Raw genomic sequence first — 131,191 nt, forward strand, 5'->3', positions numbered from 1 at the left:
ATCAATTCCTCCAAGGTGGCTCGCGCCAAAGGGCTATTAATTTTTTACGCGGTATAACAATTATACTGATCCAGAGGACTCCTGGAGTTATCGCTTCTCAGCTATTTTAGCTGTAATCAAGTGTAGTACCTGTTCCTCTCAGGGTGAAATCTGAGACGGAAACGATTCGTTTCCCTTTATATTTTCATTCGGATTTTTGAACACAGAGCACGGTAATGAAGCTTGCTTCTACTGCTCCGGGTTGTCCTGGTTTTTGCATTACCGCCAGGTTCGGCCCACATTCCACTTTGGTGGATATTAGTATACTAATAAATTATTCAATACAACTGTATAAACAGAGTATCTCGTAATAAATTCCGCGAGACTAACCGCGATTTGTGTTCATATAGTTGATGTTCGAACTACTCGTGTTTAAGTAATGATCCGATCCTACCAAAACGTAACCAATAAAAATCATGTCCAACTACTAGTAGTAATAGAGAATTATATTTTGCCTAAATAGAGTCGCCAATCTCTGCAAAAAAAAAAGAATTAAAATATGGAAAAGTATTAGCATAGAGAAAACCAAGTTACACAAACACCTGCATCTCCGAACAATGAAATAATCAAATTTATCTGGGTAAGGGGAATATAAACTTACCTATTATTATATGTTATATGCTTCCAAGCCAACTCAGTTACACACACAACATAAACATGTGAGATTCAAGCCGCAACATAGACATTTGAATTTTTACGCATCGAAAGGCGGAAACAACTTACGCTCCTTGTGGCCAAGGGTTCTAATTTTCAGCAGGGAAATTGTTGCAATATTCTTTATTTTATGCCCCTGTAAAGCTTTTTAAACCCACGCTGAAATAGAGCCTAAGATGAAAAGAATATGGGCACAATACCAAATAAGATGTATGTGTATTTTGTTCATACAAGGAATCCGGAATACGTTTGCTGTTGTGCCTATAGTGTGATCAATTCCTCCAAGGTGGCTCGCGCCAAAGGGCTATTAATTTTTTACGCGGTACATAACAAATATACTGATCCAGAGGAATCCTGGAATTATCGCTTCTCGGCTATTTTAGCTGTGATCAAGTGTAGTGCCTGTTCTTCTCAGGGTGAAATCTGAGACGAAAACGATTCGTTTTCTCTATATTTCATTCGGATTTTTGAACACAGAGCACGGTAATGAAGTTTGCTTCTACTGCTCCGGGTTGTACTGGTCTTGCATTATCGCCAGGTTCGGCCCACATTCCACTTTGGTGGATATTAGTATACTAATAAATTATTCCAATACAACTGTATAAACAGAGTATCTGGTAATAAATTCCGCGAGACTAACCGCGATTTGTGTTCATATAGTTGATGTTCATATAGTTGAACTACTCGTGTTTAAGTAATGATCCGATCCTACCAAAACGCAACCAATAAAATCATGTCCAACTACTAGTAGTAATAGAGAATTATATTTTGCTTTAATAGAGTCGCCAATCTCTGCCAAAAAAAGAATTAAAATATGGAAAAGTATTAGCATAGAGAAAACCAAGGTACACAAACACCTGCATCTCCGAACAATAAAATAATCAAATATATCTGGGTAAGGGGAATATAAACTTACCTATTATTATATGTTATATGCATCCGTTAACGTCTCTAGACAAGCCAACTCAGTTACACACACAACATAAAACATGTGAGATTCAATCCGCAATATAAAATGCGAGATTCAAGCCGCAACATAGACATTTGAATTTTTTCGCATCGAAAGGCGGAAACAACTTACGCCCCGTGTGGCCAAGGGTTCTAATTTTCAGCAGGGAAATCGTTGCAATGTTCTTTATTTTTTGCCCCTGTAAAGCTTTTTAAACCCACGCAGAAATAGAGCCTAAGATGAAAAGAATATGGGCACAATACCAAATAAGATGTATGTGTATTTTGTTCCATACAAGGAATCCGGAATACGTTTGCTGTTGTGCCTATAGTGTGATCAATTCCTCCAAGGTGGCTCGCGCCAAAGGGCTATTAATTTTTTACGCGGTATATAACAAATATACTGATCCAGAGGAATCCTGGAATTATCGCTTCTCGGCTATTTTAGCTGTGATCAAGTGTAGTGCCTGTTCTTCTCAGGGTGAAATCTGAGACGAAAACGATTCGTTTTCTCTATATTTCATTCGGATTTTTGAACACAGAGCACGGTAATGAAGCTTGCTTCTACTGCTCCGGGTTGTACTGGTCTTGCATTATCGCCAGGTTCGGCCCACATTCCACTTTGGTGGATATTAGTATACTAATAAATTATTCCAATACAACTGTATAAACAGAGTATCTGGTAATAAATTCCGCGAGACTAACCGCGATTTGTGTTCATATAGTTGAACTACTCGTGTTTAAGTAATGATCCGATCCTACCAAAACGCAACCAATAAAAATCATGTCCAACTACTAGTAGTAATAGAGAATTATATTTTGCCTTAATAGAGTCGCCAATCTCTGCCAAAAAAAGAATTAAAATATGGAAAAGTATTAGCATAGAGAAAACCAAGGTACACAAACACCTGCATCTCCGAACAATAAAATAATCAAATATATCTGGGTAAGGGGAATATAAACTTACCTATTATTATATGTTATATGCATCCGTTAACGTCTCTAGACAAGCCAACTCAGTTACACACACAACATAAAACATGTGAGATTCAATCCGCAATATAAAATGCGAGATTCAAGCCGCAACATAGACATTTGAATTTTTTCGCATCGAAAGGCGGAAACAACTTACGCCCCGTGTGGCCAAGGGTTCTAATTTTCAGCAGGGAAATCGTTGCAATGTTCTTTATTTTTTGCCCCTGTAAAGCTTTTTAAACCCACGCCGAAATAGAGCCTAAGATGAAAAGAATATGGACACAATACCAACTAAGATGTATGTGTATTTTGTTCCATACACGGAATCCGGAATACGTTTGCTGTTGTGCCTATAGTGTGATCAATTCCTCCAAGGTGGCTCGCGCCAAAGGGCTATTAATTTTTTACGCGGTATAACAATTATACTGATCCAGAGGACTCCTGGAGTTATCGCTTCTCGGCTATTTTAGCTGTGATCAAGTGTAGTACCTGTTCTTCTCAGGGTGAAATCTGAGACGGAAACGATTCGTTTCCTCTATATTTCATTCGGATTTTTGAACACAGAGCACGGTAATGAAGCTTGCTTCTACTGCTCCGGGTTGTCCTGGTCTTGCATTATCGCCAGGTTCGGCCCACATTCCACTTTGGTGGATATTAGTATACTAATAAATTATTCCAATACAACTGTATAAACAGAGTATCTGGTATCTCGTAATAAATTCCGCGAGACTAACCGCGATTTGTGTTCATATAGTTGATGTTCGAACTACTCGTGTTTAAGTAATGATCCGATCCTACCAAAACGCAACCAATAAAAATCATGTCCAACTACTAGTAGTAATAGAGAATTATATTTTGCCTTAATAGAGTCGCCAATCTCTGCCAAAAAAAGAATTAAAATATGGAAAAGTATTAGCATAGAGAAAACCAAGGTACACAAACACCTGCATCTCCGAACAATGAAATAATCAAATATATCTGGGTAAGGGGAATATAAACTTACCTATTATTATATGTTATATGCATCCGTTAACGTCTAACTAGACAAGCCAACTCAGTTACACACACAACATAAACATGTGAGATTCAATGCAATATAAAATGCGAGATTCAAGCCGCAACATAGACATTTGAATTTTTTCGCATCGAAAGGCGGAAACAACTTACGCCCCGTGTGGCCAAGGGTTCTAATTTTCAGCAGGGAAATTGTTGCAATATTCTTTATTTTTTGCCCCTGTAAAGCTTTTTAAACCCACGCCGAAATAGAGCCTAAGATGAAAAGAATATGGGCACAATACCAACTAAGATGTATGTGTATTTTGTTCCATACAAGGAATCCGGAATACGTTTGCTGTTGTGCCTATAGTGTGATCAATTCCTCCAAGGTGGCTCGCGCCAAAGGGCTATTAATTTTTTACGCGGTATAACAATTATACTGATCCAGAGGACTCCTGGAGTTATCGCTTCTCGGCTATTTTAGCTGTGATCAAGTGTAGTACCTGTTCTTCTCAGGGTGAAATCTGAGACGAAAACGATTCGTTTCCTATATTTCATTCGGATTTTTGAACACAGAGCACGGTAATGAAGCTTGCTTCTACTGCTCCGGGTTGTCCTGGTTTGCATTATCGCCAGGTTCGGCCCACATTCCACTTTGGTGGATATTAGTATACTAATAAATTATTCCAATACAACTGTATAAACAGAGTATCTGGTAATAAATTCCGCGAGACTAACCGCGATTTGTGTTCATATAGTTGATGTTCGAACTACTCGTGTTTAAGTAATGATCCGATCCTACCAAAACGCAACCAATAAAAATCATGTCCAACTACTAGTAGTAATAGAGAATTATATTTTGCCTTAATAGAGTCGCCAATCTCTGCCAAAAAAAAGAATTAAAATATGGAAAAGTATTAGCATAGAGAAAACCAAGGTACACAAACACCTGCATCTCCGAACAATAAAATAATCAAATATATCTGGGTAAGGGGAATATAAACTTACCTATTATTATATGTTATATGCTTCCCAAGCCAACTCAGTTACACACACAACATAAACATGTGAGATTCAAGCCGCAACATAGACATTTGAATTTTTTCGCATCGAAAGGCGGAAACAACTTACGCCCGTGTGGCCAAGGGTTCTAATTTTCAGCAGGGAAATTGTTGCAATGTTCTTTATTTTTTGCCCCTGTAAAGCTTTTTAAACCCACGCAGAAATAGAGCCTAAGATGAAAAGAATATGGGCACAATACCAAATAAGATGTATGTGTATTTTGTTCCATACAAGGAATCCGGAATACGTTTGCTGTTGTGCCTATAGTGTGATCAATTCCTCCAAGGTGGCTCGCGCCAAAGGGCTATTAATTTTTTACGCGGTATATAACAAATATACTGATCCAGAGGAATCCTGGAATTATCGCTTCTCGGCTATTTTAGCTGTGATCAAGTGTAGTGCCTGTTCTTCTCAGGGTGAAATCTGAGACGAAAACGATTCGTTTCTCTATATTTCATTCGGATTTTTGAACACAGAGCACGGTAATGAAGCTTGCTTCTACTGCTCCGGGTTGTACTGGTCTTGCATTATCGCCAGGTTCGGCCCACATTCCACTTTGGTGGATATTAGTATACTAATAAATTATTCCAATACAACTGTATAAACAGAGTATCTGGTAATAAATTCCGCGAGACTAACCGCGATTTGTGTTCATATAGTTGATGTTCATATAGAACTACTCGTGTTTAAGTAATGATCCGATCCTACCAAAACGCAACCAATAAAAATCATGTCCAACTACTAGTAGTAATAGAGAATTATATTTTGCCTTAATAGAGTCGCCAATCTCTGCCAAAAAAAGAATTAAAATATGGAAAAGTATTAGCATAGAGAAAACCAAGGTACACAAACACCTGCATCTCCGAACAATAAAATAATCAAATATATCTGGGTAAGGGGAATATAAACTTACCTATTATTATATGTTATATGCATCCGTTAACGTCTAACTAGACAAGCCAACTCAGTTACACACACAACATAAAACATGTGAGATTCAATCCGCAATATAAAATGCGAGATTCAAGCCGCAACATAGACATTTGAATTTTTTCGCATCGAAAGGCGGAAACAACTTACGCCCCGTGTGGCCAAGGGTTCTAATTTTCAGCAGGGAAATCGTTGCAATGTTCTTTATTTTTTGCCCCTGTAAAGCTTTTTAAACCCACGCCGAAATAGAGCCTAAGATGAAAAGAATATGGACACAATACCAACTAAGATGTATGTGTATTTTGTTCCATACACGGAATCCGGAATACGTTTGCTGTTGTGCCTATAGTGTGATCAATTCCTCCAAGGTGGCTCGCGCCAAAGGGCTATTAATTTTTTACGCGGTATAACAATTATACTGATCCAGAGGACTCCTGGAGTTATCGCTTCTCGGCTATTTTAGCTGTGATCAAGTGTAGTACCTGTTCTTCTCAGGGTGTAATCTGAGACGGAAACGATTCGTTTCCTCTATATTTCATTCGGATTTTTGAACACAGAGCACGGTAATGAAGCTTGCTTCTACTGCTCCGGGTTGTCCTGGTCTTGCATTATCGCCAGGTTCGGCCCACATTCCACTTTGGTGGATATTAGTATACTAATAAATTATTCCAATACAACTGTATAAACAGAGTATCTCGTAATAAATTCCGCGAGACTAACCGCGATTTGTGTTCATATAGTTGATGTTCGAACTACTCGTGTTTAAGTAATGATCCGATCCTACCAAAACGCAACCAATAAAAATCATGTCCAACTACTAGTAGTAATAGAGAATTATATTTTGCCTTAATAGAGTCGCCAATCTCTGCCAAAAAAAAGAATTAAAATATGGAAAAGTATTAGCATAGAGAAAACCAAGGTACACAAACACCTGCATCTCCGAACAATGAAATAATCAAATATATCTGAGAAGGGGAATATAAACTTACCTATTATTATATGTTATATGCATCCGTTAACGTCTAACTAGACAAGCCAACTCAGTTACACACACAACATAAACATGCGAGATTCAAGCCGCAACATGACATTTGAATTTTTTCGCATCGAAAGGCGGAAACAACTTACGCCCCGTGTGGCCAAGGGTTCTAATTTTCAGCAGGGAAATTGTTGCAATATTCTTTATTTTTTGCCCCTGTAAAGCTTTTAAACCCACGCCGAAATAGAGCCTAAGATGAAAAGAATATGGGCACAATACCAACTAAGATGTATGTGTATTTTGTTCCATACAAGGAATCCGGAATACGTTTGCTATTGTGCCTATAGTGTGATCAATTCCTCCAAGGTGGCTCGCGCCAAAGGGCTATTAATTTTTTACGCGGTATAACAATTATACTGATCCAGAGGACTCCTGGAATTATCGCTTCTCGGCTATTTTAGCTGTGATCAAGTGTAGTACCTGTTCTTCTCAGGGTGAAATCTGAGACGGAAACGATTCGTTTCCTCTATATTTCATTCGGATTTTTGAACACAGAGCACGGTAATGAAGCTTGCTTCTACTGCTCCGGGTTGTCCTGGTTTTGCATTATCGCCAGGTTCGGCCCACATTCCACTTTGGTGGATATTAGTATACTAATAAATTATTCCAATACAACTGTATAAACAGAGTATCTGGTAATAAATTCCGCGAGACTAACCGCGATTTGTGTTCATATAGTTGATGTTCATATAGTTGAACTACTCGTGTTTAAGTAATGATCCGATCCTACCAAAACGTAACCAATAAAAATCATGTCCAACTACTAGTAGTAATAGAGAATTATATTTTGCCTAATAGAGTCGCCAATCTCTGCCAAAAAAAGAATTAAAATATGGAAAAGTATTAGCATAGAGAAAACCAAGTACACAAACACCTGCATCTCCGAACAATAAAATAATCAAATATATCTGGGTAAGGGGAATATAAACTTACCTATTATTATATGTTATATGCATCCGTTAACGTCTCTAGACAAGCCAACTCAGTTACACACACAACATAAAACATGTGAGATTCAATCCGCAATATAAAATGCGACATTTGAATTTTTTCGCATCGAAAGGCGGAAACAACTTACGCCCCGTGTGGCCAAGGGTTCTAATTTTCAGCAGGGAAATCGTTGCAATGTTCTTTATTTTTTGCCCCTGTAAAGCTTTTTAAACCCACGCGAAATAGAGCCTAAGATGAAAAGAATATGGGCACAATACCAAATAAGATGTATGTGTATTTTGTTCCATACAAGGAATCCGGAATACGTTTGCTGTTGTGCCTATAGTGTGATCAATTCCTCCAAGGTGGCTCGCGCCAAAGGGCTATTAATTTTTTACGCGGTATATAACAAATATACTGATCCAGAGGAATCCTGGAATTATCGCTTCTCGGCTATTTTAGCTGTGATCAAGTGTAGTGCCTGTTCTTCTCAGGGTGAAATCTGAGACGAAAACGATTCGTTTTCTCTATATTTCATTCGGATTTTTGAACACAGAGCACGGTAATGAAGCTTGCTTCTACTGCTCCGGGTTGTACTGGTCTTGCATTATCGCCAGGTTCGGCCCACATTCCACTTTGGTGGATATTAGTATACTAATAAATTATTCCAATACAACTGTATAAACAGAGTATCTGGTAATAAATTCCGCGAGACTAACCGCGATTTGTGTTCATATAGTTGATGTTCACTACTCGTGTTTAAGTAATGATCCGATCCTACCAAAACGCAACCAATAAAAATCATGTCCAACTACTAGTAGTAATAGAGAATTATATTTTGCCTTAATAGAGTCGCCAATCTCTGCCAAAAAAAGAATTAAAATATGGAAAAGTATTAGCATAGAGAAAACCAAGGTACACAAACACCTGCATCTCCGAACAATAAAATAATCAAATATATCTGGGTAAGGGGAATATAAACTTACCTATTATTATATGTTATATGCATCCGTTAACGTCTAACTAGACAAGCCAACTCAGTTACACACACAACATAAAACATGTGAGATTCAATCCGCAATATAAAATGCGAGATTCAAGCCGCAACATAGACATTTGAATTTTTTCGCATCGAAAGGCGGAAACAACTTACGCCCCGTGTGGCCAAGGGTTCTAATTTTCAGCAGGGAAATCGTTGCAATGTTCTTTATTTTTTGCCCCTGTAAAGCTTTTTAAACCCACGCCGAAATAGAGCCTAAGATGAAAAGAATATGGGCACAATACCAAATAAGATGTATGTGTATTTTGTTCCATACAAGGAATCCGGAATACGTTTGCTGTTGTGCCTATAGTGTGATCAATTCCTCCAAGGTGGCTCGCGCCAAAGGGCTATTAATTTTTTACGCGGTATAACAAATATACTGATCCAGAGGAATCCTGGAATTATCGCTTCTCGGCTATTTTAGCTGTGATCAAGTGTAGTACCTGTTCTTCTCAGGGTGAAATCTGAGACGAAACGATTCGTTTCTCTATATTTCATTCGGATTTTTGAACACAGAGCACGGTAATGAAGCTTGCTTCTACTGCTCCGGGTTGTCTGGTCTTGCATTATCGCCAGGTTCGGCCCACATTCCACTTTGGTGGATATTAGTATACTAATAAATTATTCCAATACAACTGTATAAACAGAGTATCTGGTAATAAATTCCGCGAGACTAACCGCGATTTGTGTTCATATAGTTGAACTACTCGTGTTTAAGTAATGATCCGATCCTACCAAAACGCAACCAATAAAAATCATGTCCAACTACTAGTAGTAATAGAGAATTATATTTTGCCTTAATAGAGTCGCCAATCTCTGCCAAAAAAAGAATTAAAATATGGAAAAGTATTAGCATAGAGAAAACCAAGGTACACAAACACCTGCATCTCCGAACAATGAAATAATCAAATATATCTGGGTAAGGGGAATATAAACTTACCTATTATTATATGTTATATGCATCCGTTAACGTCTAACTAGACAAGCCAACTCAGTTACACACACAACATAAAACATGTGAGATTCAATCCGCAATATAAAATGCGAGATTCAAGCCGCAACATAGACATTTGAATTTTTTCGCATCGAAAGGCGGAAACAACTTACGCCCCGTGTGGCCAAGGGTTCTAATTTTCAGCAGGGAAATCGTTGCAATATTCTTTATTTTTTGCCCCTGTAAAGCTTTTTAAACCCACGCCGAAATAGAGCCTAAGATGAAAAGAATATGGGCACAATACCAACTAAGATGTATGTGTATTTTGTTCCATACAAGGAATCCGGAATACGTTTGCTGTTGTGCCTATAGTGTGATCAATTCCTCCAAGGTGGCTCGCGCCAAAGGGCTATTAATTTTTTACGCGGTATAACAATTATACTGATCCAGAGGACTCCTGGAGTTATCGCTTCTCGGCTATTTTAGCTGTGATCAAGTGTAGTACCTGTTCTTCTCAGGGTGTAATCTGAGACGGAAACGATTCGTTTCCTCTATATTTCATTCGGATTTTTGAACACAGAGCACGGTAATGAAGCTTGCTTCTACTGCTCCGGGTTGTCCTGGTCTTGCATTATCGCCAGGTTCGGCCCACATTCCACTTTGGTGGATATTAGTATACTAATAAATTATTCCAATACAACTGTATAAACAGAGTATCTCGTAATAAATTCCGCGAGACTAACCGCGATTTGTGTTCATATAGTTGATGTTCGAACTACTCGTGTTTAAGTAATGATCCGATCCTACCAAAACGCAACCAATAAAAATCATGTCCAACTACTAGTAGTAATAGAGAATTATATTTTGCCTTAATAGAGTCGCCAATCTCTGCCAAAAAAAAGAATTAAAATATGGAAAAGTATTAGCATAGAGAAAACCAAGGTACACAAACACCTGCATCTCCGAACAATGAAATAATCAAATATATCTGGGTAAGGGGAATATAAACTTACCTATTATTATATGTTATATGCATCCGTTAACGTCTAACTAGACAAGCCAACTCAGTTACACACACAACATAAACATGTGAGATTCAAGCCGCAACATGGACATTTGAATTTTTTCGCATCGAAAGGCGGAAACAACTTACGCCCCGTGTGGCCAAGGGTTCTAATTTTCAGCAGGGAAATTGTTGCAATATTCTTTATTTTTTGCCCCTGTAAAGCTTTTAAACCCACGCCGAAATAGAGCCTAAGATGAAAAGAATATGGGCACAATACCAACTAAGATGTATGTGTATTTTGTTCCATACAAGGAATCCGGAATACGTTTGCTATTGTGCCTATAGTGTGATCAATTCCTCCAAGGTGGCTCGCGCCAAAGGGCTATTAATTTTTTACGCGGTATAACAATTATACTGATCCAGAGGACTCCTGGAGTTATCGCTTCTCGGCTATTTTAGCTGTGATCAAGTGTAGTACCTGTTCTTCTCAGGGTGAAATCTGAGACGGAAACGATTCGTTTCCTCTATATTTCATTCGGATTTTTGAACACAGAGCACGGTAATGAAGCTTGCTTCTACTGCTCCGGGTTGTCCTGGTTTGCATTATCGCCAGGTTCGGCCCACATTCCACTTTGGTGGATATTAGTATACTAATAAATTATTCCAATACAACTGTATAAACAGAGTATCTGGTAATAAATTCCGCGAGACTAACCGCGATTTGTGTTCATATAGTTGATGTTCATATAGTTGAACTACTCGTGTTTAAGTAATGATCCGATCCTACCAAAACGTAACCAATAAAAATCATGTCCAACTACTAGTAGTAATAGAGAATTATATTTTGCCTTAATAGAGTCGCCAATCTCTGCCAAAAAAAGAATTAAAATATGGAAAAGTATTAGCATAGAGAAAACCAAGGTACACAAACACCTGCATCTCCGAACAATGAAATAATCAAATATATCTGGGTAAGGGGAATATAAACTTACCTATTATTATATGTTATATGCATTCCCAGCCAACTCAGTTACACACACAACATAAAACATGTGAGATTCAAGCCGCAACATAGACATTTGAATTTTTTCGCATCGAAAGGCGGAAACAACTTACGCCCCGTGTGGCCAAGGGTTCTAATTTTCAGCAGGGAAATCGTTGCAATGTTCTTTATTTTTTGCCCCTGTAAAGCTTTTTAAACCCACGCTGAAATAGAGCCTAAGATGAAAAGAATATGGGCACAATACCAAATAAGATGTATGTGTATTTTGTTCCATACAAGGAATCCGGAATACGTTTGCTGTTGTGCCTATAGTGTGATCAATTCCTCCAAGGTGGCTCGCGCCAAAGGGCTATTAATTTTTTACGCGGTATATAACAAATATACTGATCCAGAGGAATCCTGGAATTATCGCTTCTCGGCTATTTTAGCTGTGATCAAGTGTAGTGCCTGTTCTTCTCAGGGTGAAATCTGAGACGAAAACGATTCGTTTTCTCTATATTTCATTCGGATTTTTGAACACAGAGCACGGTAATGAAGCTTGCTTCTACTGCTCCGGGTTGTACTGGTCTTGCATTATCGCCAGGTTCGGCCCACATTCCACTTTGGTGGATATTAGTATACTAATAAATTATTCCAATACAACTGTATAAACAGAGTATCTGGTAATAAATTCCGCGAGACTAACCGCGATTTGTGTTCATATAGTTGATGTTCATATAGTTGAACTACTCGTGTTTAAGTAATGATCCGATCCTACCAAAACGCAACCAATAAAAATCATGTCCAACTACTAGTAGTAATAGAGAATTATATTTTGCCTTAATAGAGTCGCCAATCTCTGCCAAAAAAAGAATTAAAATATGGAAAAGTATTAGCATAGAGAAAACCAAGGTACACAAACACCTGCATCTCCGAACAATAAAATAATCAAATATATCTGGGTAAGGGGAATATAAACTTACCTATTATTATATGTTATATGCATCCGTTAACGTCTAACTAGACAAGCCAACTCAGTTACACACACAACATAAAACATGTGAGATTCAATCCGCAATATAAAATGCGAGATTCAAGCCGCAACATAGACATTTGAATTTTTTCGCATCGAAAGGCGGAAACAACTTACGCCCCGTGTGGCCAAGGGTTCTAATTTTCAGCAGGGAAATCGTTGCAATGTTCTTTATTTTTTGCCCCTGTAAAGCTTTTTAAACCCACGCCGAAATAGAGCCTAAGATGAAAAGAATATGGGCACAATACCAAATAAGATGTATGTGTATTTTGTTCCATACAAGGAATCCGGAATACGTTTGCTGTTGTGCCTATAGTGTGATCAATTCCTCCAAGGTGGCTCGCGCCAAAGGGCTATTAATTTTTTACGCGGTATATAACAATATACTGATCCAGAGGAATCCTGGAATTATCGCTTCTCGGCTATTTTAGCTGTGATCAAGTGTAGTGCCTGTTCTTCTCAGGGTGAAATCTGAGACGAAACGATTCGTTTCTCTATATTTCATTCGGATTTTTGAACACAGAGCACGGTAATGAAGCTTGCTTCTACTGCTCCGGGTTGTCTGGTCTTGCATTATCGCCAGGTTCGGCCCACATTCCACTTTGGTGGATATTAGTATACTAATAAATTATTCCAATACAACTGTATAAACAGAGTATCTGGTAATAAATTCCGCGAGACTAACCGCGATTTGTGTTCATATAGTTGAACTACTCGTGTTTAAGTAATGATCCGATCCTACCAAAACGCAACCAATAAAAATCATGTCCAACTACTAGTAGTAATAGAGAATTATATTTTGCCTTAATAGAGTCGCCAATCTCTGCCAAAAAAAGAATTAAAATATGGAAAAGTATTAGCATAGAGAAAACCAAGGTACACAAACACCTGCATCTCCGAACAATAAATAATCAAATATATCTGGGTAAGGGGAATATAAACTTACCTATTATTATATGTTATATGCATCCGTTAACGTCTAACTAGACAAGCCAACTCAGTTACACACACAACATAAACATGTGAGATTCAAAATGCAATATAAAATGCGAGATTCAAGCCGCAACATAGACATTTGAATTTTTTCGCATCGAAAGGCGGAAACAACTTACGCCCCGTGTGGCCAAGGGTTCTAATTTTCAGCAGGGAAATCGTTGCAATATTCTTTATTTTTTGCCCCTGTAAAGCTTTTTAAACCCACGCCGAAATAGAGCCTAAGATGAAAAGAATATGGGCACAATACCAACTAAGATGTATGTGTATTTTGTTCCATACAAGGAATCCGGAATACGTTTGCTGTTGTGCCTATAGTGTGATCAATTCCTCCAAGGTGGCTCGCGCCAAAGGGCTATTAATTTTTTACGCGGTATAACAATTATACTGATCCAGAGGACTCCTGGAGTTATCGCTTCTCGGCTATTTTAGCTGTGATCAAGTGTAGTACCTGTTCTTCTCAGGGTGAAATCTGAGACGGAAACGATTCGTTTCCTCTATATTTCATTCGGATTTTTGAACACAGAGCACGGTAATGAAGCTTGCTTCTACTGCTCCGGGTTGTCCTGGTTTTGCATTATCGCCAGGTTCGGCCCACATTCCACTTTGGTGGATATTAGTATACTAATAAATTATTCCAATACAACTGTATAAACAGAGTATCTCGTAATAAATTCCGCGAGACTAACCGCGATTTGTGTTCATATAGTTGATGTTCGAACTACTCGTGTTTAAGTAATGATCCGATCCTACCAAAACGCAACCAATAAAAATCATGTCCAACTACTAGTAGTAATAGAGAATTATATTTTGCCTTAATAGAGTCGCCAATCTCTGCCAAAAAAAGAATTAAAATATGGAAAAGTATTAGCATAGAGAAAACCAAGGTACACAAACACCTGCATCTCCGAACAATGAAATAATCAAATTATCTGGGTAAGGGGAATATAAACTTACCTATTATTATATGTTATATGCATTCCTAACAAGCCAACTCAGTTACACACACAACATAAACATGTGAGATTCAAGCCGCGAGATTCAAGCCGCAACATTTTGAATTTTTTCGCATCGAAAGGCGGAAACAACTTACGCCCTGTGGCCAAGGGTTCTAATTTTCAGCAGGGAAATTGTTGCAATATTCTTTATTTTTTGCCCCTGTAAAGCTTTTTAAACCCACGCCGAAATAGAGCCTAAGATGAAAAGAATATGGGCACAATACCAAATAAGATGTATGTGTATTTTGTTCCATACAAGGAATCCGGAATACGTTTGCTGTTGTGCCTATAGTGTGATCAATTCCTCCAAGGTGGCTCGCGCCAAAGGGCTATTAATTTTTTACGCGGTATAACAATATACTGATCCAGAGGAATCCTGGAATTATCGCTTCTCGGCTATTTTAGCTGTGATCAAGTGTAGTGCCTGTTCTTCTCAGGGTGAAATCTGAGACGAAAACGATTCGTTTCTCTATATTTCATTCGGATTTTTGAACACAGAGCACGGTAATGAAGCTTGCTTCTACTGCTCCGGGTTGTACTGGTCTTGCATTATCGCCAGGTTCGGCCCACATTCCACTTTGGTGGATATTAGTATACTAATAAATTATTCCAATACAACTGTATAAACAGAGTATCTGGTAATAAATTCCGCGAGACTAACCGCGATTTGTGTTCATATAGTTGATGTTCGAACTACTCGTGTTTAAGTAATGATCCGATCCTACCAAAACGCAACCAATAAAAATCATGTCCAACTACTAGTAGTAATAGAGAATTATATTTTGCCTTAATAGAGTCGCCAATCTCTGCCAAAAAAAGAATTAAAATATGGAAAAGTATTAGCATAGAGAAAACCAAGGTACACAAACACCTGCATCTCCGAACAATAAAATAATCAAATATATCTGGGTAAGGGGAATATAAACTTACCTATTATTATATGTTATATGCATCCGTTAACGTCTCTAGACAAGCCAACTCAGTTACACACACAACATAAAACATGTGAGATTCAATCCGCAATATAAAATGCGAGATTCAAGCCGCAACATAGACATTTGAATTTTTTCGCATCGAAAGGCGGAAACAACTTACGCCCCGTGTGGCCAAGGGTTCTAATTTTCAGCAGGGAAATCGTTGCAATGTTCTTTATTTTTTGCCCCTGTAAAGCTTTTTAAACCCACGCAGAAATAGAGCCTAAGATGAAAAGAATATGGGCACAATACCAAATAAGATGTATGTGTATTTTGTTCCATACAAGGAATCCGGAATACGTTTGCTGTTGTGCCTATAGTGTGATCAATTCCTCCAAGGTGGCTCGCGCCAAAGGGCTATTAATTTTTTACGCGGTATATAACAAATATACTGATCCAGAGGAATCCTGGAATTATCGCTTCTCGGCTATTTTAGCTGTGATCAAGTGTAGTGCCTGTTCTTCTCAGGGTGAAATCTGAGACGAAAACGATTCGTTTTCTCTATATTTCATTCGGATTTTTGAACACAGAGCACGGTAATGAAGCTTGCTTCTACTGCTCCGGGTTGTACTGGTCTTGCATTATCGCCAGGTTCGGCCCACATTCCACTTTGGTGGATATTAGTATACTAATAAATTATTCCAATACAACTGTATAAACAGAGTATCTGGTAATAAATTCCGCGAGACTAACCGCGATTTGTGTTCATATAGTTGAACTACTCGTGTTTAAGTAATGATCCGATCCTACCAAAACGCAACCAATAAAAATCATGTCCAACTACTAGTAGTAATAGAGAATTATATTTTGCCTTAATAGAGTCGCCAATCTCTGCCAAAAAAAGAATTAAAATATGGAAAAGTATTAGCATAGAGAAAACCAAGGTACACAAACACCTGCATCTCCGAACAATAAAATAATCAAATATATCTGGGTAAGGGGAATATAAACTTACCTATTATTATATGTTATATGCATCCGTTAACGTCTAACTAGACAAGCCAACTCAGTTACACACACAACATAAAACATGTGAGATTCAATCCGCAATATAAAATGCGAGATTCAAGCCGCAACATAGACATTTGAATTTTTTCGCATCGAAAGGCGGAAACAACTTACGCCCCGTGTGGCCAAGGGTTCTAATTTTCAGCAGGGAAATCGTTGCAATGTTCTTTATTTTTTGCCCCTGTAAAGCTTTTTAAACCCACGCCGAAATAGAGCCTAAGATGAAAAGAATATGGACACAATACCAACTAAGATGTATGTGTATTTTGTTCCATACACGGAATCCGGAATACGTTTGCTGTTGTGCCTATAGTGTGATCAATTCCTCCAAGGTGGCTCGCGCCAAAGGGCTATTAATTTTTTACGCGGTATAACAATTATACTGATCCAGAGGACTCCTGGAGTTATCGCTTCTCGGCTATTTTAGCTGTGATCAAGTGTAGTACCTGTTCTTCTCAGGGTGTAATCTGAGACGGAAACGATTCGTTTCCTCTATATTTCATTCGGATTTTTGAACACAGAGCACGGTAATGAAGCTTGCTTCTACTGCTCCGGGTTGTCCTGGTCTTGCATTATCGCCAGGTTCGGCCCACATTCCACTTTGGTGGATATTAGTATACTAATAAATTTTCCAATACAACTGTATAAACAGAGTATCTCGTAATAAATTCCGCGAGACTAACCGCGATTTGTGTTCATATAGTTGATGTTCGAACTACTCGTGTTTAAGTAATGATCCAATCCTACCAAAACGCAACCAATAAAAATCATGTCCAACTACTAGTAGTAATAGAGAATTATATTTTGCCTTAATAGAGTCGCCAATCTCTGCCAAAAAAAAGAATTAAAATATGGAAAAGTATTAGCATAGAGAAAACCAAGGTACACAAACACCTGCATCTCCGAACAATGAAATAATCAAATATATCTGAGAAGGGGAATATAAACTTACCTATTATTATATGTTATATGCATCCGTTAACGTCTAACTAGACAAGCCAACTCAGTTACACACACAACATAAACATGTGAGATTCAAAATGCAATATAAACATGCGAGATTCAAGCCGCAACATGGACATTTGAATTTTTTCGCATCGAAAGGCGGAAACAACTTACGCCCCGTGTGGCCAAGGGTTCTAATTTTCAGCAGGGAAATTGTTGCAATATTCTTTATTTTTTGCCCCTGTAAAGCCTTTTAAACCCACGCCGAAATAGAGCCTAAGATGAAAAGAATATGGGCACAATACCAACTAAGATGTATGTGTATTTTGTTCCATACAAGGAATCCGGAATACGTTTGCTATTGTGCCTATAGTGTGATCAATTCCTCCAAGGTGGCTCGCGCCAAAGGGCTATTAATTTTTTACGCGGTATAACAATTATACTGATCCAGAGGACTCCTGGAGTTATCGCTTCTCAGCTATTTTAGCTGTAATCAAGTGTAGTACCTGTTCTCTCAGGGTGAAATCTGAGACGGAAACGATTCGTTTCCCTTTATATTTCATTCGGATTTTTGAACACAGAGCACGGTAATGAAGCTTGCTTCTACTGCTCCGGGTTGTCCTGGTTTTGCATTACCGCCAGGTTCGGCCCACATTCCACTTTGGTGGATATTAGTATACTAATAAATTATTCCAATACAACTGTATAAACAGAGTATCTCGTAATAAATTCCGCGAGACTAACCGCGATTTGTGTTCATATAGTTGATGTTCGAACTACTCGTGTTTAAGTAATGATCCGATCCTACCAAAACGTAACCAATAAAAATCATGTCCAACTACTAGTAGTAATAGAGAATTATATTTTGCCTAAATAGAGTCGCCAATCTCTGCAAAAAAAAGAATTAAAATATGGAAAAGTATTAGCATAGAGAAAACCAAGTTACACAAACACCTGCATCTCCGAACAATGAAATAATCAAATTTATCTGGGTAAGGGGAATATAAACTTACCTATTATTATATGTTATATGCTTCCCAAGCCAACTCAGTTACACACACAACATAAACATGTGAGATTCAAGCCGCAACATAGACATTTGAATTTTTTCGCATCGAAAGGCGGAAACAACTTACGCTCCTTGTGGCCAAGGGTTCTAATTTTCAGCAGGGAAATTGTTGCAATATTCTTTATTTTATGCCCCTGTAAAGCTTTTTAAACCCACGCTGAAATAGAGCCTAAGATGAAAAGAATATGGGCACAATACCAAATAAGATGTATGTGTATTTTGTTCCATACAAGGAATCCGGAATACGTTTGCTGTTGTGCCTATAGTGTGATCAATTCCTCCAAGGTGGCTCGCGCCAAAGGGCTATTAATTTTTTACGCGGTACATAACAAATATACTGATCCAGAGGAATCCTGGAATTATCGCTTCTCGGCTATTTTAGCTGTGATCAAGTGTAGTGCCTGTTCTTCTCAGGGTGAAATCTGAGACGAAAACGATTCGTTTTCTCTATATTTCATTCGGATTTTTGAACACAGAGCACGGTAATGAAGTTGCTTCTACTGCTCCGGGTTGTACTGGTCTTGCATTATCGCCAGGTTCGGCCCACATTCCACTTTGGTGGATATTAGTATACTAATAAATTATTCCAATACAACTGTATAAACAGAGTATCTGGTAATAAATTCCGCGAGACTAACCGCGATTTGTGTTCATATAGTTGATGTTCATATAGTTGAACTACTCGTGTTTAAGTAATGATCCGATCCTACCAAAACGCAACCAATAAAAATCATGTCCAACTACTAGTAGTAATAGAGAATTATATTTTGCCTTAATAGAGTCGCCAATCTCTGCCAAAAAAAGAATTAAAATATGGAAAAGTATTAGCATAGAGAAAACCAAGGTACACAAACACCTGCATCTCCGAACAATAAAATAATCAAATATATCTGGGTAAGGGGAATATAAACTTACCTATTATTATATGTTATATGCATCCGTTAACGTCTCTAGACAAGCCAACTCAGTTACACACACAACATAAAACATGTGAGATTCAATCCGCAATATAAAATGCGAGATTCAAGCCGCAACATAGACATTTGAATTTTTTCGCATCGAAAGGCGGAAACAACTTACGCCCCGTGTGGCCAAGGGTTCTAATTTTCAGCAGGGAAATCGTTGCAATGTTCTTTATTTTTTGCCCCTGTAAAGCTTTTTAAACCCACGCAGAAATAGAGCCTAAGATGAAAAGAATATGGGCACAATACCAAATAAGATGTATGTGTATTTTGTTCCATACAAGGAATCCGGAATACGTTTGCTGTTGTGCCTATAGTGTGATCAATTCCTCCAAGGTGGCTCGCGCCAAAGGGCTATTAATTTTTTACGCGGTATATAACAAATATACTGATCCAGAGGAATCCTGGAATTATCGCTTCTCGGCTATTTTAGCTGTGATCAAGTGTAGTGCCTGTTCTTCTCAGGGTGAAATCTGAGACGAAAACGATTCGTTTTCTCTATATTTCATTCGGATTTTTGAACACAGAGCACGGTAATGAAGCTTGCTTCTACTGCTCCGGGTTGTACTGGTCTTGCATTATCGCCAGGTTCGGCCCACATTCCACTTTGGTGGATATTAGTATACTAATAAATTATTCCAATACAACTGTATAAACAGAGTATCTGGTAATAAATTCCGCGAGACTAACCGCGATTTGTGTTCATATAGTTGAACTACTCGTGTTTAAGTAATGATCCGATCCTACCAAAACGCAACCAATAAAAATCATGTCCAACTACTAGTAGTAATAGAGAATTATATTTTGCCTTAATAGAGTCGCCAATCTCTGCCAAAAAAAGAATTAAAATATGGAAAAGTATTAGCATAGAGAAAACCAAGGTACACAAACACCTGCATCTCCGAACAATAAAATAATCAAATATATCTGGGTAAGGGGAATATAAACTTACCTATTATTATATGTTATATGCATCCGTTAACGTCTAACTAGACAAGCCAACTCAGTTACACACACAACATAAAACATGTGAGATTCAATCCGCAATATAAAATGCGAGATTCAAGCCGCAACATAGACATTTGAATTTTTTCGCATCGAAAGGCGGAAACAACTTACGCCCCGTGTGGCCAAGGGTTCTAATTTTCAGCAGGGAAATCGTTGCAATGTTCTTTATTTTTTGCCCCTGTAAAGCTTTTTAAACCCACGCCGAAATAGAGCCTAAGATGAAAAGAATATGGACACAATACCAACTAAGATGTATGTGTATTTTGTTCCATACACGGAATCCGGAATACGTTTGCTGTTGTGCCTATAGTGTGATCAATTCCTCCAAGGTGGCTCGCGCCAAAGGGCTATTAATTTTTTACGCGGTATAACAATTATACTGATCCAGAGGACTCCTGGAGTTATCGCTTCTCGGCTATTTTAGCTGTGATCAAGTGTAGTACCTGTTCTTCTCAGGGTGTAATCTGAGACGGAAACGATTCGTTTCCTCTATATTTCATTCGGATTTTTGAACACAGAGCACGGTAATGAAGCTTGCTTCTACTGCTCCGGGTTGTCCTGGTCTTGCATTATCGCCAGGTTCGGCCCACATTCCACTTTGGTGGATATTAGTATACTAATAAATTATTCCAATACAACTGTATAAACAGAGTATCTCGTAATAAATTCCGCGAGACTAACCGCGATTTGTGTTCATATAGTTGATGTTCGAACTACTCGTGTTTAAGTAATGATCCAATCCTACCAAAACGCAACCAATAAAAATCATGTCCAACTACTAGTAGTAATAGAGAATTATATTTTGCCTTAATAGAGTCGCCAATCTCTGCCAAAAAAAAGAATTAAAATATGGAAAAGTATTAGCATAGAGAAAACCAAGGTACACAAACACCTGCATCTCCGAACAATGAAATAATCAAATATATCTGAGAAGGGGAATATAAACTTACCTATTATTATATGTTATATGCATCCGTTAACGTCTAACTAGACAAGCCAACTCAGTTACACACACAACATAAACATGTGAGATTCAAAATGCAATATAAACATGCGAGATTCAAGCCGCAACATGGACATTTGAATTTTTTCGCATCGAAAGGCGGAAACAACTTACGCCCCGTGTGGCCAAGGGTTCTAATTTTCAGCAGGGAAATTGTTGCAATATTCTTTATTTTTTGCCCCTGTAAAGCCTTTTAAACCCACGCCGAAATAGAGCCTAAGATGAAAAGAATATGGGCACAATACCAACTAAGATGTATGTGTATTTTGTTCCATACAAGGAATCCGGAATACGTTTGCTATTGTGCCTATAGTGTGATCAATTCCTCCAAGGTGGCTCGCGCCAAAGGGCTATTAATTTTTTACGCGGTATAACAATTATACTGATCCAGAGGACTCCTGGAGTTATCGCTTCTCAGCTATTTTAGCTGTAATCAAGTGTAGTACCTGTTCTCTCAGGGTGAAATCTGAGACGGAAACGATTCGTTTCCCTTTATATTTCATTCGGATTTTTGAACACAGAGCACGGTAATGAAGCTTGCTTCTACTGCTCCGGGTTGTCCTGGTTTTGCATTACCGCCAGGTTCGGCCCACATTCCACTTTGGTGGATATTAGTATACTAATAAATTATTCCAATACAACTGTATAAACAGAGTATCTCGTAATAAATTCCGCGAGACTAACCGCGATTTGTGTTCATATAGTTGATGTTCGAACTACTCGTGTTTAAGTAATGATCCGATCCTACCAAAACGTAACCAATAAAAATCATGTCCAACTACTAGTAGTAATAGAGAATTATATTTTGCCTAAATAGAGTCGCCAATTTCTGCAAAAAAAGAATTAAAATATGGAAAAGTATTAGCATAGAGAAAACCAAGTTACACAAACACCTGCATCTCCGAACAATGAAATAATCAAATTTATCTGGGTAAGGGGAATATAAACTTACCTATTATTATATGTTATATGCTTCCCAAGCCAACTCAGTTACACACACAACATAAACATGTGAGATTCAAGCCGCAACATAGACATTTGAATTTTTTCGCATCGAAAGGCGGAAACAACTTACGCCCTTGTGGCCAAGGGTTCTAATTTTCAGCAGGGAAATTGTTGCAATATTCTTTATTTTATGCCCCTGTAAAGCTTTTTAAACCCACGCTGAAATAGAGCCTAAGATGAAAAGAATATGGGCACAATACCAAATAAGATGTATGTGTATTTTGTTCCATACAAGGAATCCGGAATACGTTTGCTGTTGTGCCTATAGTGTGATCAATTCCTCCAAGGTGGCTCGCGCCAAAGGGCTATTAATTTTTTACGCGGTACATAACAAATATACTGATCCAGAGGAATCCTGGAATTATCGCTTCTCGGCTATTTTAGCTGTGATCAAGTGTAGTGCCTGTTCTTCTCAGGGTGAAATCTGAGACGAAAACGATTCGTTTTCTCTATATTTCATTCGGATTTTTGAACACAGAGCACGGTAATGAAGCTTGCTTCTACTGCTCCGGGTTGTACTGGTCTTGCATTATCGCCAGGTTCGGCCCACATTCCACTTTGGTGGATATTAGTATACTAATAAATTATTCCAATACAACTGTATAAACAGAGTATCTGGTAATAAATTCCGCGAGACTAACCGCGATTTGTGTTCATATAGTTGATGTTCATATAGTTGAACTACTCGTGTTTAAGTAATGATCCGATCCTACCAAAACGCAACCAATAAAAATCATGTCCAACTACTAGTAGTAATAGAGAATTATATTTTGCCTTAATAGAGTCGCCAATCTCTGCCAAAAAAAGAATTAAAATATGGAAAAGTATTAGCATAGAGAAAACCAAGGTACACAAACACCTGCATCTCCGAACAATAAAATAATCAAATATATCTGGGTAAGGGGAATATAAACTTACCTATTATTATATGTTATATGCATCCGTTAACGTCTCTAGACAAGCCAACTCAGTTACACACACAACATAAAACATGTGAGATTCAATCCGCAATATAAAATGCGAGATTCAAGCCGCAACATAGACATTTGAATTTTTTCGCATCGAAAGGCGGAAACAACTTACGCCCCGTGTGGCCAAGGGTTCTAATTTTCAGCAGGGAAATCGTTGCAATGTTCTTTATTTTTTGCCCCTGTAAAGCTTTTTAAACCCACGCAGAAATAGAGCCTAAGATGAAAAGAATATGGGCACAATACCAAATAAGATGTATGTGTATTTTGTTCCATACAAGGAATCCGGAATACGTTTGCTGTTGTGCCTATAGTGTGATCAATTCCTCCAAGGTGGCTCGCGCCAAAGGGCTATTAATTTTTTACGCGGTATATAACAAATATACTGATCCAGAGGAATCCTGGAATTATCGCTTCTCGGCTATTTTAGCTGTGATCAAGTGTAGTGCCTGTTCTTCTCAGGGTGAAATCTGAGACGAAAACGATTCGTTTTCTCTATATTTCATTCGGATTTTTGAACACAGAGCACGGTAATGAAGCTTGCTTCTACTGCTCCGGGTTGTACTGGTCTTGCATTATCGCCAGGTTCGGCCCACATTCCACTTTGGTGGATATTAGTATACTAATAAATTATTCCAATACAACTGTATAAACAGAGTATCTGGTAATAAATTCCGCGAGACTAACCGCGATTTGTGTTCATATAGTTGAACTACTCGTGTTTAAGTAATGATCCGATCCTACCAAAACGCAACCAATAAAAATCATGTCCAACTACTAGTAGTAATAGAGAATTATATTTTGCCTTAATAGAGTCGCCAATCTCTGCCAAAAAAAGAATTAAAATATGGAAAAGTATTAGCATAGAGAAAACCAAGGTACACAAACACCTGCATCTCCGAACAATAAAATAATCAAATATATCTGGGTAAGGGGAATATAAACTTACCTATTATTATATGTTATATGCATCCGTTAACGTCTAACTAGACAAGCCAACTCAGTTACACACACAACATAAAACATGTGAGATTCAATCCGCAATATAAAATGCGAGATTCAAGCCGCAACATAGACATTTGAATTTTTTCGCATCGAAAGGCGGAAACAACTTACGCCCCGTGTGGCCAAGGGTTCTAATTTTCAGCAGGGAAATCGTTGCAATGTTCTTTATTTTTTGCCCCTGTAAAGCTTTTTAAACCCACGCCGAAATAGAGCCTAAGATGAAAAGAATATGGACACAATACCAACTAAGATGTATGTGTATTTTGTTCCATACACGGAATCCGGAATACGTTTGCTGTTGTGCCTATAGTGTGATCAATTCCTCCAAGGTGGCTCGCGCCAAAGGGCTATTAATTTTTTACGCGGTATAACAATTATACTGATCCAGAGGACTCCTGGAGTTATCGCTTCTCGGCTATTTTAGCTGTGATCAAGTGTAGTACCTGTTCTTCTCAGGGTGTAATCTGAGACGGAAACGATTCGTTTCCTCTATATTTCATTCGGATTTTTGAACACAGAGCACGGTAATGAAGCTTGCTTCTACTGCTCCGGGTTGTCCTGGTCTTGCATTATCGCCAGGTTCGGCCCACATTCCACTTTGGTGGATATTAGTATACTAATAAATTTTCCAATACAACTGTATAAACAGAGTATCTCGTAATAAATTCCGCGAGACTAACCGCGATTTGTGTTCATATAGTTGATGTTCGAACTACTCGTGTTTAAGTAATGATCCAATCCTACCAAAACGCAACCAATAAAAATCATGTCCAACTACTAGTAGTAATAGAGAATTATATTTTGCCTTAATAGAGTCGCCAATCTCTGCCAAAAAAAAGAATTAAAATATGGAAAAGTATTAGCATAGAGAAAACCAAGGTACACAAACACCTGCATCTCCGAACAATGAAATAATCAAATATATCTGAGAAGGGGAATATAAACTTACCTATTATTATATGTTATATGCATCCGTTAACGTCTAACTAGACAAGCCAACTCAGTTACACACACAACATAAACATGTGAGATTCAAAATGCAATATAAACATGCGAGATTCAAGCCGCAACATGGACATTTGAATTTTTTCGCATCGAAAGGCGGAAACAACTTACGCCCCGTGTGGCCAAGGGTTCTAATTTTCAGCAGGGAAATTGTTGCAATATTCTTTATTTTTTGCCCCTGTAAAGCCTTTTAAACCCACGCCGAAATAGAGCCTAAGATGAAAAGAATATGGGCACAATACCAACTAAGATGTATGTGTATTTTGTTCCATACAAGGAATCCGGAATACGTTTGCTATTGTGCCTATAGTGTGATCAATTCCTCCAAGGTGGCTCGCGCCAAAGGGCTATTAATTTTTTACGCGGTATAACAATTATACTGATCCAGAGGACTCCTGGAGTTATCGCTTCTCAGCTATTTTAGCTGTAATCAAGTGTAGTACCTGTTCTCTCAGGGTGAAATCTGAGACGGAAACGATTCGTTTCCCTTTATATTTCATTCGGATTTTTGAACACAGAGCACGGTAATGAAGCTTGCTTCTACTGCTCCGGGTTGTCCTGGTTTTGCATTACCGCCAGGTTCGGCCCACATTCCACTTTGGTGGATATTAGTATACTAATAAATTATTCCAATACAACTGTATAAACAGAGTATCTCGTAATAAATTCCGCGAGACTAACCGCGATTTGTGTTCATATAGTTGATGTTCGAACTACTCGTGTTTAAGTAATGATCCGATCCTACCAAAACGTAACCAATAAAAATCATGTCCAACTACTAGTAGTAATAGAGAATTATATTTTGCCTAAATAGAGTCGCCAATCTCTGCAAAAAAAAGAATTAAAATATGGAAAAGTATTAGCATAGAGAAAACCAAGTTACACAAACACCTGCATCTCCGAACAATGAAATAATCAAATTTATCTGGGTAAGGGGAATATAAACTTACCTATTATTATATGTTATATGCTTCCCAAGCCAACTCAGTTACACACACAACATAAACATGTGAGATTCAAGCCGCAACATAGACATTTGAATTTTTTCGCATCGAAAGGCGGAAACAACTTACGCCCTTGTGGCCAAGGGTTCTAATTTTCAGCAGGGAAATTGTTGCAATATTCTTTATTTTTTGCCCCTGTAAAGCTTTTTAAACCCACGCTGAAATAGAGCCTAAGATGAAAAGAATATGGGCACAATACCAAATAAGATGTATGTGTATTTTGTTCCATACAAGGAATCCGGAATACGTTTGCTGTTGTGCCTATAGTGTGATCAATTCCTCCAAGGTGGCTCGCGCCAAAGGGCTATTAATTTTTTACGCGGTATAACAAATATACTGATCCAGAGGAATCCTGGAATTATCGCTTCTCGGCTATTTTAGCTGTGATCAAGTGTAGTGCCTGTTCTTCTCAGGGTGAAATCTGAGACGAAAACGATTCGTTTTCTCTATATTTCATTCGGATTTTTGAACACAGAGCACGGTAATGAAGCTTGCTTCTACTGCTCCGGGTTGTACTGGTCTTGCATTATCGCCAGGTTCGGCCCACATTCCACTTTGGTGGATATTAGTATACTAATAAATTATTCCAATACAACTGTATAAACAGAGTATCTGGTAATAAATTCCGCGAGACTAACCGCGATTTGTGTTCATATAGTTGATGTTCATATAGTTGAACTACTCGTGTTTAAGTAATGATCCGATCCTACCAAAACGCAACCAATAAAAATCATGTCCAACTACTAGTAGTAATAGAGAATTATATTTTGCCAATAGAGTCGCCAATCTCTGCCAAAAAAAGAATTAAAATATGGAAAAGTATTAGCATAGAGAAAACCAAGGTACACAAACACCTGCATCTCCGAACAATAAAATAATCAAATATATCTGGGTAAGGGGAATATAAACTTACCTATTATTATATGTTATATGCATCCGTTAACGTCTCTAGACAAGCCAACTCAGTTACACACACAACATAAAACATGTGAGATTCAATCCGCAATATAAAATGCGAGATTCAAGCCGCAACATAGACATTTGAATTTTTTCGCATCGAAAGGCGGAAACAACTTACGCCCCGTGTGGCCAAGGGTTCTAATTTTCAGCAGGGAAATCGTTGCAATGTTCTTTATTTTTTGCCCCTGTAAAGCTTTTTAAACCCACGCCGAAATAGAGCCTAAGATGAAAAGAATATGGGCACAATACCAAATAAGATGTATGTGTATTTTGTTCCATACAAGGAATCCGGAATACGTTTGCTGTTGTGCCTATAGTGTGATCAATTCCTCCAAGGTGGCTCGCGCCAAAGGGCTATTAATTTTTTACGCGGTATATAACAAATATACTGATCCAGAGGAATCCTGGAATTATCGCTTCTCGGCTATTTTAGCTGTGATCAAGTGTAGTGCCTGTTCTTCTCAGGGTGAAATCTGAGACGAAACGATTCGTTTCTCTATATTTCATTCGGATTTTTGAACACAGAGCACGGTAATGAAGCTTGCTTCTACTGCTCCGGGTTGTACTGGTCTTGCATTATCGCCAGGTTCGGCCCACATTCCACTTTGGTGGATATTAGTATACTAATAAATTATTCCAATACAACTGTATAAACAGAGTATCTGGTAATAAATTCCGCGAGACTAACCGCGATTTGTGTTCATATAGTTGAACTACTCGTGTTTAAGTAATGATCCGATCCTACCAAAACGCAACCAATAAAAATCATGTCCAACTACTAGTAGTAATAGAGAATTATATTTTGCCTTAATAGAGTCGCCAATCTCTGCCAAAAAAAGAATTAAAATATGGAAAAGTATTAGCATAGAGAAAACCAAGGTACACAAACACCTGCATCTCCGAACAATAAAATAATCAAATATATCTGGGTAAGGGGAATATAAACTTACCTATTATTATATGTTATATGCATCCGTTAACGTCTAACTAGACAAGCCAACTCAGTTACACACACAACATAAAACATGTGAGATTCAATCCGCAATATAAAATGCGAGATTCAAGCCGCAACATAGACATTTGAATTTTTTCGCATCGAAAGGCGGAAACAACTTACGCCCCGTGTGGCCAAGGGTTCTAATTTTCAGCAGGGAAATCGTTGCAATGTTCTTTATTTTTTGCCCCTGTAAAGCTTTTTAAACCCACGCCGAAATAGAGCCTAAGATGAAAAGAATATGGACACAATACCAACTAAGATGTATGTGTATTTTGTTCCATACACGGAATCCGGAATACGTTTGCTGTTGTGCCTATAGTGTGATCAATTCCTCCAAGGTGGCTCGCGCCAAAGGGCTATTAATTTTTTACGCGGTATAACAATTATACTGATCCAGAGGACTCCTGGAGTTATCGCTTCTCGGCTATTTTAGCTGTGATCAAGTGTAGTACCTGTTCTTCTCAGGGTGTAATCTGAGACGGAAACGATTCGTTTCCTCTATATTTCATTCGGATTTTTGAACACAGAGCACGGTAATGAAGCTTGCTTCTACTGCTCCGGGTTGTCCTGGTCTTGCATTATCGCCAGGTTCGGCCCACATTCCACTTTGGTGGATATTAGTATACTAATAAATTATTCCAATACAACTGTATAAACAGAGTATCTCGTAATAAATTCCGCGAGACTAACCGCGATTTGTGTTCATATAGTTGATGTTCGAACTACTCGTGTTTAAGTAATGATCCAATCCTACCAAAACGCAACCAATAAAAATCATGTCCAACTACTAGTAGTAATAGAGAATTATATTTTGCCTTAATAGAGTCGCCAATCTCTGCCAAAAAAAAGAATTAAAATATGGAAAAGTATTAGCATAGAGAAAACCAAGGTACACAAACACCTGCATCTCCGAACAATGAAATAATCAAATATATCTGAGAAGGGGAATATAAACTTACCTATTATTATATGTTATATGCATCCGTTAACGTCTAACTAGACAAGCCAACTCAGTTACACACACAACATAAACATGTGAGATTCAAAATGCAATATAAACATGCGAGATTCAAGCCGCAACATGGACATTTGAATTTTTTCGCATCGAAAGGCGGAAACAACTTACGCCCCGTGTGGCCAAGGGTTCTAATTTTCAGCAGGGAAATTGTTGCAATATTCTTTATTTTTTGCCCCTGTAAAGCCTTTTAAACCCACGCCGAAATAGAGCCTAAGATGAAAAGAATATGGGCACAATACCAACTAAGATGTATGTGTATTTTGTTCCATACAAGGAATCCGGAATACGTTTGCTATTGTGCCTATAGTGTGATCAATTCCTCCAAGGTGGCTCGCGCCAAAGGGCTATTAATTTTTTACGCGGTATAACAATTATACTGATCCAGAGGACTCCTGGAGTTATCGCTTCTCAGCTATTTTAGCTGTGATCAAGTGTAGTACCTGTTCTTCTCAGGGTGAAATCTGAGACGGAAACGATTCGTTTCCCTTTATATTTCATTCGGATTTTTGAACACAGAGCACGGTAATGAAGCTTGCTTCTACTGCTCCGGGTTGTCCTGGTTTTGCATTACCGCCAGGTTCGGCCCACATTCCACTTTGGTGGATATTAGTATACTAATAAATTATTCCAATACAACTGTATAAACAGAGTATCTCGTAATAAATTCCGCGAGACTAACCGCGATTTGTGTTCATATAGTTGATGTTCGAACTACTCGTGTTTAAGTAATGATCCGATCCTACCAAAACGTAACCAATAAAAATCATGTCCAACTACTAGTAGTAATAGAGAATTATATTTTGCCTAAATAGAGTCGCCAATCTCTGCAAAAAAAAGAATTAAAATATGGAAAAGTATTAGCATAGAGAAAACCAAGTTACACAAACACCTGCATCTCCGAACAATGAAATAATCAAATTTATCTGGGTAAGGGGAATATAAACTTACCTATTATTATATGTTATATGCTTCCCAAGCCAACTCAGTTACACACACAACATAAACATGTGAGATTCAAGCCGCAACATAGACATTTGAATTTTTTCGCATCGAAAGGCGGAAACAACTTACGCCCCTTGTGGCCAAGGGTTCTAATTTTCAGCAGGGAAATTGTTGCAATATTCTTTATTTTTTGCCCCTGTAAAGCTTTTTAAACCCACGCTGAAATAGAGCCTAAGATGAAAAGAATATGGGCACAATACCAAATAAGATGTATGTGTATTTTGTTCCATACAAGGAATCCGGAATACGTTTGCTGTTGTGCCTATAGTGTGATCAATTCCTCCAAGGTGGCTCGCGCCAAAGGGCTATTAATTTTTTACGCGCTATAACAATTATACTGATCCAGAGGACTCTTGGAGTTATCGCTTCTCGGCTATTTTAGCTGTGATCAAGTGTAGTACCTGTTCTTCTCAGGGTGAAATCTGAGACGGAAACGATTCGTTTCCTCTATATTTCATTCGGATTTTTGAACACAGAGCACGGTAATGAAGCTTGCTTCTACTGCTCCGGGTTGTCCTGGTTTTGCATTACCGCCAGGTTCGGCCCACATTCCACTTTGGTGGATATTAGTATACTAATAAATTATTCCAATACAACTGTATAAACAGAGTATCTGGTAATAAATTCCGCGAGACTAACCGCGATTTGTGTTCATATAGTTGATGTTCATATTGTTGAACTACTCGTGTTTAAGTAATGATCCGATCCTACCAAAACGCAACCAATAAAAATCATGTCCAACTACTAGTAGTAATAGAGAATTATATTTTGCCTTAATAGAGTCGCCAATCTCTGCCAAAAAAAAGAATTAAAATATGGAAAAATATTAGCATAGAGAAAACCAAGGTACACAAACACCTGCATCTCCGAACAATAAAATAATCAAATATATCTGGGTAAGGGGAATATAAACTTACCTATTATTATATGTTATATGCATCCGTTAACGTCTAACTAGACAAGCCAACTCAGTTACACACACAACATAAAACATGTGAGATTCAATCCGCAATATAAAATGCGAGATTCAAGCCGCAACATGGACATTTGAATTTTTTCGCATCGAAAGGCGGATACAACAATTACGCCCCGTGTGGCCAAGGGTTCTAATTGTCAGCAGGGAAATCGTTGCAATGTTCTTTATTTTTTGCCCCTGTAAAGCTTTTTAAACCCACGCCGAAATAGAGCCTAAGATGAAAAGAATATGGACACAATACCAACTAAGATGTATGTGTATTTTGTTCCATACACGGAATCCGGAATACGTTTGCTGTTGTGCCTATAGTGTGATCAATTCCCCAAGGTGGCTCGCGCCAAAGGGCTATTAATTTTTTACGCGGTATAACAATTATACTGATCCAGAGGACTCCTGGAGTTATCGCTTCTCGGCTATTTTAGCTGTGATCAAGTGTAGTACCTGTTCTTCTCAGGGTGTAATCTGAGACGGAAACGATTCGTTTCCTCTATATTTCATTCGGATTTTTGAACACAGAGCACGGTAATGAAGCTTGCTTCTACTGCTCCGGGTTGTCCTGGTCTTGCATTATCGCCAGGTTCGGCCCACATTCCACTTTGGTGGATATTAGTATACTAATAAATTATTCTAATACAACTGTATAAACAGAGTATCTCGTAATAAATTCCGCGAGACTAACCGCGATTTGTGTTCATATAGTTGATGTTCGAACTACTCGTGTTTAAGTAATGATCCAATCCTACCAAAACGCAACCAATAAAAATCATGTCCAACTACTAGTAGTAATAGAGAATTATATTTTGCCTTAATAGAGTCGCCAATCTCTGCCAAAAAAAAGAATTAAAATATGGAAAAATATTAGCATAGAGAAAACCAAGGTACACAAACATCTGCATCTCCGAACAATGAAATAATCAAATATATCTGAGAAGGGGAATATAAACTTACCTATTATTATATGTTATATGCATCCGTTAACGTCTAACTAGACAAGCCAACTCAGTTACACACACAACATAAACATGTGAGATTCAAAATGCAATATAAACATGCGAGATTCAAGCCGCAACATGGACATTTGAATTTTTTCGCATCGAAAGGCGGAAACAACTTACGCCCCGTGTGGCCAAGGGTTCTAATTTTCAGCAGGGAAATTGTTGCAATATTCTTTATTTTTTGCCCCTGTAAAGCCTTTTAAACCCACGCCGAAATAGAGCCTAAGATGAAAAGAATATGGGCACAATACCAACTAAGATGTATGTGTATTTTGTTCCATACAAAGAATCCGGAATACGTTTGCTATTGTGCCTATAGTGTGATCAATTCCTCCAAGGTGGCTCGTGCCAAAGGGCTATTAATTTTTTTACGCGGTATAACAATTATACTGATCCAGAGGACTCCTGGAGTTATCGCTTCTCAGCTATTTTAGTTGTAATCAAGTGTAGTACCTGTTCCTCTCAGGGTGAAATCTGAGACGGAAACGATTCGTTTCCTCTATATTTCATTCGGATTTTTGAACACAGAGCACGGTAATGAAGCTTGCTTCTACTGCTCCGGGTTGTCCTGGTTTTGCATTACCGCCAGGTTCGGCCCACATTCCACTTTGGTGGATATTAGTATACTAATAAATTATTCCAATACAACTGTATAAACAGAGCATCTGGTAATAAATTCCGCGAGACTAACCGCGATTTGTGTTCATATAGTTGATGTTCATATAGTTGTACTACTCGTGTTTAAGTAATGATCCGATCCTACCAAAACGTAACCAATAAAAATCATGTTCAACTACTAGTAGTAATAGAGAATTATATTTTGCCTAAATAGAGTCGCCAATCTCTGCAAAAAAACGAATTAAAGTATGGAAAAGTATTAGCATTGAGAAAACCAAGGTACACAAACACCTGTGTGGCTGCGGCTGAAAGTTTTATTCAGCTGTGTTTAAAACAGATCCTCCACTCTCAAGAATTACGCGCTTCGTTCTGGCTTCAACTTATATTTTCCAAAGCATAATAGCGGTAACTAGAAAAATGAAATAAACCAGTATAAATAACGAGTAACAGATTAGCGAACACCAGAAATATACACACAAGATTACCTGCAATGAATTGGAGTGGCTAAAATAGGGATCTGCCTGCCGTCCCGTCACTCATAAAAAGGTCAAACTAAACGGTTACAGGAGTAAACAAAACGGGAGAAAAAAGGAGACGTAACATAGAGTGAGTATAACAAACATAAACGAGAACAGCGCCACCATTTTATACCGTGCAGCTCACAGAAATAAAAAAGAGTAGAACGCGCATCTCCAATGTCGGCAAAGGAGAGAGCACGATACACTCTCTCTCTTTTACGGGTCGTTCCCGTTTACTATTGTAGTCAATGGATTCGATGTCGTTTTCAGTAGTTTTTCTTTGTTTTTGTCTTGATTTAAAGTTATAGGGTAAAACAACTATTTTCTAGCATATATATATTTTAACAAACCGTTTGTTTGAAGGTTTTTAATTAAAATTATTAAATAATTACATTTCCTAAAAAGTGGTAAACTGTAAGCGTTAATCCACCAAATAACTAAACTGGCCTAATAAACTTGAATAGTTGGTGTAGTTTTTGAAATAAACAGCTAAAACCGCCTAAAACTACCATGCGCGTATCTTTTACAATGGAGACCAAGCGAAATGGGGACGGAGTTGGCGGTCACGTGAATAGAAAAAGAATATATCACGGTTTTGGAAAGTTGCGCGTTCTACTCTTTTTTTATTTCTGTGCGTGCAGCTACATGGCTTCCCAAAATGCTTAACTTTACATACAATTGAAAAGATTACGCATTTTCTAACTCATACGAACGTACTCAAAAAACACAACTAAAGTGGCTCCTCGTCGGGGAATTACCACAATTTAAACGAAGTGAATAAATAGCTCAAAATACTTAATTTAGGTGGAGGTATTTACTCCTTCTGATATAAGCAAAATAAGTTTTTGAATGGGCCGAACAACGACTGATGCCGACTTCATTCTTTTTCCATCTTTGTCCAGCAAATCATTGCTGACGAGAACTCGAACCGACCGAACCAGGTTATCACTTCCTGGGAACGTGTCTAGTACCCTTCCCATCTTCCACTTGTTACGAGTAACATTTTCTTCCACGACCAGTACGATATCCCCTTCCATCAAGTTCGTAGATTTAGTTGGCCACTTCATTCTTGTCTGCAGGGTAAGGATGTATTCCTTCCTCCATCTCTTCCAGAACTCGTTCGCCAAATGTTGAACTCGTCTCCATCGCGCTTTCACGTACATGTCTGCTTTCTGAAAGATGCCTGGAGGTGGCATGAGTACCTGGTTTTTAAATGTCAATAAATGGTTCGGGGTTAATGGTTCGGGTGCTCCTTCTTCGTTCAATAGGTCTGTTGTCAACGGTCTACAGTTCACGATGTTTTCTACCTCGACCATTATCGTTCGCAATCCTTCGTCATCGAGTTGCGTAGAATTATGTTGTAGTACGCTTTGTAGAGCATTTCGCACCGTGCGGATTTGACGCTCCCATATACCACCCATGTTGCTAGCGTGTGGTGGATTGAACTGAAAATGAAAATAGTCACAATTTTTTTTAATTAAAAACTTTGAGATTGCTTCTTGATCCATATCGTTTAAACAGCTCCTCAACTCGTTGCAAGCTCCAACTAGATTTGTGCCGCAATCCGAGCAAAGTTGAAGAATTGGACCACGCCGACAGAGGAATCTGCGCAAAGCATTTAAAAATGAGCTCGTATCTAAGGAAATTGCGGTCTCAATGTGGATAGCTCGGGAACATAAACACGTAAATAAAACACCATAACGTTTCAGTGTAGAACGTCTCTCCTTGATGAGGAATGGACCAAAGTAATCTACAGCGCTGTAAACAAAGGGTGCTGTCGGTGTCATTCGGTCCGAGGGAAGATCGCCCATTTTCTGCGTGGCTGGTGTCCTGCGAATTTTTCTACAAATAACACATTTAGTGATGTAGTGAGATACACATGAAGAACTTCCGATAATCCACCATCCTTTTTGCCTGATATGATTTTGAGTCATCCCGCGGCCCATGTGGTTAATGTCTTCATGATAATGTCGTATTATCAACGATGTTACGTGCGATTTTTGAGGAAGAATTTTAGGATGCTTCATTTCATACTTCAGAGACGAACGCCGAAGTCTACCACCAATTCGAAGAATCCCGTCTTCGTCCAAAAACGGATCCAACCTATATAATGAACTCGTTTTTCTTACATACCTTGAACGTGGGAAGGGCTCAGTCATATCGTCTTTTCTTCCCACTTTTGAAATAGATGCAATCTCGGCAGAAAAATGTTCTCGCTGCAAATTCCGAATGATTAAATTTTCTGCCCTTTTTAACAAGTCCACGTTGACGTTTGGGATGGGTTGAGTTTTCCGCAAAATTTCAATGTACACCATACAGTTAGCAACCGCTCTTTTTGTTCGAAACCAATCTGAAAAATACTCCAATCTAATTAGTTCAAAGTTATTTGCTCCAATTTTCGTTCGATTGAATAAAAGGAGGTTGCTTTCCGCATTTCTGACTGGAGATGGAGTTCTAGTTCAATGTTAGTACGGTATTTAACCTCGTTGCTGTAAACTATTTCTTTCTGCCATAAGAATGAGGGTCCGCTCATCCACATCGAATCTGAAGTTAGTTGAGAAGGACGCATTCCTCTGCTAGCTAGATCACTAGGGTTCTCTCTCCCGTTCACATAAAACCAGGATTTTGGGTGGGTCACGTCCCGAATCTGCTGAACTCTGTTAGCTACAAAGATGTTAAACCGCTTTGCGTCATTGTTAATATAGCCCAATACAATTTTACTGTCTACCCAGAAAATGTCGGAGTAGTTACTGTAGTGCAGATTGCGTTTTAGGTAAGCACTGACCCTTGCTGAAACGACAGCTGCAGTCAATTCCAGACGAGGAATTGTCATCTGTTTTAGAGGTGCTACTCGTGATTTCCCCATTATAAAAGAGCAATGTACTTTACCGCAGTCGTCTATCAAACGTAAATACGAGCACTGCCCGTATCCGTCAAAACTCGCGTCTGAAAAATGGTGTACCTCTATTGTTTTCACTGTTCCGAAATCTTTTGGGTGAAAGCATCGCTTGATCTCTAGCTGTTCCACTTGAGCGATCTCGTTCATCCCAATCCGCTTTGTCAATTCCTGTAATATCTTTTTCCCTTCTAAAACAACTGGAGAAAGAAAAGAAAGTGGATCGTATATTGAACAAACAGTGGAAAGAATGTTTCTTCTTGTAGGGGGCTTATCGTTTAGCTCGATTTTAAACCTAAACGCATCGTTTTCTATACACCAAGAAACACCGAGTGCTCTCTCTAACGGCAAATGATCTTGAGTGACGTCTAAGTTAATAAACGAGGCACAGCGCTCATCAGAAGACACACTTTTTAAAACTTTTCGATTATTGCTGATGATTTTGTGGAGCTGCAAACCAGCTTTCTCACAAATACCTTTAGCTTGGTGTATGACATCAATTGCTTCCTCAGGAGTTGCTACAGATAAGAGACCGTCATCTACATAAAAATTATCGCGAATAAAGTTCGCCGCTTTACTTCCAAATTCTTCTTCCCCATCATCGGCTGCTCGTTTAAGTCCAAAATTGGCGATCCCTGGCGAGCTTACAGCACCAAACAAATGTACCTTAATTCGATATTCCACTATAGGTTTTTGCATATCGCCATCTTTCCACCACAAGAATCTCAGAAGATCTCGATCTATTCGTTTCACGTAGAACTGGTGGAACATGGATTTTATATCCGCCATCATGGCCACATTCTCTTTTCTGAAACGAATAATAACGCCCATTAGGTTGTTAAGCAAGTCTGGACCCTGTAACAAGTTACTATTTAGTGATGTTCCTTGATATTCGGCTGAACAATCAAACACAACTCTTATCTTTCCGGGTTTCTTTGGGTGATATATTCCTGTATGTGGTACATAGTTCACCATTGCAATAGGCTCCGAACCAATATCGTCGGTCGCCTCCTCAGCACACTCCAGAATTACATCTTTCATGAAAATTTTGTAATCGTTGTAGTACGAAGAACAGCGTTGAAACCTGCGCTTAAGTTGCGACAGTCGTTTAATGGCAAGGCCTTTATTGTTAGGCAATCGAACCTCTCTAGATTTTAATGGCAATGGCATTTCATAATGTCCATCTGAACGCTGTTCTATGTTCCTCGTAATTATATCGATGAACTTTCGATCGTCGATTGACATCGTTTCAAGCGAATTATCTTCTAAAAAATCTCTTTCCAGGCTTTGTCTAATTGTATTGGGATTAAGAATTTCCTTAGTGTTCACTTTCCTTACAATTTGTGTCCGATTTACGCTTTGGTGCATAAAGCATCTGTGGACCACCGCTTTATTTTCTTGGATCACGTGATCTTTACAAACCGTTCCGACGATACCCCACCCTAGAATTGATCGTTGAGCATATGGCTCGTCTTCTCCGCCAGAAACTACGTCCCGAGGTTTTATAGCGCTTGGTATGTTGCTACCAATTAAAAGCCCGATTTCAATCCCCGGTTGGAAAGGAATCAGCTCACCTGCAATTTTTCGCAAATGTTCCCATTGTAGAGCTGTTTCACGGCGTGGTATCTGGCTTGGGTTGGCGGGTATCTCTGGTCTCGTAAAAACTGAAGGAATTGCGATGCTGATTGATCGATCGTAGCTCATCACTTCCAAGTCTCGTACACGACAAATGATTATGGGTGCGTTTCCTTTATACATGGTGGACAGACTCAGATGGGTTTTTGTCCCCAACGCTCCCAGTTGCATCTGCAGGTTCTCAGATATAAATGATTTATTAGATTGGTCGTCTAGGATGTACAATATGTTAGGATACAATATGTTAGAACTTCTTTTTGGGACGCGTTACCGTTTTGTACCCACACAGGAACAATCATCGCATTATCGCAACATGGCTCATTTCCTATCATTTCACAAACTTGCGAACAAAGGTTACTGACTGATGACCCTGGGTTTCGATATATATGAAGTGCGGTAAGATGTTTCTTTCCACATTGTCTGCACTCCACTCTTTGCGGGCAAAACCGGGCAATATGATCATCACTTATACCGCAACTATAACAGAGTCGTTCATGACGTAGGAACTCTATTTTGTTTGCTCGCGTCAACTTATCAAACTCCCTACAGTCATCTATGTGGTGTTTGGATTTACAGTATCGACATAGAAATTGGTGTTTAAAAGATATTTTAAGGCGTCGTTGATCGTTTTGCATGTCATTGGTACGCACCTGAAAACATTTTGCGTTGCTCGTTTTGTCGTATGACCTGGGTCGGTTGGGCTTTTCGTGTCCGCATGCAATATCTTGCAGTTCAATATCTTGCAGTTCGGGTATATTTTCACGCTCAGCTTGTTCATGAATAAAGGACACAAGGTATTCAAAAGGGGGATAATCATCGTACTTAGACTCAGTTTTATACTGAATAAAGGACACAAGGTATTCAAAAGGGGGATAATCATCGTACTTAGACTCAGTTTTATACTGTCGAAGGTATTCTCGCCATTGTCTAATCATTTGAGAAGGCAGCCGAGCAAGAACTTTGTTACTTTCTTGCGGGAAATCGAGTATTTTAAGTATATCTTCTTGCGGGAAATCGAGTATTTCTATTTAAGTATATCTTCTGTTTGGCGGCAACGACTTGCGTTAGGAAATCGGAATATTTACGAATGCCAACGGGATCGTTTGCCCTGATTGTGGGCCACCGACTGAGTTTATCAGTAAAAGCTTTACTAACGATACTATCGTTTCCATACCTCTGTTTCAAACGCTGCTTGGCTTCTTCATATGCGTCTTCTGTTTGCAAGAGCAGAAATCCTTCCACCAAACACTTCGGTTCTCCGGATAGATGTTGACCCAACAGGTTTAGCTTTTCGGCAATGCAACTTGATTTTGACTCCACGAGTGCATTGAACGCCGTCTCCCACGCTGGGTACTTTAACGCATCACCGGAAAATACATCGATTTTAACTTTTGGAAGTCTGTGACTCTGTTGGATAGAATGATTGTTATTTGAAGTTGAGGGCATCGACTTAATATAATTAGGTACGGAAGGGGTAAATAATTGTCTAATATTACTACCAACTGCCGCCTTGGAGGCAGGTATAAATGATGCGGCATCAACACGAAAGCTTGGTCGGGGACTGGCAAATGTACTTCTTTCCTTTGGTTGGGTCGCGTTCGCAAAATACCGATCCAACTTTTCCGTTGGTTGGTTGCTCAACAGCAACGCTTTTCGTGGCCTCATTATAATCGACGTCGGTCACGCCGTAAGGATTTTCGCTCAGGGCGGCGTTTAAACAAGCGTCTGCACGTGCGCTGTGTGTGGCAATCGACTTGTTGAGTTCGAGAACCCTTCGAGCGTGCTCGTTTTCTAGGTCAGAAACTCTAAGATTCTGAGATTCTTTGATATAATTAAGCTCTTCTCGTAGGGCTGCAATCTCTTCCTGATGCTTGTATCGTTCCTTCTTCAATTTGGAATCTAAACCAACAGATGATAATTTAGAGACACTTGAACGATTTGACGACAACTCTTGTGTAATTTGCTTGATGGCGTCTCTAGCATTTTCCGACAATTTAGAGACGGTTTCATTTACTTTGACTTTAGTACTCTGTATTCGTTCGTGCTGGTCTTTAAAACGTGCGTCCGCAAGTAGAGCTACAGTTAGGCTTTCAAATTTGCGTCTTTCGTCAAACAAGCACGACATTCTTCTTCGTATACAATGCTTGTCGTTTGTCATAACAAGAAGCTCTTCCACCTCTGAACACAATGCAACTAAAAGTTGTTCAGAGTTCGCTAAATCATACCTTAGCGATTTAACTTCATCTGCTTCGCAGCGAACATCTTTTCGACGCTGCGTGATGTGTTGTTCGTCAATAAGAAATGTTTCATCATGATCTTTAGGGCGGGTAGCGGAAACATCGACGAGTTTACTTGCTTCACTCATGTTCACAATATCGGAACGGCAGTTATTGAAGTTAGATGCAGTTACTGTGGCTGCGGCTGAAAGTTTTATTCAGCTGTGTTTAAAACAGATCCTCCACTCTCAAGAATTACGCGCTTCGTTCTGGCTTCAACTTATATTTTCCAAAGCATAATAGCGGTAACTAGAAAAATGAAATAAACCAGTATAAATAACGAGTAACAGATTAGCGAACACCAGAAATATACACACAAGATTACCTGCAATGAATTGGAGTGGCTAAAATAGGGATCTGCCTGCCGTCCCGTCACTCATAAAAAGGTCAAACTAAACGGTTACACGAGTGAACAAAACGGGAGAAAAAAGGAGACGTAACATAGAGTGAGTATAACAAACATAAACGAGAACAGCGCCACCATTTTATACCGTGCAGCTACAACCTGCATCTCCGAACAATGAAATAATCAAATTTATCTGGGTAAGGGGAATATAAACTTACCCATTATTATATGTTATATGCATCCGTTAACGTCTAACTAGACAAGCCAACTCAGTTAGACACACAACATAAACATACGAGATTCAAGCCCCAACATAGACATTTAAATTTTCGTAAGTAATTTTTCGCTTCGAAAGGCGAAAGCAACTTACGCGCCGTGTGGCCAAGGGTTCTAATTTTCAGCAGGAAAATTGTTGCAATATTCTTTATTTTTTTGCCCCTGTAAAGCTTTTTAAACCCACGCCGAAATAGAGCCTAAGATGAAAAGAACATGGGCACAATACCAAATAAGATGTATGTGTATTTTGTTCCATACAAGGAATCCGGAATACGTTTGCTGTTGTGCCTATATTGTGATCAGCTCCTCCAAGGTGGCTCGCGCCAAAAGGCTATTAATTTTTTACGCGGTATAACAAATATACTGATCCAGAGGACTCCTGGAGTTATCGCTTCTCGGCTATTTTAGCTGTGATCAAATGTAGTACCAGGTTCTTCTCAGTGTGAAATCTGAGACGGAAACGATTTGTTTTCTCTATATTTCATTCGGATTTTTGAACACAGAGCACGGTAATGAAGCTTGCTTCTACTGCTCCGGGTTGTCCTGGTTTTGCATTATCGCCAGGTTTGGCCCACATTCAACTTTGGTGGATATTAGTATACTAATGAATTATTCCAATACAACTGTATAACCAGAGTATCTGGTAATAAATTCCGCGAGACTAACCGCGATTTGAGTTCATACAGTTGTACTACTCGTGTTTAGTAAATTAAAGTAATGATCCGATCCTACCAAAACGTAACCAATAAAAATCATGTCCAACTACTAGTAGTAATAGCGAATTATATTTTGCCTAAATAGAGTCGCCAATCTCTGCAAAAAAAAACGAATTAAAGTATGGAAAAGTATTAGCATAGAGAAAACCAAGGTACACAAACACCTGCATCTCCGAACAATGAAATAATCAAATTTATCTGGGTAAGGGGAATATAAACTTACCTATTATTATATGTTATATGCATCCCAAGCCAACTCAGTTACACACACAACATAAACATACGAGATTCAAGCCCCAACATAGACATTTGAATTTTTGTAAGAAATTTTTCGCTTCGAAAGGCGGAAGCAACTTACGCCCCGTGTGGCCAAGGGTTCTCATTTTCAGCAGGGAAATTGTTGCAATATTCTTTATTTTTTGCCCAGGTAAAGCTTTTTAAACCCACGCCAAAATAGAGCCTAAGATGAAAAGAATATGGGCACAATACCAACTAAGATGTATGTGTATTTTGTTCCATACAAGGAATCCGGAATACGTTTGCTGTTGTGTCTATAGCGTGATCAATTCCTCCAAGGTGGCTCGCGCCAAAGGGCTATTAATTTTTTACGCGGTATAACAATTATACTGATCCAGAGGACTCCTGGAGTTATCGCTTCTCGGCTATTTTAGCTGTGATCAAGTGTAGTACCTGTTCTTCTCAGGGTGAAATCTGAGACGGAAACGATTCGTTTCCTCTATATTTCATTCGGATTTTTGAACACAGAGCACGGTAATGAAGCTTGCTTCTACTGCTTCGGGTTGTCCTGGTTTTGCATTACCGCCAGGTTCGGCCCACATTCCACTTTGGTGGATATTAGTATACTAATAAATTATTCCAATACAACTGTATAAACACAGTATCTGGTAATAAATTCCGCGAGACTAACCGCGATTTGTGTTCATATAGTTGATGTTCATATAGTTGTATTACTCGTGTTTAAGTAATGATCCGATCCTACCAAAACGTAACCAAAAAAAATCATGTCCAACTACTAGTAGTAATAGAGAATTATATTTTGCCTAAATAGAGTCGCCAATCCCTGCAAAAAAAAAGAATTAAAATATGGAAAAGTATTAGCATAGAGAAAACCAAGGTACACAAACACCTGCATCTCCGAACAATGAAATAATCAAATATATCTGGGTAAGCGGAATATAAACTTACCTATTATTATATGTTATATGCATCCGTTAACGTCTAACTAGACAAGCCAACTCAGTTACACACACAACATAAACATACGAGATTCAAGCCCCAACATAGACATTTAAATTTTTGTAAGTAATTTTTCGCTTCGAAAGGCGAAAGCAACTTACGCCCCGTGTGGCAACGGGTTCTAATTTCCAGCAAGAAAACTGTTGCAATATTCTTTATTTTTTTGCCCCTGTAAAACTTTTTAAACCCACGCCGAAATAGAGCCTAAGATGAAAAGAACATGGGCACAATACCAAATAAGATGTATGTGTATTTTGTTCCATACAAGGAATCCGGAATACGTTTGCTGTTGTGCCTATATTGTGATCAGCTCCTCCAAGGTGGCTCGCGCCAAAGGGCTATTAATTTTTTAAGCGGTATAACAAATATACTGATCCAGAGGACTCCTGGAGCTATCGCTTCTCGGCTATTTTAGCTGTGATCAAATGTAGTACCTGTTCTTCTCAGTGTGAAATCTGAGACGGAAACGATTTGTTTTCTCTATATTTCATTCGGATTTTTGAACACAAAGCACGGTAATGAAGCTTGCTTCTACTGCTCCGGGTTGTCCTGGTTTTGCATTATCGCCAGGTTCGGCCCACATTCCACTTTGGTGGATATTAGTATACTAATGAATTATTCCAATACAACTGTATAAACAGAGTATCTGGTAATAAATTCCGCGAGACTAACCGCGATTTGTGTTCATATAGTTGATGTTCACATACTATGTACTACTCGTGTTTAAGTAATGATCCGATCCTACCAAAACGTAACCAATAAAAATCATGTCCAACTACTAGTAGTAATAGAGAATTATATTTTGCCTAAATAGAGTCGCCAATCTCTGCAAAAAAAAAGAATTAAAATATGGAAAAGTATTAGCATAGAGAAAACCAAGTTACACAAACACCTGCATCTCCGAACAATGAAATAATCAAATTTATCTGGGTAAGGGGAATATAAACTTACCTATTATTATATGTTATATGCATCCCAAGCCAACTCAGTTACACACATAACATAAACATGTGAGATTCAAGCCGCAACATAGACATTTAAATTTTTCGCATCGAAAGGCGTTTTTTCGCATGGAAAGGCGGAAACAACTTACGCCCCTTGTGGCCAAGGGTTCTAATTTTCAGCAGGGAAATTGTTGCAATATTCTTTATTTTATGCCCCTGTAAAGCTTTTTAAACCCACGCCGAAATAGAGCCTAAGATGAAAAGAATATGGGCACAATACCAAATAAGATGTATATGTGTATTTTGTTCCATACAAGGAATCCGGAATACGTTTGCTGTTGTGCCTATAGTGTGATCAATTCCTCCAAGGTGGCTCGCGCCAAAGGGCTTAATTTTTTACGCGGTATATAACAAATATACTGATCCAGAGGAATCCTGGAATTATCGCTTCTCGGCTATTTTAGCTGTGATCAAGTGTAGTACCTGTTCTTCTCAGGGTGAAATCTGAGACGAAAACGATTCGTTTTCTCTATATTTCATTCGGATTTTTGAACACAGAGCACGGTAATGAAGCTTGCTTCTACTGCTCCGGGTTGTACTGGTCTTGCATTATCGCCAGGTTCGGCCCACATTCCACTTTGGTGGATATTAGTATACTAATAAATTATTCCAATACAACTGTATAAACAGAGTATCTGGTAATAAATTCCGCGAGACTAACCGCGATTTGTGTTCATATAGTTGATGTTCATATAGTTGAACTACTCGTGTTTAAGTAATGATCCAATCCTACCAAAACGCAACCAATAAAAATCATGTCCAACTACTAGTAGTAATAGAGAATTATATTTTGCCTTAATAGAGTCGCCAATCTCTGCCAAAAAAGAATTAAAATATGAAAAAGTATTAGCATAGAGAAAACCAAGGTACACAAACACCTGCATCTCCGAACAATAAAATAATCAAATATATCTGGGTAAGGGGAATATAAACTTACCTATTATTATATGTTATATGCATCCGTTAACGTCTAACTAGACAAGCCAACTCAGTTACACACACAACATAAAACATGTGAGATTCAATCCGCAATATAAAATGCGAGATTCAAGCCGCAACATAGACATTTGAATTTTTTCGCATCGAAATGCGGATACAACTTACGCCCCGTGTGGCCAAGGGTTCTAATTTTCAGCAGGGAAATCGTTGCAATGTTCTTTATTTTTTGCCCCTGTAAAGCTTTTTAAACCCACGCCGAAATAGAGCCTAAGATGAAAAGAATATGGACACAATACCAACTAAGATGTATGTGTATTTTGTTCCATACACGGAATCCGGAATACGTTTGCTGTTGTGCCTATAGTGTGATCAATTCCTCCAAGGTGGCTCGCGCCAAAGGGCTATTAATTTTTTACGCGGTATAACAATTATACTGATCCAGAGGACTCCTGGAGTTATCGCTTCTCGGCTATTTTAGCTGTGATCAAGTGTAGTACCTGTTCTTCTCAGGGTGTAATCTGAGACGGAAACGATTCGTTTCCTCTATATTTCATTCGGATTTTTGAACACAGAGCACGGTAATGAAGCTTGCTTCTACTGCTCCGGGTTGTCCTGGTTTTGCCTTATCGCCAGGTTCGGCCCAAATTCCACTTTGGTAGATATTAGTATACTAATGAATTATTCCAATACAACTGTATAAACAGAGTATTTGGTAATAAATTCCGCAAGACTAACCGCGATTTGATGTCCATATAGTTGTACTACTCGTGTTTAGTAAATTAAATTAATGATCCGATCCTACCAAAACGTAACCAATAAAAATCATGTCCAACTACTAGTAGCAATAGCGAATTATATTTTGCCTTAATAGTCGCCAATCTCTGCAAAAAAAAGAATTAAAATATGGAAAAGTATTAGCATAGAGAAAACCAAGGTACACAAATACCTGCATCTCCGAACAATGAAATAATCAAATTTATCTGGGTAAGGGGAATATAAACTTACCTATTATTATATGTTATATGCATCCCAAGCCAACTCAGTTACACACACAACATAAACATGTGAGATTCAAGCCGCAACATAGACATTTGAATTTTTTCGCATCGAAAGGCGGAAACAACTTACGCCCCTTGTGGCTAAAGGTTCTAATTTTCAGAAGGGAAATTGTTGCAATATTTTTTATTTTATGCCCCTGTAAAGCTTTTTAAACCCACGCCAAAATAGAGCCTAAGATGAAAAGAATATGGGCACAATACCAAATAAGATGTATGTGTATTTTGTTCCATACAAGGAATCCGGAATACGTTTGCTGTTGTGCCTATAGTGTGATCAATTCCTCCAAGGTGGCTCGCGCCAAAGGGCTATTAATTTTTTACGCGGTATATAACAAATATACTGATCCAGAGGAATCCTGGAATTATCGCTTCTCGGCTATTTTAGCTGTGATCAAGTGTAGTACCTGTTCTTCTCAGGGTGAAATCTGAGACGAAAACGATTCGTTTTCTCTATATTTCATTCGGATTTTTGAACACAGAGCACGGTAATGAAGCTTGCTTCTACTGCTCCGGTTTGTCCTGGTTTTGCATTATCGCCAGGTTCGGCCCACATTCCACTTTGGTGGATATTAGTATACTAATGAATTATTCAATTACATTTGTATAAACAGAGTATTTGGTAATAAATTCCGCAAGACTAACCGCGATTTGATGTCCATATAGTTGTACTACTCGTGTTTAGTAAATTAAAGTAATGATCTGATACTACCAAAACGTAACCAATAAAAATCATGTCCAACTACTAGCAGTAATAGAGAAATATATTTTGCCAAAATAGAGTCGCCAATCTCTCCAAAATAAAACGAATTAAAATATGGAAAAGTATTAGTATAGAGAAAACCAAGGTACAAACACCTGCATCCTCGAACAATGAAATAATCAAATATATCTGGGTAAGGGGAATGTAAACTTACCTATTATTATATGTTATATGCATCCGTTAACGTCTAACTAGACAAGCCAACTCAGTTACACACACAACATAAACATACGAGATTCAACCCCCAACATAGACATTTGAATTTTTGTAAGAAATTTTTCGCTTCGAAAGGCGGAAACAACTTACGCCCCTTGTGGCCAAGGGTTCTAATTTTCAGCAGGGAAATTGTTGCAATATTCTTTATTTTTTGCCCCTGTAAAGCCTTTTAAACTCACGCCGAAATAGAGCCTAAGTTGAAAAGAATATGGGCACAATACCAACTAAGATGTATGTGTATTTTGTTCCATACAAGGAATCCGGAATACGTTTGCTGTTGTGCCTATAGTGTGATCAATTCCTCCAAGGTGGCTCGCGCCAAAGGGCTATTAATTTTTTACGCGCTATAACAATTATACTGATCCAGAGGACTCTTGGAGTTATCGCTTCTCGGCTATTTTAGCTGTGATCAAGTGTAGTACCTGTTCTTCTCAGGGTGAAATCTGAGACGGAAACGATTCGTTTCCTCTATATTTCATTCGGATTTTTGAACACAGAGCACGGTAATGAAGCTTGCTTCTACTGCTCCGGGTTGTCCTGGTTTTGCATTACCGCCAGGTTCGGCCCACATTCCACTTTGGTGGATATTAGTATACTAATAAATTATTCCAATACAACTGTATAAACAGAGTATCTGGTAATAAATTCCGCGAGACTAACCGCGATTTGTGTTCATATAGTTGATGTTCATATAGTTGTACTACTCGTGTTTAAGTAATGATCCGATCCTACCAAAACGTAACCAATAAAAATCATGTCCAACTACTAGTAGTAATAGAGAATTATATTTTGCCTAAATAGAGTCGCCAATCTCTGCAAAAACAAAGAATTAAAATATGGAAAAGTATTAGCATAAAGAAAACCAAGGTACACAAACACCTGCATCTCCGAACAATGAAATAATCAAATTTATCTGGGTAAGGGGAATATAAACTTACCTATTATTATATGTTATATGCATCCCAAGCCAACTCAGTTACACACACAACATAAACATGTGAGATTCAAGTCGCAACATAGACATTTGAATTTTTTCGCATCGAAAGGCGGAAACAACTTACGCCCCTTGTGGCCAAGGCTTTTAATTTTCAGCAGGGAAATTGTTGCAATATTCTTTATTTTTTGCCCCTGTAAAGCTTTTTAAACCCACGCCGAAATAGAGCCTAAGATGAAAAGAATATGGGCACAATACCAAATAAGATGTATGTGTATTTTGTTCCATACAAGGAATCCGGAATACGTTTGCTGTTGTGCCTATAGTGTGATCAATTCCTCCAAGGTGGCTCGCGCCAAAGGGCTATTAATTTTTTACGCGGTATATAACAAATATACTGATCCAGAGGAATCCTGGAATTATCGCTTCTCGGCTATTTTAGCTGTGATCAAGTGTAGTACCTGTTCTTCTCAGGGTGAAATCTGAGACGAAAACGATTCGTTTTCTCTATATTTCATTCGGATTTTTGAACACAGAGCACGGTAATGAAGCTTGCTTCTACTGCTCCGGGTTGTCCTGGTCTTGCATTATCGCCAGGTTCGGCCCACATTCCACTTTGGTGGATATTAGTATACTAATAAATTATTCCAATACAACTGTATAAACAGAGTATCTGATAATAAATTCCGCGAGACTAACCGCGATTTGTGTTCATATAGTTGATGTTCATATAGTTGAACTACTCGTGTTTAAGTAATGATCCGATCCTACCAAAACGCAACCAATAAAAATCATGTCCAACTACTAGTAGTAATAGAGAATTATATTTTGCCTTAATAGAGTCGCCAATCTCTGCCAAAAAAAAGAATAAAAATATGGAAAAGTATTAGCATAGAGAAAACCAAGGTACAAACACCTGCATCCTCGAACAATGAAATAATCAAATATTTCTGGGTAAGGGGAATGTAAACTTACCTATTATTATATGTTATATGCATCCGTTAACGTCTAACTAGACAAGCCAACTCAGTTACACACACAACATAAACATACGAGATTCAACCCCCAACATAGACATTTGAATTTTTGGAAGAAATTTTTCGCTTCGAAAGGCGGACGTGTGGCCAAGGGTTCTAATTTTCAGCAAGGAAATTGTTGCAATATTCTTTATTTTTTGCCCCTGTAAAGCCTTTTAAACCCACGCCGAAATAGAGCCTAAGATGAAAAGAATATGGGCACAATACCAACTAAGATGTATGTGTATTTTGTTCCATACAAGGAATCCGGAATACGTTTGCTGTTGTGCCTATAGTGTGATCAATTCCTCCAAGGTGGCTCGCGCCAAAGGGCTATTAATTTTTTACGCGCTATAACAATTATACTGATCCAGAGGACTCTTGGAGTTATCGCTTCTCGGCTATTTTAGCTGTGATCAAGTGTAGTACCTGTTCTTCTCAGGGTGAAATCTGAGACGAAAACGATTCGTTTCCTCTATATTTCATTCGGATTTTTGAACACAGAGCACGGTAATGAAGCTTGCTTCTACTGCTCCGGGTTGTCCTGGTTTTGCATTACCGCCAGGTTCGGCCCACATTCCACTTTGGTGGATATTAGTATACTAATAAATTATTCCAATACAACTGTATAAACAGAGTATCTGGTAATAAATTCCGCGAGACTAACCGCGATTTGTGTTGATATAGTTGATGTTCATATAGTTGTACTACTCGTGTTTAAGTAATAATCCGATCCTACCAAAACGTAACCAATAAAAATCATGTCCAACTACTAGTAGTAATAGAGAATTATATTTTGCCTTAATAGAGTCGCCAATCTCTGCAAAAAAAAAGAATTAAAATATGGAAAAGTATTAGCATAGAAAAAACCAAGGTACACAAACACCTGCATCTCCGAACAATGAAATAATCAAATTTATCTGGGTAAGGGGAATATAAACTTACCTATTATTATATGTTATATGCATCCCAAGCCAACTCAGTTACACACACAACATAAACATGTGAGATTCAAGCCGCAACATAGACATTTGAATTTTTTCGCATCGAAAGGCGGAAACAACTTACGCCCCTTGTGGCCAAGGGTTCTAATTTTTAGCAGGGAAATTGTTGCAATATTCTTTATTTTATGCCCCTGTAAAGCTTTTTAAACCCACGCCGAAATAGAGCCTAAGATGAAAAGAATATGGGCACAATACCAAATAAGATGTATGTGTATTTTGTTCCATACAAGGAATCCGGAATACGTTTGCTGTTGTGCCTATAGTGTGATCAATTCCTCCAAGGTGGCTCGCGCCAAAGGGCTATTAATTTTTTACGCGGTATATAACAAATATACTGATCCACAGGAATCCTGGAATTATCGGTTCTCGGCTATTTTAGCTGTGATCAAGTGTAGTACCTGTTCTTCTCAGGGTGAAATCTGAGACGGAAACGATTCGTTTCCTCTATATTTCATTCGGATTTTTGAACACAGAGCACGGTAATGAAGCTTGCTTCTACTGCTCCGGGTTGTCCTGGTTTTGCATTACCGCCAGGTTCGGCCCACATTCCACTTTGGTGGATATTAGTATACTAATAAACTATTCCAATACAACTGTATAAACAGAGTATCTGGTAATAAATTCCGCGAGACTAACCGCGATTTGTGTTCATATAGTTGATATTCATATAGTTGTACTACTCGTGTTTAAGTAATGATCCGATCCTACCAAAACGTAACCAATAAAAATCATGTTCAACTACTAGTAGTAATAGAGAATTATATTTTGCCTAAATAGAGTCGCCATCTCTGCAAAAAAAAGAATTAAAATATGGAAAAGTATTAGCATAGAGAAAACCAAGGTACACAAACACCTGCATCTCCGAACAATGAAATAATCAAATTTATCTGGGTAAGGGGAATATAAACTTACCTATTACTATATGTTATATGCATCCCAAGCCAACTCAGTTACACACACAACATAAACATGTGAGATTCAAGCCGCAACATGGACATTTGAATTTTTTCGCATCGAAAGGCGGAAACAACTTACGCCCCTTGTGGCCAAGGGTTCTAATTTTCAGCAGGGAAATTGTTGCAATATTCTTTATTTTATGCCCCTGTAAAGCTTTTTAAACCCACGCCGAAATAGAGCCTAAGATGAAAAGAATATGGGCACAATACCAAATAAGATGTATGTGTATTTTGTTCCATACAAGGAATCCGGAATACGTTTGCTGTTGTGCCTATAGTGTGATCAATTCCTCCAAGGTGGCTCGCGCCAAAGGGCTATTAATTTTTTACGCGGTATATAACAAATATACTGATCCAGAGGAATCCTGGAATTATCGCTTCTCGGCTATTTTAGCTGTGATCAAGTGTAGTACCTGTTCTTCTCAGGGTGAAATCTGAGACGAAAACGATTCGTTTTCTCTATATTTCATTCGGATTTTTGAACACAGAGCACGGTAATGAAGCTTGCTTCTACTGCTTCGGGTTGTCCTGGTCTTGCATTATCGCCAGGTTCGGCCCACATTCCACTTTGGTGGATATTAGTATACTAATAAACTATTCCAATACAACTGTATAAACAGAGTATCTGGTAATAAATTCCGCGAGACTAACCGCGATTTGTGTTCATATAGTTGATGTTCATATAGTTGAACTACTCGTGTTTAAGTAATGATCCGATCCTACCAAAACGCAACCAATAAAAATCATGTCCAACTACTAGTAGTAATAGAGAATTATATTTTGCCTTAATAGAGTCGCCAATCTCTGCCAAAAAAAAGAATTAAAATATGGAAAAGTATTAGCATAGAGAAAACCAAGGTACACAAACACCTGCATCTCCGAACAATAAAATAATCAAATATATCTGGGTAAGGGGAATATAAACTTACCTATTATTATATGTTATATGCATCCGTTAACGTCTAACTAGACAAGCCAACTCAGTTACACACACAACATAAAACATGTGAGATTCAATCCGCAATATAAAATGCCAGATTCAAGCCGCAACATAGACATTTGAATTTTTGTCGCATCGAAAGGCAGATACAACTTACGCCCCGTGTGGCCAAGGGTTCTAATTTTCAGCAGGGAAATTGTTGCAATGTTTTTTATTTTTTGCCCCTGTAAAGCTTTTTAAACCCACGCCGAAATAGAGCCTAAGATGAAAAGAATATGGGCACAATACCAACTAAGATGTATGTGTATTTTGTTCCATACAAGGAATCCGGAATACGTTTGCTGTTGTGCCTATAGTGTGATCAATTCCTCCAAGGTGGCTCGCGCCAAAGGGCTAATAATTTTTTACGCGGTATAACAATTATACTGATCCAGAGGACTCTTGGAGTTATCGCTTCTCGGCTATTTTAGCTGTGATCAAGTGTAGTACCTGTTCTTCTAAGGGTGAAATCTGAGACGGAAACGATTCGTTTCCTCTATATTTCATTCGGATTTTTGAACACAGATCACGGTAATGAAGCTTGCTTCTACTTCTCCGGGCTGTCCTGGTTTTGCATTACCGCCAGGTTCGGCCCACATTCCACTTTGGTGGATATTTGTATACTAATAAATTATTCCAATACAACTGTATAAATAGAGTATCTGGTAATAAATTCCGCGAGACTAACCGCGATTTGTGTTCATATAGTTGATGTTCATATAGTCGTACTACTCGTGTTTAAGTAATGATCCGATCCTACCAAAACGTAACCAATAAAAATCATGTCCAACTACTAGTAATAATAGAGAATTATATTTTGCCTAAATAGAGTCGCCAATCTCTGCAAAAAAAAAGAATTAAAATATGGAAAAGTATTAGCATAGAGAAAACCAAGGTACACAAACACCTACATCTCCGAACAATAAAATAATCAAATATATCTGGGTAAGGGGAATATAAACTTACCTATTATTATATGTTATATGCATCCGTTAACGTCTGACTAGACAAGCCAACTCAGTTACACACACAACATAAACATGTGAGATTCAAGCCGCAATATAAACATGCGAGATTCAAGCAGCAACATAGATATTTGAATTTTTTCGCATCGAAAGGCGGAAACAACTTAGGCCCCGTGTGGCCAAGGGTTCTAATCTTCAGCAGGGAAATTGTTGCAATATTCTTTATTTTTTGCCCCTGTACAGCTTTTTAAACCCACGCCGATATAGAGCCTAAGATGAAAAGAATATGGGCACAATACCAAATAAGATGTATGTGTATTTTGTTCCATACAAGGAATCCGGAATACGTTTGCTGTTGTGCCTATAGTGTGATCAGCTCCTCCAAGGTGGCTCGCGCCAAAGGGCTATTAATTTTTTACGCGGTATATAACAAATATACTGATCCAGAGGACTCCTGGAATTATCGCTTCAAGGCTATTTTAGCTGTGATCAAGTGGGTTGTCCTGGATTTGCATTATCGCCAGGTTCGGCCCTCATTCCACTTTGGTGGATTTTAGTATACTAATGAATTATTCCAATACAACTGTATAAACAGAGCGATTTGTGTTCATATAGTTGATGTTCATATAGTTGTACTACTCGTGTTTAGTAAATTAAAGTAATGATCCGATCCTACCAAAACGTAACCAATAAAAATCATGTCCAACTACTAGTAGTAATAGAGAATTATATTTTGCCTAAATGAAGTCGCCAATCTCTGCAAAAAAAAACGAATTAAAGTATAGAAAAGTATTAGCATAGAAAACCAAAGTACACAAACACCTGCATCTCCGAACAATAAAATAATCAAATATATCTGGGTAAGGGGAATATAAACTTACCTATTATTATATGTTATATGCATCTGTTAACGTCTTACTAGACAAGCCAACTCAGTTACACACACAACATAAACATACGAGATTCAAGCCCCAACATAGACATTTCAACATAAACATACGAGATTCAAGCCCCAACATAGACATTTGAATTTTTGTAAGAAATTTTTCGCTTCGAAAGGCGGAAGCAACTTACGCCCCGTGTGGCCAAGGGTTCTAATTTTCAGCAGGGAATTTGTTGCAATATTCTTTATTTTTTGCCCCTGTAAAGCTTTTTAAACCCACGCCGAAATAGAGCCTAAGATGAAAAGAATATGGGCACAATACCAACTAAGGTGTATGTGTATTTTGTTCCATACAAGGAATCCGGAATACGTTTGCTGTTGTGCCTATAGTGTGATCAATTCCTCCAAGGTGGCTCGCGCCAAAGGGCTATTAATTTTTTACGCGGTATAACAAATATACTGATCCAGAGGACTCCTGGAGTTGTCGCTTCTCGGCTATTTTAGCTGTGATCAAGTGTAGTAGCTGTTCTTCTCAGGGTGAAATCTGAGACGAAGCGATTCGTTTCCTATATATTTCCTTCGGATTTTTGAACACAGAGCACGGTCGGTAATGAAGCTTGCTTCTACTGCTCCGGGTTTTCCTGGTTTTGCATTATCGCTAGGTTCGGCCCACATTCCACTGTGGTGGATATTAGTATACTAATGAAGTATTCCAGTACAATTGTATAAACAGAGTATCTGGTAATAAATTCCGCGAGACTAACCGTGATTTGATGTTCATATAGTTGTACTACTCGTGTTTAGTAAATTAAAGTAATGATCCGATGCTACTAAAACGTAACCAATAAAAATCATGTCCAACAAATGGTAGTAATAGAAAAATTATATTTAGCCTAAATAGCGTCGCTAATCTCTGCAAAAAAAACGAATTAAAATATGGAAAACTTTTTGCATAGAAAAAAACAAGGAACACAAACACCTGCATCTCCGAACAGTAAAGTAATCAAATATATCTGGGAAAAGGGAATATAAGCATACATTTTATTATATTTTATATGCATCCGTCTACGTCTAACTAGTAGAGGTCGACCGATATATCGGTTCACCGATATTATCGGCCGATATTTACGTTTTACCGATAATCGGTATCGGTAAAAAAGCACCGATATTTCACCGATATATAAATTGTGCGAGCGATGTGCGTATGCGAATATAACGAAGAGAAGAGAGAGGGGAAAAAGGCTAGAAAAAAAAGAAAAAGGCGCCGTGACGTTGAAGCGTAAGCGCGCGAAACAAACCACGCGAAATAGATTACCGCATATCGTTGGTATAATAAAACTTGCAAGATGAGTGGCATTGCGAAAGTTTCCTCTAGCAAAGTTTGGGATTATTTTAATGTTTCGGAAGGTTCAGTTAAGTGCCAACTGTGTAAGAACTTGGTCAGTCAAGGTTCCACTTTTTCTGCTCAGAAAAATACAAGTAACCTATGGTCACATTTGCGTAGTAAGCACAGAGAAGTGTATGAACAAGCGCACTGCCATAAAATAGGCAAAAGTTCAAAGGTCGTGCAGCCTACACTGTTTCAGTCGTTTGACAATAGTAGAAAGTGGTCTAATACAGATGGTCGGTCCAGAAATTTGGATAAGCTGATAATTGAGATGATAGCTACAGATATACAGCCATTTTCAGTCACAAATGACATAGGATTCAAACGTCTTCTGGCGACTGCAGAGCCAAGGTACAATCTTAAAGATGAAAAGTATTACAGAACAGAAATGTTGCCTAAAGTTCACCTGAAAGTTGTTGATAAAAGTAAAAATATGCTCAAAGAAGAAAATGCAGGAGAGAGTTTGTCATTTACTACAGATTGTTGGTCAGGTTCAACTGAATCTCTTATGAGTTTAACAGCTCATTTTATTGACAATCAATGGAAGAGAAAGCAACTAGTTTTGTCAGTAAAGTCAATGTCGGAGTCTCACACAGGAGATTACATAGGTAAAGTGTTCTTGGACATTCTTAGCCAGTGGGAAATTGACAGAAGTCGTGTGTTGCTTGTTTTACGTGACAGTGGTGCTAATGTTGTCAAAGGCATGAGGGTAGCAGATGTTTCAGATTTCAGCTGCTGTGCACATACCATGCAATTAATAATAAAAGAGGGTATAGAATCTCAAAGAGTCGTAATTGATATTGTGGCAAAGCTAAACGCTGTGCCACACACTTCAATCATTCAACACTTGCAAAGAAACGGCTACATGCAATTCAAAACCAAGTTGGTTTGCCGGTTCATTCAATTATACAGGCAATCCCAACAAGATGGAATTCAACTCTACATATGTTGCGTAGGATGTTGGAACAGAAGCATGCTCTCAGCATATATGCAAGTGAGTATGGTCATTTTAGTTTACCAAATACATATGAGTGGGAACTTGTCGCCAAATTAGTTGCTTTATTGACACCCTTTGAGACGATAACGTTGGAGATTAGTCATTCTGAAGCTTCCGCATCATGCATACTACCCAGTATTGCAGTACTTAAAGCTCTTCTACAAAGTGATAATGAAGCAACATTTGGGATTGGTACTATAAAAGGAACCATGTGTGAAAGCCTGTTAAGAAGATATTGTAATGTTGAAAATGTTAAACCAGTGGTGATTGCTTGCCTCCTGGATCCCCGATTCAAAGACAAACCATTTTCATCAGAGATTGTCTTAGGTAGAGCTAAGGATTGGTTAATTAATGAAGTTAAGGAACAAGACCAAGGAGAAGAACCAGTGGCAGCAAAGAAGCAAAAAAACAATCCAGTGATAGTGAGAATGACCTATTGTCCAATTTGTACAAAAATGTCTTAGGTCAAGGATCTACTGATAACAATGAGTGTGAATCAACAGAAGTTCAAACAGAAATTAATAAATATCTTTCAGAACCACTTATTGATCGGTCTACCGGACATCCACTGGATTGGTGGAAAAATAATGAAACTCGTTTTGTCATTCTAGCCAAACTAGCTAAAAAATATTTAAATCCACCGCCTTCTTCTGTGCCAAGTGAACGAGTTTTTAGCACAATTGGAAATATATATGAAGATAAAAGAAGCCGCCTCACTGGCGAACACGCAGAACAACTTTGTTTCCTGTACTATAACTTGCGTTTGCTCGAATACAATTATTAAATCAGATTTAGATTGATTATTTTCATTTGTTTCGCTAGTGTAAAAATATCGGTAAAATATAGGTATCGGTGGAAAAAATTGATATCGGTCGGTCTCTACTAACTAGACAAGCCAAGTCCTTTACACACGTAACATAAAAATGCGAGATTCAAGCCGCAACATAGACACTTGAATTTTTGTAAGAAATTTTTCGCTTCGAAAGGCGGAAGCCCTCGTGGCCAGGGGTTGAAATTGTTGCAACATTCTTTTTTTTGCCCCTGTAAAGCGTTTTAAACCCACGCCGAAATAAGGCCTAAGATGAAAAGTATATGGGCACAATACCAAATAAGATGTATGTGTATTTTCTTCCATACAAGGTATCCGGATTACGTTTGCTATTGTGCCTATCCCGCGGGATATTCGTTTTGTGGGCCCAAGTGACGAACCATTTGCAATGCTTGGTGTAGTCAGAATCCCACTCACAGTTGCCGGGTTCAGAACGAATGTTGACGCTTTTGCTTCCGCCAACATGTCCATGAAATGATCCTTGGGATTTCATAGAAAATAACCAGTGTAAATTATGTTGCAGTTCAAACTTGATGTCTGTCGGAGAATCGACCGTTCCTCTCCTGAACAAAGCCTTTATTCCTGAACGGCAGGAAGTATACGTGACCGAATCTATAAATTTACCTGCAATGACTGAAACCATCATTATTGGAGCGTTGGAACATCATCACAAAGACGACGACTGGCCTGGTTTCCATGTCTTGATAGAACGAAACGATAACTTCGGTGCGAGGTACGGTTTAATTACCGCTAATTGTGTGGCAACAGTGAAATCCGGGATTGTGCCCGTAAGAATGGCTAACTTTGCCGACGATAACATTGATATTCCCAGTGGTGTTCGAATTGGTGTTCGTACCATTATCAGCTTTTGGTAAAACTGATTGTTATATGTCCGAAACGTGTGTTGTTGTCAACGTTCCTGATGCCAGTACCTCCCGTTCGACTCACCGACCAAAACACGACATCTGTTCGGTTAACAATTCACCCAACGAAAATCATAAATTTAAGGCCATAAGAGATGGTGTTAAATTAAGTAGCACATTGTCTCAACGCCAGAAAGATCGAGTATTAGATCTCTTAAGACGACATGGACGTACATTTTCTACATCATCCACTGATTTGGGTCAGACGGACCTAAAGAAACATTACATAGACATCGGCGATGCCAGTCCAGTACGCCTGCCTTCTCGACGTATATCACACCGAGCGCGCCAACAGATCGAAAAGATAATCTCCGAGATGAAAGAACAAAATCTGATTCGACAGTCTACGTCGCCATGGTCCAGTCCAATCGTACTGGTAAAGATGAAGTCGGGAGAAATGCGATTTTGATTACAGACGCCTGAACGAAGTGTCCAAAAAGAATAGTTATCCAATTCCAAGAGTGGATGACAGTCTGAATGAAATGTCTGGCTCAGTATACTTTTTGACCCTAGACTTGAAAGTCCGGGTATTGGCAGATAGCCATGGACAAGCACTCACGAGAGAAGACTGCATTTTCGAGTCACGTCGGGCTATATCAATTCAATGTCATGCCAATGGGGCTTTCGAATTCCGCCGCCACGTTCCAGAATTTAATGCGAATTGTCTTGAACGGTATAGAATGGAATTGGGCATTGGCTTACTTGGACGACATTTTCGTGTACGGACGAACATTTGAAGAACACTTACACCGCCTGGACGAAGTGCTTGGCCGCATCGAAAAAGCCGGTCTGAAGCCATCGAAGTGTGACCTTTTCGGAGAAAGCGTCGGGTTCCTCGGACATATCGTGTCAAAGGATGGTATCTGCTGTGACCCAGCAAAAGTCGCGACGGTGAAAGCGTGAGTTGTCCCCAAGAACACCAAGCAGGTACGAAATTCGTGGGCCTTACTGTCACGTGTATCGGTAGGTCACGATACGCCGTGGTTTAGTTTGGGATTCTGACTTGGAAGTCCTCTTAACAAACAACACACTAGTACCTTGATCAGATGGCACACAACGTTTTATTCTTTACACACACAACCTTATTCAAATAGAATGCATTAGAACATAGAATAACACAACAGCTGACACGATCGTAATAACCTGTAAAGGACTAGTAGGCCTACAACGGCTCATTTTAGCTTATATGGCTTTGCAAGTATCACATTTATTTATACGTACAGCAGACAAAAAGAAAGAATGCTGCACGCTGGGTGTTAGACGCCTTGACCGCGTGCTATCAGGCGGACAATGGGGTCGTTAATCGTGGGCGTAAGTTTGGACGCGAAAACAATACACAAGACGATAAAAATAGGGCGAGATAATGCAGTACAACAAAAGGGTCTACCAAGCGCGCACGGGATATATCGTGATTACGATCCAGACGAATCTGTTACAACTAAAGTGTTTGTGACAACCCCCTTTTTAAGAGTTGTTTTGTTTTTACAAAAAACAAGCGTATTAAAATTAAACAAACACTTCACAAGAAATCAACGTAACATGTATCGTTTATAAGCCTTGCATCCGCCTGAGTTTTGGCTCATACATTAACATACCTCCTACAGCTTCTAATATTATGTAGTTGTGATCCATACTTAATTCCTCTGGTAGGAAGATATCCGTTGTTGTATTTTCACCACTTGGGTTTATGGCAGCATCAACAAATCCAGTCCCTGTAACATTTAGGATTTTAAGACTGTGATGTTTTACTTTTTGTGAATATACACAACTACCTGAAGTCGAAGGAATGTCCTCAACTTCATTTAATTGAATTGAGTCAATGCCTCCACTTGTACTTGCCTAAAACATAATAACATATTAAACTCCTTATAGCAATGCCAAGCAAACAAAATACAACAACATTTATTTACATAATAACTTAAAGTTAGACTTACTACTTGTCTTGGTCGAGTCGACAACAAATTATGCATTTGTTCAAAATACGTCCAGGACAAAACACCGGATGACCCTTCACCTGATTTCGATAACTTCCTGCTGTATTCATTGTATGTTTTCCTGAGTTTCTTCCATTTGTTTTTCAATTGTAATCTTAACCAATTAAATATTAATGTAATATTTGTGTAGTTTTGCGTTATAGTTAATTATATATTTCTAACATATTTCGTTAAATAATAAACAGACATTACATTATCTAGTTATGGCACTGAAGCAAAACCTTACTTTGTAAATGTGTAACCATTCAATTCCATTTGCTTGTGCACGTTATCAAACAAAACCGTTTTTCTCATCTTTTTAGAATCCATTTTGCTTATCAAACCACACTGATCAACACTTGAAATCAAACATTTTGTGCTGTCCACTGTCCATTTTGCTCGATTTGTTAGACTCATTATTTTAGTAAATATTTATTTGTCAATAATCTTAATCCCTATATTTATACCCAAAAATATATATATATAAATTATGATTTTAAGAACCTACATGCTGCTTCTGCTTAAAATCAGTACAAAACGTTTGTGTCAACTACCTTTCTTAAAATTTATCTAATAAAAAATAATTATTTTAAACTGAAACTTCGTTTTTGGTTGAAAACCATATATATTAAACTAGTTTATAACTAAACATTGTCTAAAACCTCACTGCAAATAGTAAAACAAGCATCCACAACCTCAAAGCTAAATATGAACTGACGCGCGCGCTGTGAAATGCCTCTTTTTTACGAGACTTTTCTCGTCTGGACCACCTCGCGACTTGGTCCGAATTTGCCGTCTTTTTTGAAAGTGACTCAGCAAATATTTGCCGCTTTTTCCGAAAAAAAAGCGGTATGCCTTCTTTTTTTGGCCATGTGAACGGGCTAATTAATACCTTTCTAACGGTGCCTAAAAATTAATTCTACCTCCAATATTTACGAAGTAATGACCAAAAATGGGATTTTTATTCTCTGTGGTTGCGAATATTTTTTTAAATATAGGTCAAATTTAAAAAGGGTTGCATTTATATTATACGACTCATTAATACCATTCTAACGGTGCTTCAAAATTATTCTACCTTTAATACTTTCCGAGTTATGACCAAAAATGTGATATGCAAAAAAGAGTTAAATTTGCTCCGAATTAAAGCCGTGTTTTACAACCAAACCAATGGGGGGTTGGTGGCTGATGTGCATTGTTTGTTTCAAGGTATATTACATAATCCTAAATCATATTATTAGCAAGGTTCCGCTCGTTAATGTGAAATGGTTGCAAGCGCTACACGTAATATGTAAACACGTTATACCATAATCACGTGATTCTTCTTTTCTGTGTTGGTGGTATTACCAAAGTTAGTATAGACCATTTAGGCAACGGATTGTAAAACAACGAGTCTTGTTATCCATTGTCTTGCGTCTATGACGTCATAGTCGCCACCATTACGGAGCCCACAGCATAGCATTTTATCATTGCTGGGTGCTGTTTTTCGTTTAAATAGTGCGATTTTTTTAAAAACCAAGCACCTCTGCGCGTAAAAATGGCTTTCTACTAATGTTATATGTCATCACAATAATAAACCTCACAAAAATAATCAACTTTTATTGAACACTCAATCGATTAAAGAGTAAAAAACAGAAAATATCAAGTTTACTAACCAAAAACATAAAAGAACATGTTTAAAATATAAAAATACAAACAAAAACGCATAACATTACCATAAACTGGTGTATCTAGCTGCAGTTTTGCATGCAAATTGCGATGATTTTACTTTTTGGCTCACAAATTTAACACGTATAGCCGGTAACGAAACTTAAGGTATCTTTGTAAAATTTGCCTAATATCGAAGTGACATTGAGGAAAACAATACTGAGTTACTATTTTTGGTCCTCTGCTTGAATTAGCTACCTTTTTTGCGTTACGGGTCTTTATGAAATCGGAAAACGCGAACATCTTATCTGCTAGTATTTAAGCAGTTTGGAGCTGCATGTCCACTCATGTTGGATTATAAATGTAGGAAAGAATGGCTCTGTAGATTCGTAAGTAGGATCATATACTAATATGTAAACTAAGCTGATTGCTGCTAATCTTAATCCACAACGTAAAGTACCCTGTTAAACCACACTGTACGCCGAAAACCAGTCAAAATACTACTTTACTCCACATTAATTCCTAGATTTTATATTATATAACAAGATTTATATTATAAATTATATTTTAAATGTTAAAACAACCGCTATACGTGTTTTCTAGCTTTGTATCGCTTACAAGAACCAAATAAACACACGCCGACCATGCATTTGTATAGACGATTCACGCTCTGTGGGCTCCGTAATGGCGGACACGAGCGCCGTTTCCTAACTTGGTCTATACTAACTTTGGGTATTACCAGTATTTAGGCCAAATTTAGCCAATTACCCAACACCCATACTTATACGTTTAAATTAATGTCCTCCTAGTGCTTACCAGTATTGCGGCGAAGGTCTTGTGGAATAAAATATACATTAGAGGGGAAGACGGGACATCTTTAACATTCAATATCCCAATATCCTAATCGTGTTTTAAACAATTGACAATGGTATGTGGAAATCGTAAGGATACGGTTTTATGATTCTTTGAATGTTCTTTGTTTACGGGACGAGAACATATAAGTTTAATGAGGCGAGAAAATATAATAAAAATGTGTCCCATCTTTCCCCATCCCACTATATATTAATTTATCCTCTCGTAACAAAGCAACGGCAGTACTCGCTTACGAGTTAACATGCAACTTAGTGGATGATTGTCTTTTTCTGTATAGCTGACTATTTAGACAACCTTGTAGTCACTAATGGGCTGGAGCTCCCGCTAAGTGTCTTGCAAGAGAATTAACGAATTATGAACAATTTTGGGTTCATGTTGAATAAAATAATTGGGTACAATCCCCTAAAAATATAACAAAAATATAGTACACGGCGGTTAGAAGAGACAGTTTAAAACCCATGTTAATTTTGATTAATAAGTGAATTAATTATTAGGAATAGAAAAAAAAGAATACACGTAAAAAGTACGAAATAATATACTGTATGCTTTGAAACGTAACAAATTATCCTCTGCAAGTGCAAGTCACTGAATTTCGAATACATTTTCCAACTATTATCGTGTTATTATAATAGGATGGGGGAAGATGGGACACCTTGTCAGACGAGATTTTTTTTAATTTTCTTTTTACGGACCCCCATTTAATGATAATCAAAAAAAGTAATGTTACAGAACTACTCGACAGTATTATCACGACTTCATAAAACGCGCGTTTTGTAGTTTGCGAGTGTGAACGATTAAATTAATTTCAGAGATTCATAAAAAAGCTTGAATATTTCGTACAATTTGATTTAGTCTCATTAAACTAGTTTTAGTTTTGTGTGAAAAATGAAATATAAACATGAGGAAATTAGGCAGGGGTCAACATGACTTTAATTTGGGATAAAAACAATCAAACAATTTTGTTTTAAAGTTATATACAGTGGTGTGGGGGAAGATGGGACACCTTTTACTCGATTTTCTCGACCCATTTAGTAGTAAACAATGAACATTCAAATAATTATGAAACTGTATCCTCACGATTCCAATAGACCGTTGTTAATTGTTTAAAACACTATCAGGATATTTGGATATTATGTGCTAAAGATGTCCCATCTTCCCCCACCCTACTATATATAAAGTTTACATGGCAAAGCAACTAGCACAGCCGGTTAATTTCGGTAGGATAACTACAAGGTGTAGAATACTGGTAATACAAAAATATTTCAATTTGGTGTCCCATCTTTCCCCACATTGTAGTTTTTAGGATTTTATTGCCAAACTTTGAAAGGTTTGCTTTTATTTCAATATTGTTTATATCTCATGGGTGATTCAAACATAATATACTGATATAATAACAACATAATTTATGGAAAAAATCGAAATTTAGTCATTTTCACAAATAATTCATGAGAAGTGGCTTGTGCGAAGAATAGTGTAGCAATACCCAATTTGTAGCAAAAACGTAAACTTTATCAACTCGAAACAATGATACACGACACAATAGAAGATGTTATGTTACACCTGTTATATATTTCTTCGAAGTGTCTTCAATTAATAAAGTCATGATAGTACAAATCCATGGCATCACCCAAACGTTGTCATACATTTTGAGTTAGGAAATGTTGGTTGGGCAATATGTGACTAAGCGTCCCATCGTACCCCACCGTAACATGCGCATTATGCATGTATTGTGGCGGAGAAGAATAAATTTTCATAAACCTGAAATTTCGGCGATATTGTACATAAATGTCGTCAAACGCATAGTTATATTATTTTTGAATTCCTTGTTATTGAGACGAATCATTTAACATGAACCTTTACCAATTTCGACCTATAGTAGGATGGGGAAAGATGGGACACCTTTTCATTCTATTTTCTCGTCAGACTTGGTAGTAAACAAAGAACATTCGAAAAATTATAAAACCGCATCCTCACGACTCCTATTAGTCGTTGTTAATTGTTTAAAACACGATCAGGATATTTGGATATTACGAGCTAAAGGTGACCCGTCTTCCCCCACAGTACTATATATTTAAAAAAATATCCGCAACCACGCGGAATAGAAATCACATTTTTGGTCATAACTTCGTAAAAATTGGAAGTAGAATCAATTTTTAGGCACCGTTAGAAAGGTATTAATGAGACGTATAATATAAATGCAACCCTTTTTAATTTTGACCTATATTTAAAAAAATATCCGCAACCACGCGGAATAGAAATCACATTTTTGGTCATAACTTCGTAAAAATTGGAAGTAGAATTAATTTTTAGGCACCGTTAGAAAGGTATTAATTAGACGTATAATATAAATGCAACCCTTTTTAATTTTGACCTATATTTAAAAAAATATCTGCAACCACGCGGAATAGAAATCACATTTTTGGTCATAACTTCGTAAATATTGGAAGTAGAATTAATTTTGAGGCACCGTTAAAAAGGTATTAATGAGATGTATAATATAAATGCAACCCTTTTTAATTTTGACCTATATTTAAAAAATATACGCAACCACGCGGAATAGAAATCACATTTTTGGTCATAACTTCGTAAATATTGGAGGTAAAATTAATTTTTAGGCACCGTTAGAATGGTATTAATGAGACGAGTAATATAAGCGCAACCCTTTTTGATTTTGACCTATATTTAAGAAAATATCCGCAACCATGCGCAACCCGCACATTTTAAAGGGACCTATTACGTTCGACCAAACGAAGACGCAATTATTACTGCGCACAAACTTCGTTTACGTTCGTCAAAATATGTCAATACCAATGCGTCTAACTCAATAAGTTTTTTTTTACTTTATAGTAAAGTGGCTTAATAAAAAACAATGGGGTACTTGGGGTAAGAAAGGACAAACCTTTTAGCCCGCTAAAAAAAATACAATTTATTGCAAACAACTTTTCTGGGTAAAAACAATATTTATGTGGCATATTTTTTATAGTAACTTTAATTCTAAATGATAATTCTTTTTCTGTAAAACACAAATTACTAAATTAAACAAAAAATTGAAAACTTTTTATAGGGCTTGTTAAACTTTTTTTGTGAGAAGGGCTTTCGTGATAAACTTATTATTAATGCATTTGTTTGCTACATATTTAAGTAACTTGCTGTTTGTAAGTTTAAATTTAAATTTTTAAGAATATTTGATATACACCTCTTTTTCTTGTTTTTTTTACCCCGATATTGCCTTATAAAACAGGGGTGAAAAAAGCAACTGTTTTTTTTTTTTGTTTTTTTTTTTTCTACTACAACCAATATTAAGTTTGTGGTAAAACTGATTTTAAAGGTATAGTATTTCAAATAAATTATTGATTTAATTAATTCTAAAAGTAATCAAGTTTTAAAAACAGTTATTTACAGTTTTGCCTACATTTTCTGATGATGTAATTTATGTTTTAGGTTAAGACTGTTTTAGTTGCAGGTCATTTTTATATTATGTTGCTAAATTTAGTTTAGACTGTACTTAAGATTTAAAAACTTAAGTTAATTTAAGTGTAGTACTTCAGTTACTTGTTGAGCTTTATATAGGTTATACAAAAAACAAACAATGGGCTACTTGGGGTAAAAAAGGACAACCCCCCTAGCCCGCTAAAAATTATTTCATCGCAAACAGCTTTTGTGGGTAAAAAGGAAATTTATTGGGCTTATTTTTTATTCTAACTGTCATTCTGGGTGGTAATTACTTTTTTTAGTAAAGCACAAATTATTAAATCAAACAAAAAATTGACAAAAAAAACTTTTAATGGGGTTTGCTAATCTTTTTTTGTGAGAAGGCCTTTCGTGATAAATTTATTATGAATGCAGGTATTTGTAATAAAAAACAACTGTGTTTTTTTTCTGTTTTTGTTTTTTCTACACCAACCAATACTAATTTTGTGATAAAATTAATTTTAAAGTTATGTATGTAAATTAAATTATTTTAATTTAATTAATGATTTAATTGATTTTAAAGGTAAATAAGTAACAAAATCAGACATTTTACAGCTTTGCCCACATTTTCTGATGATGTAATTTATGTTTTAAATTAAGGCTGTTTAATTAGGTCATTTTTATGATTATTGCTGAATTTACTTTAGATAAAGTTAAGATGTCATTTAGATTTTCAAAAGCCTTTATAATTTTGTTAAAACCATAAAATTATAATTTAAGTAAATCAAGTGTAATGCTCTGGTTACTTCTTGTGGTTTATATAGGTTATTAAATTTATGGGCTTTGTTTTTAGTCTAATAAATGTTATTTGTGGGTAAATTTATGTTAAAAGGAAGTAGTGAAGTCAAAATGGTAACCTATAAAAGAAAAAAAAAGCTTTAGAAAAAGAATGTTAAATGTGTGTAGGAGATATTTTGCTTTTGTGGAAAAAAAAGTAAAGTTGAGGTTTCTGAGAAAATAGAGACTACATAATGCATAGGTTGTATGACCAATATATTTGTATTATTACCCTGTACTTCCAATATTTTTTTCTCAGGGTAGGCCTGCATACCCTGCACCATATAATTCGACGCCAGTGGCTTAATGTATGCGTAAATCAAACCAAAAGTTTTTATTCACCACTTCCATTCGCCTGCGGTAGCAACAATAATCTATGTTTTGAATCTAATCTACAATAATCTACTTGCCTGGCTATCGGGCACACTTTGGTTACGATGCAGGCGCCTAAACCACTAAGCCACGACGCCAGCAACATACAAGATACTACTTTACTGATATTGTGAAATATGTATTAGCATAAATACAACAAAATAAATAAGTTGAATTAAACACATCGATATAGGTAGTTATGTACAGTCATGGAAAGCACCCATACGGCCATACCTGTAACGTAACAACCTAATTGAGGCATTCGGTCAGCACACATAACGTTTATCAATAACATCATAATATATAGGACATTACCTGAATCAAAATTTAGAAGCAATCATCTTAACAGATTGTATATTGCTCATGCCTATTGGCTATTGCATGAAACCACTTCCGAGCTGTGGTATTGCATTTGCCATTTACATTTACCATCTGATTTTACTCAATACAAGGACAAGTCCACTTACCTACCATTAGGATGAGAATATTGCATTCAAAACATAACTCGTGTTCTAGATTGGAAATATTGCATACAAAACATTAAACCCTTATATAAACAAGAAATATGCTCAAGGCCTACCTTAAACTTTAAAATAACACTAAACAATTAAACAACACGAAACAAGAAATATGCTCAAGGCCTACCATAAACTTTAAAATAACACTAAACAATTAAATAACACGAAATAACAAATATGCTCCAGGCCTACCTCCAACTTTGAAATAACACGAAACAACAAATATGCTCCAGGCCTGCCTCAAACTTTTAAATAACATTAAACAATTAAATAACACGAAACAACAAATATGCTCCAGGCCTACCTCAAACTTTTAAGTAACACGAAACAACAAATATGCTCCAGGCCTACCTCCAACTTTAAAATAACACTAAACAACAAATATGCTCCAGGCCTACCTCCAACTTTAAAATAACACTAAACAACAAATATGCTCCAGGCCTACCTTCAACTTTTAAATAACATTAAACAATTAAATAACACGAAACAACAAATATGCTCCAGGCCTACCTCCAACTTTAAAATAACATTAAACAATTAAATAACACGAAACAACAAATATGCTCCAGGCCTACCTCAAACTTTTAAATAACACGAAACAACAAATATGCTCCAGGCCTACCTCCAACTTTAAAATAACACTAAACAACAAATATGCTCCAGGCCTACCTCCAACTTTAAAATAACACTAAACAACAAATATGCTCCAGGCCTACCTTCAACTTTTAAATAACTTTAAAAAATAACACTAAACAACAAATATGCTCCAGACCTACTTCCAACTTTGAAATAACACTAAACAACTTAATATGCTCCAGGCATACCTCCAACTTTAAAATAACACTAAACAACAAATATGCTCCAGGCCTACCTCCAACTTTAAAATAACACTAAACAATTAAATCACATGAAACAACAAATATGCTTCAGGCCTACTTCCAACTTTGAAATAACACTAAACAATTTAATAACACGAAACAAGAAATATGCTCCAGGCCTACCTCAAACTTTTAAATAACATTAAACAATTAAATAACACGAAACAACAAATATGCTCCAGGCCTACCTCAAACTTTGAAATTACACATAAGTTATGTTATGTGACATAACAGTTAAATAACATTGCGCATTAACATCGACGACCTCATAGAAATATCTAACTACGTCATACTAAGGGGATTTTCGGAAAGCTTGCAGCCTGAGCGTTAAAGCATTAACCGACCAACAGAAGAAAACATAAAAATCAGAGTCCGTATATAAACATGAGTTATTTCATGTCGCTCATAGAAATCGTATAGCGCACAGCAAATGGGGCTAAATTGATCATAGACATAATATAAAACTGCAGTAGACCGAAACGAGGTATTTCAGCGCCACGAGGTATTTCAGCGCCACGAGGTATTCTAGGAACGGAAATCGCGAACATGCTTGGTGCGTTGAAGGCAAAGTCAGAACTATCGGTAATGTGATAAAATGAGGTTTGCGGCTTCGGATTTATTATACGCATTTCATAGAATAGCAGAATGTCGATATAAAGTGTGTGGTGTCGTTTGATTTTTTTATTATTGAGGTATATTAATCTACAATTTTAGCGTTACCGTTACCTTTTTTACATATGGTTAGTTATAACAATGAATTACTTAGTTACTATTGCAGCGAACATGTTTTAACAGTGTGTGTTTTATAATTTATATTGGTGCGAGTAAAGAATCCTTTACCTTCGTTATCTGCTAACTATATACCAACTTGTAACACTTTCGACCTGCTTATTCTCTAACGTATAGCAGAGGATTATTCACTAGTGCCTATTTCTTTCATATCCTTCTGCAGAAACTTTTTGTTCAGTCAGTTACACTTTTGTTAAGAATAATATTTAATAATACACTGGCAATAACAAAGTTAACTTAAATATATAAAATAAAAAGCAACAAAGTTAACTTAAATATATAAAATAAAAGCAACAAAGTAAATTTAAAAAAAACAAACAACAAATTCAACTTATATAATATTAGCCCGGGCAGCGCTTTTCCCTGCAAATTGTTTTGTCTTAATATTTTGTGTAAATTGTTTTGCGTGATTGTGTAATCTTAACCTGAAAAATCTTTGAATGGCCTTAAAACATAGTTGATGGCAAGAGGGCAATTGAAATAAATTTAGGTTAATGCTATTTAAAAGTTTAGACATATTGCAGTCTAAGTTTTCAGCACATTTACGGAAAACAACACTCGGCATGCTTAAACAATTTAAATGCTTCCTGTGAAGGACTACACAAATAGTTGGTGGTTTTCTTTAATGTTAAATCTCCTGGAGTGTATGATTTGTACATCAACAACAAAGATGCTGGTGTTGAGGATGTGAATGCACTTTTGCACACTGTACAACTTAATTTTGTAAGCTCTTTCCAAAGTACCCACCCACCAACATATGCTAGGCCATTGATCTCACATATGTCGTTTTCCAGATGAGCAGCTTCAGACAGAACTTCTAACGGCATATCTGATGCAGGGATAAGTGACCTATTGGAGATATTATTTTTCACAAATTCCAATAAATTTGGAGTATCATCAGTGGCATAGGAAGATGATTTTGGAACTTCCATATATTGGGGTATGGTGATGAGGCGTAGCGTGCATCTAAATTGCACTGGTTTTGGGTGCATGTTGCCATATCCTCGGCATTGGGAAAAAACATTTTCCAATGCATCCTGTGTCAGTTTCCCAGACATTAGGAAAGCGTGGTTACCCTGTGACAAGAACATTGATATTTGATATAATATGAAAGTTTCCCGATGGACAATATTGTTACCTGGACAACATGATCTTGGTGACGAGACAGGACACTAATGGTGGAAAGAGAAATTGCAGCTTGTACAGGCTTCCAGTCTAACTTACCAATTTTCATTTGTTGAAAAATGCTGAGTGCCTATTTAAGTTGTATATTTGTTTATTGATGGATAATCTCAACTAATTGGTATAACAGCTGTAACAACCTCTTGTATTTCCCAGATTGTTTGTTCTGAATTCCTACATAAACCATTTTTTGGATGGCGAACATTTAACTGGTCAAACCACCGATTGCACAATTCAGAAAAAAAAGCTGTCGTCAAAGCATCATCATCGAGCACTCCTTTGTTGTGCAATACTCGCAGAGCAGATGAGGTGGAGTGACTTAGAAGCTACATATAATATGGAATAACACAAAGTAACACATGCATTTGACATTGTAACTAACCTGAGCAGCAAGTCCAACATTCATTTTTTGAAAGTTGCTTGGAAATAAATGTCTCCATGATAACTTGTGTGCAAGTTTCAGCTCCGAATTTTTTTGAAATTTAACTAGTCTCACAATTGGAGAAATCGAAACCTTAATTTAATTTTCAAATAACATTCTGCCATTTTATTTTTAAACAATTTTTTTAAGTGTCATAAGTACCTTGCTTGTTGGTAAACCGTACTTATTCATTACCCACTCGGGTAAATAAGTATCTTGGTTTAACAGTGCTGTCCTCATATTTTTTAGAAGATGGGGCACATCTGCCAAAAAGTAGAGCATCTCATCTTTGATGCATGGATGTGGGATGCAAGTGGATATCTTGGATCTAAAATCAAACGCGTTCTAAAGATCCCTGACAAGTAAGTCTATAATTTTACCTCTGTGTTGTCACACCGGCTGCTTTCCACATGCCACGGTTTGACCCTGCCATGTCGCTTACCACGGCCCGAACATTTAAACCTCTGCTGTAAGCCAAAGTTAGTATAGACCAAGTTAGGAAACGGATTGTAAAACAACGAGTCTTGTTACCCATTGTCTCGCGTCTATGACGTCATAGTCGCCACCATTACGGAGCCCATGGCATAGCATTTTATCATTGCTGGGTGCTGTTTTTCGTTTAAATATTGCGATTTTTTCAAAACCAAGCACTTCTGCGCGTAAAAATGGTTTTCTACTAATGTTATATCTTATCACAATAATAAACCTCACAAAAATAATCAACTTTTATTGAACACTCAATCGATTAAAAAGTAAAAAAACAGAAAATATCAGGTTTACTAACCAAAAACATAAAAGAACATGTTTAAAATATAAAAATACAAACAAAAATAACATTACCATAAATACAAACGCATAACATTACCATAAACTGGTGTATAGCTGCAGTTTTGCATGTAAATTGCCCAGACTGCAGAGTATGGCAGGTGCATGCGCGATTTTTTTACAGACTTTCGGTTATGCACGCCACAATTTGTCCTACGCACGCCAATTAATTAAACAAAGAAAAAAATACGTATTAAATTAAGTAAGATTTCCTAACGAGGCTTGAAAATGTACATGCTTTGCACGAAGATTTTTAATGATAGCACGCGCGAACGCGAAAAATAACCGTCTTGCACGCGCGAGATCTGGTCAGGAACTGCCATACTTTGCAGACTGGTAAATTGCCGTGATTTTACTTTTTGGCTCACAAACTTAACACGTAGGCTATACCCGGCAACGAAACTTAAGGGATCTGTGTAAAATTTGCCTAATATCGAAGTGACATTGAGGAAAACAATACTAAGTTACTATTTTTGGTCCTCTGCTTGAATTAGTAAGCTACCTTTTTTGCGTTACGGGTCTTTATAAAATCGGAAAACGCGAACCCCTTATCTGCTAGTACTTAAGCAGTTTGGAGCTGCATGTCCACTCATGTTGGATTATAAATGTAGTAAAGAATGGCTCTGTAGATTCGTAGGTATGATCATATACTTTTATGTAAACTAAGCTGATTGATGCTAGTCTTAATCGCCAACGTAAAGTATCCTGTTAAACCACACTGTACGCCGAAAACCAGTCAAAATATTAATTTACTCCACATTAATTCCTAGATTTAATATTATATAACAAGATTTATATTAGTAATTATATTTTGAATGTTAAAACAACCGCTATACGTGTTTTCTAGCTTTGTATCGCTTAAAAGAACTAAATAAACACACGCCGACCATGCATTTGTATAAGCGATTCACGCTCTGTGGGCTCCGTAATGGCGGACACGAGCGCCGTTTCCTAACTTGGTCTATACTAACTTTGCTGTAAGCCAGGAGTGTGCAACCTGCGGCCCGCGGGCCAAATGCGGCCCGTAAAGAAAAATTGTGCGGCCCGCGACGCAATATCAATTTTGAATGCTGTGCGGCCCGCGAAACGAGTAATAATTTAATTGAATTAAGGATGTGCGGACCAATATCTTTTGTGTTGCAAAACCAACCGTCTCTACCAACTTTGCCAAAACCTACACCTGAGTCTAATGTATTGTATATGACGTAACAATTCTCCAACGGTTAGCCTCCTATGACATAACCCCGAATTACTAGCTTGTACAAAATGAACAACACACTTCACAAAGCTGTCGATTGCTGAGTAGTGAGCATTCTAAATATCGTCGTGTAGAATAAAACTAAGTCTATAACAGTCCTAACCAACGCATTGCAGTCTAATACTGTTTTATTGTAAACTTGTTTTCAGTTTACTTATTACTTGCAATGGCTAATTATGTAGCTAACGTGCAGAAAACTAAAAAGAGGAAGGTTGAGGAAGAAAAGCGAATGTTTCAGACAAAATGGACTTTTGAGTACTTCTTTATTGAAAATACAGATAAAAGGCCTTTGTGTCTGATTTGCAAACAAACTGTTAATGTTACTAAAGAGTACAACGTTAAACGACACTACGAGTCAAAGCATTCTGAGGGTGTTTATGGTAGGCTAGATGGACAGAACAGAAAGCTGAAAGTGAGGCAACTACAGGAAGAATTAAAGGCCCAGCGGTCGATGTTTCAAAAAATCCACAGTGATAGCGAAAAAGCAGTCCGATGTAGTTACCTAATCGCACAGAGAATAGCTCAAACTATGAAACCTTATTCTGACGGAAACTTTGTGAAGCAGTGTCTTATTGATGTCGCAGAAGAAATGTGCCCTAAAATGAGGATTGAGTTTGAGAAAATAAGTCTGTCACGGTGGACGATAGCGAGGCGCATCGATGATCTTGCTTGTGACATTAGTGACACTCTCAGGGATAAGGTGAAGAGTTTTGTTTCATGGAGTTTTGCGATCGATGAAAGTACGGACCAGAGGGACACAGCACAGTTGGCCATATTTGTAAAAGGAGTGGACAAAGAGCTAAACGAAACTGAAGAACTTCTGGCACTACAGCCAATGAAGGGTACGACAACTGGTGCTGATATCTTCACCAAAGTAGTTGATGCCTTTAACAATTTTGGACTAGACTTGTCCACCTTATGTGGAATCGCAACTGATGGTGCTCGATCTATGTCTGGAACTGGCATTGGATTTGTAGGTCTCATGAAGTCTGCATTGAGAGAGAAAAAAATCAATGACGATATAGCAATTTTTCATTGCATTATTCACCAGCAAAACCTGTGCGCAAAATCCTTAAAATTCAAACACGTTTTAAGTCCGGTTATTAAGGCAGTAAATTTCATTCGAGCACGAGGGCTCAACCATCGCCAGTTTCAACAGTTTCTGGGTGATCTCAATACTACACATCGAGATCTAGTGTACTTTTCCGAGGTACGTTGGTTAAGCAAGGGCTGCATGTTGCGGCGATTTTACGAACTGCGGACAGAAGTCGTAAACTTTTTGAAACTAAAAGGGCACCCAATAGCGGAAATGGAGGACGAAAATTGGTTATGTGACCTAGCTTTCTTGGTTGATATAACTACTCATCTGAATGAACTTAATACAAGACTGCAGCGAAAAAGCCAGTATGCTAATGAAATGTATGGTCACATAAAAGGTTTTATGAACAAATTACGACTTTGGAAAGCTCACATACAAACAGGAAATCTTTTCCACTTTTCAACTCTGAAGGAGTGTGGAATGCATCATGAGAAGAAAATTGAATTTGCAGACCAACTTGAAAAATTGTTAAATGATTTTTTGGCTCGTTTTAAGGACTTTAAATCTCATGAACATTTGTTTGATATTTTTTCTTCGCCATTTAGTGCAGACGTTGACAAAGCACCAGTTGATATCCAACTTGAACTTTTGGATCTCCAAGAGAACACTGATTTAAAAGCTAAGTATTTGGAAATGAGTCTTGGCGACTTTTATCGAAAACATCTCAACCAAAATAACTATCCACATTTGAAAATATACATGGCTTCAAAAATGGCTCTTTTCGGCTCAACATACTTGTGTGAACAATTTTTTTCTAAAATGGGCGTTATGAAATCCCCCTATCGATCGGTTCTGACAGACGAACACTTGGAAAACGGTCTTCGAATTGCGAGTACTTCGATTAAAGCAAATTTGGAAAAAGTCATCGGGAAAAGAAGCCAGCTGCAAATTTCTCACTAAAATGTTTTAAATTCTATGTGACAATAAATTTGAATACCAGTTTTCTTTAGGAATTTATGCGTCATAATATTTTGTTACAAGGAGATATACCTATTAAACAGTCAACAAGAAAAATAAACTATTTTTTTGTCCGTGCGACTACTAGATAGCCAATGTTACATAAACGTGTGGCCCGCGGTTTCACCCAGTTACTTATATCTGGCCCTTCTGTATCAAAGGTTGCACACCCCTGCTGTAAGCTATCTCCACTATTTGTTTTGCTACCCTCCACAACACAAGACCTGACACTGCATCTCCCGTCAAATAGTAAGCTTGCAAAATATAATAAAGTTACACATCAAACAAACTTATTTTCTGAATAATTAGTTACCTACTACTTGCTTCCATTTAGTGTTCAAGCCCTTCAACATAAAACACAAACCATGAGATGCAATTTGCACGTTGTCTTGGTCATTAGAAGTCTTGGTCATTAGAAGTGCTAAAGCCATTTTTACAGTCTCTAAAGACCACTTTGTCTGCAAATTTCCTTTTCTGACAAGATGGCTTAATTGATCTGGCTTTAAAAACTCAGAAACCTTTTCTTTCAACATTCTGTTCTGCTTAAATATAGAAAATATGATTCTGATTGTAGTACAGCCTATTGAAACTGTAGTGATTATACCTCTTCTTCCAAAACTTTAATTTTTTCTAATAGACATCCACAGTTTAAACATTCGGTTCTGTCCTCGATGGTAATTTCTCTGCCTACCTCCATCGTCTCTTCACTTCCTCCACACTTGTAGTAAGTGTGATCATGTTGAAAATGATTCTTAACTGAACATTATTTAGATTTGTGTTAATTGGTTTAAAAATAAAAGATCATCCTAAACTTACCAAGTTGTGTTGGTTTACTGGTTAACACCCTTTTTTTGTGGAGTTCCCTTCTTACGCAATGTAACATTGGACACAAAGTTTTAAAAATGGTTGGCATCGCATTTTTGATTAAAACTTTGCGTCCTTGTCGACCGCGAACAACAAACTGGGTGCTTTCAAAGTGTTCCTGTATGTTAAAGTTTAGTCGTAAACGTAACGTAGTTGTGGTGCAACCATAATTACCTGGCATAATTTGCTATTCACCGTGGGCTTGAAACTTTCTTTTCCGCAGTTTCTTACCCATTTTTTATTAAAAAAACGATTTTGCGGAAATCGAAAAAGTCTGCAGCTTTTTTCTGTGTTGGTGCAGTGTGGAGCACAGCAATTCGGCATATTTAAATTTAATATTATATACCGGGATGGACTATAACGAAAATTCTATATATTTGTTTTGTGTTGAAGTTAAAAACTTTAAAACTGTGATTAATTAGTTTAAAATATTTTTAAAATTCCCGTTGCTAGGGTAAACAATCGGCGAAATTTAGCCCCATTTGGTTGCCCTGTAAGATTTCTATGGTGATAAAATAACTCATGTTTATATCACAGAAATAAAAAAGAGTAGAACGCGCAACTGCTCAAAACCGTGATATATTCTTTTTTCTATTCACGTGACCGCCAACTCCGTCCCCATTTCCCTTCGTCTCCATTGTAAAAGATAGGCGCATAGTATTTTTGGAAGGTTTTAGCTGTTTATTTTAAAAACTACACCAACTATTCAAGTTTGTTAGACTGGTTTAGTTATTTGGTACGTTAACGCTTACAGTTTACCACTTGTTTAGAAAATTTAATTATTTAAAAAAATTAATTAAAAATTTCAAACAAACGTTTTTTTAGAAATATATATATATTTATTAGAAAATAGTTTTTTTACACAATAACTTTAAATTAAGTCAAAAAACGAAGAAAAACTACACAAAACGTCATCGACTCCATTGACTACAATAGTAAACGGGAACGACCCGCGAAAGAGAGACAGTGTATCGTGCTCTCTCCTTTGCCGACATTGGAGATGTGCCTTCTATTCTTTTTTATTTCTGTGGTTTATATACGGACTCTGATAAAAATAATAGAAAAATACCATGAACAACTATCAAAACCAAGGTATTACTACTCTAACATCTACGAAGCAGAAACTTCCCTTTTTAATGCTAGCCATACCGAGCCACCAACAATCAGAAGAGATCTTCCACAAGTCTGGAATCAATCTTTGACACAAGTACAACACCCTCCAAAAGAAGGAAAATTACTGAAAAACACGAAACCAGACAAACCCCTTAATCCCACCCTCACCCGCTTCCCTGTTTTAATATATTTAATCTAAACCTTTAATGTAATAATGGCTCTAAGCGGAAACACCAATAAGAAAACACCTATCATTACTATCGGTACAATAAATGTTAATAGCATTAAAAAAAGCTATGAGGTCAAAAATTATACCAACGAAAATAATGTTAGTATACTATGCCTACAAGAGGTAAGATGCATGGACTACACTATCTGCCAAAACATAGAAGCATCCTGCAATGTGACCCTTTTTGTGAACACAATTACAGAAAAAAAAGTTCAAAATTTTTATTGTGGAACTGCAATCCTAGTTAAAAAAATAAATTATCCATCAGTATAAAATTTACCATGAAATAATTATACCAAATAGGATTCAGAAAATTAAAATAAAAACATGGATATCTCAATATATACAACATTTATTTGCAATCCGGTAGCTACAACGAAACGACCAGCATCCGACAATTAGAAATCCTAGAACAAAAAAATTGAAAATAACCCGCTAACTAAAAACTTACTACATACCTAGACACATCAGGTTATCAAATATATGGGAAACATCAACGGGAAATATGGTTGAAAATAGAAAAAGAAAAACATTTATATGATATACAAAACTACACAAAGATAAAATTGTCTATACTCGGACCACCTGCAGCTCAGCTACACGCATCGATAGGATATATGTAAACAAAAACCTACTCCCTCGTACCATCGACTCTAGCCACATTCGAAACAGCTTCTCCGATCACAATCTCTGCCCAATAATAAAAATAAGTATAGAATTAAACAGATAATGGGGACATTCATATTACAAAATCAACGACGCTACCCTAAAACATCCAGACCTACAATGTATAATTCACACTAGCTGGATAAATTGGAGACTACAAAAACTATCCACAGCCAAACAAGAGATCACAGATCTAATGAATGAACACGTTTTAAACTAATTAGCATAAGATAATAGAGTCGGGAAAGATGGGACACCTTTAACACATAATATCCAAATAGCCTGATCGTGTTTTAAACAATTAAAACGGTCTGTGGAAGTCGTGAAGATACGGTTTTATAATTCATTAAATGTTCTTTGTTTACTACCAAATGAAAAGAGAAAACAAAATGAAAAGGTGTCCCATCTACCCCCACCCTGCTATATTAGTTAATCCTTTTACTACAACGGTCGACTGGGCTCGATCAAAAACAAATCTGAAGTAACCAACAAAACGGGTTCTAGTCGCCATTGGTGACTGTAGAGCAGTAGGCGGAATGTATTTATACATGTATTATAACCAATGAAACTTATGGCGTATGAGGATTGAGTGATTGGTAAAGAATATGTGTAAATACGCTTTGTACAACTCCTGTACCAAGTGTTTATTGTAAACTCACACTAGTTAACGTTGTGGTCGCTTAAAAACGTTTGTTTTCATGAATTTTGACAAACCGTAATCACGCAGTAATCAGGTAATGTTAGAAGTTAATATTAATCATATGATGTTGAATTAAAAATAATGTTTCAATTACGATTATGATAATACGGTATAAGAGTAGTGCATTTAATGCGTCCCCACTTAAATGCTAAAAGTTTGATTCAGTCGTGAATCGTTGTGCAGATATAACACGCTTGCCGTCGTTTCCCGCCAAACTCCAGACAGTGTTTCCGCTATGTAAAGTGCATGAGGAAAGTAATCGTTAATTAATCGCTCATCGTGCGGTTTTAAATCTGAAAATTCAGCCTAAAAATTATGAATATATATTACGATTTGATTTCAATCAAGAGATTAAAGAAAAAATGCTAGAATTAAGAATTAGGATAAGTGCGGAAAATAATCACCCTATCAGCAACAACAACAACAACAAAGCCAAGAACAACTGTTCGACGAAAAAGGATCTATATGACCACTAACGTGTTCAAAAATGTTGGAATGGTGGGAAAAAGCAAAATTAATGAAAAAAAAGAATGCATGGAATTTTCCAAATATATAAGTCGCATAGAACGGAATCGATACATATACTCAGTTCAAAAACTAAGCGATATCAAAGATAGTGATGAAAATTATAAGAATAATAAAGAATATATAAACCTACAAAATAACGTCAATATATATGAAAATAAAATCAACCAAGGAGCGCTAATCCGAGCCAAAGTAATAAGCTTCGACAATGAAGAACAACCGACCAAAAATTTCTTCGAGTTTGAAAAAGCAGCACAATCAAGATGTAGCATATACACCATTCAAAACGATCAAGGGGTGATAACCGACAACAAAACAGAAATAATCGACATTATACACGCCTATTATACAAATTTGTGGGAAAAAGATAATAAAACTCAAGCGCAGCAAAACTACTTAGACGAAATAGAAACGATAACCTGGGATCAAGAAGAAACTAACTATTTAAACCAACCAATAACAGATGAGAAATAAAAGTGGACATCACCTCTCTTAACAAAGATTCCTCCCCCGGCAGTGATAGACTAACACCTCAACTATATAAATTAATGGATAATGATTTTCCCAATGATCTAGCTGAATTATTTCACAACATTTATCTAAAAAAGTCTATGCCATTGACAATGAGAACCGCAATAACAAAATTAATTTAAAAAAAGGAAATAAGCAGGAACTCAAAACGTGGCGCACAATATCCCTACTAAACAACGATTATAAAATACTTGGCAAGATTATAAACAATCGAATCAAGCCAATCTTAAACAAATTCATTAGCAATAGCCAGCACTGTGGAATACAAAACAAAGATATACATAGAGCAATCTATAACATACAAAGCGCAGACTCTGCTCGCAAGTTAGGAAAAATGATAGCGATTGACTTTGAAAAAGCGTTTGATAGAGTAGATTACCCTTTCTTACTCAAAATGCTTAAAAAACTCAATTTTCCTTACTACATTACACAATGGATAAAAATTATATATACAAATCTAATCAGCAAAATTGAAATCACAGAACCTTTACAGATGATATTCATATAAAAAGAGTTATCCGACAAGGATGTCCCTTAAGCATGACCCTTTATATAATCGGCATGGAAGCACTTACTAGAAAAATAAATCGAAATAACAAGATAATCGGCTATAAACTCAGAAACATAGAACTTAAATGCGTCCAATACGTTGACGATTTAACATTTTTAACGGAAAGGGCATCTTCTCTTAATGAAATCAAAAAAGAACTTGTTCAGTATGAAATAGCTTGGAGTCATAAGATAAACATGAACAAAACGCAAATCACACGCAATAACTCCGAAACGAAAGAATGTCTGGCAACAACAAACTGGCAAAACAACCTTCAACAGACAATAAACATTTTGGAAATCCATTTTAGCCTCGAAGTGGATACAACTGCACAAAATTGGGTAAAGGCAGTTAATACAATTAGACATGTAAACAAACCAAGAAACTTAACTTTGAATGGAAAAACTCTTTTAATAAACACACTAAACGTTCCCCAATTATTACATACTGGCAAACATATCTCATTACCCTTAAAATATGAAAACATACTATACAACTAATGTTTCAATTCGTTTGGTCCCCATCAAAAATATAAAACGAGCAAACCTACAGCTACCAAAATCAAAAGGAGGAAAAAAATCATTAGCGCTCAACTAAGCAGATTCTATGAAATATCTAGATTGAAAAAAAAAAGTTTTTACTTGACCTTCTTCCATACCGACGATTCGTCTAATCCATATATCCGGCAGCTATTTTCTTTGTATTTGCCCTATAATGTATCTCATGTTCTATTGTCAAGATGATTCGTATTATTCTCGCATCTATTTTGCTTTCGCCCCTTATTTGTGCGTGTGTTTTGGCGCATGCTGCACTGATGAGGTCGCGATTCTGACTGGATTTAATCCATAAGATCACACTCTGAGCAGCGAAAGAAAAAAAAAATGACAGGCAGTGGGTCCAAGGTGAGGCCAAGCCATTGCACATCGTCTTAGCTGACCCTTGCGATTACCCCAAATGTGGGTAACTCGGTCGTATAATTTCAGCTAGTGGGGACTGCGTTCGCGTTATCCCTGCCCTATTATAAAATCCTTGTACAGTGGCTAAGCAGTGAAGATACTCGGCAAATACATGAAACCAACGCTGACGAAAATTAAAAAATATTGAAAGATGCTTGGGAAAAATTTATGTTTCAAACACACGCAATGTATAAACATGACATGGCGTGTTGGTAAAGTCCCTTTATAATTAAGAATATCTCGGTTGAACCACTAACCACTTCTCTTTGACCAACTCATACTTACCTGCCGAGGGCCTTCACTGCGATCAGGCAGGCAGTGGATCTAAGGTGAGGCCAAGCCATTGCACATCGTCTTAGCTGACCCTTGCGATTACCCCAAATGTGGGTAACTCGGTCGTATATTTTCTGCTAGTGGGGACTGCGTTCGCGCTATCCCTGCCCTATTATAAAATCCTTGTATAGTGGATAAGCAGTGGAGATTCTCGGCAAAAACATGAAACCGACGCTGACGAGAATTAAATGACAATAAAAAAAAATATTGAAAGTTGGTTGGGAAAAATTTATGTTTCAAACACACGCAATGTAATAATAAATATGACAAGGCGTGTTGGTAAAGTCCCCTTATAATAAAGAATATCTCGCTTCAACCACTTCTCTTTGACCTACTCATACTTACCTGACGAGGGCCTTAACTGCGATCAGGCAGGCAGTGGGTCCAAGGTGAGGCTAGGCCATTGCACATCGGCTTAGCTGACCCTTGCGATTACCCCAAATGTGGGTAACTCGGTCGTATAATTTCTGCTAGTGGGGACCGCGTTCGCGCTATTCCTGTCCTTGGTTCTACCTTGCCAAGGAGGTCAACAAGAATCCGGAGACCACCAATGAGACTACAAGATTATGTACAAAGTATACTTGAAGAGAAAAGTGGTCCGCCATTATAGTATAGTTACTATATTAGTAATATTGCATTGTAAACGCAGTCTCTATGTTGAGACCCTTAACCCTTTTCGTCATAGCGATTAACGTTTCGTTAACCACGTTTTATTCTTTCCGTTTTACGTACTACCGTTGTGTTGCTTTACAATAAACCGTTCTTATGTTTATCTCGCCTATTTGGTATTCGGTTAACAATCGAGGTTTCACGACTAGCCAGCAGGCATGGTACTGGCGCAATGCAAAGGCAATGGAAAAAACCGGAAGATTGGCAAAATATAGCAAGAAATATAATATAACAAATAATATTAAATGATTTAGATGAGCAGGATACCTTGCAATCAATGCAAACAGATGATTGCAATATGCAGCCGGATAAATTTTAAGAGCAGATATCGGAAGGTCACAAACTAAAGCCGGGTGCACACTGCGAAACGATAACGATAGGGAAATCCCCAAACCTTAACCGACTGCTCCCTGATTCGTTGAAACGACGTTTACGATTGTTAACGATGGACATACACATTGCTTCCGACGGCCAGTTTGCGGTTACGTATTGTGTTCAAGACCAATGACATCTAATGATCTAACAACTGTTTTGAACTAACTATTTCATACATGTTCAACCCTAAGTCAAAGCAGACACTTCTACTTGCAAATAATCACAACATAACATTTAGTTTTACGTTTTATTTTTGTGTAAAAACACAGAATTGAAGAAGATGTGAAGGTATAAAATAATAGTACTGAAACTGAAAACATGTGTATGTATAAAATAAAAGTACTGCAACTAAAACATGTATGTATAAAATAAAAGTAACCATACAAAAAAAACTTAGGTAGAAGTATAAAATAGGTACTAACACTAAAAAATAATGAACTATAAAAGTCAAACAATTAAAAAACTAAATAACAGTGCTAAAGTATATCAGCATACTGGCGGTGAAAAAGCACCAAGTGGTAATGATGAAGAAGTGAACAATTAAAGTGCATAGAATGTTAACAGTTACAACGACTCAGTTGTAACTGGTGTAATGTCGGAATAGAGTATATTTGTAATTTGCAGTATGTAAACTGCAACAATATTTGGTGGTTTGCTCCTCAACTCTGATGCCACGAATGCTGCAAAGTGGTCAAATTTGTCGAGTGTAGATGGGGTACTTAAATTTTCCAATCTATTGCTTGACTTTTGAAGTACGTTGAGCATTTGACTCTACGATACAAAAAAGGTTTGTTATTAACAGAGTTAAAAATAAGTTCTCATTTAAGTACCTGAATTGTACCTGAATTTCAAAACTACTATCAGTTGATTTTTTTTTGTCGTTTCTTAGAAGGCTCTGTTTCAGTGGACATAACTGTTTGTGGGCTATCTGCTGGCTCTGAGTCAAGTAAAAAGGTCATATCATCTTCCAGTTCAACAGCAGGGCTTTCACACTGAGTAATGTTTGTTGCTGAGCTGTGAGCTTCTTCATTAATTCGAAAATTATCTTTGGTTCTGCAAATGGAGTTGCAAATTCAGTTGACAGCCAAATGATAGAAATTCTGAAAATACCTTCTGTGTTTTATGTAGCTGTCTAAAAAGTGTAGTTGCTTAAAATAGGGCCATGTTTCCGGTGCTTGAGAAGCTGATCCACTTGGTACTTCTGTACTTTTCTTATGTTTTCGAGCATATGTACTTCTAATATTATTCCATCTCATTAGGCAAAACTGAACTGCAATTAATTATGGAGACAATTAATACATGCAAAGACTGGTTTAAACAAAACCTTTATACCTGTGCAATTCATTTTTTCAGCAACTTCTTTCCATGCACTTTCAGTTTTGTGTTTGTTCTTTTCGTCTGGATAATATTGGTTGTACAGTAATGGCAAGCCAGAAATTATATCAATTAATTTTCGATTTAAATTTTCATCATCCATATTTTCTAATTACTGTACAGTCTGAAAACAAAGTTGAATTAAAGAAAAAAAAGAACAACTGAAAGCATCCAAAGATTTTAATGAATGATTAAAGACACTTCAATTATGTTGACCAATTGTCCATTGCCATGGCACAGCACCAGATGTATTAAAATATTTACATAATTCATCCCTAATGAATCTTGCATCATTGCCATAATAATTGGAGCCAATATCCCTAATTCTATGAAAATTTATAGAGTTTGGAACGGTTTGCCTCCAAGAACCTTCGACACAATCACCAGAATTTAGACCCACATCTCCATAGTTGTGTTTTGCAACTGTTGAACATTTCAAACATATTGAATAGTTGCACAACTTACCAGATTTCCAAAAAATGCTTCTAAAATGTCCTGACTAAATGAATGCAGACAAACATAATCAAGACATTTACCCTGTTTACATGATCGGATTGGGACGTCACACGCATTTCAAATCCGATCAGCTAAAACGTTGTATTTACATGGCGCGTTTCAATCGGATTGAAACTGAAATGGGGACCGAAGCGTTTGTAGTCGCCAGTTTTAATAAACTTTATTACCGCAATAAGTTATCAGTATAGCTTGAATTATAACAAACAGAAGCCTTAATAAAGTGCATTTATACATTATTTTAATCTACTTAACTGGTTCATCTAAAATTCCAAATACCGTTATTTATGTGCTGCAAACACTTCAGATGGGTTGTTGCTATTAATTCAGACATTGCTGATCTTCTGATACACATACTAAAACATATTGTGTTTCTGCTAGCTGAGTTCCACAAAAGTGTGCTAAGTTTTGTCCTATGCTTTTAACAAGTATGACATGTGTCAAATGAATGGTTTTATTTGTTTAATTTATTGGTAGTAGGTACTGCAACAATAAATTAATTTATTGGTAGTAGGTACTGTGCAACAATAAATTAATAACAAAAGCAAAATATACAAAAACAGTAAATCCACATGTTAATCTGCACAAAACAGAAGTTTCAGACATAAAAGTTTGGGTATCATACCACATACTTCATACAGACAACCAAATACACTTTGACAAAGAAGTCAGAATGACTTATACGATTTTCGAAGGAAGTTGCAATAAAACTGGCATTTTTAAATGAAGCAGCAAGTGTTTGTGTCATAATCGATCATAATAAAATATAAACATATTAGCTATCAGTAAAACTTCCATTCTTCTATTTCACAAGATATTTTTCTCGTGGTGTTGGTGGTTCCTGAAATATAAGTGTAAATTATACTGGCATTTTTAAATGAAGCAGCAAGTGTTTGTGTCATAATCGATCATAATAAAATATAAACATATTAGCTATCAGTAAAACTTCATTCTTCTATTTCACAAGATATTTTTCTCGTGGTGTTGGTGGTTCCTGAAATATAAGTGTAAATTTCAGTTTTAATGAAGGCACTAAAAGTCCTCCCATGTTTACTAATTTTGCGCATTTGCATTCTTTAATCTCCCATCACTTTGATCACTCCACCATTTTGAATTCATTGCACACCTTTTGTTGTTCTTGTTGCTGCCAAATATGTTGAACAATACTCCCAAGATAATAATTCATAATAAAAAATATAGTTGACTGTAAACTACTACAATTGTACCTGATGATTGTGTTATTTGACTGGTGCATGTACAAGCAATTGCCCTTGCAAATAATGCTGGTCAACATGCTATGTTATGGTGGTCTATGCCCTCTATAAGAATAAGGTATTAAAATTTGCAGTACCAGTGAAGAATGATCCCCACAATTTTGTGGTACCATAATCAGGTATCGTTACAGATTAGGCAATACGCATGTGGTTGAAAAATTTTTCAGTAGCACAAATTTTGCTTGTAGACTATAAAAAGCTGTTTTTTACCTATTTCAAAGAGCGAAATCTGCATTTGTCGGGTAAAATTTAATTAATTTGTCATGTTAATTCATGGGAATTTGTTGCCAGATGTACACATATTCCCTGCAAAAACACTACGTTAACTGTATAACAGGTCCTAAACATCAACATTTCCGACTGTTTAATCCAACTGGATCGCTAAATCCGACCCGTAAACCACTAGTCTGAGCGGATTGAGGATCGGTCAGCTTCAATCCGACTCGCCTTTTTCTTTTCGCCGAAAACGAGAGTAGCGGATCGACCAGTCGGATTCGAATCCGACTTAAACCGTCATGTAAACAAGGTAATTAATTGTAACAGCCTGCGAGATAATTCGATAAAATTGTTTGTGGTAAACAACAACCCCTCCAGAGTTGGTCGGGTCAATAATCGTTTGTCTCCTCCTGGGTGGTTCACTTCAACATCATTCTGAAATGGTTGTAAAGTTTTCTAAATTAGATAAAAAGAATACTTTGGAAATACGTAACAAATAAATAGAACAAGTAAGCAACCTTCGATTTTGGCAACTTTTTTATGAAACCACTCCAACCTTGTGTCTAAACAGTTGCGAATGGGGGAACTTGTACTGCAATTAATTATTTCAGACCATCTGCAAAACATTATATTGAGTTATTCATGATCTACAATGCACAAGGCATAACGAGATAATTCGATAAAATTGTTTGTGGTAAACAACAACCCCTCCAGAGTTGGTCGGGTCAATAATCGTTTGTCTCCTCCTGGGTGGTTCACTTCAACATCATTCTGAAATGGTTGTAAAGTTTTCTAAATTAGATAAAAAGAATACTTTGGAAATACGTAACAAATAAATAGAACAAGTAAGCAACCTTCGATTTTGGCAACTTTTTTATGAAACCACTCCAACCTTGTGTCTAAACAGTTGCGAATGGGGGAACTTGTACTGCAATTAATTATTTCAGACCATCTGCAAAACATTATATTGAGTTATTCATGATCTACAATGCACAAGGCATAATAACTAATTTCACTTACTTTCACAGTTAGTCCTGAAGAATTTAGGATTGGTGACATTGCATCCACTTCATATAATTTAACAATGTCTGTCCACAGTACTGCAACTTATCAGTTTAAAAAACCTGCGATTAAGCGACAGTCCATCTGCAACTACAGCATGAATCTGCAGACCTCTCTTTTCACATTCAGAGAGCAGTGAAAACATCAAAACAAAGTCAGATGTTCCTTTTGCTGCTGGAATAACACTTAAACACGCCAACTCAAAACATCCTTAGCTATAAGTTAACTTTCATCTGCACAAATAATTAATACACAAATTTTCAAGTTAGGATAAGTGATACTCGTTGGTTACTTTACTGTATGGTGTAAGTTTAATGTGATCCACAGTTAGTCCTGAAGAATTTAGGATTGGTGACATTGCATCCACTTCATATAATTTAACAATGTCTGTCCACAGTACTGCAACTTATCAGTTTAAAAAACCTGCGATTAAGCGACAGTCCATCTGCAACTACAGCATGAATCTGCAGACCTCTCTTTTCACATTCAGAGAGCAGCTCCCCAAAAATTAATGCCATTTGGTAGGCTGCAGCAGATTTTGTGGGATACCATCAAGGTGGAAGGAAATTTCCCGTTTAACTGTTCTCACATAGAAAACTGAAAAAATATTGAAATGTTTAGTTTTGTATAAAGGGCTTGATTTGTGATTACAAAGCTAACCTAAAATGTGAGTTGCAAAGATTTGGATTTGTAGACTGTTCAACAGTTTCAAGCTCAGCAAACTAGAATAACTTCCCATCACGAATAACTACATTCTCGCGAACTTTAAACATAATAAATAAAAGGTTAAAACCACTGTTTATATTTTAAACAACTGAGTTACTAACTCACTTTTCATTTCATCTAATGTAATGAAACCATGACGCCCTCTATAACAGGCCCGGTTTTGCAGTGCTTGTACGAATTGTAGACAGTTAATGAGTTATTTAACGAAATATAGCATTAGATAGTGTTTGCTCGTGGTTTTAGCAGTTAATACGGTATGAATGTTTAATTTATTATTCAGTTTACGCGTATTATTTGTATAAAGTAGACAGTTGCTTATTTATAGTTGTGTTTAAGCAACGAATGGCCGCCGGTGCAAGATTTTCCAATCGCACCCATGAGGTTAATCTTAATGCAATCATAAGGTTATTTCTGGTCAGTGTTTTTGTACTGGGGAGCTTTCATATGATGCTGTTGGAGATAAAAAATAATCAAATGCCCCAGCAAGTGTCTCACCAGAATACACAAGCTTACCAACTAAATAAGCAGTGCATTTGAATTCCTGTGAGAAGCATCTACGGCTTGCCACAACATTAACATAATAAACTGCCTGTTTTGCCATCTGTCCAGCCAAAGAAGAAATTACAATTATAAAGGCAAGATAAAAACATTCATGATAAAAATCCTTTTAAATTTTGATGGCAAATAAAGGTACACTGGATATATCTTCCTGGACTGGATGATGACAAAATTACAAATGAAATTATGGGAGGAAGGAAGGAATATTTGTTAAAGCGGTTGGAAACAAACTTTTGTGTACACACAATATGTTGTTCCTGGGAATGGACTGCAGCCATCTTGACCTCTATTGGTTACATGTGGTAAACAGAAATTTGGTGTTTTATCATCTGCATCTTAGTTCATATCCACTTGTACAACCTGTCACATAACCAGCCATACACATGATTTCTCACTATATCTTGCAGTCAAGCATTTTGTTATACATGTAACCTGTTTTTTTAAACTGACATTACCTTTACTAGCATATACAAACTACAAAAGGAATAGCATTTATTTTTAATTTGCCTCATCTTTTTATTGTACAAATGTAAATGTGTAACCAAAAATAAACTCAAATGACAATTTCTGAATTTATGTGACTTGGTGCAACTCAGAAGGGAAAAGTTATCTTTAACTTTGTTTAGCCTTTTGCTTCGACTGTGTCAATCTGTCCTGCTGCTCTACCTAATACATCATTTCTCAAGTTTTTTTTGATAAAGCAGGACAGAGGCCCCTCCTTGAGATCAATATTAGGATTATATGTAGAGCACGACCGATTATCGGTTAGCCGATATATTAGGTATCGGCCGCATTTTAGGTGATTTACCGATTATCGGCAAGAGCATAAAATGGCCGATATTATCGGTGCAAAGTAACCCTATGAAATGCGTACGTCCGCATTAATACAGAGCGTTAACTCAATCGTAAACGTAATTCAACTCGTTCGTAACAATGTAACGTATTAAACTAGGTCAAAGCGTCTGATCACGCGTCCACCGCATGTCATGTTTATCAGGCGCGTGTAACGTCGAGGTTACTTTAGGTCACTTACGCGTCTCTTTGAGCGAGATACACAAACGGTCACTTACGCGTCTCTTTAAGCGTAATACACAAACAAACTGCATTGGCGCGATACAACTATGTTTGTTTGATGGAATACAGCGTTTAGTTAAAACCAAAATATAATATAAATCAGTGGTTCCCAACTCGTTTTTTAGGCGACCCATTTTTAAAAAAAAATCCGTTTGGTAAAATCTTGCGACCCAAGCAAATTGTCGTAACATTTTAAATGCCATAAAAGAATACTTGCAAACAATCAGCACTACAAAAGCAGCATTTTTTCCGAAAATAATATGTTTATTAAATTATTTATATAACTTTTATTTATATAAGCAATAAAACTGGGATTTGTTTTAAACGAACGAAAAAATCGAGATACAACACAAAAGTCAATGTATTTTAAAAGGGAATCTCAGTGGATAAACAGGTTAAATAAAGATAACCAACGGGTTAAAGGGCATCCATGTCACATGAGACTGCATACAGTTTACAATATTAAATTATTTATATAAAACTTGCGAGCTGAGCTCGCTTGCTGTCAGTAAGTTTTTGAAATCGAGGTGTTATTTTGCTCAGGCATAGCCGCATGTCGGCTTCAACTTCCAACCGGTTTCGATGTTTAGTTTTCAATGCACACATAGCGCTAAATCCTGTCTCACAAAGCCAAGTTGTTGCAAATGGGATCAGCTTTTGAATCACTAATTTTGAAACTGCGGGATACACTTTGTACATTGAAGCCCAAAAGTGGATATTTGCAGAATCTTTGGGGTATTTTTCTTTAAAGGAAGCAAAAGAAATGCGATTTGCTGCTTCTGTCGTTATGTCTATAAACTGTTCTGCAACATGGATTGGAAGTTGAGGTATGTCTTTTTTAGCAAATGGATCAATTATCCAATCATTTTGGCTATTAGGTGTTAGAGATTCACCATAGTAGTGCACAAACCTTGTGACAAGCTGTTCCAGGTGTCCAATTATGGTTTGCTTAATATCCACTTCCTTGCCACAAACATATTGCGTTAACTGAGGAAACATATCGTACTCATCTCTGGTGACATAACTTTTCCAGAGTATGAGTTTTTTGTGGTAAGCAGACACTTTGGCGGCGTGATCTATCACCGTAAAACCATTGCCTTGCATAGATAAATTTAGAGAATTCAGAGAGTCAAATATATCGGCAAGGTAAGCAACTTTTGCGTTGAAATCTTCTTGCAAAAACTTCTCGGCTAATCCCACACAGTTATGTTGCCTCAGAAAGATAGCAATCTCCTCCTGCAAATCACAAACTCGCTTCAGCACACGCCCTCGTGACAACCATCGCACTTCCGTGTGAAGCAGCAATGCTTGATGATCAGAATCCATGTCGCTGCACAAAGACGAAAACAAACGCCGATTTAGTGGCCTTGCTTTGATGAAGTTTACACACTTCACAACATCATTCAACACTTCGTGCAGCTCTTGAGACAGCTTTTTTGAAGCAAGGGCCTCTCTGTGAAGAAAGCAATGAGTCCATACAGCAGTTGGGGCTATGTCTTTAATTCGTTTTACCACACCAGACTTGATGCCAGTACAAGCAGCTGCACCATCGGTGCAAATCCCCGCACATGTATCCCAAGGAATGGAATACTTCGTAAAGAAATCAGCCAACAATTGAAAAATATCTTCACCCTTGGTGTGTAGTTTCAGTGGTTTGCAAAACAGCAAATCTTCTGATACAACCTCATTGTTGATAAAGCGAATAAAGACGGAAAGTTGAGGCAAACCTTCAATATCAGTGGATTCGTCCAATTGAATGGAATAAAAGGGAGACTCTTTCACTTGGATAAGAATCTGCTCGAGAACATCATCAGCCATGTCTACTATGCGTCTTTTCACTGTGTTGTTTGACAAAGAGATTGCACTTAACTTTTCACTTTCTTTCTTACCAATCATTATTTTTACGACTTCCTTCATGACTGGCATTAACAAATCCTCACCAATTGTGTGAGGTTTTTTCTGCTTAGCAATTTGATAGGACGCAACATACGAAGAGTAAACAGCTAATTTATTTTGTGCTGTAAATGCTGTCATATTATTTCTTTGTCCTTGAATCGATTTCAACTTGCTCTCAAAAAATTCAACAGGTTTATTCACACAGTTTGGATGATTTTTCTTTAAGTGACGTTCCAATTTGTTCTTTTTCATTGATTCTGACGAGAGAACTTTCAGACATACCACACATTTTGGTTTTCCGTCTAGATTTGTGAAACCAAGTTTCAAAAACGCTTCGTTGTAAGATCGTTTTGCCATTTTTCGTAAGCTTGTACTAATTAACAAAAATAAAGTTCACTGTACAAATAACAATCAGAGTCCGTATATAAACAATAACTGTTTATATAATAACAATGCAGGAGGATCCCAGGAAAAAAAACGTTATGATTCACCGGTTTGTAAAACGAAATGAATTAAAGCTTACTGGCGGCTGCCGATCGCGCCAAAAGCACAGAAAAAAAGAGAAACTTCAAACCACGAGGCTGGTAACGTAAATAATTGCAAGAGCAGATGCGGGGTGGGCCGATCGTACAAACAGAAATAACAATAATAATAATAATAATGATATAATATATAATAAATTAAAAAGCCAAAAAGATAAAAAAACACGTGGTTTCTAATTTCACTGATTAATTTAGATTTTGGAAAAAAACAAGCGACCCAAAAAAATAATCAGGCGACCCAACTTTGGGTCGCGCCCCACGTGTTGGGAACCACTGATATAAATAACTTATTAATTAAAATATGAACATCCATGCAGTTTTACTGCGCATGTTGTGCCAGGTAAAGACGTAGGTTGCTAGCCTGTGTCGTCATAAACTAACTTGTTTGCAATATGACTTTTGGTCAAGTCAGTGTAGCTTGCCTCATTTTTACTTTAAGAGTTCACTGTTTGCATTGAATAAAGTTTTAAAACGGTAATGCAGGTCTTCTCGACATAAGAGTAAGGTCTGGGAATATTTTAGTGTGGAAAAAGGGGCTGTCAACTGCTTATTGTGTAAACTAAATTTAAGTCAGGGATCAACAGACACAAAAAAAGAAAAATACAACAAATCCTTGGTCGCATTTGAAGTAAATCAACAAAAAGAATATCAAGAGTCGCAAAAACAAATATTAATAGAACATAAAGGTCAGCCAACATTGGAAGAATCTTTCAATCAAGTTAGGAGGTGGAGTAACATAGATCCAAGATCAAAAGAATTAGACAGAATCATTTTGAAAATGATGGCTACAGACAACAGGCCCTTTGCCTTAGTGACTGCACCTGGCTTCCAGAGACTAATGGCAAAAGCTGAACCAAGGTATCAGCTCAAAAGCGAAAAATATTATAGAACCGATATGCTTGATCAAGTTTATTGTTTGGTTGAAAAAAAGATAAGAGAATTGCTATGTGTGGAAAACGCTGAATGAATGAATGAATGAAATTTATTTCGTCTCTTCGGTCACGATAGCGAAGAACAAGAGAGTTGACAAAAGCGAAAAGACAGGTAGTAACGGTAAAACAACAGTTGTTAAAACACGCTTATTGATAAAAAAAGAAAGAAATATTGTTTTGGATAAAAGGCGTGACCGTTACACCCTGCGGACGATACAATGTGAAAATTAAATAAATAACATTTAATTAAACATATTAAAGTTCTAATTTGAAGAAAGTGTGCGTAAGGACACAACCCGTACAATGGGGGGAGTCGGCCTTAAAGAACATTGATCCAAAGATTGGAGCATGATGAAAAAACAAAACCCCCAAAAAGAAATTCCACCAGAGTTTACAATAAACAGTTTCGAGTGCACACTTATGTAGGATTTAGAATCAAGTGCATTACATTAATACACATCACAGTATAAATAAACATTAGAATAGAAAAAAAACAATCATAAACATTAGAATAGAAAAAAAAAACAAAAAAAACAATCATAAACATTAGAATAGAAAAAAAAACAAAAAAAAACAATCATAATAACAAATAAATAAGAAACAAAATGGAAAAGGGGCAGCAAGTATAATTTCGGATTTGTTGCAAATTGTTTGAATTTGTCCATTGTTGTTGTGGATCAATCCTTGTGATGCCTGGAGCTCGGGTTCATGAAGGGTTCCTTCGATTTTGGTTTACACCTGCAATTTAAAGTATTTGTGGGCAGTAAATCTGTTTATGGTTTGCTTTGGGATTGAAAAGTTGGGAAGAATAAGATGAAAAAGTAAGGAAAAAATATATAAACAAATATTAAAAAGAAGAGACAATCAACAGAATTGAATAAATAGAGAAAAAAAAAAAAAAAAATGAGCAAGACTGAGTGTGACATGCATATGTGTGTTATATAACAATAATGATGTGAGCTACAAAAATAGTAGCTTGAGATGGACAGAGTTATATTAGGGCCGGCACAAGGATAATTTGGAAATTAAGAGTTATATTAGGGCCGGCACAAGGATAATTTGGAAATTAAACAAACAAAACACAAGTGTGCCAACGGCTTGCCAAGTAATAGTACTCATGTCGGTGTGAACACTGAAATAATGTGCAACAAATTCTGGTGATAGTGAATGTACATGCTGCAATAGAGTAAAAGTCGGAACATGCAAATGATACAAAAGTAAAAAATTGGGAGTTATGGTGTTTCACAGTGGTCAATTTAAAATAAATCAAAGTATAAAGTGCAACAATGGAAAAATAGTGCTGTGTGACATTGTAGTTATTTATAAAGGAAAACTTTAAAGCACAATGATATGTAGTTTGACATAGAAAAGAGAGCGAGAGGGTTTTGGGTTAAAGGGAAAGAATGAAAGTGTGTGTTAGGCCGGAAAGGTTAATATGGGGTAATATAGTGAATGTATTAGTAAGTATTTAAGTTAGTGTTTGTAGGGTGTTTTTCAAACATATGGTGTTTGACCGCACAGACAAATTTTTTTAAGGTGGCCATTTTACGGATTTCTATTGGTAAAGAAGACCAGAGTTTAGGACCAATATATCTAATGGATTGTTGGGAGGTAGTCTTGGCACAATAGGGGATGGAGAATTTGGCTTGACTTCTAGTTATTCGTGTAATGTGTGATGGTTTATGGGCGATGGAATGAAGCAGAGCTGTAGGTAGTTTGTAACTGTTACATTTGTACATTAGAGTGAGAATTTCCAGTTTATACATTTCCTGAATTGTAAGAAGGCCATGTTGTCTCATGATTTTAGTTGTGTTAGCCCGTTTATGTAGATTAAAGATCATTCGAATAAATTTGTTGCAGAGAATTTGTAGTTTAGCAATTAATTGATTGTTTCCATTACACCAAGTAGATATACAATATTTTATATGACTTAACATCATTGAATGGTAAAGTGTTAATAGGGATGGTTGGTTTATTAATCGTGTAATGTGTGATTGGTTTATGGGCGATGGAATGAAGCAGAGCTGTGTAGGTAGTTTGTAACTGTTACATTTGTACATTAGAGTGAGAATTTCCAGTTTATACATTTCCTGAATTGTAAGAAGGCCATGTTGTCTCATGATTTTAGTTGTGTTAGCCCGTTTATGTAGATTAAAGATCATTCGAATAAATTTGTTACAGAGAATTTGTAGTTTAGCAATTAATTGATTGTTTCCATTACACAATCGTGTAATGTGTGATTGGTTTATGGGCGATGGAATGAAGCAGAGCTGTGTAGGTAGTTTGTAACTGTTACATTTGTACATTAGAGTGAGAATTTCCAGTTTATACATTTCCTGAATTGTAAGAAGGCCATGTTGTCTCATGATTTTAGTTGTGTTAGCCCGTTTATGTAGATTAAAGATCATTCGAATAAATTTGTTACAGAGAATTTGTAGTTTAGCAATTAATTGATTGTTTCCATTACACCAAGTAGATATACAATATTTTATATGACTTAACATCATTGAATGGTAAAGTGTTAATAGGGATGGTTGGTTTATTAATGGTTTAATCTTTCGTACTATAGCCAAATTTGTTCGTAGTTTTTTAATTAAGGTTTGTGATGTGATGTTTCCATGAAAAATTTTCACTAATTGTAACGCCAAGAAATCGAAAAGAAGTTACCTGCTCAATTTTGTGATGGTTTAATTTGATTTCTATGGGAGTTTGTGATTTTTCTTTCGCAGAGTTTGAAAAGAACATAAATTTAGTTTTATCAGTATTCAAAATTAGTTTATTAGAACATAGCCAATAATTTTGTGATGGTTTATTTTGATTTCTATGGGAGTTTGTGATTTTTCTTTCGCAGAGTTTGAAAAGAACATAAATTTAGTTTTATCAGTATTCAAAATTAGTTTATTAGAACATAGCCAATTTAAGGTGTTTTTTAGGTCATTATTAGCATGTTGACGAATTTCTGTCTTTGTTTTACCTGATATAAAAATACTAGTGTCATCAGCAAACATTATGCATTTGCTGTGATTTAAGCAGTTTGGGAAATCATTTATATAAATCAGGAATAATAAAGGGCCGAGTATTGATCCTTGTGGGACTCCGAGATTTATAGTTTTTTGGTTGGAGGACAAATGTCTGTTAAATTCTACTAATTGTTTCCGGTCTGAAAGGTAACTACGGATCCATTTTAATGCAGTCCCTCTGATACCATAATGAGACATCTTTTGTAACAGTATTTCATGGTCTATAGTGTCGAATGCTTTTGACAGGTCCAAGAATAATCCTAGGACTGAATTTTTATTTTCTAGTTCACTAGTTATGGTATTTATTAACATGGAGTTTGCATGATCAGTGGAATGACCTCTTCTGAAGCCGAATTGACAATCATGGAGTATTTTAGATCGAACTAGGTAAGAACAAATTCGTACATACATTAGTTTTTCTAACACTTTGGAGAATACCGGTAGTAGGCTTATGGGCCTATAGTTGTTTATATCCTCGGCTTTACCTTTTTTTATATATTGGAATTATTTTGGAGATTTTAAAGGCTTTAAGAAAAGTTCCGGATTGTAATGATGAATTAAAAACATGCGATAGTGCTATCAAGATGTTATCAGGAGTAGATTTAATGACTTTGCCTGGAATGCCATCCATGCCACTGTAGCGGTTGAGGGTGCTCCGAGCACAAATATTTAATATATATAATTATCTAAATTTAACTTAATGCATAAAGATTGAATTTTGCGTTGTGTAACTTTAACAGCTGGCCAGCTGGCATAATGTGTATGCGCCTGGATTGTTTCCTGTAACCCATGTATAACAATGCTTCTTTATATACAATGCTGGGAGACTTTGCCCTGTGACAGTGCTGAGAGACTTTGCCTTGCTGTATAATGTGTATAAGGTTTTCTCGTGTTTAACGCTTCCTCTCGCCTTGGGAGTTCTCGCCTTTGAGTTATCTCCTTTATAAGCCCTGCCCTGTACTGTACAGCTAGGCAGTGTGAGCCTGGACCAGCCAGTTGGAGGCCGGAGAGTATCGTGACGTCGTTGTTGTTTTGTCGTTGTAACCCGAACTGTTTTGTTGAATAAACTGAGTTTTGAACCTGGACATGTTATGGAGTCGGACTGTGGGCTAACGTCTTATCACTTGACTCCCACAAATGGTGAACTCGCTGGACACGGCCTTCTCGATACAAGTCTGCAACGAATGGTCAACTGAAGTACCGCACCCACAACAATTGGTTGAGCCCGCTGGACAGGCCCTCCGAAGAAAAATCAACGGTGAATTACTGTGTTTTATGTTTTATAATGTGAAGTTGGGTCAGACCACGACCCCAACAAGCTTAACAATTAAAATGGGTTAACCCCAACGAGCAATTGCAGGTTGCATTGCTATCTATCCTCTAGTCATATGTGAGTTGACACACTCACGGGCACCACTAATCTACGTGATGAACCTTACGCCTACTATATTACCTACATGTGAGCTGACACACTCACGGGCACCACTAATCTACGTGATGGACCCTTACGCCTACTATATTACCTACATGTGAGTTGACACACTCACGGGCACCACTAACCTACGTGATGACCCTTACGCCTACTATATTACCTACATTGTGAGTTGACACAGTACTCACGGGCACCACTAATCTATGTGACCCATCCATATCTCATTTTCTCTCCTTCATCGTAAGCTGCGTAGCCAGCACGTCGCTATCAATATTGCAGTTTTATCGGCAATATAATGTATTGTCCCAAGAATTTTAATGGAAGTTACCGTGTTAGCGTACCCAATACCGTTTTATTCGTATACGTTATTCAATCTCTATTGCAGTAGTACTTTCCCCAATTTGTTTTTAAGAATAAGCTGCCGCTGGAGCACCGATCGCCTGCATACCCCACCTTACATGATTCATCATCACAAAGGCACGCGCAAGTACAATCAATCTCCTCATCGAGCCTAGCCTACATACTACAAAACAAAAGGTGCCGATCTGCAACCTACAAACTGTCGTGAAAAGTATCCTGCTGAAACAGGGAAGTAGCGACTGTCGTGAAAAAATCCTGCTGAAGCGCAGTGAAGTAGCGACGAACAATTTCAAGATGAGGTACAATGATAACTATGCGCGCGTATGGCCTGCGTATGAAAACATTTTTCGGTGGGGCCAGCCTATATGTAGCGGTTGAGGGTGCTCCGAGCACAAATATTTAATATATATAATTATCTGAATTTAACTTAATGCATAAAGATTGAATTTTGCGTTGTGTAACTTTAACAGCTGGCCAGCTGGCATAATGTGTATGCGCCTGGATTGTTTCCTGTAACCCATGTATAACAATGCTTCTTTATATACAATGCTGGGAGACTTTGCCCTGTGACAGTGCTGAGAGACTTTGCCTTGCTGTATAATGTGTATAATGTTTTCTCGTGTATAACGCTTCCTCTCGCCTTGGGAGTTCTCGCCTTTGAGTTATCTCCTTTATAAGCCCTGCCCTGTACTGTACAGCTAGGCAGTGTGAGCCTGGACCAGCCAGTTGGAGGCCGGAGAGTATCGTGACGTCGTTGTTGTTTTGTCGTTGTAACCCGAACTGTTTTGTTGAATAAACTGAGTTTTGAACCTGGACATGTTATGGAGTCGGACTGTGGGCTAACGTCTTATCACTTGACGCCCACACCACTACTAGACTTTGGTTTTATTTCATGAATTAAATTTTTAATTTCAGTTGGTGTTGTTGGAAAGATGAACATAGAGGTTGGTGAGCGGGAATGAAGGAATTCTGTATGGTGACTGTCTGATTTTGGAATACTTTTGACTAATTCTGAGGCTATGGTTGAAAAATGTTCATTGAACCTATCTGAGATTTCAACTGGATCACTTGTTTGTTTACCATCTATCATAAATGCTTTTGTAAACTGGGTTTTAATATTTCCAAGCAAATTGTTGATAGTTTTCCAGGTTGCTTTCATGTTTTTTCTGTTTGTATTAAATAGTTTTCTGTAATATTCTTTTTTACTGTTTACTACTGCATGATGATACTTGTTTCTGGCTAGTTTATATTCCGACTTACTTTGTGCTGTTTGTCTTAATATATATTTTTTGTATAACTTTTGTTTAGTTTTATTTAGTTTTGATATATTTTCATTGAACCATTTCATTTGATTGTTTATTTTTATGCTCTTCACAGGAAAAGATTCATTAAACTCATTTAAATACTGATTTTGAAACTGAGAGTAAGCAATGTCTGGATCTGATTCATCTAATATAATACTAATATCCAGATTTAATAGGTTTTGGTTAAAACTTGCAATGTTACATGGGCTAAAACTCCTTGAAGTAAGTTTGGTCTGATTTATGTGAATTCTCGTGTTTATTGCTTGAATAACTGGCAGGTGATCTAATATTGAGTCTGTTATAATTGCTGCTTTAATGTGTGAACTGTTAACTGTAGTCCAGATGTGATCTATTGCTGTTGCACTTGTGTTTGTGATTCTAGTTGGTCTATTTATAATTGACTGATAGCAGTGATCATGCATTATCTCAATAAAATCAGATGTGTGTTGGTTGTTTTCATTAAGCAAATCATAATTAAAGTCTCCCATAACAATACATTTAGAATTTCTAGTTTCTAATTTGTCCAGTGTTGAACAAAGGTGGTTTTGAAATTCAAGATTAGATTTAAGATCTAATCCAGGTGACCTGTAGACTACTCCACAAAAAAGGGAACTTGTCTGTGACGGGTTGTTGATAGGACCAGGGTTATATTAGTTAGGGTAACAAATAGGGATTCAAAAACTTTTTCCTCCATAATTGTACAGCATTGTTTAACTTGAAAATTTATTCTCGAATTTATGTACATCCCAACTCCACCACCTCTTACTCTTAGTTCGACTGTTTGATATGAAAGTGTAACCATTTAAGTTGCTATAGGGACCTGATTGGTTTCCTACTATCCAAGTTTCAGTCACTGCTATGATATCTGGTTTAAAATTTAATGAAGCGATTAGTGCTTCTAGTTTTAGAAAGTTGTTTGGGTTGGCCAATGATCTCATGTTACTTAATGTGGTAAGTTTGTTTTTCGTTTGTTGACGTGTACAATTTTGTGCTGTGGTGTAGATGTCCGAAGAATTTATACCATACAGCTCTTCCTCATTCTCATCATATGGAGAATCATTATTTGTGAGGGTGTTGTTAAGTTTAACTGGATCAAGTGGGGTAATAGTTGGTGTGAGTGTAAAAAGTTCAAGAAGATCAGAATCGGATAGCAGGGAGAAGAGAAAGTCTGGGGTGATTGTACAGTATTGACAGGACCAGGCATCATTTACTTTGTTAGGGTATGTTTTTAGGTTAGATAGTGAAATATGGGTTGGGATTTTTTTGGGGCATTTTGCATGGAATCTATTGGAACAATTGCAACATTCAATAAAATTTTGATTTATCCGGATTAACTTGCTGCAACAGGAACAAAAAAACCTTTGTCATGCATGCATTGAGTCAAGTAAGTTATTAAAACTGGCCAAGTGTCTATTAGAGTGACAGAAGCTGCCATGCCGTGGATGGTGTAATATTAATACATATATAGAAGAAAAAGAAAGTGAACACGACATACTTCAAACATTAAGTGGTTTAAGTGGAAGCTTTAGGAGAAATTAGCTTAGCAATATCATTAATATTATGTATGACTTGCCGTTTGTTGTTGAGGGTCACGTAGATGGTTCCATTTGAGGTCCAGACATTCCGGAATCCAAAAGAAGCTTTGGCCTTCTCGACGATCTGTAGTCTTCGCGATGTTAGGGACTCCGTCATCGACATTCCGGTTCCTTTCAGGTTTCTTTTCTGTCCGTAGACGTCGTTTCTGACCATCCTGCGGACAAATTTAATAATAATAGGTACCCTGTCCTTCTTTGTTGGCAGGACATGGGCAATATCAATGTCTGCCGGGGTTACTGGATATGGTAGGTGTAGTTTATTTAAAATATTTAGAACATAATGTAAAAAACTATTTCTATCCCCAGGTACTCTCCTGCTCCCATGAACGATGAGGCAATTCCGGCGTCCATATTGTTCTAGATCGTCCAGCCGGTCGTCTGTCCTCTTCACAAGAGCTGTTAGGTCTTTCAATGATGTTTCTAGACCGTTAAGCATCTTGCGCATCTCTTTGAGTTCTGGTGACCCTGTAATAACAGCACCAGCAGGAGAAGCAGCATCATTGTTTTTAGAATTAGCATTACCACCTTCATACATATCTTGCTTGTTCTTGAGCTGCAAGAACATCTCTTCAAAGGAGGCCATCTTCTCCATGATCGCTTCCATAATTTCTTGGCAGTTCAGTGAATATTTATTGGCACAGTTTTAAAACAGTTTAACCTACTCTTGCATATATATTCACCTTATTCAAATAGAATGCTGGACACTTTCTACGCTGGACACTTTCTGTCATTTACAAGTGACTGCTAGACTGGTTCGACAGAAAGTTTAATGAGCCTTACAGTGCACTTCATTGATACATAATGGAACCGCCGCCAAGCCATTTTAAATGCTAAGGCAATGATGGGTTCACACACTGGTCAGTATGTTAGCGAAACCTTTAAGACAATGTTACAGCACTGGCAGATTAATGAAAATAGAGTGTTTTTAGTGCTAGGCGATTCGTAAAAGTGGCCATGACTAGAATTATACCATACTTCGGGTATAATAGGCAATGTTTTTGGTTATCAATATGACACACATGACATAAACATGACATAAATATGACACATATGACATAAATTCGACACACATGACATAAATATGACATAAATATGACACACATGACATAAATATGACATACATGACATAAATATGACACACACGACATAAATATGACACACATGACATAAATACGACACACATGACATAAATACGACACACATGACATAAATCTGACACACATGACATAAATACGACACACATGACATAAATACGACACACATGACATAAATATGTGTCGTCATAAACATGACATAAATACGACACACATGACATAAATATGACACACGTGACATAAATATGACACACGTGACATAAATACGACACACATGACATAAATACGACACACATGACATAAATATGACATAAATATGACACACATGACATAAATATGACACAAGCAACTACAGGTCTACTTTCTTACTTTTTTTATTGCTTGGTCATCATTGTCTGGAGAGGTTTCTTCACTGGCACGGAAACTTTTTTTTATCAGCAAAGGCATCAACCCAATTTTCATTTTACAAATTCTGTGAACCCTTTCAAATTCAGCCCTAAATTTTACCGGTCTACGAATTTTCTTGGTAAAGTTCAAGTATATACTCGTCATTAATAATGTTTCAAATGCATTTTGATTCGGCTTTGCTTGTTTGTTATACAAAGTAAAAGGTTCTCATTTAAATCTAATGTGTCAATCATATACCACTACAGCTTCTGAAAAGTAAAGAATTGATAATCATATATTCACATCATTCAACTTCTAAACGTGTAGAATTTAAAACCTAATTTTACGGCGCTGCTTTTAATGGCATATTGAATTCTGCTTTAATATACTCGAAACATTAAAACTTTGTATAAATGTGTTAAATCTACGGCCCAACAATTCAAACACGATTCTGTAGAAATGTATCAAATCTATGGTTACGGTGTAACTGCCACGACTTTCATCCAAAACATTATTTCTTTTTAGGCGTGTTTTAACAACTGTTTTTCTGTACCGTTACTACCCAACTTTTCGTTTTTGTAAACTCCGCGTTCCTCGTTATCGTGACCAAAAAGACAAAGTAATTTTCACTCATTCATTCTTTCATGTGAGTTTTGAATTAAATATAAGGCCCAGTAAATTCTTCTTTGTTCAACAAGTTCTAAGTAAAGTTCCTTTTTATCCGGAAAGCCGAGAAGTTAAAATGGGTTTAACAGCAACAACAAGATTTATTTAGTGTTTTAAAAATATAATTTTATTTTTATTAATCGGCAACAAAATTAGTGTTTTGGTTTTCAAAATGCAAGTGCTTTCATATGGAAATTACTGAATCAGTCAGTTATCTTAGAAATTGTGTGCTTAATTTAGCTTTTCATGTGATTGCTTTTTATTTAAAAATTGTGCGGTTTATTCTAAAAATTGAATATTGTTAGGAATTAAATAAAGTGTCGAAGGGATTCGACATTTATTGCACAAACATTTCTTGTGCCATGTAGTGAAACATCATTAAGGTATTAGACGAAATGTTGGTACAATATGAATCTGCTTATAATATACTGAATGCTTGTTTATTTATTTTATTTTAAAACGAAGATTCCAACCACGCCCAGGAGGCTGCTTCGCTTGTGGTCGTTGAGGTTTTTTTTACCAGGACCTCTCGCCAGTAGCCCTATTTATACCTGGACCTTGATCTTCTGTTTCAAGATGATCAAGGCACGCTAGGAAGCGATCGACGCCACCCAACGGTTTTCGATGAGCGTAGCGATTGCAAAGTTGCCGCAAACACGCACAACACACACAACCAGAACTGCAACCTGGACTGACCGTCTTATAAACTGAACTTACACCTCCCAACACACCATCGTTATACGTGGCTTACCGCGTTAAGAGGCGTACTGTGAGAAATTGGACACAAGACACAAGAAATTGAGACACGGCACGCACTTCTGACCTGACATTGGCTGATCCAATGATTTAAAATATAAAAATATAAAAGGGGTGAGCTGTAGCACCTAATCATTTTCACCGCAGCTGTTTATGTATGTTTGTATGTGTAGTAGAATGAAGTGTAGAACTGTAAATTCTGAGTCACCATGACTGGACAAGCAGGACTTAGTTTTTCAGTAAGTTTTTAAAAGAGCCCCCACAGTTAGATAGGCTCCCCAAAACAGAGCCCCCACAGTTAGATAGGCTCCCCAAAACAGAGCCCCCACAGTTAGATAGGCTCCCCAAAACAGAGCCCCCACAGTTAGATAGGCTCCCCAAAACAGAGCCCCCACAGTTAGATAGGCTCCCCAAAACAGAGCCCCCACAGTTAGATAGGCTCCCCAAAACAGAGCCCCACAGTTAGATAGGCTCCCCAAAACAGAGCCCCACAGTTAGATAGGCTCCCCAAAACAGAGCCCCCACAGTTAGATAGGCTCCCCAAAACAGAGTCCCCACAGTTAGATAGGCTCCCCAAAACAGAGCCCCCACAGTTAGATAGGCTCCCCAAAACAGAGCCCCCACAGTTAGATAGGCTCCCCAAAACAGAGCCCCCACAGTTAGATAGGCTCCCCAAAACAGAGCCCCCACAGTTAGATAGGCTCCCCAAAACAGAGCCCCCACAGTTAGATAGGCTCCCCAAAACAGAGCCCCCACAGTTAGATAGGCTGTCAAAAACCTAACAATCACACAGATTGACGGCCTCCTAGGTGCGTGGTGAAACAGCTAGAAAATAAAACACATGGTTGTAACATAAATACCTAAACATATAGATTGGAAACTGAAGACCACGTGACAAACAACTTTCGGTGTTTACAGATTAATTTATGCAATATTTAATCAGATATTGATTGCATATCATTTGCAATAATGTTTTCCACATTTTGTGCAAATTTTATCAACTAATATATCATATATTTAAATATATCTCCAAATAACCGGTTTAGACAGGTCACGCTTGACTGAATCCGTGCTCGGGCAAATATCTGTAGTATATTTTCCTGTGTTTATAAGAATTGCTGCTACGCATTTTATAACCCAGAAAACTTAATAGCATATAGACAAGATAGTGCAACCACGAATACAGCAGTGCGACATTTTTATAATACTGTATTTGTGCGTCTGTATTTGCAACAAACTGTCGAAATCTGCATAAGACTGCTATTCAAAGCTATTATGAAATCGGAATTAGCACGGATTCACTGAAGCGTGACCTGTCTAAACATTTTCGTTTCGTATCTATATGTTTAGGTATCTATGGTTGTAACGAAAAAAGTAAAGGGCAGCAGAAGCCCTGGCTTTAGAGGTCCTTTATTCCACTGCAGTACAAAAACGAGATATACCTATTTACATGCAGAGCTAATTGACGACCATAAAAACAAAAATTGTTGTAACATATACATAAAAATGAGGTTTAGCAATTTCCTTCCATGTCTGCAAAAATAACTTACTATATGTTTGGGAATCCATCTGAAAGTAAAATTAGTACAACAATTGCAATTTAGTTAAACACTGTAGATATAAATTATATATACTTACACTTCCTTCCGGAATAACTCTTACTATAAAAGTTAAGACAGTTTTAATGTTTAAATTGGTCTTAAGTTATAACATTGCCTTTGCAAAAACTTAAATCGGCTTTTGTCGATATATCTATAAATTAAACTACAAATATATAAAGAATTGTTAAACTTTTACTTTGTTGTTCTACAACGGTAAAAATGATTAACAACAGTCTGCAATTACAAAGTAACGCAATTTGGAAACCAAAGATTTACGGTTTGCAATGTGGATGTTTAGTTTGCTAATTCGGCCACATGAAACGCTAACAGTCTCGGTCATCGTCCTTGATACTACCTGACGCTCAATTAAATCGTTACACGGTAAATATATACTTTTTTTTAAACGACTACCCAAAGCAAAAAAACAAAAGGCTTTGGAAAATTCAGTTTTTGAACTCAAAACTTAGTTAAATGAAAGAGGAGCTCGCACGACTGGATAAAAGCAGGCGCCTTATTAAAAAGTTGGGATGGATTTTCTTACTATATAAGACTGTCATTTTAACGTCAGAGATTTTGGGCCATGTAGTTAAGCTTTAATTTCCTTTCAGATTAGAAGATTACGATCGCAACAACAATTTTCAAAACGTAGTAATACCACAACTATCACAAACAATGCATTTTACTGGCAAACAGAACAATTTCGGAGCATAGAACTTCAAGACAGAGACATAATACCCACCAATAACCTGGAATTTTGTAAAGGCTTTTACTTCATCTATCGCGGTGCAATTGACCATCACAGCATGGCCTACTCAATACACGGCCTACAAAGACACCTAAACTGCTAAAAAATAAGAGGCTTATTTATGGGGGCCCAACCTGGTCAAAATACAACAAGAAAAAAGGCATTTTATGCATTAAGTTGTATTATTTTTATATCACAAGTTGTATTATTTTTAGATCTTAATCTCACAAAAAAATAATTTTACCCTACAACTTGAATTATTTTTACACTACAACTTGAATTAATTTTATGTTACGAATTGAATTAATTTATCGTTACGACTTGAATTAATTTTATGTTACAACTTGAATTAATTTTACGCTACAACTTGAATTATTTTTACGCTACAACTTGAATTATTTTTACGTTACGAATTGAATTAATTTATCGTTACGACTTGAATTAATTTTATGTTACAACTTGAATTAATTTTACGTTACGACTTGAATTATTTTTACGTTACGAATTGAATTAATTTTACCCTACAACTTGAATTATTTTTACGTTACGACTTGAATTAATTTTACGTTACAACTTGAATCACGGCCTACTAGAGATAGCCTATGTTATTTCGATATTAGGTAAATTTTTACACATATGTGGCCTACCGTATATGTTTCGTTGCCAGGAATACTTGCTAAGTTAAAGAGATAAAAAGTAAGATCACGCAATTTGCAAGCAGAACTGCAGCTAGCTATATATGTTATGCACCATATTTTAATGTTATGCATTTTTGTTTGTATTTTTATAGTTTAAACATGTTCCGTCTTGTTTTTGGTTGGTATACTTGATAGTTTCTGTTTTTTTATTCTTTTATCGGTCGAATGTTTAATAAAAGTTGATTATTTATGAAAGGTTTATTATTGTGCTAACATATAACGTAAGCAGAAAACCATTTTTAGGCGCAGAAGTGCTTAATTGGTTCCTGAAAAAATGCAATATTTTTAGACAAATGAACAGCATCCAGAATCAGAAATGATAAAATTGTATGCATTGTGATCCGTAATAGCGGCGAATATGACGTCATTGATACGGGACAATGGAGTTTTGTAACGCATGAGTGATTTTACCGGATATAAAATTAATTTAAGTCGTAACGTAAAATTAATTCAAGTCGTAACGTAAAAATAATTCAAGTCGCAACGTAAAATTAATTCAAGTCGTAGCGTAAAATTAATTCAAGTTGTAACTGAAAAATAATTCATGTCGTAGCGTAAAATTAATTCAAGTCGTAACGTAAAAATAATTCAAGTCGTAGCGTAAAAATAATTCAATTCGTAACGTAAAAATAATTCAAGTCGTAGCGTAAAAATAATTCAAGTTGTAACGTAAAAATAATTCAAGTCGTAGCGTAAAATTAATTCAAGTCGTAGCGTAAAAATAATTCAAGTCGTAGCGTAAAATTAATTCAAGTCGTAGCGTAAAATTAATTCAAGTCGTAGCGTAAAATTAATTCAAGTTGTAACGTAAAAATATATTTTTGTGAGACTAAGATTTAAAAATAATACAACTTATTACATTAAATGCGATTTGTTCGTGTTGTATTTTGACCAGGTTGGGCCCCCATACTTATTGACGCGAACAATGCGCATTATAATGCATTGCTTCGTTACACGGTTTCATGAATGGAATTTTGAATTTCAAAATGAAGTTTACAATCAGAGCAGTTGCAGGTCTGTTGTGTTCTTGGCCTTGTCAGAATAAGAACTTATTAAATCGACTAAACGAGGTAGTATCTTACGCATAGAAGCTAGAAATGGTGTTTACAGCAGTTGTGGTCATTTTTGTACGCATAAATTACTGATTAAGCAGTTCTTTACTAAACATGTGTTGTGCTAAATAAGAGTCCATAGCACTGCTATTATAATCTTGTTTGTAAGATAAGTGTGCTTTCTCTAAAACCAAGGGATTGAGAGCCTTGGAATCATGGGAGTTCTTCGTAATAAGTAACCTCACTGATTTCCATTATTTGATTCAGTCGCCTCACTTCCAAGTTAACAGCAACATAACAATTGTAAAAACTTTCTAAATTCGCCAAGCCTCAGCAAACTGTACTAGCACTGACTGCGCTTTGTTCGAAGGAACAAATTTGTGATGCGTTTTTGATTCAGTCGCCTCACTTCCAAGGTAACACAGCAACATAACAATTGTAAAAACTTTCTAAATTCGCCAAGCCTCAGCAAGCTGTACTATCACTGACTGCGCTTTGTGTTGTACTATCACTGACTGCGCTAACTTATTAAATCGACTAAACGAGGTAGTATCTTACGCATAGAAGCTAGAAATGGTGTTTACAGCAGTTGTGTTTGTGATGCGTTTTTGATTCAGTCGCCTCACTTCCAAGGTAACACAGCAACATAACAATTGTAAAAACTTTCTAAATTCGCCAAACCTCAGCAAGCTGTACTATCACTGACTGCGCTTTGTGTTGTACTATCACTGACTGCGCTTTGTGTTGTACTATCACTGACTGCGCTTTGTGTTGTACTATCACTGACTGCGCTAACTTATTAAATCGACTAAACGAGGTAGTATCTTACGCATAGAAGCTAGAAATGGTGTTTACAGCAGTTGTGGTCATTTTTGTACGCATAAATTACTGATTAAGCAGTTCTTTACTAAACATGTGTTGTGCTAAATAAGAGTCCATAGCACTGCTATTCTAATCTTGTTTGTAAGATAAGTGTGCTTTCTCTAAAACCAAGGGATTGAGAGCCTTGGAATCATGGGAGTGCTTCGTAATACAAGTAACCTCACTGATTTCCATTATTTGATTCAGTCGCCTCACTTCCAAGTTAACAGCAACATAACAATTGTAAAAACTTTCTAAATTCGCCAAGCCTCAGCAAGCTGTACTAGCACTGACTGCGCTTTGTTCGAAGGAACAAATTTGTGATGCGTTTTTGATTCAGTCGCCTCACTTCCAAGGTAACAGCAACATAACAATTGTAAAAACTTTCTAAATTCGCCAAGCCTCAGCAAGCTGTACTATCACTGACTGCGCTTTGTTCGAAGGAACAAATTTGTGATGCGTTTAGAGTTGTATATATAATTTGTATATTTTTAATTCAGAATTTTATTTAATTTTAGCAAATTAATTTACTACATGGAGAACACTTTTACTTGTACATTTTTAATTCAGAATTTTATTTAATTTTAGCAAATTAATTTACTACATGGAGAACACTTTTACTTGTACATTTTTAATTCAGAATTTAATTTAATTTACTACATGGAGAACACTTTTTTACTGCATAGACTAGGAAGTTCACGTTTTACACTTATTTGTGACCGCATCATCCTGATTGTTCGGGTTGGTTTTCTGCCGCCTGGCTACCAATAAGATTGATAAGTCCGAGAAGAAAGTTCAGTTAGAGGTTAATAAGCCCGAGAAGAAAGTTCAGTTAGAGGTTAAAAGCCCGAGAAGAAAGTTCAGTTAGAGGTTAATAAGCCCGAGAAGAAAGTTCAGTTAGAAGTTTGCATACGACGATTTCAAAGTAGCAATAATTAAAGAAGACATCAACTTTCCAGAACTATTGATTAAAAGAGGCCATAACAACGCCAACTGGCCAAGAAAAATGAAACCTGGACCTGTAGTCCTGGAAAAGATCATAAAAGAGGCAAAAAATGTAAATTGGCAAGGTCGGTACTTAACAAATTTCGAGCTGAAGATCCTACTGGCCCAAGCAGCATTGGAAGCAAGAGATAATGTTACAAGTTGCACCACATTTCCTGTTACATAGCTCGGCCGGCAAGGGAAAGACTCTTCCTATTTCCAACAGCAACATACACTTCGATTATGACAAACGACAGCACTGGTGTGGGGCAGATGGCATTAAGAGTGAAACATAAAGTACTGAAGATGGATGATGCAGCAGCTACTTTTTTTAATAACGACGCCCTCTCCAGTGTAGTCAAGTTTATGTATCATAACGAGTGGTCGGCCAAAATACATGGAGACCGCCAAGACAACAGCGCTACCCTCGCCTTCATCCACCAATTGTATATTTGGTATCCATAAAAACGCCGGGGCTGGAGATATAGAGCCCATTCAGAGGGAGATTCGTGGAGTCAGTGGACTGACGAAAGTGCGGTCCTGGTCACTGGAGAACACAAATCACCGCCTATATGACTCTCAGACGACATCGTAGAAAAATTATTTCATTCCGTGACGGCAGAGCTAAGAGATGGGGGCACTACGACTCGTCATGTAAGAAGGCCGTCGAATACCTGTACTCCTTTGCCGAAATGTTCTCCGCCACCGATGAGGAAAATACCACGGAAGATGAACTTGAACCCAGTCGTAAAAAGCAAAGAGTTAATGACCGAAGACTGGTGTCCGACTTGCCGTCGTCGGCTAGTGTAGGAAGTAGCAGTAGCACCGGACTCAGCTTCGAGTTCATACCCGATCCAAATCCCTCTACGTCTTCACAGTCTCGAAATAGAAAAGGAGCGCTGGTGAAGTGTTGATGGGGGCAAATCCAGACAAAGTAACGATAACGCAAGTAGATGAAGTGACCGTTCCTCCCTATCCTGAAGTTTATGATGAAGGTCCTCCTCTGGTCGGTCCGAACTTCGCTACGGCAGATGGGGCCTCCCTCCTAAACGATACACAATTATGGCAGAAGAACACGCAGGCGTTCATGGGGATTAAACATCCCGACAAACCACCATTTATTTGTTGATTTCGAAGAGTAAGTAAATTTGTTTCGTGTTTATCGTTATTAAATTTTATTGAGTTGACCATTGTTTCGTGAGTTGACCAGACCAGATATTTGTCCAGGTTCTTCTAGGCTATACCCCCCCCAGGCGTTTTCCCACCCATAGCCGGGGGAAAGAGCCGGGGGAAATAGCCAAGGGGGAAATAGCCAAGGGGGAAATAGCCGGGGGGGAATAGTCTTGAGGGGGAAATAGCCGGAGGGTAATAGTCACGGGAGGGAAATAGTCATTGGGGGGAATTAGCTGGGCGGGAAATAGCCGGTTACGATTTGTCCGATAGTTAGAAGTTAGAAATGGAATATTTTACCCGGTCGGTCGAGCTAGTAGCAGAATAACCTTATATACTCCTAACATGCGGTCTCATAAAAATTGAGTTTAAAAATAGTTTAGTGGGGAAGTTAAACAATAAAAAAAAAAAAAAATACGTCAGGGAAACTGGCGTCCAATATCTCTTAAATACGGACTACAAAATTTTCAGTAAAATAATTAACAATAATATCCAAAGTACTCTAGACTCGGCAAAACTCCTAAACAAAAAAAATTAAGTCTAATTAACCATAGATTACGAGAAAGCCTTTGACAACATAGACCATGACTTCATTTTTAAAATCTTGGAAAGTATGCATATCCCGCAATGAAATCAAAATTAACGGCAAATTCTTATAAAACGTGGAATACGTCAGTGCTGTCCGCTCATCATGACACTTTTTATAATCGGAACCGAAATAATAACGAAAAAAAATAATGCAAATCGCAACATTACCGGATACAAACTGAATAATATTAAAATATTACAAACTGAATAATATTGAAATAAAGTTGGAGCAATACGCAGACGACGATCTAACTATAATTACCGGAGAAGACACTAATTTATTGGAACTAAAAAAAGAATTACTAGAATACCAAACGCATCTGGCCGAAAAATCAATGACAACAAGACGCAGATCCTAACCAATTTCCCAGAATACCTATCTATCTTTCAGAAAATAGGATGGCAAAATTTTATTAAAGACGATATAAATATACTTGGCATAAATTTTAGTTTCAAATACTCAGTGGGAAAACAATGGGATAAAATAACAAAAAGAATACAAACAACCCTCAACAACCACAATAAACGAAACCTCACACTTAACGGTAAAACAATGTTAATCAATACCCTGATCATACCAACTGCTTCACGTCGGAAAACACCTCCAAATACCAAAACAAATAGTAAAATTTCTAAACTATCACATTTTTAAAATCATTTGGGCTCCCTCCAAATTTGAAAAAATTGGCCGCGACAAACTTCAGCTGGAGAAAAAACAAGGAGGTAGAGGAATAATAAATATTAAAAACAAAATAATTAGCGCAAATTATGTAATCTACAAACTCACCAAAATAGAAAAAAACCGAACAACTATGGCATGAATGGGATCCACCATGAACTGATTAACCCAAATCTTTACAGCCATACCACTCTACAATACAATATAAACCTTTTTTTCCTAACACTCCACAAAGAAAACTTCGCCTGGGAAAATTCGAAACTAAAACCTATTTATACCACCCTACAAGGAATGTTCTGTGTTGAAAACAAAATAAATTGGGAAACAATATCTTGGGAAAAAATAAATTGTGTGACTAAGAAGAGCGTTAAGCCATTTCTCAGCAACATAGAAAGAGACATGCACTACAAGATTGCAAATAAAGCTTATCTATTTGGAGATTTTTACAAAAATTTTTCATTAAATTATTATAAGGAGCAAATCCCAAATTACAAATTGTAATTTTTGCCATATGCCTGTGGACAATATATTCCACACAATGCAAGAATGAGCGATCACTAATAAATTCTTTAATTAAGTTTGTAATTATGCTAATAATAATTTTAATTATAAATGTGAAATGACCAATCAACTACTAATGTATAATATCCCCAACGGTAAACAAATTGACAACATTGGTTTCTTAAAGCTATAATCTCAATGGCAAAAAAATTAATTCTCGATAGCAAACAAAAATTGGATCACGACAACACTTACATTTGGAACAACAAGGAATTTATAAAACATAGGTTATGGGTAGTTAAAACCAATATTAAAACAGCGCTCATGAAAACGTCCCAAAAATTTGGTGCTGAAAATATCAAAAATACGCTTAAATTAAATGACCTAGAACACTTATAGAAAAGGCCTAAATGTACAGGTCCACCACTCATGTACTTTTTATTGTTTTCTACATTGATATATTCGGCCCCTTTTGTATGTACGCGTGTGTGTGTGTGTAATATCGCCTGCATTTACTGCAATGATGAGGTCGCGGCTCCAATTAAATTTCAATCATAAGATTCACCACTCTGAGCAGTTAAGAAAAAAAAAATTGTTTGCCTGTTATTAGTTTTATCAAATGTAAAATAGTTATATGGTAATTATATGTGTAGGGAGATTATTTTTAATTACCTGTTAAAAGTTCATATAAACTATTGTCAACTAGTGCCCTATGCATAATTTGTAGTCTATATACTTAAATAGGAATAGTTTTACACAATTATCATGGCCATAGGGTATATTTATTAATTCTTCTGTCTTGAGTAATATTTATTTATTCTTCTGTCTGGAGTAATTTGAGTGAAAGCGAAAAAAACAAATGGAATGAGAAAGCAAAAATTAGTACAGATGGCAGCAAAGAATTGACAGAAAGGCAAACTTTAAGAGAAAAAACATTTAAAAATAATCATTTAAAAATAATCATGAGTGAGTAAGTGATGGTTCAGGTTGTTGACAAGTATGCAAGATTATAATTGTGGTTGTATTCATTGTTATGTTTAGTGCACTGCATTGGAACAGCTAGATGTGAAGATAGGGTAAGCTACCATCAGGGAAATATGCTTCGTTTTGGTTCCTCTGGTGGTGTAGCCTTTTTTTCTGATCAAGAAAAACAAAGAGAGTTCATTTTATGCACTTCAGAAAATCATAAAACCAGTAAGTCAGATCAAGTGTTCAGCTTCCATTTCTGTTCTTATTAAACAATGTTACACATGCACAAACTAAATAAAACTAAAACATGCATTTTCTAGTTACAATTTGTGAAACATTTATTCATTTGTTTTATTTGTTTTAGAATAAAAAAAAACAGAACCAAGTAGTATAAATAATTGGTTTATTATCATTGTTTAAAAGTAGTAACATTAAGCGGTTTGATATAAAAAAAATTATATAATTTTTTATTCAAGCCCATTGTAGAAAATAAATCTGCACTGTGCAAAAATAGCTTTTTATTTTCAGCAAATGCCATTGGGAAAGCTGGTAGCCGGATTCCTTATATTCCGATACCTCGGATGGTTCTTGAGTTATGGTCAAAAAACCATTACCCGGTTGCAGAAATTTTTGACTGCATGGCTGATTATGTTGTCATTATTGTTGTGATGCGATAAACAACATTAAACAAATTGCATTAACTTTGTTCGCTCGGAAGATCTATATATTTTAACTTTTGTCCGGAAAGATAAGTTGCTGTTTGTCGTTACGGTACTGCATGGCTGATTATGTTGTCATGCGATAAACAACATTGTCTAAATAAATTGCATTAACTTTGTTCGCTCGGAAGATCTATATATTTTAACTTTTGTCCGGAAAGATAAGTTGCCGTTTGTCGTTACGGCAAGTAATTATAGGTTTAATTTTAGTATTCGTTCACGTTTATAAAGTGTCAGTGGTTTTAGATGCCGAAGCGAAAGAAAGTCTATGTGTGTCCTAAATGCGATGAATCTTGCGATGATGGTAGTTGCATATGCTGCGATACATGCAAAGAATGGTTCCACACGTTATGTTTGGAGCTAACCAATGACGAGGTTGCGTTTCTTGGAAGTGATAAACGTATCCAATACTTTTGCAACAGATGTTTGGAAACAAGTCTTGGGGTTTTTTGATTACGATGCTGGACTTCGTCGATTGTACAAAGTAGGTGGTATATATATAATCACAAGCAGAACACACATACAATTATTTTTACCTTGACACTATTATTTTCTTTAAGGCGAAAGTTAAGAGACTGGAACAGTGCGTGAAGCAAGAACAAGTTCATGTGAAGCAATATCCTGGAAGACCAAGTTGCGAAAGATTACGTGAAGCTTCAATATCTGCGAAAGTACTGCCGATGGTAATTGCTGTTTTAATGCCGTGTCTTTGACCTAATTCGTTGTAATACAAGACTTATTCCTTGTTCAATTTGCTCCAGTGGGTATCATGTAAATTAGAAGAAGCGTGTTCCCAATGCGCAACACCAAACTCACATATTCCTCTGCTTGGATTATTTTTGCAATATGCAATGTTATTAATAGGAACATAAAATCAGTTTTTCCACCTTGCAATAATAGCACAAACGATTTTTCGTTTCGTTCGCTGAACTGTGAGTTCCAGCCACGGGTGATAAGCTCCATAGACGATCTATTTTTACTTACGTGGACAAGCAGTTCGCCCTTTTCGTCATTTGAAAATTCATGATTTCCAAATAATTTTGTTCCGGCAGTAACACAGGCACACACAGGGAAAAATGTGTAAAAAGAAGTTGTGCCTCAGAGTCGGTATGTAACATAGATAACGAATAACGAAATACAGTGCATTAGGCCGAGCTGCAAATTGCAGTTACCTCCGCTGTCTTCTTCTGAGAAAAGCGAAGATACCTGGTTTCAACCAAGGCTGCAAGATGTCTTTTCCCAATATTCCTCGTCAAACAGCAGCATTGTCTCAATTAACATGGATGACGAAAATCTAAAAGCGTGATGAAATGTTGTGAAATAATTCAGCTAGATCATTGGGAAAATCATTATCCATTAATTTATATAATTGAGGTGTTATTCCATCACTGCCGGGAGAGGAATCTTTGTTAAGAGAGGTGATGGCCACTTTTATTTCTTCATCTGTTATTGGTTGGTTTAAATAGTTAGTTTCATCTTGATCCCAGGTTATCGGTTCTATTTCGTCTAAGTAGTTTTGCTGCGCTTGAGTTTTATTATCTTTTCCCCACAAATTTGTATAATAGGCGTGTATAATGTCGATTATTTCTGTTTTATTGTCGGTTATCACCCCTTGATCGTTTTGAATGGTGTATATGCTACATCTTGATTGTGCTGCTTTTTCAAACTGGAAGAAATTTTTGGTCGGTTGTTCTTCATTGTCGAAGCATAGTTGATGAGAATATGGTTACGACACGAACTTTAGTAACCTTTGTTCACGCATGACCGAATCCGTACGGTGTCGTGGCAGTCTGCTACTTTAGAAGAACCCGTGTGCGAACATGAGCGAGCAATTTATCGTGATAATGATAGAAAACTTTGTACAGCAAGACTGGAATTGTTTCGCCCCTCACAGTTCATTAAAGACGGATCAACATAATTTTACACCAGATGAAGTTTTGGCTAAAATTAATCCTTATCTTAAATTTTCAAAATTTGGACATGATGTAATCTCGGGATGGATTAACAAATTTCAAGTGTCAAAAAAGCTGGAGGACCTTATGATTGAGTATCCCAAGTACTGCCACCGATTCACTGATTTCTTTGGTCCAATGGAGGTCTCTGATTTTGATGCCCCGGAAACAGTCCTGGAAGTAATCGAAACAATTGGTTCCATCGCAGTCAACATGGCTGAAAATATTTCCAAAGATTTTGATACTTCTATTGGTACTGTGGAAGCTGATGGTGTGGAGTATTTAACCGGATTTTGCTTATACAAGGCTGCCAAAAAATTTAACTTGCCAACCCATTTTTTACCAGAAAAACCAAGAGGAGAACTGTTAATCATGATGGAACGAAAAAAAGGGTGTTTAAAGTACCCGAGTTTGGACTTACTTACCCTAATGGAATGTGTTTTTATAGAGACCCTAAATGAATATAGACAGAAATATAGTAACATTGATTTTACATTAGTTTTATCCAAAACCACAGAATCACCAGTGTTTTTTTCATTTATTGACAAGTTTGTTGCTGAAACTAGTGTTGCACTTGAAAGTGAAGTGGAAAAAATTATGTTTTTTATAATTGAATTGTTTTTAAATGTGTTGTCTTTTACGTGTGCTAAAAAAATGTTTTCAAAAATGTTTAAAACAACAAAACCTAAAAAGAGTTTCAGAAAAAATTTGAAATAAACTTGTGAATTTCACCATTGTGTTTTTGTTAATAAATGTTATTACTACTCAAAAAATACATGCAGCTTTTAAATCAATAATAAGACACAGAAAGCGGTCCAACAAGCATTAAGCTATTGGGAGGTGACAAACTTCAGTCCATGAATTGTCATTCCCATACGTCGTATTTCCCCCATGAATTTTTTTAATTGATTTGCGCTGAACAATATGATTCATACCATATGCGACATCTTTTACATCCGGAGCCTCATTTCGCCTTCCAAGTTGACGCTGTAGTAAAAACAGTCCGGCATTAATATTGATAACTTCACAAGACATTACTGTAATGCAGTATACCCAAAGTGAAAATGTTCAGGGATAAATATATAGCATCTTACTCCAATCACATGAAAAAGATTTAGCTTTTTATATTTTATTGTCATTAGTCATAACTTTTTGTTACAAACTAGTTGTTTAAACAGTAACTAAGTAATTACCAAGTTGCCAAAAGTAGCCTCTAAAACATCTTGGCTAATAGTTTGCAAACAGACATATTTAATATCTTTGCATTGAAGCAAGCGGTCCAGAAGCTTGATGTAATTTTTGGTGGTAAAAATGACTCCATCCATAGTTGGCTTTGCTAACACACGCAGTGGGTGTTTGTTAGCCAATGCCAAATCCTAAGAGCAAATAAAGAAATTAAAACTTACTCAATTAAAAACATTACTGGAAAAATACCTTCCACTTTACCATTTTTGGCAAAAAGACATTTCGAAGCCAAGTTACACGTTCATCTGCCACATCCCAAACTGCATTTGACTTTGTACATGTCATGATTTCACACCATCTTAGAAAAAATGTAATACCAGTTTATAAAACACTTAATTCTCATATTTAAAACGCACTTTTAATCCACCTAGTGGCCTGCATTTTAAATATTAGTCTAGAAATATTTACAACTTAAAAAAATTACACACGACTTTTAAAATTTAAGCTAACAACTGCCACCCAACAAAATGATGCAAGTATTTTGTTTAGAAAAATCGCAGTTTTTATACCTGCTAAAGAGGCGAATGAACTCAGCAGTACCTTCGCCATCTTCTACATAAGCTGATACAGCTTCAGCAACTTTGTGACTTAACACATCTTTTGCAAGTTTCACATTCATCTAAATTTGGTAAAGTGTATGAATAAACATCTAATCATCAATTTAGAAAAAAAAGAAATAATTTACTTTACTAAATGGGGTAAGCTGTATGTGATTACTGGTCAGTTTTGTAATAGATGTCAGAGGCATAGATTTCTCCATCTCATACAGTTTTGCAACATGCTCCCAAAGGATGTCATGACCTGGTCCAAGCATGTTGAGATAACGGCTGCCAAGATCTTACTGTCACCGGTGCCATGTAATGTACCTTGCCTCCACTTTGACAAACGCTTCCATTGCTCTACAACTTGGTGTTAACGTTTAAAATAAATTTTCGGTTCTGCAGGCCTTCTGTTTGGTAACTCTCTTGGCTTATAATTGTCTGGCCTCTCTTTAAATTCTGCACTGGCCTTTGGTAAGTTGCGGCATGGTACAGCACCAATGCGCAAAGACTTTGATTTTCCTGTTGCCGAAGTTATTATATCTTCTTCGGCAAAATGACATTCACAAATGGCCGCACTGAAACAATATGGCATCTTAATCCTGATTGGAAAGTAAGCTTTTTTATGCTGGACATTGCAACAGAACTTTAATTCACACCACTTCCCACTATGGATCTCAGTATAACATACAATGAAATAAGTTCTTAAAACAAAAGCAATTACATGCATCTTACCTTTCCCTCGAGAGCATGTTTTTTATTTGGTCCTTTTTATCACAATCACGAACCGACAATAAAAATCTTGTAAGTGTTAAAAGATGTTCTTTAGTTTTTTCATCTTTGGCAAATTCCGGGCGTTTTACTGTGAACAAGCTTCTTTTTTCTTTGCTTTTTTTTGCTTTCCGATATGACCACGGGCACTTTGGCACTGCACAATGGCTGACCATGGTATTTAGTTTTAAATTCACTAATTGACAGGTCTGCGGGTTAGTAGGAGGATTATTCATTATTACATTTTCTAAATAAAATGACGCACCTTAAACAGCGGTTTGCAGATGAAGTACATTAACCGCATGCATATATTCAGTCAGTTCAACTACGGATAGCCTACCTGAACTTTTACCTATCAATACAGAACTAACTTCCTAGGTGCGCTTAAAACCTTACTAATTAAGTCACCACCATGTAGTATTAAGCATGTTTACATATCGATAACCGCTGTTCAAACAGTAAACTTTCATCTAATTACGTCGCACTGTTCAATATGCTCATACAGTTTACCGATTTCGCATACGGATTACGTGAAGCGTGACGAAGAGAATAAAGAGAATAAAACTCCTCCTCGTGTCGTAACCATATTCTCATCAACTATGGTCGAAGCTTATTACTTTGGCTCGGATTAGCGCTCCTTGGTTGATTTTATTTTCATATCCATTGACGTTATTTTGTAGGTTTATATATTCTTTATTATTCTTATAATTTACATCACTATCTTTGATATCGCTTAGTTTTTGAACTGAGTATATGTATCGATTCCGTTCTATGCGACTTATATATTTGGAAAATTCCATGCATTCGTTTTTTATCATTAATTTTGCTTTTTTCCACCATTTCAACATGTTGGCTGTGGATAGTTTTTGTAGTCTCCAATTTATCCAGTTAGTGTGAATTATACATTGTAGGTCTTGATGTTTTAGGGTAGCGTCGTTAATTTTGTAATATGAATGTCCCCATTTTCTGTTTAATTCTATACTTATTTTTATTATTGGGCAGAGATTGTGATCGGAGAAGCTGTTTCGAATGTGGCTAGAGTCGATGGTCCGAGGGAGTAGGTTTTTGTTTACATATATTCTATCGATGCGTGTAGCTGAGTTGCAGGTGGTCCGAGTATAGACAATTTTATCTTTGTGTAGTTTTCTATGTATATCATGTAAATATTTTTCTTTTTCTAATTTTAACCATATTTCCCGTTGATTTTTCCCATATATTTGATAACCTGATGTGTCTAGGTATTGGGTGACAAAGTTGAAGTCCCCCAGTAGTAAGTTTTTGGTTAGCGGGTTATTTTCAATCTTTTGTTCTAGGATTTCCAATTGTCGGATTCTGGTCGATTCGTTGTAGCTACCGGATTGCAAATAAATGTTGTATATATTGAGATATCCATGTTTTTCTTTTATTTTAATTTTCTGAATCCTATTTGGTATTATTATTTCATGGTAAATTTCATACTGATCGATAATTTGTTTTTTAACTAGGATTGCAGTTCCAGAATAAAAATTTGGAACTTTTTTTTCTGTAATTGTGTTCACAAAAAGGGTCACATTGCAGGACGCTTCTATATTTTGGCAGATAGTGTAGTCCATGCATCTTACTTCTTGTAGGCATAGTATACTAACATTATTTTCGTTGATATAATTTTTGATGTCATAGCATTTTTTTTAATGCTATTAACGTTTATTGTACCGATAGTAATGGTAGGTGTTTTCTTATTAGTGTTTCCGCTTAGAGCAATTATTACATTAAAGGTTTAGATTAAATATATTAAAACAAGGAAGGGGGTGAGGGTGGGATTAAGGGGTTTGTCTGGTTTCGTGTTTTTCAGTTATTTTCCTTCTTTTGGAGGGTGTTGTACTTGTGTCGAAGATTGATTCCAGACTTGTGGAAGATCTTCTGATTGTTGGTGGCTCGGTATGGCTAGCATTGAAAAAGGAAGCTTCTGCTTCGTAGATGTTAGAGTAGTAATATCTTGGTTTCGATAGTTGTTTATGGTATTTTTCTATTATTTTTATGTTTTCTTCTGTTGGGTCAGGTGAGTTGGTCTTGGGGGATTCGTCTAATGCATTTCTGCTGGGCGTCTCTGCGGAGGTATTTTGTAGGGTGTCGTTGTTGCTGTTGTTTTCTGAATTTTTGATTGATTTGCTGGGGAGATTTGTGTTGTATTTGTTTTGGTTGATGTTACTTTCATGTTTCATTTCGGGAATATTTAGTTGTTGGTTTTCTTGTTCACTTTGGACTGTGCTTGTTATAGGTCTTCGTTGAGTTTTAGGTGTTCGTTTAGATTTTGGTGTTGTCTTTTTCTTCGGTGTTGAAGTGCTGGAGGGAGTTGTCGGAATATTCGTAGCTTGAAGTGTGGGAAACTTGTCCATATTATTTATTTCCAGGTCTTGATGTTGAAGGATGCTGTATCGGTTATTTGTTAAAGTTTGGATTGGAGGGATTGGTGGTGGTACTGGACTGTTTCATTTTTCAACTCGTTTCCATGGTGTTAATGTGATGCCGGTTGGTTTGGATCTGCAGTTTCTAAGAATGTGGCCATCTGTTTTGCAGTAAGTACAAAAGCCTTTTTTGGGGCATTTGGTTTGTACATGGCCCCTTTCCTTGCAGAATCTGCATAGGGGTAGATGGGATTCCCCCGGCTTTGTAATCGTTACCCATTTCCCACAGATCTTGGCTGTTTTGGGTATGTTATTGATATTTATCTTATCAAAGTATATATTTAACCAACCGTTTTTAATTGATTTAAAATTTCTATGTGTTCCAAAATCCATTGAGGCGATTTTCCCCCAATTGTTTTTTTTCAAAAGTGCCTTAATTTTTGCATCATCTATGTAGCACGGTATTGGGTGCAAAGTTATAATTTCTTGTGGTGGTGCTGGTAGTCTGGCGGTAACTAGCATCCGATTCCCGTTTTGTGTAGTGAAGTGGACTTCTTGATTTTTGAAGTGGTTAATGATGGTTTCAATTTTTCCTTCGCTCTGGTGTTTCAGTGTGAGTAGAAATGCCACGTCCTTGAAAGACTCTGTGATGACTCCATCGACGTCACCAACTAGCGCCTCGAGTGGTCCATTTCTTCCAAATAATTCCATGAATGTAGATACGCTGATATGTTCCACATTACCTTTGAGTTGTATAACGACTGATCTTTTGATTTCCATATCCAGTTCTATAACCTTTGAGTTTGTCATTTTTCCAGTTATACGGTGGTTTTGGGATTGGGTGTGAGGGTACAAAAAAAGGTAAAGGGTATAATAATATTAGACAAAGGGTAGAAGATATGCGGAGACAAAAAAAACACAAAACAAGGTTGGTGACAAATAAATTCAAAAGGGATCAAGGACTATATACAAAAAAGGGAGTATGAGAGAAAGGGCTCTAAGCGGAAATTCGGACTCTAACACTTAGAGGTGAAAAAAGGTTAGGCAAAAAAACAGAACAAACTAAGTACTACAATCACCTGGTCGTAGAGCAGATTTGAGACGAGTTTCAGTTTTTCTTCGTTGATGTAGATTTTATATCCAATTTTGTACAGAAGTCCAAGTTTTTATTGAGTATAAATCCAGTTTTAGTTGCAGTTCCAATAATAAAGTCCCAAGTCTTTTTTTTTCTTATCGTGGCTGTAAAGTCGTGTCGTGGCAGGGAAGACGTAGAGTTGTCTTTGCACTAAACAGGTTAGGAGTTCTTTTCTTCTTCTTTCCGTATAGAGCTGTGTAGTGCAGGTAATTCTTGATCGTCTTCGTTTCTTGCAGTGAAGGCCCTCGTCAGGTAAGTATGAGTCGGTCAAAGAGAAGTGGTTAGTTGTTCAAGCGAGATATTCTTTAATATAAGGGGACTTTACCAACACGCCTTGTCATATTTATTATTACAGTATGTTTAAAACATAAATTTTTCCCAAGCTTCTTTCAATATTTTTTCATTTTCATTTTAATTCTCGTCAGCGTCGGTTTTATGTGTTTGCCGAGTATCACCACTGCTTAGCCACTGTACAAGGATTTCATAATAGGGCAGGGATAGCGCGAACGCAGTCCCCACTAGCAGAAATTATACGACCGAGTTACCCACATTTCGGGTAATCGCAAGGGTCAGCTAAGCCGATGTGCAATGGCCTAGCCTCACCTTGGACCCACTGCCTGCCTGATCGCAGTGAAGGCCCTCGTCAGGTAAGTATGAGTCGGTCAAAGAGAAGTGGTTAGTTGTTCAAGCGAGATATTCTTTAATATAAAAGGACTTTACCAACACGCCTTGTCATATTTATTATTACAGTATGTTTAAAACATAAATTTTTCCCAAGCTTCTTTCAATATTTTTTCATTTTCATTTTAATTCTCGTCAGCGTCGGTTTTATGTGTTTGCCGAGTATCTCCACTGCTTAGCCACTGTACAAGAATTTCATAATAGGGCAGGGATAGCGCGAACGCAGTCCCCACTAGCACAATTTATACGACTGAGTTACCCACATTTGGGGTAATCGCAAGGGTCAGCTAAGCAGATGTGCAATGGCCTGGCCTCACCTTGGAACCACTGCCTGCCTGATCGCAGTGAAGGCCCTCGTCAGGTAAGTATGAGTCGGTCAAAGAGAAGTGGTTAGTGGTTCAAGCGAGATATTCTTTATTATTAGAGGACTTTACCAACACGCCTTGTCATATTTATTATTACAGTGTGTTTAAAACATAAATTTTTCCCAAGCTTCTTTCAATATTTTTTTATTGTTATTTTCATTCTCGTTAGCGTCGGTTTCATGTGTTTGTCGAGTATCTCCACTGCTAAGCCACTGCATAAGGATTTCATAATAGGACAGGGATAGCGCGAACGCAGTCCCCACCAGCAGAAATTATTCGACCGAGTTACCCACATTTGGGGTAATCGCAAGGGTCTGCTAAGCCGATGTGCAATGGCCTGGCCTCACCTTGGACCCACTGCCTGCCTGATCGCAGTGAAGGCCCTCGTCAGGTAAGTATGTGTTGGTTAAAGAAAAGTGGATAGTGGTTCAAGCCAGATGTTTTTTATTATAAGGAGACTTTACCAATACGCTTTGTCATATTTATTATTACTTTGCGTGTGGTTGAAACGTAAATTTTTCCCAAGCTTCTTTCAATATTTGTTTATTTTCATTTTAATTCCCGTCAGCGTCGGTTTTATGTGTTTGGCGAGTATCTCCACTGCTTAGCCACTGTACAAGGATTTCATAATAGGGCAGGGATAGCGCGAACGCAGTCCCCACTAGCAGAAATTATACGACCGAGTTACCCACATTTGGGGTAATCGCAAGGGTCAGCTAAGCCGATGTGCAATGGCCTGGCCTCACCTTGGACCCACTGCCTGCCTGATCGCAGTGAAGGCCCTCGTCAGGTAAGTATGAGTCGGTAAAAGAGAAGTGGTTAGTGGTTCAAGCGAGATATTCTTTATTATAAGGGGACTTTACTAACACGCCTTGTCATATTTATTATTACAGTGTGTTTAAAACATAAATTGTTCCCAAGCTTCTTTCAAAATTTGTTTATTTTCATTTTAATTCCCGTCAGCGTCGGTTTTATGTGTTTGCCGAGTATCTCCACTGCTTAGCCACTGTACAAGGATTTCATAATAGGGCAGGGATAGCGCGAACGCAGTCCCCACTAGCAGAAATTATACGACCGAGTTACCCACATTTGGGGTAATCGCAAGGGTCAGCTAAGCCGATGTGCAATGGCCTGGCCTCACCTTGGACCCACTGCCTGCCTGATCGCAGTGAAGGCCCTCGTCAGGTAAGTATGAGTCGGTAAAAGAGAAGTGGTTAGTGGTTCAAACGAGATATTCTTTATTATAAGGGGACTTTACTAACACGCCTTGTCATATTTATTATTACAGTGTGTTTAAAACATAAATTGTTCCCAAGCTTCTTTCAAAATTTGTTTATTTTCATTTTAATTCCCGTCAGCGTCGGTTTTATGTGTTTGCCGAGTATCTCCACTGCTTAGCCACTGTACAAGGATTTCATAATAGGGCAGGGATAGCGCGAACGCAGTCCCCACTAGCAGAAATTATACGACCGAGTTACCCACATTTGGGGTAATCGCAAGGGTCAGCTACGCCGATGTGCAATGACCTGGCCTCACCTTGGACCCACTGCCTGCCTGATCGCAGTGAAGGCCCTCGTCAGGTAAGTATGAGTCGGTCAAAGAGAAGTGGTTAGTGGTTCAAGCGAGATATTCTTTATTATAAGGGGACTTTACCAACACGCCTTGTCATATTTATTATTACAGTGTGTTTAAAACATAAATTGTTCCCAAGCTTCTTTCAAAATTTGTTTATTTTCATTTTAATTCCCGTCAGCGTCGGTTTTATGTGTTTGCCGAGTATCTCCACTGCTTATCCACTGTACAAGGATTTCATAATAGGGCAGGGATAGCGCGAACGCAGTCCCGACTAGCAGAAATTATACGACCGAGTTACCCACATTTGGGGTAATCGCAAGGGTCAGCTAAGCCGATGTGCAATGGCCTGGCCTCACCTTGGACCCACTGCCTGCCTGATCGCAGTGAAGGCCTTCGTCAGGTAAGTATGAGTCGGTAAAAGAGAAGTGGTTAGTGGTTCAAGCGAGATATTCTTTATTGTAAGAGGACTTTACCAACACGCCTTGTCATATTTATTATTACAGTGTGTTTAAAACATAAACTGTTCCCAAGCTTCGTTCAAAATTTGTTTATTTTCATTTTAATTCCCGTCAGCGTCGGTTTTATGTATTTGCCGAGTATCTCCACTGCTTCGCAACTGTACAAGGATTTCATAATAGGGCAGGGATAGCGCGAACGCAGTCCCCACTAGCAGAAATTATACGACCGAGTTACCCACATTTGGGGTAATCGCAATGGTCAGCTAAGCCGATGTGCAATGGCCTGGCCTCACCTTGGACCCACTGCCTGCCTGATCGCAGTGAAGGCCCTCGTCAGGTAAGTATGAGTCGGTAAAAGAGAAGTGGTTAGTGGTTCAAGCGAGATATTCTTTATTATAAGGGGCTTTACCAACACGCCTTGTCATATTTATTATTACAGTGTGTTTAAAACATAAATTGTTCCCAAGCATCTTTCAAAAATTGTTTATTTTCATTTAAATTCCCGTCAGCGTCGGTTTTATGTGTTTGCCGAGTATCTCCACTGCTTAGCCACTGTACAAGGATTTCATAATAGGGCAGGGATAGCGCGAACGCAGTCCCCACTAGCAGAAATTATACGACCGAGTTACCCACATTTGGGGTAATCGCAAGGGTCAGCTAAGCCGATGTGCAATGACCTGGCCTCACCTTGGACCCACTGCCTGCCTGATCGCAGTGAAGGCCCTCGTCAGGTAAGTATGAGTCGGTCAAAGAGAAGTGGTTAGTGGTTCAAGCGAGATATTCTTTATTATAAGGGGACTTTACCAACACCCCTTGTCATATTTATTATTACAGTGTGTTTAAAACATAAATTGTTCGCAAGCTTCTTTCAAAATTTGTTTATTTTCATTTTAATTCCCGTCAGCGTCGGTTTTATGTGTTTGCCGAGTATCTCCACTGCTTAGCCACTGTACAAGGATTTCATAATAGGGCAGGGATAGCGCGAACGCAGTCCCCACTAGCAGAAATTATACGACCGAGTTACCCACATTTCGGGTAATCGCAAGGGTCAGCTAAGCCGATGTGCAATGGCCTAGCCTCACCTTGGACCCACTGCCTGCCTGATCGCAGTGAAGGCCCTCGTCAGGTAAGTATGAGTCGGTCAAAGAGAAGTGGTTAGTTGTTCAAGCGAGATATTCTTTAATATAAAAGGACTTTACCAACACGCCTTGTCATACTTATTATTACAGTATGTTTAAAACATAAATTTTTCCCAAGCTTCTTTCAATATTTTTTCATTTTCATTTTAATTCTCGTCAGCGTCGGTTTTATGTGTTTGCCGAGTATCTCCACTGCTTAGCCACTGTACAAGAATTTCATAATAGGGCAGGGATAGCGCGAACGCAGTCCCCACTAGCACAATTTATACGACTGAGTTACCCACATTTGGGGTAATCGCAAGGGTCAGCTAAGCAGATGTGCAATGGCCTGGCCTCACCTTGGACCCACTGCCTGCCTGATCGCAGTGAAGGCCTTCGTCAGGTAAGTATGAGTCGGTAAAAGAGAAGTGGTTAGTGGTTCAAGCGAGATATTCTTTAATTTAAGGGGACTTTACCAACACGCCTTGTCATATTTATTATTACAGTATGTTTAAAACAAATTTTTCCCAAGCTTCTTTCAATATTTTTTCATTTTAATTCTCGTCAGCGTCGGTTTTATGTGTGTGCCGAGTATCTCCACTGCTTAGCCACTGTACAAGGATTTCAAAATAGGGCAGGGATAGCGCGAACGCAGTCCCCACTAGCACAAATTATACGACCGAGTTAACCACATTTGGGGTAATCGCAAGGGTCAGCTAAGCCGATGTGCAATGACCTGGCCTCACCTTGGACCCACTGCCTGCCTGATCGCAGTGAAGGCCCTCGTCAGGTAAGTATGAGTCGGTAAAAGAGAAGTGGTTAGTGGTTCAAGCGAGATATTCTTTATTATAAGGGGACTTTACCAACACGCCTTGTCAAATTTATTGTTACAGTGTGTTTGAAACATAAATTGTTCCCAAGCTTCTTTCAAAATGTGTTTATTTTCATTTTAATTCCCGTCAGCGTCGGTTTTATGTGTTTGCCGAGTATCTGCACTGCTTAGCCACTGTACAAGGATTTCATAATAGGGCATGGATAGCGCGAACGCAGTCCCCACTAGCAGAAATTATACGACCGAGTTACCCACATTTGGGGTAATCGCAAGGGTCAGCTAAGCCGATGTGACTTTACCAACACGCCTTGTCATATTTATTATTACAGTATGTTTAAAACAAATTTTTCCCAAGCTTCTTTCAATATTTTTTCATTTTAATTCTCGTCAGCGTCGGTTTCGCAGTCCCCACTAGCAGAAATTATACGACCGAGTTACCCACATTTGGGGTAATCGCAAGGGTCAGCTAAGCCGATGTGCAATGGCCTGGCCTCACCTTGGACCCACTGCCTGCCTGATCGCAGTGAAGGCCCTCGTCAGGTAAGTATGAGTCGGTAAAAGAGAAGTGGTTAGTGGTTCAAGCGAGATATTCTTTAATTTAAGTGGACTTTACCAACACGCCTTGTCATATTTATTATTATAGTATGTTTAAAACAAATTTTTCCCAAGCTTCTTTCAATATTTTTTCATTTTAATTCTCGTCAGCGTCGGTTTTATGTGTTTGCCGAGTATCTCCACTGCTTAGCCACTGTACAAGGATTTCAAAATAGGGCAGGGATAGCGCGAACGCAGTCCCCACTAGCACAAATTATACGACCGAGTTAACCACATTTGGGGTAATCGCAAGGGTCAGCTAAGCCGATGTGCAATGACCTGGCCTCACCTTGGACCCACTGCCTGCCTGATCGCAGTGAAGGCCCTCGTCAGGTAAGTATGAGTCGGTAAAAGAGAAGTGGTTAGTGGTTCAAGCGAGATATTCTTTATTATAAGGGGACTTTACCAACACGCCTTGTCAAATTTATTGTTACAGTGTGTTTGAAACATAAATTGTTCCCAAGCTTCTTTCAAAATGTGTTTATTTTCATTTTAATTCCCGTCAGCGTCGGTTTTATGTGTTTGCCGAGTATCTGCACTGCTTAGCCACTGTACAAGGATTTCATAATAGGGCAGGGATAGCGCGAACGCAGTCCCCACTAGCAGAAATTATACGACCGAGTTACCCACATTTGGGGTAATCGCAAGGGTCAGCTAAGCCGATGTGCAATGACCTGGCCTCACCTTGGACCCACTGCCTGCCTGATCGCAGTGAAGGCCCTCGTCAGGTAAGTATGAGTCGGTCAAAGAGAAGTGGTTAGTGGTTCAAGCGAGATATTCTTTATTATAAGGGGACTTTACCAACACCCCTTGTCATATTTATTATTACAGTGTGTTTAAAACATAAATTGTTCTCAAGCTTCTTTCAAAATTTGTTTATTTTCATTTTAATTCCCGTCAGCGTCGGTTTTATGTGTTTGCCGAGTATCTCCACTGCTTCGCAACTGTACAAGGATTTCATAATAGGGCAGGGATAGCGCGAACGCAGTCCCCACTAGCAGAAATTATACGACCGAGTTACCCACATTTGGGGTAATCGCAAGTGTCAGCTAAGCCGATGTGCAATGGCCTTGCCTCACCTTGGACCCACTGCCTGCCTGATCGCAGTGAAGGCCCTCGTCAGGTAAGTATGAGTCGGTAAAAGAGAAGTGGTTAGTGGGTCAAGCGAGATATTCTTTATTATAAGGGGACTTTACCAACACGCCTTGTCATATTTATTATTACAGTGTGTTTAAAACATAAATTGTTCCCAGCTTCTTTCAAAATTTGTTTATTTTCATTTTAATTCCCGTCAGCGTCGGTTTTAAGTGTTTGCCGAGTATCTCCACTGCTTAGCCACTGTACAAGGATTTCATAATAGGGCAGGGATAGCGCGAACGCAGTCCCCACTAGCAGAAATTATACGACCGAGTTACCCACATTTGGGGTAATCGCAAGGGTCAGCTAAGCCGATGTGCAATGGCCTGGCCTCACCTTGGACCCACTGCCTGCCTGATCGCAGTGAAGGCCCTCGTCAGGTAAGTATGTGTTCGTTAAAGAAAAGTGGATAGTGGTTCAAGCCAGATGTTTTTTATTATAAGGAGACTTTACCAATACGCCTTGTCATATTTATTATTACTTTGCGTGTGGTTGAAACGTAAATTTTTCCTAAGCTTCTTTCAATATTTGTTTATTTTCATTTTAATTCCCGTCAGCGTCGGTTTTATGCGTTTGCCGAGTATCTCCACTGCTTCGCAACTGTACAAGGATTTCATAATAGGGCAGGGATAGCGCGAACGCAGTCCCCACTAGCAGAAATTATACGACCGAGTTACCCACATTTGGGGTAATCGCAAGGGTCAGCTAGGCCGATGTGCAATGGCCTGGCCTCACCTTGGACCCACTGCCTGCCTGATCGCAGTGAAGGCCCTCGTCAGGTAAGTATGAGTCGGTAAAAGAGAAGTGGTTAGTGGTTCAAGCGAGATATTCTTTAATTTAAGGGGACTTTACCAACACGCCTTGTCATATTTATTATTACAGTATGTTTAAAACAAATTTTTCCCAAGCTTCTTTCAATATTTTTTCATTTTAATTCTCGTCAGCGTCGGTTTTATGTGTTTGCCGAGTATCTCCACTGCTTAGCCACTGTACAAGGATTTCAAAATAGGGCAGGGATAGCGCGAACGCAGTCCCCACTAGCACAAATTATACGACCGAGTTACCCACATTTGGGGTAATCGCAAGGGTCAGCTAAGCCGATGTGCAATGACCTGGCCTCACCTTGGACCCACTGCCTGCCTGATCGCAGTGAAGCCCCTCGTATTCCCGTCAGCGTCGGTTTTATGTGTTTTCCGAGTATCTCCACTGCTTAGCCACTGTACAAGGATTTCATAATAGGGCAGGGATAGCGCGAACGCAGTCCCGACTAGCAGAAATTATACGACCGAGTTACCCACATTTGGGGTAATCGCAAGGGTCAGCTAAGCCGATGTGCAATGGCCTGGCCTCACCTTGGACCCACTGCCTGCCTGATCGCAGTGAAGGCCCTCGTCAGGTAAGTATGAGTCGGTAAAAGAGAAGTGGTTAGTGGTTCAAGCGAGATATTCTTTATTATAAGGGAACTTTACCAACACCCCTTGTCATATTTATTATTACAGTGTGTTTAAAACATAAATTGTTCCCAAGCTTCTTTCAAAATTTGTTTATTTTCATTTTAATTCCCGTCAGCGTCGGTTTTATGTGTTTGCCGAGTATCTCCACTGCTTAGCCACTGTACAAGGATTTCATAATAGGGCAGGGATAGCGCGAACGCAGTCCCCACTAGCAGAAATTATACGACTGAGTTACCCACATTTGGGGTAATCGCAAGGGTCAGCTAAGCCGATGTGCAATGGCCTGGCCTCACCTTGGACCCACTGCCTGCCTGATCGCAGTGAAGGCCCTCGTCAGGTAAGTATGAGTCGGTAAAAGAGAAGCGGTTAGTGGTTCAAGCGAGATATTCTTTATTATAAGGGGACTTTACTAACACGCCTTGTCATATTTATTATTACAGTGTGTTTAAAACATAAATTGTTCCCAAGCTTCTTTCAAAATTTGTTTATTTTCATTTTAATTCCCGTCAGCGTCGGTTTTATGTGTTTGCCGAGTATCTCCACTGCTTCGCAACTGTACAAAGATTTCATAATAGGGCAGGGATAGCGCGAACGCAGTCCCCACTAGCAGAAATTATACGACCGAGTTACCCACATTTGGGGTAATCGCAAGGGAGAGCTAAGCCGATGTGCAATGGCCTGGCCTCACCTTGGACCCACTGCCTGCCTGATCGCAGTGAAGGCCCTCGTCAGGTAAGTATGTGTTGGTTAAAGAAAAGTGGATAGTGGTTCAAGCCAGATGTTTTTTATTATAAGGAAACTTTACCAATACGCCTTGTCATATTTATTATTACTTTGCGTGTGGTTGAAACGTAAATTTTTCCCAAGCTTCTTTCAATATTTGTTTATTTTCATTTTAATTCCCGTCAGCGTCGGTTTTATGCGTTTGCCGAGTATCTCCACTGCTTCGCAAATGTACAAGGATTTCATAATAGGGCAGGGATAGCGCGAACGCAGTCCCCACTAGCAGAAATTATACGACCGAGTTACCCACATTTGGGGTAATCGCAAGGGTCAGCTAAGCCGATGTGCAATGGCCTGGCCTCACCTTGGACCCACTGCCTGCCTGATCGCAGTGAAGGCCCTCGTCAGGTAAGTATGAGTCGGTAAAAGAGAAGTGGTTAGTGGTTCAAGCGAGATATTCTTTATTATAAGGGGACTTT

The 131,191-nt window shown here is 37.4% G+C and overlaps 8 protein-coding genes, 3 long non-coding RNA genes, 71 other non-coding genes and 4 pseudogenes across 88 annotated transcripts; 52 read left to right on the plus strand and 34 right to left on the minus strand.

Moving 5' to 3' along the window:
* The first annotated feature begins 89 nt into the window (after positions 1 to 89).
* Positions 90 to 284, plus strand: LOC149724393 (U2 spliceosomal RNA). Its single transcript, XR_016386670.1, has one exon. It is a non-coding gene; the product is annotated as a U2 spliceosomal RNA (small nuclear RNA).
* Positions 285 to 1,055: 771 nt separating this feature from the next.
* Positions 1,056 to 1,247, plus strand: LOC149724394 (U2 spliceosomal RNA). The gene has a single exon (XR_016386657.1). It is a non-coding gene; the product is annotated as a U2 spliceosomal RNA (small nuclear RNA).
* Positions 1,248 to 2,068: 821 nt separating this feature from the next.
* Positions 2,069 to 2,260, plus strand: LOC149724395 (U2 spliceosomal RNA). The gene has a single exon (XR_016386646.1). It is a non-coding gene; the product is annotated as a U2 spliceosomal RNA (small nuclear RNA).
* Positions 2,261 to 3,065: 805 nt separating this feature from the next.
* On the plus strand, positions 3,066 to 3,257 carry LOC149724396 (U2 spliceosomal RNA). The gene has a single exon (XR_016386626.1). It is a non-coding gene; the product is annotated as a U2 spliceosomal RNA (small nuclear RNA).
* An 818-nt stretch (positions 3,258 to 4,075) lies between these two features.
* Positions 4,076 to 4,264, plus strand: LOC149724397 (U2 spliceosomal RNA). The gene has a single exon (XR_016386644.1). It is a non-coding gene; the product is annotated as a U2 spliceosomal RNA (small nuclear RNA).
* A 772-nt stretch (positions 4,265 to 5,036) lies between these two features.
* Positions 5,037 to 5,227, plus strand: LOC149724398 (U2 spliceosomal RNA). The gene has a single exon (XR_016386660.1). It is a non-coding gene; the product is annotated as a U2 spliceosomal RNA (small nuclear RNA).
* An 819-nt stretch (positions 5,228 to 6,046) lies between these two features.
* Positions 6,047 to 6,238, plus strand: LOC149724399 (U2 spliceosomal RNA). Its single transcript, XR_016386634.1, has one exon. It is a non-coding gene; the product is annotated as a U2 spliceosomal RNA (small nuclear RNA).
* A 785-nt stretch (positions 6,239 to 7,023) lies between these two features.
* Positions 7,024 to 7,215, plus strand: LOC149724400 (U2 spliceosomal RNA). Its single transcript, XR_016386623.1, has one exon. It is a non-coding gene; the product is annotated as a U2 spliceosomal RNA (small nuclear RNA).
* A 799-nt stretch (positions 7,216 to 8,014) lies between these two features.
* LOC149724401 (U2 spliceosomal RNA) lies at positions 8,015 to 8,206 on the plus strand. The gene has a single exon (XR_016386648.1). It is a non-coding gene; the product is annotated as a U2 spliceosomal RNA (small nuclear RNA).
* Positions 8,207 to 9,018: 812 nt separating this feature from the next.
* LOC149724402 (U2 spliceosomal RNA) lies at positions 9,019 to 9,207 on the plus strand. The gene has a single exon (XR_016386655.1). It is a non-coding gene; the product is annotated as a U2 spliceosomal RNA (small nuclear RNA).
* An 807-nt stretch (positions 9,208 to 10,014) lies between these two features.
* On the plus strand, positions 10,015 to 10,206 carry LOC149724403 (U2 spliceosomal RNA). Its single transcript, XR_016386635.1, has one exon. It is a non-coding gene; the product is annotated as a U2 spliceosomal RNA (small nuclear RNA).
* Positions 10,207 to 10,993: 787 nt separating this feature from the next.
* On the plus strand, positions 10,994 to 11,184 carry LOC149724404 (U2 spliceosomal RNA). Its single transcript, XR_016386631.1, has one exon. It is a non-coding gene; the product is annotated as a U2 spliceosomal RNA (small nuclear RNA).
* Positions 11,185 to 11,965: 781 nt separating this feature from the next.
* Positions 11,966 to 12,157, plus strand: LOC149724405 (U2 spliceosomal RNA). The gene has a single exon (XR_016386649.1). It is a non-coding gene; the product is annotated as a U2 spliceosomal RNA (small nuclear RNA).
* Positions 12,158 to 12,980: 823 nt separating this feature from the next.
* Positions 12,981 to 13,169, plus strand: LOC149724406 (U2 spliceosomal RNA). The gene has a single exon (XR_016386662.1). It is a non-coding gene; the product is annotated as a U2 spliceosomal RNA (small nuclear RNA).
* An 805-nt stretch (positions 13,170 to 13,974) lies between these two features.
* On the plus strand, positions 13,975 to 14,166 carry LOC149724407 (U2 spliceosomal RNA). The gene has a single exon (XR_016386624.1). It is a non-coding gene; the product is annotated as a U2 spliceosomal RNA (small nuclear RNA).
* A 779-nt stretch (positions 14,167 to 14,945) lies between these two features.
* LOC149724408 (U2 spliceosomal RNA) lies at positions 14,946 to 15,136 on the plus strand. The gene has a single exon (XR_016386661.1). It is a non-coding gene; the product is annotated as a U2 spliceosomal RNA (small nuclear RNA).
* Positions 15,137 to 15,950: 814 nt separating this feature from the next.
* On the plus strand, positions 15,951 to 16,142 carry LOC149724409 (U2 spliceosomal RNA). The gene has a single exon (XR_016386650.1). It is a non-coding gene; the product is annotated as a U2 spliceosomal RNA (small nuclear RNA).
* Positions 16,143 to 16,949: 807 nt separating this feature from the next.
* Positions 16,950 to 17,141, plus strand: LOC149724410 (U2 spliceosomal RNA). The gene has a single exon (XR_016386637.1). It is a non-coding gene; the product is annotated as a U2 spliceosomal RNA (small nuclear RNA).
* Positions 17,142 to 17,954: 813 nt separating this feature from the next.
* On the plus strand, positions 17,955 to 18,146 carry LOC149724411 (U2 spliceosomal RNA). Its single transcript, XR_016386665.1, has one exon. It is a non-coding gene; the product is annotated as a U2 spliceosomal RNA (small nuclear RNA).
* A 772-nt stretch (positions 18,147 to 18,918) lies between these two features.
* LOC149724412 (U2 spliceosomal RNA) lies at positions 18,919 to 19,109 on the plus strand. The gene has a single exon (XR_016386668.1). It is a non-coding gene; the product is annotated as a U2 spliceosomal RNA (small nuclear RNA).
* Positions 19,110 to 19,931: 822 nt separating this feature from the next.
* Positions 19,932 to 20,123, plus strand: LOC149724413 (U2 spliceosomal RNA). The gene has a single exon (XR_016386651.1). It is a non-coding gene; the product is annotated as a U2 spliceosomal RNA (small nuclear RNA).
* Positions 20,124 to 20,930: 807 nt separating this feature from the next.
* LOC149724414 (U2 spliceosomal RNA) lies at positions 20,931 to 21,122 on the plus strand. The gene has a single exon (XR_016386638.1). It is a non-coding gene; the product is annotated as a U2 spliceosomal RNA (small nuclear RNA).
* An 814-nt stretch (positions 21,123 to 21,936) lies between these two features.
* LOC149724415 (U2 spliceosomal RNA) lies at positions 21,937 to 22,128 on the plus strand. Its single transcript, XR_016386666.1, has one exon. It is a non-coding gene; the product is annotated as a U2 spliceosomal RNA (small nuclear RNA).
* A 770-nt stretch (positions 22,129 to 22,898) lies between these two features.
* Positions 22,899 to 23,090, plus strand: LOC149724416 (U2 spliceosomal RNA). Its single transcript, XR_016386652.1, has one exon. It is a non-coding gene; the product is annotated as a U2 spliceosomal RNA (small nuclear RNA).
* An 822-nt stretch (positions 23,091 to 23,912) lies between these two features.
* LOC149724417 (U2 spliceosomal RNA) lies at positions 23,913 to 24,104 on the plus strand. The gene has a single exon (XR_016386653.1). It is a non-coding gene; the product is annotated as a U2 spliceosomal RNA (small nuclear RNA).
* An 807-nt stretch (positions 24,105 to 24,911) lies between these two features.
* On the plus strand, positions 24,912 to 25,103 carry LOC149724418 (U2 spliceosomal RNA). Its single transcript, XR_016386639.1, has one exon. It is a non-coding gene; the product is annotated as a U2 spliceosomal RNA (small nuclear RNA).
* An 813-nt stretch (positions 25,104 to 25,916) lies between these two features.
* Positions 25,917 to 26,108, plus strand: LOC149724419 (U2 spliceosomal RNA). The gene has a single exon (XR_016386667.1). It is a non-coding gene; the product is annotated as a U2 spliceosomal RNA (small nuclear RNA).
* Positions 26,109 to 26,877: 769 nt separating this feature from the next.
* LOC149724420 (U2 spliceosomal RNA) lies at positions 26,878 to 27,069 on the plus strand. Its single transcript, XR_016386654.1, has one exon. It is a non-coding gene; the product is annotated as a U2 spliceosomal RNA (small nuclear RNA).
* Positions 27,070 to 27,889: 820 nt separating this feature from the next.
* LOC149724421 (U2 spliceosomal RNA) lies at positions 27,890 to 28,079 on the plus strand. Its single transcript, XR_016386659.1, has one exon. It is a non-coding gene; the product is annotated as a U2 spliceosomal RNA (small nuclear RNA).
* An 807-nt stretch (positions 28,080 to 28,886) lies between these two features.
* On the plus strand, positions 28,887 to 29,078 carry LOC149724422 (U2 spliceosomal RNA). Its single transcript, XR_016386640.1, has one exon. It is a non-coding gene; the product is annotated as a U2 spliceosomal RNA (small nuclear RNA).
* Positions 29,079 to 29,892: 814 nt separating this feature from the next.
* On the plus strand, positions 29,893 to 30,085 carry LOC149724423 (U2 spliceosomal RNA). Its single transcript, XR_016386629.1, has one exon. It is a non-coding gene; the product is annotated as a U2 spliceosomal RNA (small nuclear RNA).
* Positions 30,086 to 30,855: 770 nt separating this feature from the next.
* Positions 30,856 to 31,047, plus strand: LOC149724424 (U2 spliceosomal RNA). The gene has a single exon (XR_016386620.1). It is a non-coding gene; the product is annotated as a U2 spliceosomal RNA (small nuclear RNA).
* Positions 31,048 to 31,871: 824 nt separating this feature from the next.
* LOC149724425 (U2 spliceosomal RNA) lies at positions 31,872 to 32,063 on the plus strand. Its single transcript, XR_016386641.1, has one exon. It is a non-coding gene; the product is annotated as a U2 spliceosomal RNA (small nuclear RNA).
* Positions 32,064 to 32,878: 815 nt separating this feature from the next.
* LOC149724426 (U2 spliceosomal RNA) lies at positions 32,879 to 33,070 on the plus strand. The gene has a single exon (XR_016386663.1). It is a non-coding gene; the product is annotated as a U2 spliceosomal RNA (small nuclear RNA).
* A 1,331-nt stretch (positions 33,071 to 34,401) lies between these two features.
* Positions 34,402 to 35,916, minus strand: LOC149724427 (uncharacterized). The gene has a single exon (XM_089893156.1). The coding sequence runs from the start codon at positions 35,914 to 35,916 to the stop codon at positions 34,402 to 34,404; it is 1,515 nt and encodes a 504-aa protein (XP_089749282.1).
* Positions 35,917 to 35,972: 56 nt separating this feature from the next.
* On the minus strand, positions 35,973 to 39,202 carry LOC149724428 (uncharacterized). Of its 2 annotated transcripts, XM_089893154.1 has the most exons (3): positions 36,974 to 39,202; positions 36,564 to 36,697; positions 36,106 to 36,265 (listed from the first exon to the last, which is right to left on the minus strand). In XM_089893154.1, exons 1-3 carry the CDS (start codon positions 38,301 to 38,303, stop codon positions 36,236 to 36,238), a joined length of 1,494 nt encoding a protein of 497 aa, XP_089749280.1. In that variant the 5' UTR covers positions 38,304 to 39,202; the 3' UTR covers positions 36,106 to 36,235. The 2 variants fall into 2 exon arrangements, with proteins under 2 accessions (XP_089749279.1, XP_089749280.1); XM_089893153.1 differs by having other exon boundaries at positions 35,973 to 36,697.
* LOC149724429 (uncharacterized) lies at positions 38,345 to 39,578 on the minus strand. Its single transcript, XM_089893149.1, has 2 exons — positions 39,218 to 39,578; positions 38,345 to 39,102 (listed from the first exon to the last, which is right to left on the minus strand). Exons 1-2 carry the CDS (start codon positions 39,576 to 39,578, stop codon positions 38,345 to 38,347), a joined length of 1,119 nt encoding a protein of 372 aa, XP_089749275.1.
* Positions 39,197 to 42,531, minus strand: LOC149724430 (uncharacterized). Its single transcript, XM_089893155.1, has 2 exons — positions 40,734 to 42,531; positions 39,197 to 40,657 (listed from the first exon to the last, which is right to left on the minus strand). The coding sequence occupies exon 2, from the start codon at positions 40,495 to 40,497 to the stop codon at positions 39,670 to 39,672; it is 828 nt and encodes a 275-aa protein (XP_089749281.1). The 5' UTR covers positions 40,498 to 40,657; positions 40,734 to 42,531; the 3' UTR covers positions 39,197 to 39,669.
* LOC149724431 (U2 spliceosomal RNA) lies at positions 41,418 to 41,610 on the plus strand. The gene has a single exon (XR_016386664.1). It is a non-coding gene; the product is annotated as a U2 spliceosomal RNA (small nuclear RNA).
* Positions 42,397 to 42,588, plus strand: LOC149724432 (U2 spliceosomal RNA). The gene has a single exon (XR_016386622.1). It is a non-coding gene; the product is annotated as a U2 spliceosomal RNA (small nuclear RNA).
* An 809-nt stretch (positions 42,589 to 43,397) lies between these two features.
* Positions 43,398 to 43,589, plus strand: LOC149724433 (U2 spliceosomal RNA). Its single transcript, XR_016386643.1, has one exon. It is a non-coding gene; the product is annotated as a U2 spliceosomal RNA (small nuclear RNA).
* Positions 43,590 to 44,390: 801 nt separating this feature from the next.
* On the plus strand, positions 44,391 to 44,582 carry LOC149724434 (U2 spliceosomal RNA). The gene has a single exon (XR_016386642.1). It is a non-coding gene; the product is annotated as a U2 spliceosomal RNA (small nuclear RNA).
* An 821-nt stretch (positions 44,583 to 45,403) lies between these two features.
* Positions 45,404 to 45,595, plus strand: LOC149724435 (U2 spliceosomal RNA). Its single transcript, XR_016386645.1, has one exon. It is a non-coding gene; the product is annotated as a U2 spliceosomal RNA (small nuclear RNA).
* A 773-nt stretch (positions 45,596 to 46,368) lies between these two features.
* Positions 46,369 to 46,560, plus strand: LOC149724436 (U2 spliceosomal RNA). Its single transcript, XR_016386633.1, has one exon. It is a non-coding gene; the product is annotated as a U2 spliceosomal RNA (small nuclear RNA).
* An 802-nt stretch (positions 46,561 to 47,362) lies between these two features.
* Positions 47,363 to 47,554, plus strand: LOC149724437 (U2 spliceosomal RNA). Its single transcript, XR_016386621.1, has one exon. It is a non-coding gene; the product is annotated as a U2 spliceosomal RNA (small nuclear RNA).
* A 781-nt stretch (positions 47,555 to 48,335) lies between these two features.
* On the plus strand, positions 48,336 to 48,527 carry LOC149724438 (U2 spliceosomal RNA). The gene has a single exon (XR_016386627.1). It is a non-coding gene; the product is annotated as a U2 spliceosomal RNA (small nuclear RNA).
* A 792-nt stretch (positions 48,528 to 49,319) lies between these two features.
* On the plus strand, positions 49,320 to 49,511 carry LOC149724439 (U2 spliceosomal RNA). Its single transcript, XR_016386632.1, has one exon. It is a non-coding gene; the product is annotated as a U2 spliceosomal RNA (small nuclear RNA).
* Positions 49,512 to 50,292: 781 nt separating this feature from the next.
* LOC149724440 (U2 spliceosomal RNA) lies at positions 50,293 to 50,484 on the plus strand. Its single transcript, XR_016386630.1, has one exon. It is a non-coding gene; the product is annotated as a U2 spliceosomal RNA (small nuclear RNA).
* A 779-nt stretch (positions 50,485 to 51,263) lies between these two features.
* Positions 51,264 to 51,455, plus strand: LOC149724441 (U2 spliceosomal RNA). Its single transcript, XR_016386628.1, has one exon. It is a non-coding gene; the product is annotated as a U2 spliceosomal RNA (small nuclear RNA).
* Positions 51,456 to 52,279: 824 nt separating this feature from the next.
* LOC149724442 (U2 spliceosomal RNA) lies at positions 52,280 to 52,471 on the plus strand. Its single transcript, XR_016386656.1, has one exon. It is a non-coding gene; the product is annotated as a U2 spliceosomal RNA (small nuclear RNA).
* Positions 52,472 to 54,200: 1,729 nt separating this feature from the next.
* LOC149724443 (U2 spliceosomal RNA) lies at positions 54,201 to 54,395 on the plus strand. The gene has a single exon (XR_016386671.1). It is a non-coding gene; the product is annotated as a U2 spliceosomal RNA (small nuclear RNA).
* A 242-nt stretch (positions 54,396 to 54,637) lies between these two features.
* Positions 54,638 to 57,532, plus strand: LOC149724444 (zinc finger BED domain-containing protein 4-like; annotated as a pseudogene).
* Positions 57,533 to 58,895: 1,363 nt separating this feature from the next.
* LOC149724445 (uncharacterized) lies at positions 58,896 to 65,637 on the minus strand. 2 transcript variants are annotated; one of them, XM_089893158.1, is made up of 4 exons: positions 60,074 to 60,778; positions 59,788 to 59,941; positions 59,626 to 59,692; positions 58,896 to 59,565 (listed from the first exon to the last, which is right to left on the minus strand). In XM_089893158.1, the coding sequence occupies exons 1-4, from the start codon at positions 60,241 to 60,243 to the stop codon at positions 59,402 to 59,404; spliced, it is 555 nt and encodes a 184-aa protein (XP_089749284.1). In that variant the 5' UTR covers positions 60,244 to 60,778; the 3' UTR covers positions 58,896 to 59,401. The 2 variants fall into 2 exon arrangements, with proteins under 2 accessions (XP_089749284.1, XP_089749283.1); XM_089893157.1 differs by having other exon boundaries at positions 58,896 to 59,692; positions 60,074 to 65,637.
* Positions 65,638 to 68,301: 2,664 nt separating this feature from the next.
* On the plus strand, positions 68,302 to 76,335 carry LOC149724446 (uncharacterized). Of its 2 annotated transcripts, XR_016386561.1 has the most exons (4): positions 68,302 to 69,871; positions 69,943 to 70,682; positions 71,001 to 71,113; positions 75,225 to 76,335. It is a non-coding gene; the product is annotated as an uncharacterized LOC149724446 (long non-coding RNA). The 2 variants fall into 2 exon arrangements; XR_016386560.1 differs by having other exon boundaries at positions 68,618 to 70,682.
* Positions 76,336 to 80,945: 4,610 nt separating this feature from the next.
* Positions 80,946 to 81,082, plus strand: LOC149724447 (U1 spliceosomal RNA; annotated as a pseudogene).
* A 219-nt stretch (positions 81,083 to 81,301) lies between these two features.
* Positions 81,302 to 81,465, plus strand: LOC149724448 (U1 spliceosomal RNA). Its single transcript, XR_016386606.1, has one exon. It is a non-coding gene; the product is annotated as a U1 spliceosomal RNA (small nuclear RNA).
* Positions 81,466 to 81,694: 229 nt separating this feature from the next.
* LOC149724449 (U1 spliceosomal RNA) lies at positions 81,695 to 81,858 on the plus strand. Its single transcript, XR_016386576.1, has one exon. It is a non-coding gene; the product is annotated as a U1 spliceosomal RNA (small nuclear RNA).
* Positions 81,859 to 82,376: 518 nt separating this feature from the next.
* Positions 82,377 to 83,944, minus strand: LOC149724450 (uncharacterized). The gene is made up of 4 exons (XM_089893160.1): positions 83,734 to 83,944; positions 83,512 to 83,671; positions 83,243 to 83,454; positions 82,377 to 83,172 (listed from the first exon to the last, which is right to left on the minus strand). Exons 1-3 carry the CDS (start codon positions 83,876 to 83,878, stop codon positions 83,262 to 83,264), a joined length of 498 nt encoding a protein of 165 aa, XP_089749286.1. The 5' UTR covers positions 83,879 to 83,944; the 3' UTR covers positions 82,377 to 83,172; positions 83,243 to 83,261.
* Positions 83,945 to 84,735: 791 nt separating this feature from the next.
* On the minus strand, positions 84,736 to 86,428 carry LOC149724451 (uncharacterized). Of its 3 annotated transcripts, XR_016386564.1 has the most exons (3): positions 86,297 to 86,427; positions 85,343 to 86,213; positions 84,736 to 85,282 (listed from the first exon to the last, which is right to left on the minus strand). It is a non-coding gene; the product is annotated as an uncharacterized LOC149724451 (long non-coding RNA). The 3 variants fall into 3 exon arrangements; XR_016386562.1 differs by having other exon boundaries at positions 84,736 to 86,213; positions 86,297 to 86,428; XR_016386563.1 differs by having other exon boundaries at positions 84,736 to 86,234; positions 86,297 to 86,428.
* A 17-nt stretch (positions 86,429 to 86,445) lies between these two features.
* Positions 86,446 to 87,646, minus strand: LOC149724452 (uncharacterized). Of its 2 annotated transcripts, none has more exons than XR_016386565.1 (4): positions 87,501 to 87,646; positions 86,799 to 87,437; positions 86,633 to 86,730; positions 86,446 to 86,549 (listed from the first exon to the last, which is right to left on the minus strand). It is a non-coding gene; the product is annotated as an uncharacterized LOC149724452 (long non-coding RNA). The 2 variants fall into 2 exon arrangements; XR_016386566.1 differs by having other exon boundaries at positions 86,452 to 86,570.
* Positions 87,647 to 89,669: 2,023 nt separating this feature from the next.
* LOC149724453 (SCAN domain-containing protein 3-like) lies at positions 89,670 to 91,451 on the minus strand. Its single transcript, XM_089893150.1, has one exon. The coding sequence runs from the start codon at positions 91,449 to 91,451 to the stop codon at positions 89,670 to 89,672; it is 1,782 nt and encodes a 593-aa protein (XP_089749276.1).
* Positions 91,452 to 97,352: 5,901 nt separating this feature from the next.
* Positions 97,353 to 100,980, minus strand: LOC149724454 (uncharacterized). The gene has a single exon (XM_089893152.1). It carries the CDS (start codon positions 100,881 to 100,883, stop codon positions 100,197 to 100,199), a length of 687 nt encoding a protein of 228 aa, XP_089749278.1. The 5' UTR covers positions 100,884 to 100,980; the 3' UTR covers positions 97,353 to 100,196.
* A 17,474-nt stretch (positions 100,981 to 118,454) lies between these two features.
* Positions 118,455 to 127,412, minus strand: LOC149724455 (uncharacterized; annotated as a pseudogene).
* Positions 122,267 to 122,430, minus strand: LOC149724456 (U1 spliceosomal RNA). The gene has a single exon (XR_016386706.1). It is a non-coding gene; the product is annotated as a U1 spliceosomal RNA (small nuclear RNA).
* LOC149724457 (U1 spliceosomal RNA) lies at positions 122,662 to 122,825 on the minus strand. The gene has a single exon (XR_016386611.1). It is a non-coding gene; the product is annotated as a U1 spliceosomal RNA (small nuclear RNA).
* Positions 123,057 to 123,220, minus strand: LOC149724458 (U1 spliceosomal RNA). The gene has a single exon (XR_016386593.1). It is a non-coding gene; the product is annotated as a U1 spliceosomal RNA (small nuclear RNA).
* On the minus strand, positions 123,456 to 123,619 carry LOC149724459 (U1 spliceosomal RNA). Its single transcript, XR_016386672.1, has one exon. It is a non-coding gene; the product is annotated as a U1 spliceosomal RNA (small nuclear RNA).
* On the minus strand, positions 123,851 to 124,014 carry LOC149724460 (U1 spliceosomal RNA). Its single transcript, XR_016386683.1, has one exon. It is a non-coding gene; the product is annotated as a U1 spliceosomal RNA (small nuclear RNA).
* LOC149724461 (U1 spliceosomal RNA) lies at positions 124,246 to 124,409 on the minus strand. Its single transcript, XR_016386579.1, has one exon. It is a non-coding gene; the product is annotated as a U1 spliceosomal RNA (small nuclear RNA).
* LOC149724462 (U1 spliceosomal RNA) lies at positions 124,641 to 124,804 on the minus strand. Its single transcript, XR_016386571.1, has one exon. It is a non-coding gene; the product is annotated as a U1 spliceosomal RNA (small nuclear RNA).
* On the minus strand, positions 125,036 to 125,199 carry LOC149724463 (U1 spliceosomal RNA). Its single transcript, XR_016386580.1, has one exon. It is a non-coding gene; the product is annotated as a U1 spliceosomal RNA (small nuclear RNA).
* Positions 125,430 to 125,593, minus strand: LOC149724464 (U1 spliceosomal RNA). The gene has a single exon (XR_016386686.1). It is a non-coding gene; the product is annotated as a U1 spliceosomal RNA (small nuclear RNA).
* LOC149724465 (U1 spliceosomal RNA) lies at positions 125,825 to 125,988 on the minus strand. Its single transcript, XR_016386707.1, has one exon. It is a non-coding gene; the product is annotated as a U1 spliceosomal RNA (small nuclear RNA).
* Positions 126,220 to 126,383, minus strand: LOC149724466 (U1 spliceosomal RNA). Its single transcript, XR_016386608.1, has one exon. It is a non-coding gene; the product is annotated as a U1 spliceosomal RNA (small nuclear RNA).
* Positions 126,607 to 126,770, minus strand: LOC149724467 (U1 spliceosomal RNA). The gene has a single exon (XR_016386677.1). It is a non-coding gene; the product is annotated as a U1 spliceosomal RNA (small nuclear RNA).
* LOC149724468 (U1 spliceosomal RNA) lies at positions 127,197 to 127,352 on the minus strand. The gene has a single exon (XR_016386615.1). It is a non-coding gene; the product is annotated as a U1 spliceosomal RNA (small nuclear RNA).
* Positions 127,413 to 127,575: 163 nt separating the features above from the next.
* Positions 127,576 to 127,739, minus strand: LOC149724469 (U1 spliceosomal RNA). Its single transcript, XR_016386678.1, has one exon. It is a non-coding gene; the product is annotated as a U1 spliceosomal RNA (small nuclear RNA).
* A 231-nt stretch (positions 127,740 to 127,970) lies between these two features.
* Positions 127,971 to 128,134, minus strand: LOC149724470 (U1 spliceosomal RNA). The gene has a single exon (XR_016386687.1). It is a non-coding gene; the product is annotated as a U1 spliceosomal RNA (small nuclear RNA).
* A 231-nt stretch (positions 128,135 to 128,365) lies between these two features.
* LOC149724471 (U1 spliceosomal RNA) lies at positions 128,366 to 128,529 on the minus strand. The gene has a single exon (XR_016386581.1). It is a non-coding gene; the product is annotated as a U1 spliceosomal RNA (small nuclear RNA).
* Positions 128,530 to 128,759: 230 nt separating this feature from the next.
* On the minus strand, positions 128,760 to 128,923 carry LOC149724472 (U1 spliceosomal RNA). The gene has a single exon (XR_016386694.1). It is a non-coding gene; the product is annotated as a U1 spliceosomal RNA (small nuclear RNA).
* Positions 128,924 to 129,158: 235 nt separating this feature from the next.
* Positions 129,159 to 129,322, minus strand: LOC149724473 (U1 spliceosomal RNA). The gene has a single exon (XR_016386567.1). It is a non-coding gene; the product is annotated as a U1 spliceosomal RNA (small nuclear RNA).
* A 224-nt stretch (positions 129,323 to 129,546) lies between these two features.
* On the minus strand, positions 129,547 to 129,700 carry LOC149724474 (U1 spliceosomal RNA; annotated as a pseudogene).
* Positions 129,701 to 129,775: 75 nt separating this feature from the next.
* LOC149724475 (U1 spliceosomal RNA) lies at positions 129,776 to 129,939 on the minus strand. Its single transcript, XR_016386695.1, has one exon. It is a non-coding gene; the product is annotated as a U1 spliceosomal RNA (small nuclear RNA).
* A 231-nt stretch (positions 129,940 to 130,170) lies between these two features.
* LOC149724476 (U1 spliceosomal RNA) lies at positions 130,171 to 130,334 on the minus strand. The gene has a single exon (XR_016386577.1). It is a non-coding gene; the product is annotated as a U1 spliceosomal RNA (small nuclear RNA).
* A 231-nt stretch (positions 130,335 to 130,565) lies between these two features.
* Positions 130,566 to 130,729, minus strand: LOC149724477 (U1 spliceosomal RNA). The gene has a single exon (XR_016386682.1). It is a non-coding gene; the product is annotated as a U1 spliceosomal RNA (small nuclear RNA).
* A 235-nt stretch (positions 130,730 to 130,964) lies between these two features.
* Positions 130,965 to 131,128, minus strand: LOC149724478 (U1 spliceosomal RNA). The gene has a single exon (XR_016386705.1). It is a non-coding gene; the product is annotated as a U1 spliceosomal RNA (small nuclear RNA).
* Positions 131,129 to 131,191: the final 63 nt, after the last annotated feature.

The sequence above is a fragment of the Ciona robusta genome, unplaced genomic scaffold (genome assembly GCF_009617815.1).
Source record: "Ciona robusta unplaced genomic scaffold, ASM961781v2 AP042731.1".
In the NCBI taxonomy this organism is placed as follows: domain Eukaryota; kingdom Metazoa; phylum Chordata; class Ascidiacea; order Phlebobranchia; family Cionidae; genus Ciona; species Ciona robusta.

Excerpts from the sequence above, each read along its gene's own strand:
- LOC149724427 (XM_089893156.1), bottom strand. The coding sequence starts at position 35,916 with ATGGTGTACATTGAAATTTTGCGGAAAACTCAACCCATCCCAAACGTC.
- LOC149724428 (XM_089893153.1), bottom strand. The coding sequence starts at position 38,303 with ATGCAACTGGGAGCGTTGGGGACAAAAACCCATCTGAGTCTGTCCACC. Across the intron at positions 36,698-36,973 it reads TGTCATACACCAAGCTAAAG|TTGTTTTAGAAGGGAAAAAG; the intron begins GTATTTGTGAGA and ends TTCTTTCTCCAG.
- LOC149724429 (XM_089893149.1), bottom strand. The coding sequence starts at position 39,578 with ATGCCCTCAACTTCAAATAACAATCATTCTATCCAACAGAGTCACAGA. Across the intron at positions 39,103-39,217 it reads AAACGATCCCGTTGGCATTC|AAAGTAACAAAGTTCTTGCT; the intron begins GTAAATATTCCG and ends ATTTCCCGCAAG.
- LOC149724430 (XM_089893155.1), bottom strand. The coding sequence starts at position 40,497 with ATGAGTGAAGCAAGTAAACTCGTCGATGTTTCCGCTACCCGCCCTAAA.
- LOC149724445 (XM_089893157.1), bottom strand. The coding sequence starts at position 60,243 with ATGAGTCTAACAAATCGAGCAAAATGGACAGTGGACAGCACAAAATGT. Across the intron at positions 59,942-60,073 it reads AATGGTTACACATTTACAAA|ATTACAATTGAAAAACAAAT; the intron begins GTAAGGTTTTGC and ends TAATTGGTTAAG. Across the intron at positions 59,693-59,787 it reads CGACTCGACCAAGACAAGTA|GCAAGTACAAGTGGAGGCAT; the intron begins GTAAGTCTAACT and ends ATTATGTTTTAG.
- LOC149724450 (XM_089893160.1), bottom strand. The coding sequence starts at position 83,878 with ATGGATGATGAAAATTTAAATCGAAAATTAATTGATATAATTTCTGGC. Across the intron at positions 83,672-83,733 it reads TGAAAAAATGAATTGCACAG|TTCAGTTTTGCCTAATGAGA; the intron begins GTATAAAGGTTT and ends AATTAATTGCAG. Across the intron at positions 83,455-83,511 it reads AGCTACATAAAACACAGAAG|AACCAAAGATAATTTTCGAA; the intron begins GTATTTTCAGAA and ends CTCCATTTGCAG.
- LOC149724453 (XM_089893150.1), bottom strand. The coding sequence starts at position 91,451 with ATGGCAAAACGATCTTACAACGAAGCGTTTTTGAAACTTGGTTTCACA.
- LOC149724454 (XM_089893152.1), bottom strand. The coding sequence starts at position 100,883 with ATGGAAGCGATCATGGAGAAGATGGCCTCCTTTGAAGAGATGTTCTTG.